Below are 143,103 nucleotides of genomic sequence, written 5' to 3' on the forward strand. Positions count from 1 at the left end.
TCCTTCCAATCATCATCAATAAAGTAAGCCGTAAGACACATGTAATTGAGGTTTTGGCAAAAAGTCCATGTGTTAGTGGTGAGACAAACACTATGAGAATACTTACTAAAATAATTCTTTGACTTTTGTTTCTCATCATAAATTTTTTTTCAAACAATCCCTAGTTAGAGTAGTACGACTAGGTACTTGAAACCTAGGTTGTGCAATACTCATCATTCAACGAAACGTCTCACGCTCCACTATCCTAAAGGGCAACTCATCAGTAATTATCATTTTAGCTACAGCATCCCTAATCAAATCTTGATCAAATTTCCAAGTCAAAAGTGAAGTGGAGGCAGAAGTAGTTGCAACACCACTTGAGGGCTTAATCGAGTGCTGTTGAAAGACTAAGGTTCTTTGTTTCTTGTCCACCACATTGAAAGGGTATTTTTTACACCTAGCTAAGTGGTTACGTAGAGAAGTAGTACCACTTTTGGTTGGACAAGCAAGAATAGACCCATAATAATTACATGTAGCTGTCTGATTATCCTTATCCTCACAAGGGTTTTTAGTAAAATGGTCCCACATTTATGAAGCATTTTTCCTAGTAGTACAACTCACCTGTTTGGGAGCTGTAGTTGGTTGTGGAGGCATAAAAGTCACATGAGTAGGATTAAGACTCTGACCTTCTGTCATTGGGATCGACATATTAGTGCCATTACTAATCGGCCCAACCCTACAAGTAGTACTAGTATTTTCACCAGTGGAGGACATCTGCAATACATACAAAGGTGTCAAAAATATCCATAATTTGTGCTTTTTTACTCATTCATCCATAAATAAAACATACTCTTTACTTGGAACATAACAGAACAAAACACCCCTATAATGGTAGATTACGATAGTATTAAAGAGAAATCAACATCATTTAATTACTCAAAAACCAAAGATCAACAACTGTTGTCAAACACTCAAACTGCTATAATGTGTAACTTTGAACTAGCAATAGTTTACACTTTAAAGTTTACACTGTCAAATTGCTGTCAAATGTCAATAAGGTTAGGTTTATCTTCTTCTTCAGTTTGTTACATAAGTAATAGTAGAGAATTGGATAATTATTGGTACATTTAAAACAATTTAATATTCATCTCTGGTTGTTAACAAGATAACACAAGCAAATTTATTGGCAATTTGGCATCTCTACCGTTGGGCTAAAAAAATATGACTAGCCGTTTTGCTAAAAATCAATTCTCTTCTTGACATCTATATTTGACACAACTTATTATAATTAAAAGTAAAACCAAAATCCTCTATAGAGTCTAGATTTAATTAACCAAACCCAATATATATATAAAACAAAAACTGACTCAGATCTTTACAATTTACATCATAAATAAGAACTTAAAACAATATAAGAAATTAAGAATAATGATGAATAAAAGTATAAAACCAAACCTTGAATTAGAGACTGAAGAATGAAAAAGCCAATAAGTGAAGAAGATGTTTGACGTGATCCCAAAAAAAGTGAGAGGAAGGTCTCCAAAATGAAGAAGCCAAGCAAGAAGACTTTGACGTGATGGCAAAAGTGACTAAGTGATAGGAAGATTTGAAGTCTAAAGAAGAAATCAAGTGCAATTGGAGATTTGCAGTGGAGAATTTGGGAGAGATGTGCGGGACCTGCGGGGGCTAAAATTTTAGGGCAAATATATTTGGGGCTTTTGTTTTGCCTCTTGCTATTCGAAAGTAAAAAGAAAAATTAGTTAAAAAATCGGGTTTTTTTATTTTTTAATAAAACCGGGTACCCTGTTCTCTTAAAATAAATACTTGATACCTAAACCAAAAATTCGGGTATCGCATAATAAATACTGAACTTTTTGGGTACCCAAAAATTCGGGATCGGCTCGGTTCGGTTAACGTGTTCGATTCGGTTAATGGTTTCCGCACGCCCTAGAGAGAACATGATTTCTTGAGCTCCTGGCTGTCATTCTGTAGGACCATAGAGCTTATGGCAATTCGTCAGCCCATCTTCTTTTAAGGTCGTCAACTTTTTCTTTATGGTGTGCTTGATTACCTTGTTTATAGCCTCTACTTGGCCGTTAGCTTGGGGCCGAATCGGCAGCGAAACTCTTCTTAATGCCAAGCTGCTCACAGAAGGGCTTGAAGTCTTTGCTGTTGAACTGTTTTCCATTGTCGATTATTATTATGTGGGAAATCCCGAACCGACAAATTATATTCTTATAGACAAAGTCTTTCAGCTTGTTCGACGTTATTGTCACTAGGTGTTCGACCTCTGCCCACTAGGTTAAATAGTCCATGGCAACTACTGTGAACTTTATGCCCCATTTTCCTTGAGGCAAGGGACCGATAAGGTCGATGTCGTAGATCATTAATGGCCAAGGGCTTGTTAGAGTGGTCAATTCTTACGATGGAGCTCGCAGGATATCTGTAAATCTTTGGCATCTATCACACGTGCGAACATAGTCCGCTGCATCTTCATAAACTGTTGGCCAGTAATATCCCTGGCGAATCACCTTTTATGCTAAAGATCTGTCTCCCGTGTGGTTTCCACAAATTCCCTTGTGGATTTCTCTCAGAACATAGTTTGCGTCCTCATGGTCAATATATCGCAACAGTGGCACATTGAATCCACGCTTGTATAATTTATCGTTGACGAGCGTATACCAAACTGCTTTTGTGCGAAGTGTTCTGGCTTCAATTCTCTCATCTGGTAACGTTCCATCCCTCAAGTAGGTGATGATCGCATCCATCCAACTGTATCTTCGGCTCGTAGCTAGGACTGATTCTTGTGGAGTGGTGATGCTTGGCTTCGGTAGGAACTTGACTAGTATGGACTCAATCTTCTCTTGGCCCATCGCTGAGGCTAAGCAAGCTAGAGCATCTGCTTGCAAGTTCTTCTCCCTTGGCATGTGGAGGACTGTAAAGGACCTAAACTGCTTGAGCTCGGTTTCCACCAGTTGAAGGTAGGACACCATCCTATCTTCCTTTGCTTGATATTCCCCTCCTATCTTCCTTTGCTTAATATTCCCCTGTAATTTAGTGGACTACAAGCTGTGAGTCACTGTACACCTTTACGGATTCTGCCCCCATTTCCTTAGCAAGGCGTATTCCCATAAGTAATGTCTCGTATTCAGCCTCATTGTTGGAGGCGACAAACCCAAATCTTACTGCGGCTCTAATTGAGTTTCCCTCCAGACTTTTGAGCAAGAGCCCTAATCCTGCCCCTTTCTCGTTTCAGGAACCGTCCACGTACAAGGTCCATTGCCACAAGTGGTCGAACTTCGACTTTTGTTGTTTGACATCCCTGGTGGTATCCGCCCTCGACGGGCTTGCTTCACCTTCTAGCTGGTAGGGGAACTCAGATATAAAGTTTGCCAAAGCTTGGCTTGTGATCGCTGTCCTTGGGATATATTTGATATCGTACTAACTCATTTCCATTGTCCATTGGATCAATCTACCCGATGCCTCGGACTTCTGCATTATCTTTTTCAGAGGGAAGTTTGTCAGCACATGGATAGAGTGTGCCTGGAAATAACGTCACAACTTTCTGGCAGTGACGACAAGGGCAAAGGCAAGCTTTTCCATTTTAGGGTATCTCGTCTTCGTGTCGAGCAGTCTCTTGCTCACATAGTATACCAGCCACTACACTCCTCCCTCTTCGCATACCAACGCCGCGTTGATGGCAGACTTTGATACTGATAAGTACAACAGCAATGACTCACCCTGGATAGGTTTTGATACCTTGGTTGGCTTTGTTAAGCCTTACCTTAAGCAAATGAGTTCGCAAGTCAGTTGCTTGTGAAGCTCCTCCGGTGTGCGCGTTGATGCGCGAGGTTGAGTCATGATGGTTGGGCTGATAGGTGTTATCATGCTCATCAATGCGTTGCTCGAGACGTCAGTCAAAACTAGAACGTTGGTCATTGCTAGACTAACGCACGTAACTTTCTTCGCGAGCCTGTGAAGATCAACCTTGTCTTGGGCGTGGGTTAATACTGGCATGCTGACACTAGGGGTATCGCTGAGCTTCTCAATGGTGCTCGTTGCTTTCGTTTTCTCTCTGTGGTTGCCTCCCTGCCCGCCTCCCGGGGTTTGTTTGCCCACGGGACTCGCGCTCGTGAGTGGAGTGCTGTCTGCGAGGTTAGGGGTATTGATTACCCCTCGATGCCTACAGAACTGACTGTCTACCTACAAAATTCATACCTGTTGAGGTTGGATTGGTGAAGTGCAGCTGGTCGAGGTTCCGAGCAACTGGTTGCTTGTTCAACCATCATTCTGATAATCTCCATCAGCGGGCCGTTTTCAGGGTTTGGCGTCTCTGCCTCCTGATTATTTGCGGTGTGTTGGGTTAACAGCACAGGTGGTCGACATCCAGCGATCTCTTGTTGCACCTCATAATGGGCGGCTTCCACGTTTTTGAGATTTTCGATGGTGGTTTTTTATTTGGTGTACACCATTTTGGGCTTGGAATAGGTAGGTTGCTATGGATGTTTGTTGGAATCCTTAAGATGTTGGCGAGGGCCCTACTTCTAGTGCCAAAATGTTGATACATAAATCTGCACCAATTAGCGAGATCTGATCGACCTTGCCCGGATCGAAACTGATGTGTGCATAATTAAGAATAATCAGCAATGTATGTAAAAATGCAATAAAGTAAAGACAATGAGAGTTTTAAAGTGGTTCGACGAGGTTAACTCTAAAACCTATGTCCACTGTTTTTGTATTTGCTGTGAGAGCTTACAATATAATTCCTATGTCAAATTTGTAGCTCCTTCCTCATCGTTTGAGGGGGTTTATATACAAGGTTTGTACAGAGAAAATAGCGAAATTAAGGGGATTACAATTGATATGAATCGCAATTCCGATATTCTCGCGATTAGGCTCAGTGATTGTTGTTGATCTAGTCATTCCCACAATATCTAGGATCTGAAGTAATCTAGGGATTGATTGAATGATTGCTCGGATTGCTCGCGACTAGCTTATGCAGCGTCGAGCTATAGCTCGACGAGCTTATGCTGGATCAATCAATCATCGTTGTCGAGCTAGTTCTGGGTCGGGCTATATCCTCGCGAAGGCTCGAGCTTGATGGATAAATCACACACAACAATCATTTATGAAGAAACACAATCTCCAAGGCTTACAAATCAAACTCAAAAATTAACAAAGACATAAATATGGGTTTAGGTTGTGGTTAGGCTTAAGGTTAGGATTTAGGTTAGTTTGGTAATTTTATTAAGGTTTAGGGGGTTTTGACAGGTGAAATAGACAATTCTCTCTTATTTTTCTAACCAATCCTACGTGATCGAGTGGTTAGACAGAGACTCTTGAGTATATTACTTAAAATGTCTTGAGTTCAAGTCACCTCGGTTGCTAATAGGGATGACCATCGGAGGGTATATCCAGTCGTTAAATTCAAAGCTCGAAGGATTAGTCAAGGTGTGCGCAAACTGGCCTTGACACCCTGGTCACCACAAAAAAAAAAAAAAAAAGAAAAAAAAAAAGTATTTGACAGTTATGAAAGGAATTTGATTAAAGTGGGCAATAATTGTCAAGTGAGTTACTCTTGCACTATTTTCATTATAATTGTAACAATTTTTACTAAATAATTTATTACTATATAATGACGTTACTCGTTAATAATTATGGTTTTATTTTATTTTGTTATTGATTGTTAGGGAGTTTGAATAATTTTAGGGATTTTCATTTCAGAGTATCTTCCAAAAGGTTAGGGTTTGACGGTTTGTTTTTTTTTTACTTTTCTTCTTCTTCTTCTTCTTCTTCTTCTTCTTATCATTATTATTATTATACCTTATCATTTGTAATTATCTTCGTAGTCTTTCACTAATGGTGTTATCTAAGGTAGTTTGGAAATCTAAGACCATTTCTTTAATTAAGGAAACCTTAGGGGGAATATTATTGTAATAGATCCACAATAGTAGGACCGTCTCAAGAATATTTGTGAACTTAGGCAAGAGTTACTTTGGGGGTTTTCTAATAATATAAGCATATATTAAAAAAATTATTTCAAATTTATTTTTCTTGTCTTTTGAGATGCAAAATCACTAATTAAATTTTTGGCTGCCACGGGCCTTTTGGTTGCCTTCTACCTATCGACACCACCTTTTTGCCACCATACCATAGTCGACCCTTCTTCTTTGCCAACACCAACCGACCAAACCACCACCATAGCCGAAACCCAAACACGCCAAAAATCAATCAATCAACTCTAGAAATCCCAAACAAACAACTCTAATCAACCAAAAAGATCACCATAAAAACACAAAACCCAAAATCATCAACAAGTGAAGCCCAATTTTCATGAAAAAAAAATCGAAACCCTAAGGAGAGGTGGATGGCGATCGACGGGCTAACGGGGTTAGGTTGGTGGGGGGTTTTGGAAGGTAGATGCTAGAGAAGTGATGGGTGGTGAAATGGGTGATTTCCAATGTCAGGATTGACTGGAAAAAGCTTTAGAAGTTACAGCCCAAATGGTATCGATGGCCAACGATTGGCAAAGTAAACGGGTGAGGTATAATAGGGTTTTGGTGAGAGGGCTGACGGGAGGAAGATGGTGGTGTCTGGAAGGCCAACGACGTCGGGTACATGCCGAAAAGACTAAAAATGGTTGTTGCACGCGGTGGAGCTAGGTTGTGAGAATTGGTAAAAATTGGCCAAATCAGCTCCAAATGACCGGCGACGACACCATAGCAGTGTAGAGGGGTGGAGATGATTTCTGTCGATTTTTGGGATTGAATTGATGGTGCAAAATTTGAGACATACAAATGACCATTTTAGCCTTTCATTGTTAAAAAAAACTAAATGTGCTAATTTAGGGGTGTGAATCTGGAATATATGAAACTAGAGGTACAAACTTTCCATTTCGCCAAATCTTGGATAGAAACATGTCGTTTACTTGAAATTATGTAACAGTGGTATTTTGTAAATATATGTAAAAAGCTTGCCTTTTTGGCCTTTATTGGAGCCCCTTGAACCAGGCTGGATAAGAAATTATACACTAATGATATTTTTGTAAATATATTCAAAAAAAAAAAATTATAACAAATTTGGGCCTCTCTTTGGCCTTATTTTTTGAGGCCTTAGGCAGGTGCTCACCTACATAGTGCTTAAGCTTAGGGGTGTTCAAAAAAATGTAAAAACCGAATTGAACCGATAACCGAAAAAACGGTTCGATTACGGTTTAGAAAATTCAAAAAATCGAATTTTCGGTTCGATTACCAGTTTGAGAAAAATTAAAAACGGTTAACCGAAAACCGGTTTTCTGAATCGGTTTTTCAAATATATATATTAAATAAATAAATAATAACCTAAACTTAAATAAATCTCTAATTCCTTAATCTAAAATCCCAACCCAAAAATTCTTGATATCCCTTCTCAGTTCCCAAATTCCTGATATCGTCATCTTTCTTCCAGCTCTAGTAACTTCGTCCTTCTCTTCCGGCAGGCAACAACTTCGTGCCTTTGTCATCTTCTTCCAGCTCTAGCAGGCAGCAGCTTGCCAGCTTCGTCATTTTCTTTTAGCTCCAGTAGGCAGCAGACCAGCTTCGTCGTCTTTTTCCAGCTCCAGCAGCTTCGCCATTTTCTTCTGACAGGTGGAAGGTTCTTCTTCCTCTTCCAGCTCTAGCAACTTCATCCTTCTCTTCCGGCAGGCGTGAGATAGCAGCTTCATTGTCTTCTTCCAGCTCCAGCAGCTTCGCCATTTTCTTCCGTCAAGTAGAAGCTTCTTTATCTTGTTCCAACTCCAGCAACTTCGTCCTCCTCTTTCGGCAGGCGTGAGGCGGCAGCTACGTTGTCTTCTTCCAGCTCCAACAGGCAGCAGCGCAGCTTCATGATTTTCTTCTAATAGCTTTCACTTTTTAGCTTTGTTGTCTTCTTCCAGCGATCAGGTATCAGATCTAGGCTTTTTCTTACATGTTGCTCTATAATTGTATTATTGTTTATTGATTGTCAAAAAGTTTTCTAGATGATTGAAGACTTGTTGCTTCTTGTGATTTTCCTACTTAAAGATATATCTTCTCTATTAGTAAACGTCAAGCTCTCTCTGCCCATTACGTTTTGAGAGAGACTTTCCTACACGTTAAGATTATAATAATTTTCTGGTTCACATGATTTGATGAAAGTGAAACTAGATTGAGAATGACTGAATGAGGGGTGTGATTGTCATTTTCTTAAACTTCATTAAAGATATTTTTCTCAATTCAACATTAATTAATTAAAATAGACAGAGTAACAGTATTCACTAACCAGAAATCATAATAAAAGAATGTAGAGAAGTAGTAGTAAGTAGTAATAGTAGGCAGTTAAGAGGAGAGAAAGACACCGAGAAAAAGATGAGTGCGGGTGGAAGTGAAGAGGAAACTTTAGAGTATACGCCAACATGGGTGGTGGCTGGTGTGTGCACTGTCATCATCGCCATTTCTTTGGGTGTTGTAAGACTTCTTCACTTTCTTGGAAATTATCTCAAAAGAAAACACCAGAAACCTCTTTATGAAGCTCTTCAGAAAGTTAAAAAAGGTCTTTTACTTTTCATATCCCCTTTTGCTTCTTCACCTGAATGCATTTAAGTAAATTCAATCCACAACTTATGTTTCCTTTTTTCGGAAGAATGTCAAAGAAGACGTTTTATGTTACTGTTTTGTATGGATTTATTATGTTTGCGGGTGTAGTGTGTGTTAGTTAGAATAAATTTTTTTCTTCATCAATCTTATTCATTCCTCACAAAAAAGAAAAAAAAAATCTATTTGATGTGTATATCTAAGGATGTGTTGATATTAGTTTTGGTTATTTTGAAATGGCTATAGTGTACAAAACGAAATCATTTTTGTCTTTAACAGGTAGAATTGTAAACAAGGCTGTAAGCTTCATTGTCTTCTCTTTTTTCACATATTTCTTCGTGTTGATGTTGCAGATGTCCAAATCCAATCCCATGGCTGTTGACCATTCTAATACTGATGAGAGTCCTGAGACACCAACTAGTAGGAATTCAACTCCAAACTCATTGGTAGCCCCATAGGCTTCTACGGATCCTGATCCACGACCACGACCACCACGAGTCCCCAAACATGTAAGTTCTAATACTCGAAAGAATGCTTCTGACATGTGGGATCACTTTACTGTAAATCCTTGTGAGAATATGGATAATAGGACAGCAACGTGTGATTATTGTGGGAATGTGCTTGCATGTCCAAGTAAAAGTGGTACTAGTTGTCTACGAAATCACTTAAGTCGAGGTAAAAAGTACCCTTTAAATGTGATGGATAAAAAACAAAGGATCTTAGTTTTTCAACAGACACAATCACATGACCAATCAAGTGGTATTGCTGCCACTTCCACACAATCTTCACTTACAACTTAGAAATTTAATCCAGATAGGCTTAGACGGTCTCTAGTTAGAATGATCATTGTTGATGAGTTGCCCTTTAGGCATGTAGAGCGTGAAGGGTTTTGCGATATGATGAGGGATGCACAACCTCTATTTCAAGTTCCCTCTCGTATTACTGTGGCTAGAGATTTTTTTAATATTTATGTCGAGGAGAGAAATAAGTTGAAGGCTTTTTTTAGTAAGTTTAGTAAGAGAGTAAGTCTTACCACGGATACATGAACATCTTGCCAAAACCTTAACTATATGTGTCATTGATGATGATTGGAAATTACACAAAAAGGTCTTAAACTTTTGTCCAATTGCTAGTCACAAAGGTTTATTGATTGACAAGACAATTGAGAGATGTTTGCTTGATTGGGGTATTTCTAAGGTTTTCATCGTTACCGTTGACCATGCAAGTTCTAATGATGTTGGAATAAAATATCTCCAGAATCGGTTAGAAAGTTGGAAGGGTAGTGTTTTGAATGGTTGGTTCTTGATGTAGAAACAAGGTGGAACTCTACGTACTTAATGTTGGATGTGGCTTTAAAATTTCAGAAAGCATTTGAGTTGTTGGAAATCCAAGACATTAAGTATAAAGATGAACTTATTAGAGGGGAAAAGTCAAGGGGTTTGCCTATGCCTTGTGATTGGAAGTATGCCCGTTACTTGTTACCTTTTTTGAAAGTTTTTTATGATGCTACTCTATGTGTGTCGGGTTCACTTTTTGTTACCAGCAATGCATACATGCGCGAGATCTTTGCCATTGGAATGCAGATTTCAACATGGTGTAGAAGTAATGATGCTGGCTTAAGTACTATGGCTAGGAGAATGAAGGGAAAACATGATAAATATTGGTCAAATATTGATAACATCAACTTAATGTTATTCATTGCAGTGGTGTTGGATCCTAGATTCAAGTTATATAAGATATGTGAATTGGGTTATTAGTAAATCCTATGATGATGCTAATGCTGCACTTTTGAAGACAAAAGTGCATACAACTTTGTACTCTTTATTTGACCAATACAAGCTCATTTATAATTCTCCAAGTGGACAATCTAGTCAACAGTCTCAACAAGCAAGTCAGGTTAATGTGGAAGATGTAAATGTTGATCCTGAAGAATTAATGTATTGTATGTACGATGAGGCAATGGCTGGACAGGAAGTTACAGTGACCAAATCTGAGATGGATAAATATTTAGAGGATGAAAATGAGCAGCGTCACAAGGACAAGATGTTTGATATCTTGAGTTGGTGGAAATTTAATTCAAATAGATATCCAATTCTCTCTTCGATAGCACGAGAGGTGTTGGCTATGCCGGTTTCTACTGTTGCATCTGAGTCAGCGTTTATCACTGGGGGTCGTGTATTAGATCCATTTCGTAGCTCCCTCACTCCTAAGACGGTGGAGACTCTTATTTGTACACAAGATTGGATTCGGGGCTACACGTGAACCATTCATGATTGAGGAGAGCTTGGAAGAGATAGCAGAGCTTGAGTCAGGTAAAGTTTTTGTTTTTGTTTCAATTATTAGTTATTATGTTGTCTTTATTGGATTTATTGACTGAATTTTGAATTTAACCATTATTTATATAACCTATTTTTTGTAGAATTTGTATCTTCGGCAATGGGAAATACTACTTGTATTCATCTTGATGATCGAAGGTTTTGCTCAATGAAAAAAAATATGATTTAATTTTTATAAACTTCTAACATTTAATTTTTATTTGGGCAGAAATTGAGAGATTTACTCGTATTGACTTAATGTTGGTTTCCGCTTTCCACTTGTGGGGTTGTATTTGCCCAATTTCTTTTGTTGTTTTCCATTGGGACTTATTTATTTATTTTGTTGTTTTATTATGGAACTTTATTTTTATTTCATTTCAGATTTTTATTTGTATCAATTTCTAATTTATTGTTAGTAGTGGTCAATGAATATGTATGAATGTTTAATTTTTATTTGGATATGTATTGTTTATATTTACAATTTAATTTATGACAATTAAAAAAAAAAGTTTTATCAAAAAAAAAAAGAAGGGAAAACCGGTTTTCCCTAAAACCAGTTCGGTTTTGGTTCGAGAATTTTCCCGAACCGAAAATCTGGTTCGGTTCAGCCGGTTAACCGCTTTTGAACACCCCTAGGCTTAAGCCGACCTAGCGCAATACTATTATTTAGAAGACAAAACGCTCAATATAAATTTTTCCATGGGATGATGAGTGGTGTGCTTCTATTAATTTTAAAAGAAATAAACAAAATTTCTTAACTATTGTTGTCTGAATAGTGCCATATGTAGGGTTAGAAATATTCAGAGACAGGGCAGGGACCTTTATCTCAATGTCCCCATTAAGATGGCGACTCCTCTAACCTCGTCCATGACCCCAGCCTTTGATTTTTTGGAACGGGGCCGAGGGCGAGTATCCTTGGAAGGAGATGCAATACCCGCTCTCGGCTCAACTTCGCATCGAAAAATATTGAGATTTTTTTAATTTACATTTGAATGAAATATTAATTATATGTATACTTAATATAGTTTATAATATCACCGGGGACGGGGATAGGATTGGGTTGGGCAGGTTTTCACCTTGGAAAAAAATACAGCCACTGACGGTAGTGCACCGAATGACGTGACAAAATCCTGACCGTTGATTAATTTTAACTTAATATTAATCAACGGTTAGGATTTTGTTACGTCATTTGGTGCATTACCGTCGGTGGCTATAGCATTATTCTTTCACCTTTCCCCATCCCTTCCCCCCTCTCGGATGCTTGAGGTATAATTTTTCCTCGCCCCTAACCACGGACTTGTTTGAGGATTTTTTCGTTTGACAAGATTGGACTTTTCTGTGTATCCAAGCCCGTTAGGTTTATCTACCATCCGTGGGCATGCGGATGGTAAAAATAAGTGTTTTTTTTTTTTTTTTTTTTTTTCCCTTCTGGTTAAATGTAAAGCCGATGGATCTTGAGATTTACCCCTTTCAAAAAGCTAATTAACTAGGAAAGAAGTAGGTTCAAATAACATTACTGATATAAATATAATGAAATTTCAATATAAATTCAGAGTACAAGGTAAGTTTCCGTTCCCAATATATATTTTGGAATTGGAAAAATAGAAAGGATATTATATGATGGTCTGGATTTGTTGTTGAATATAAGGAGAAAGTAACTAAAAAAAGCTTAAGAAAGATAATGATGGTTAGGCATAAATAAGCCAAAATGACCATGAATAAAAAACAACGATCATAGAAATGAAAGAATATCTTATTATAAAATAAAGTCTGATGAATGAGTATTGAAAAATCTAAACAAACGAACGTCACATGAGCAATCATATGATACCACATGCCCATGAGATTTACACCGACTATTGAGTCAAAATCATATGGGTTCATAGTTTTGGTGCAACACAAGTCATGTGTTGGCGACCAAACCAATTTCTTGCTTATTTTTATTAATAATGTAATCTAAGTTCCTAGCTATTTGCTTGTCTTCAGCTTGTTTACAGGCACAGAACACGCAATCCCAGAGCACATGAGCAACATATATATCATCTCTTCATTTATGGTGTTAAGGTGTTCAAAAAAAGTGATTAACGTAAAACATATAATGCATTAATTTTCCTTCATATGTAATTAATTTTAAGACTTAAACTTTTGTTTCTTCTCATAATTAATTATCCCATTTATATTTTTACATATCTTGAGATTTCTTTACAATTAAAAATAAAAATGATATTCATAATTTCATACTTGATCCTTACAATTAAGTGACGGTGATACTTCTTATTAGCAATATATATATATTTTTTAAACAAATTAAGAAAAACTTTCAGTGTTATACTAATACATTGTGGGATTAACTCCAAAGAGTTGGCTTGGTAGTTACTGAGAGATTTGCTCTCTTTAATTATTGAGTTTTTGGGTTTGAATTTTAGAGTCATCTACCACATTATAAAAACGATTTGACTTTGTAAATTATTACTTTGTAAAATTTCTATTTTTTCGGCTAATATGAATACAGTTTTTATATGTAAACCCTTGCAGAGGTTAGATCTTAATAAAAATAAAAAGTTGTTATTTTATTCATAAAACGAGTTGGGAATATAAGATTACAATTTAAAATCATTGTGTTCTATAAATTCTAAATTTAATTCTTAAAATTAATTTTGTGTTTCTTTTATTATTTTGAGTAATATTTTTGAAATATTATTGGTAGGTAGAGTTGGGTGATTATTACGAGGTAGAATTTAAAAATTAACAAAAAAACTTCTTAGGTTTGCTAATTTAACTTAACAACCTAATATATAAAATTTTTGTAAAATAACAAAAACACTCCCCACCACACACAATTGCCAAATTCTGGCCACCACCATCGGAATCTAGCCGAAATCTGACGTTACAACATACGACCAGTTGGATCTGACCGGTCGTGTGCCGAGATGGCCTTTTCCAGCCAAATCCACCTTAGATCTGGCCGAAAAAGACAGATCTACGGTCAGATTTGGTCGTGTTTGTTCGTCAACGATAGCTATGTCTTGACCATCATTGAAGACCAACTACAACCAGATTTTTGGTCGTAGATCTGGTCGGTAGTGATAGATCGACGTACTACCGATCAGATCCAACCGGTAGTGCACCATTATACCAGATTTTCGCCACCTTCCGGCAGTGGTGGCCAGAATTTGGCAAATGTGGATGGATAAGGGTGTTTTTGTCAATTTTTAATTTATTTTTTTTTTTTGTGGTGTTTAGTTAAATTAATAAATTTAAGGGGTTTAAAAATAATTGAATAAAATATAATAGTACTTTCAGAATAGGAAAACAAACGTGTATTTTGAAAATAGTATTAATAGGTTAGAAAAAAAAAATTAAACAAATTTAAGATTCATTTTGGCCTTTTGTGTAGGAATCTGATACTATAATAAATTTTAGATTATATTTACATATATTTTTGGATATCCACACCTATGTGGGAATAATATGACAATTAATTCGATATCTAAAATTTCATATAAATTGCAATCTAATATTGGATTTCCAAATCTGAAAATATAATATTATTGTTCTTTTTTATTTGAGTTTATTTATGTTATGTCATTAAGGTTTAATTTATAATTATAGCCAAAAAGGATGATAATAAAATGGGGATGGATACCCAAAAATAATAATATGAGCCATTTAAAAAAAAAATAAAAAATAAAAAAACTGCCTAACCCACTATATTTGTTAACATTAGTATCCATGCTGACCTAATTTTACCATAAATACGTATTAATTTTGTGGGAAATAAAAACATACAAGTTTTCATGCACAAATGCGAACTCATCCCCTATATATACAACTAAGTGCAACTCACAAAAACACATACACAAAAAAGTACTTTCATTGATATACAGAGAAAAAGAAAATGGTTGGCTTCGAGAAGGTAGCTAATGGTACCAAAGGTTCCTTGCCATCGGCTGAAAACACAAATACTACCAATCGCTCACCAGATTCCATCCTCAATCTTGTACAGTAAGTTCATGATCAACATTGTATCCGTCCTCACAATTTGCAAAACCTTTTTCCTCTCCTAATTCTTTTCTTTTTTTTATTTTTCCTTTGGGATGTTTTTTTTTTAAGTACTGGTACAAAGGTTTTTGTCTTCGAATTTCCATCGTAACAGCTGAAGGTTTAGTTTATACGTGTAAGTTTAAAAAAAAAAAAAAAAAGGAGAACTCTGTCTAGGGTTTGAGTTCTTGATGACTTTCCTCCTTTTGTCCTTTCATATTTTTAAAAACAGTAATCTTGATGAGAAGTTTGATTAATAACCATGTAGCTTCAGTTATTGTTTCTCCGGATATAACAATAGATATGATAAACTGATTTTAAGCGATAAAAATGAAGATAATTATGGATAATTAATGATTTCTAAACAGGGGTGATCCTACGGTGTTTGAGCCCTACTGGAGGAACCAAGGAGATAAGTGTTCATTGGTGATCTCTGGCAGCGATTTTATGAGCTATTATAGCGATTGCGAGAACATATGCTGGTTTCTGCAACCGCAACTGGCTGATGCGATCAGAAACATTCATCGTGATGTAGGCAATGCAGTATTAGACGGTCGGCATATCGTGATCGGGACTGGCTCAACACAGCTGTTTCAGGCTGCGGTCTACGCTCTCTCTTCTCCTGCTGGCCCGGAACCCATCAGTGTGGTGTCCGCCGCTCCTTATTACTCGGTTAGCCTAACTGAACCACACTGACAAGTTACAACCGTTGATTTCACTTTAGTCAACTATTTTTATAACCGTCGATTTGTTTTTATTCAACTCTAGGCATTGACCTCTTTTCTAGAAGTTTTTTGATGAATTTAATGTAGATCTTGATTTTACGAGCAGGGCTTAATTTTTTTCTGACAAAGCTGTCTCTTGCTGTCTTGTCGAAGTTTTGTTTGGCTCTATCTGTGGGCAAACTCTCATTGTTTAATCCACTGCATTCATTATTTTCACGCATTTTTGCGTATCCTTGTGACATGCTAACATGTTAATTGATGCCCTTAAACTCATGTAGATCATGAGACATGAAAGTGAAACATATTTATTGAATGTACACATCTAGAAACAACAGAGATATCCATGGGGCATATATTATGGATCCTGAGGCAAACATGGTAACATGCGCATGTCTAATTGGAGAACCATGTTTGGTCAAACCTAATTATATTAACATTAATTATTGTTGGTCAAAAGATAATTATGAATTGGAGTTGATTATGCCACATTAAGTGGCAAAAAAAAGTCATATGCTTTATGATGGAATGCATGCGCATTCGATAACCAGCTTTTCCTTTTTATGATCTAAATTTGATGTGCTTTTGTTTTTGTTTTTCTGTTCGTGGGTTGTAGCGATACCCGGAGGAGATTGAGTTCCTTAGCTCAGGGCTGTATAAATGGGGCGGTGATGCAAACACATTCGACAAGGATGGACCTTACATTGAGGTGGTCAATTCACCAAACAATCCTGACGGTACTAGTAGGGACGCCGTGGTGAACCGAGTCGAAGGAAGGCTTATTCATGACTGTGCTTACTATTGGCCTCACTACACACCCATTACTGGTGCTGCTGATCATAATGTTATGCTTTTTACATTATCCAAATGCACTGGTCATGCTGGTTCTCGCATTGGGTGAGCAACTTCATCTTGGTGTGCAATAGTTTTTGGAGTAGTCCATTGTTGATATTAATATTATAACTCACGCCTTTTTTTTTTTTTTTTTTGAAGCTGGGCGATTGTAAAGGATATAGAAGTTGCGAAAAAAATGATTAAATTCGTCGAGTTTAACTCTTTAGGTGTATGTAAAGAATCCCAGCTTCGAGCTGCAAAGATTCTTGAAACAATTAGCAATGAGTACTCGAATTTGGGGTGTACAAAAACAGAGAACTTCTTTGAGTATGGCCAACGCCTCATGGCTGAAAGATGGAGAAAGCTGCGAGAAGTGATTAAACGCAGTAAAGTTTTCAGCCTTCCTGAGTACCCAAAAGAGTGCTGCAATTTCTCTGGAGAGTTCATGGAATCACATCCTGGTAATATACATGTACACTTCCATTTTTTCTTTAGCTCTTAACTTGCTAGCATATTGGGTATCTTAAAATTAAAATATTTGAAAATATGTTTGATAAAATATTTAAAAATTTGTTTGTAGATTAAAAATTTTAGAAAACTAGGATAAGATTGTATTTGAAAATTGTTTTCGAAAACATTTCGATTCATTTCTAATTAATAATTTTTTTTTTTTTTTAATTTGCATTTCTTATTTAAAAGAAAAAGGAAAAAAAATGTATTTAAATTTTATATTAAAAGGGTCCTCAATAACTTGGTACTTGATAATTCTTCTTGCAACAGCCTTTGCATGGTTGCAGAGCAAAGGAAATATGGATGCTGAGAAACTCTTAAGAAGTCATAAGATGATGGGGAAAGGCGGTAAATATTTTGGAGTTGATTCAAAGTACGCTAGGGTTAGCGTGGTGGGTCGGGAGGAGGATTTTAACCTTTTGTTGGAAAGGCTATCGGCTATCAAAGGAGTAGAAACAGAATAATGTGTCTCATCTTAATTAAGTCTTCTTCATCGTGATCATGATCAGGATTAACTATTTAGATTTTGTTTTATAATATCCCTAAAGCAACTGAATATTCTGTCCATTTGTTTTGTCTATATATTCAGTTTGCTAACAACTTTTAATTCTATATAATTAAATATAGAGTGGAATATATTCATATCTGAATTTCAAATATTTTTTGTGATTGTTATTGAATATAGTTATAATAATAACAAAAAAAATCTTAATCACATATTTTAATAATAATATGACATACATGAATTGAACTGAAGTAAGATTTTGATTCAAAAACACCTTTCGATGTCTAATAGCACGTGATCCATGCATCTTAATTAAGCATAAAACATGTGATTTTCAAATGTTCACATAATCGCTTAATTGAAATAATTTTCTGTTCTAGTTCTAGAAGCTAAATTTTCCAATGTTACCATCTCTCCTAATACTTTAAACTCTAGGATTTAGACTAGTTTGCCCTAAAACCCAGTGTGTTTGTGGGTTGAACGACTCACACCTACCCAAGGTTTATCGTAATGACAAATTGATACCTAAAAGGTTTGAAAATGATAAACTAGTACCTTCCGTCATGTGTTGTTAATAATTTCCGTTTGCTAATGGTGAAAAGACTAGAATGCCCTTGAAAGTTTAATATTTTTGTTTTTTTTATAAATTTAAAAATTTATAAAAACCCCATAGGTTTACTAATTTAACTAAACAGCCTAATATATAAAAATTTTATAAAATGACAAAAAAACCCTACCACCCGTAGTGCCAAATTCCGACCACCACCACCGGAATCTGCCCGAAAAATTATGTTACGACACATACCGGTCGGATCTGTGTCGTAATGCGTCGATATGACCTTTTTCGGCCAGATCCACCACGGATTTGGTCGGTAAAGACCAGATCTACGGCCAGATCTGATCGTAGACGGCCGCCAAACTCCATCTTTGGCCGATGTGGCCGTCGTTGTTTGTCAACGATGACAAGATTTGGCCGTCATTGACCGTCAACGACGGTCATTTCTTTGGCCGTCGTTAACGACTAGATCTGGCCTTTTCCGGCCAGATTCACTGTGGATCTGGCCGAAAAAGGCCAGATCAGTGAATCCAGGTGATGTAAACCGTTGTAACAGATTTCGGCTATCACTAACAACACATGACAGAAGGTACCAGTTTTTCGTTTTTAAACCTTTTAGGTATCAATTTGTCATTACGACAAACATTGGGTAGGTGTAAGTCGTTCCCCGGTGTATGTCCAATTAACTCCCTAAACAAGGGAAATTTGTTGGTTCCTTGGTGTGTGTTTGGATTACTGTACTGTAACTTAAGAAATAATCATTTAAATTTTAAGCTATCACAATAAAAGAGAAATGATCATTTAAGTTTTAAGTTATAATAATAAAAGTGTTTGGTAAACAATTTTTAAAACTGATCAAGTTTAAATTGATTGCAAATTAATCAGATTTATAAAAACATACTAAAAGCTCAAAATCCGATTATTTTCAAAATTGATTTTCTATGTTTAAATCACATATATACCCATATGTTATGTAATAAACTAAATTACAAAATAATATTTATATTAAAATTTAGCTAATTAAATAAATTAATTTGAATAATTGGACATGCTATAGCTGCCGAAACAGTCGCCAAACTACACTGCCGGAGCAGTCTCTGTCGACACCACTAACTTTTTCTAGTAGAGCGTTTGACAACACCGCTGGTCTCGCTGAGATCGACGTGAGTCAATCTATACGACCCCAACAGCATCGCCAGAACGAGAGGTGGCTTTAAGCAGCAAGAGGTTATCGAATGTTTGTCGGCTCCTGCAGCTAATCTCCGCAGAGGAATTCAGCGAAGTAACCGACATCAGATAGATTTTAAAAATCAAAACAAACACTTTCAAAGCTGATTATTTTAAGGTTGAGCAAAAATATAGAATACATTTGCTAGCCTACGGAAGTGATCTTTTAATTCAGCCCTATCCTCAATTTAAAAAGGGTTGAAAACATAGTTTTACTTTATCTCTCTATTTAAGGCTTCTAAACCCTATGATATTCCATAAAAGTTAAAATCATAACCGTGTAACTCTTATGTTAAAGTAAAGATTAATATTTAGAATGAAAATTTAATGTTTTTAGCATGGAAAGTAACAATTTATAGCAAAATTAATGTTTGATTAATCAAAATTGTTGTGGAGCAAATCCCTAAGCATGATTCACGTCACAAGTCATTCATTTTAGGTTAACTTTATTTACAAGTTTGTCATTATAATGGTATACAAGCTGATTTTTTTTTACCCTAACTGGGAGAGTTTTTTCGTTCATACTTTGTAAGCGATATTTGTGCATAGAAAAAACATAGAAAACAATACAAGAAAAGTGGATATAGGATTTACACCTGGTATTCGAACCACTTTTATTTTATTTTATTTTTTTTGTGTGTGCTATTGTTTGGTTTTTTATTCACCTATTGATCTAGCATCGAAATCACAAGTTTCATACAAACTTCTAAGTAGACTCCACCACAGATCCTACATACATCTTGTTGGTGCAAATCGTAACATCAATATTTTGGCACTAGAATGAGGACTTAGGCCACTCTCAAGCCCCTCACCCCTTGCAGGACTGTGTTGGTGCCAAAATCCTACATCACTTAGGAGAGGAGGGCCTTAGTTGCTTACATAATACAAGAACACCCTCACCACCCAGAGGCATCTTTTCGAGACAAAACCGTGCAGGTCTCAAGGTTCAAAGTGAACAATACTTCTAAGAACTCACCTACCATGTGTTTGGATTCGACATACATTAATAGTTGGCGTTAGAAGGAGGGCCTAGGCCACTCCCAAGCACTTCACCCCTTGTGGGGTTGCGTTGGTGCCAAAATCCTACATCAATTAGGAGGCGAGGGTCTTAGTTGCTTATATAGCACAAGGACACCCTCACCACCCAGATGTGCCTTTTCAAGACAACAATGCAGGTCCTAGGGCCCAAAGCGGACAATACCTCTAGAAATCCATCTGTCATGTGTTTGGATCTGACATACATCAATAAAATAAATAAAATTTTTTAGAAAATTTAAGGCTTGGTGGAATTACAATTTCAAGTAATTGAACAAGAGGAAGTGAGCAAGTGTTAAAAGCTTCTGTCTTTAAGTGGGGAAGGCAGCATGGGAGGAAGCCAACAAATGTTAAAAACTTAGTCTTCAAGCGGACAAAACATGATGAATTATTTGGGAGTTAACAACTTTTTCCCATGCAAATAATGGTTTAATGACATTTTTTCACCCATTGACTTTTAAAATACCACTTTATTACCTAAATTTATATTTCGATGTTAAACAGAGAGCAAACTCGATTCAAGCTGTTGGGGTTTTTGAAGAGGGAAGGTCAATGAGTCTTTTGGTATTGAATGTTGGATTTTGGTGGTTGGGATTGTCTTGGGAGGGACGGCTGCGTAAACCCTAATCGTTTGGTTGTTAATGATTGGCGAGTTCGTCGAAAGTAGGGTTTGAGAGGTTTTAGTAAGTGATGATCAATGAAAAGAATGACAATTGTGTGAGGTCGCAACAATACTAGAATTGAAAATGAAATATAAATTTGGTTAATAAAGTGTTACTTTAAAAGTCTATAAGAAAAGTGTCATTAAGATATTATTTGGGTAGAAGAAAGTCGTTTACTCATTATTTGGCTGCAAACTGAATGATAAAAAAAGAGGGGTGAATGAATGCGGAAAGTGAGAGAGATAGAGTTACTTTATTTTGTTTATGTTTTAATTGGAGTTAATGATCAATCAAGTGGGGTCTAGAGCAATGTTTTAAAACCCGGCCCAGCCTGACCGGTTGAATCGGTTAAACCGGGACCTGGCCAGGCAGTCGGGCCGGGTGAGCCATATAACCAGCAAAATCACTTTGCCCAGTTTGACCTGCGGTTGGACCGGGGTACTGTAGCACCCACCGGTCCAACCGGTAACTTTACAACAAACCGGGTCAAGCAAAATCAAATACATTTATACAAAATTTAAAAAATAAAAATATTAAATTTAATAAATTATATTAAGTCTAGAGATCACCTCCGCTTGTTTTAAAGACGTGTAACTTAGTTTGGGCACAGGCTGGAGTCATAAGACCCATGGACCTTGAAATTCTCAAAATCTAGTAGCGAACCTTGGCTGAGGCTGTGATACTAGTGGATTAAGGTAAAGTAATACTATACTTACAAAGATCTTCGTATAAAGTGATATGACAAAAAATGAATGGAAGAGTAAATTTTATAAATTTGACTTTTTGTTTCCCTCTTCTATTTATTTTTTGTCACTTTATTTTGTATAAAAATCTTTGTAAAATTTCTTTGTAAGTATACGATTATTCATTAAGATTTGATTGTTTTAACACATATCATAATTGGGTCCTAACACTTGGCTTAGCGAACTACCACATAATTTGCGTTATAAATTTCAATATATAACTTTGTTTCAGGACTTCAGGGTACATTACATTATATTTTTTTACTGTGATTTTTGAGAGAAGACCAAAGTATAGGTCACAGAAATTGCCGATGGGTCTGTCATTTTGTAAATAATGTGACATTCAGTTTTGGAATTCTCATTGTGAGTTAGATATTGATTCCCAGGGCAGATCATTCTTGTCATGGGGTCTCCCTAAAATTGACCAATCCGGACTAGTGTTTGGTGGAATAGTAAATCCGGTCTACTGACTGATATAGGGATGACCTTTTGGTAAGAAATACTGGAAAGCCAGAGGCCAACAAACCAACAGCCACAAACAACTTGTAATGAAATTCCCATCCCTTCCTCTTCTTCTTCCAACGTTTGGTTGACAGCACGAAAGAACCTGTCAAGTTCTAAAATCATTTTCATGTTGACCAATTTAATTGCTTGCCCCAAGCTATAACCTAACTGGGATCATTTGGGCTGTTCATGATTAGAAATTAGCTTATTACATGTTCCGCTATGCTTTATACAAATAACCCACCTAAGAATATCAGGATCGCTTTACCTTCCAACTTGTAAGATTCTAAATTTCTCAATAAATAGATGAATAATAAATTACAATCTAAATCTTAAGAATAATTCATGTAACACTTTTACTTACCTCAAATAGTCATACTGATATTTTGGGCTTTTCGTAAGTTTCATTCAGCCTAAGTGCGTCTCGAAAACTTAAGAGATCACAAGATATTTATCTTATTTTCACTTTTCTTTCTCAAGAGATGTGGGTTGTCACAATTCACTTCCATCGGTTCTAGCATCCTTCTTGAACTACCCTAGACCATCCAAGTGTGTTTTAACTAGTTTAATGTTATAATTTCCTAAAATTTTACTTGGATGTGTTGAAGCAGCAAAACCTCTAAACCATTATAATATATTAGAGTAATGTTAGGTCTACCATCTTCTCTCACAATTCTCGACGTGACAGGTCACAATTGGTCAATTTGCAAATGGGTCTCGTCTACCTATTTGTGAATTAATCAATTACGAACTATCATGTTGAAAGTTATAAGATTTGGTTGTGAAGCAAGATTACTTTACTATATATTTACGAAGAAGAAAGATATGTTGTGAGTTTAGTGTAGACAAAGCTGTAGTTATCCAGGTCAAGAGGCAATGTAATAGTCTCTTGTGGATAAAGTCTAATAATCTGAAATTTTTTTTATTTTTTGTGAATGTAAAGTAGTGGGTGCATGGATGGAGAAAACCCAACAGAAACAACCACCACTCGTTTGAATCGACCAAAGCAAGCAGCCAAATCCACTCTCACACACACCTCCCTTTCCATCCAAAAATCAAAAGAATTGAAAATGAAGTTAAACTTTCTTTCATTTCTTCTCTACCACCTACTTCTCTCTGTCCTTCACCTCCACCACATTCCATGGCCAACAATTCATCTGAATAATTCCTTTAGATACTGTTTATTCCCTCCTTATTTCCTCTACCTCGTCTCTCTCTTTCCAAGATATGATTCCCTCTTTTTGCTTATCTTCTTCAAGAAACACTTCTACTGTTTCACCAGAAGCACTTTTTCTTCACAACAAATCTCATTTTTATCTCCCTAAACATCCTTCTTCTTTCTCTAACCATGATACTCACTTCTTCAAGAGAGAAACTCTTCTTCTCAAGCCCAATTTATCACTTCCAAAATCATCTCTTTCACTTCTGTTCCTCAAGAACTCAAGACTCACACACTCTTTTGCAAGTATTTCCTCCTTTGCTGGAGGTGAAGAAGAACAAAAAGAAGAGATTCAAGTTCAAAACCATCATCATGAAAATGCAAAAACTGAAGATGATGATGATTTGCCAGGAATGGCACAAGCCTTTAACATATCTTCAAGCACAGCCTCTGCTATTTCTATATGCATAGCTTTTGCAGCGCTAACTCTTCCTTTGTTTATGAAGTCTTTGGGTCCGGGGCTGGACTTGAAAACCAAATTTTTATCATATGCTACACTTTTGTTTGGTTTTTACATGGCTTGGAATATTGGAGCCAATGATGTAGCTAATGCAATGGGGACTTCAGTGGGATCAGGTGCCTTGACTCTGAGACAAGCCGTTATAACAGCCGCTGTTCTGGAGTTTTCAGGGGCGTTGTTGATGGGAACCCACGTGACCAGTACAATGCAGAAGGGGATTCTTGTTGCTAATGTGTTTCATGGGAAGGACACTCTGCTTTTCGCCGGCTTGCTCTCTTCTTTGGCTGCTGCTGGTACTTGGTTGCAGGTGCATTTTTTGAGCTTTATTTATTTAGTAGAGTGTGCAGTGCAGAAATTTGAAATTTGAAATTTCTGATAATTGTGAATCCAAGTTTGAGCTTGTTAACAAATATGAAATCCCACCTGTGTGCAGTGGATAACTATCAAAACATGAAAAAGGATATTCATTATTATCTTTTATTAGTGGAATCAGTAATTGTATATTACAGGCGGCTTATTTTGATGCACCATATTTTGCACAAAAGCGGCTTATTANATGTTGTGAGTTTAGTGTAGACAAAGCTGTAGTTATCCAGGTCAAGAGGCAATGTAATAGTCTCTTGTGGATAAAGTCTAATAATCTGAAATTTTTTTTATTTTTTGTGAATGTAAAGTAGTGGGTGCATGGATGGAGAAAACCCAATAGAAACAACCACCACTCGTTTGAATCGACCAAAGCAAGCAGCCAAATCCACTCTCTCACACACCTCCTTTTCCATCCAAAAATCAAAAGAATTGAAAATGAAGTTAAACTTTCTTTCATTTCTTCTCTACCACCTACTTCTCTCTGTCCTTCACCTCCACCACATTCCATGGCCAACAATTCATCTGAATAATTCCTTTAGATACTGTTTATTCCCTCCTTATTTCCTCTACCTCGTCTCTCTCTTTCCAAGATATGATTCCCTCTTTTTGCTTATCTTCTTCAAGAAACACTTCTACTGTTTCACCAGAAGCACTTTTTCTTCACAACAAATCTCATTTTTATCTCCCTAAACATCCTTCTTCTTTCTCTAACCATGATACTCACTTCTTCAAGAGAGAAACTCTTCTTCTCAAGCCCAATTTATCACTTCCAAAATCATCTCTTTCACTTCTGTTCCTCAAGAACTCAAGACTCACACACTCTTTTGCAAGTATTTCCTCCTTTGCTGGAGGTGAAGAAGAACAAAAAGAAGAGATTCAAGTTCAAAACCATCATCATGAAAATGCAAAAACTGAAGATGATGATGATTTGCCAGGAATGGCACAAGCCTTTAACATATCTTCAAGCACAGCCTCTGCTATTTCTATATGCATAGCTTTTGCAGCGCTAACTCTTCCTTTGTTTATGAAGTCTTTGGGTCCGGGGCTGGACTTGAAAACCAAATTTTTATCATATGCTACACTTTTGTTTGGTTTTTACATGGCTTGGAATATTGGAGCCAATGATGTAGCTAATGCAATGGGGACTTCAGTGGGATCAGGTGCCTTGACTCTGAGACAAGCCGTTATAACAGCCGCTGTTCTGGAGTTTTCAGGGGCGTTGTTGATGGGAACCCACGTGACCAGTACAATGCAGAAGGGGATTCTTGTTGCTAATGTGTTTCAGGGGAAGGACACTCTGCTTTTCGCCGGCTTGCTCTCTTCTTTGGCTGCTGCTGGTACTTGGTTGCAGGTGCATTTTTTGAGCTTTATTTATTTAGTAGAGTGTGCAGTGCAGAAATTTGAGATTTCTGATAATTGTGAATCCAAGTTTGAGCTTGTTAACAAATATGAAATCCCACCTGTGTGCAGTGGATAACTATCAAAACATGAAAAAGGATATTCATTATTATCTTTTATTAGTGGAATCAGTAATTGTATATTACAAGCGGCTTATTTTGATGCACCATATTTTGCACAAAAGCGGCTTATTATCATATTTTGCTCCTCGTTGTGCAAAATTACTAGAGTATTAGTTTATTGTTAAGATGTTAAAGTGCTAGTACTTATGCTATGTTTATAATTATTGTTTCCCAGATTCCTTTCGGGCATAATCACAAACATTGAATTCGATTGAGCATGCTATCATGAGGCTAGAATTTTTATTTGTTTATTCTTAACTTATAGAATTATGCAACCTGTATGGGACAAAAGGGGAGCTAATAACAAGAAGCCTTCGACTTTTTGAATGAAACACAAAGCTAGTAAGAATATTGAGATCGTATTTGGACATTATTATTTTGTTTGGGGCCGAAAAGAATCTATTAACTAGACGGGAGATTGCAAAAATTTGCATGGGATAGCTGTCCCTTTAAATTACTCAGTATACAAGACAAGTTTTATTGTCTTATGCCGATTAACTTTATAACTACTAATTCTAATCGAACAAAAGGGGAGTTGATGGCAAGAATTCTTTCGGGATGTGGCATATGGGAATACATTGAGATGCAGTTTTGCTATACATGCCATTCTTTATATGGAACCGTACAACTTGTCTGATACCTTGAGTTTTCAGTTACTGAACTCATACAGGGTTCAAATAAAAAAAAATAAAAAAATTGCATTTTGTGTGGGAGTGTGGAATCTCTTGAAAAGGCATCATTCTGCCCAGATTAAAGATATGAGTTTCTTTCACCCCAGATGAGCTTATGCTTTTCAAATTTGGATTGTCAGAGATTGTAAATAGTGCAGTCAAATACTACAATGCATGAGCAAAGACTGAAAACTGCTGTCCATGAATGTATCAATCGTATAAATGAGGGAGACCCCGTCTATTATAGAATGATGGGTCCCTCTTTGAACTATGAATTTTAGATTTCTAATGGTTCCATAGAGGAAACAACTTTGTTACCATTAGTTATGATTTTCTCATATGTTTATCCAAAACAGGACATCTGCCTTCTAGCAATCTAGATCATTTCCCCATATTGCTTAAGATTGGGAAACAGATAAAATGTATGCCTTTTTAAAGAAACATGGTTCGTGTTTATATGTACCATATGACTGTCCAACATGATCTTTCTTGTAGCTAAAACAATCAAGAAAAGGTTCGATATGGAGAATCTATTTAAGTGCGCTTGCTTTTTAATTGCAACAAAAGGAAAGTTGAATATGATCTCTTTTAATGGATCTAGCACTGAGTGTTGTTCTTCCTCCATTATATTTATATGATCTTCTTGACTTCTCTTTTTATCTTGTAATAATGTTTTGTATTATCAGGTTGCATCATATTATGGTTGGCCTGTCTCCACTACACACTGTATAGTGGGATCAATGGTTGGATTTGGTCTTGTTTATGGGGGAGCTGGTGCCGTCTTCTGGAGTTCACTGGCAAGGGTGATTTCATCATGGGTGATTTCACCAGTAGTGGGAGCATTGGTGTCATTTCTTGTCTACAAATGCATCCGTAGGGTATGTGCTTGTTCTTTGAGACTTATACAACAAAAACTTCTACCTTCTTATATCCCATATGGTTTGCCTTGGCTTTCAAAAGCTGTAAACTTCTGCTTATGAGGGTGTTTTCTCAAATATAGTATATTAACCTAGACACCGTTTATCAACATTTTTTGTTTGAGGCTGTGCATTATTAGTAAAAGATTCACCATAAAAGCACCATAAGCCAAACAGAAATAAGCTACTTAATAATCATAAATTTTGATGTACAAAAACGTTCAAATTGTCCTGCATTGGGGTTACAGGCATGTGGATCACTCCAACATTCTTACAACCTTTTCTGTTTTCAGTTTGTGTACAGTGCTCCAAATCCTGGGCAAGCTGCAGCTGCTGCTGCACCGATTGCTGTTTTTCTGGGTGTAACAGGAATCTCTTTTGCTGCATTTCCTCTCAGCAAAATCTTTCCTTTGGCTTTGGTCCAAGCTATAGCATGTGGTGCTGTTGGTGCCTTTTTAGTTCACAAAGTGATCCAAAAACAACTTGGTCATCTCCTTGTCAAGTCCTCTTCTTCACAGCCAGAGCCCAAAGATACAACAATCCAGAATAAAAATCTTGGTTTTCTCTCTGATATTGCAGGACCAAAAGGTACCCAACTAGAAATAGTTTATGGAGTTTTTGGATATATGCAGGTTCTGTCAGCTTGCTTCATGTCATTTGCCCATGGAGGAAATGATGTGTCCAATGCAATAGGTCCTTTGGCAGCTGCATTGTCTATTCTTCAAGGTGGTAACAGTGGAACTGCCATTGTTATTCCACTAGATGTTCTTGCATGGGGAGGTTTTGGAATTGTTGCAGGGATAATGATATGGGGTTATAGAGTGATAGCAACAATTGGAAAGAAGATAACAGAACTAACACCCACTCGAGGATTTGCAGCTGAGTTTGCCGCAGCGTCTGTGGTTCTGTTTGCTTCAAAGCTTGGACTGCCCATCTCAGCAACTCATACTTTGGTGGGTGCAGTCATGGGAGTGGGATTCGCAAGGGGATTAAACAGTGTAAGAGCAGAAACTGTGAAAGAAATTGTGCTTTCTTGGGCTGTTACAATTCCAGTTGGTGCCACCTTTGCTGTTATCTACACATGGATCTTGACCAAGCTTATGTCATATATTTTATGATGAAAAATTCAAAAGATCAAATGAACAGTTTGATGTATGTGATTAATAACTCATCTTTTTTCTCTTTTTCCATTAAATTGTTTGATGATTATGGATTCTTGAGCTGATGTGGTTTCCTACGGTGGAAGTCACTACACATTTTGGAATCTGAGATTATACCAAAACTGGCTCCTGCTAAGGGATAGAGAAAACAAGATTGTGTTTTCCTGTTGAGCTTGGGTGCGAGAATTTTGTCCTTGAGATTCAAGTTCTTTTGTTCAATAAGAAACTGTACAAACTGCTTCTCGTTGAAATTGAGTAATTTGATTAATTGGAATGTTCGCTAAAGTCAAGCTAAAGATATGAGCTTACAGTGGAGACTTAAAAGGACAGACTGGTGTATTCTGGTGCCCAGAGCTATGGAGCTTCATGGCAGACTGATGTTTTAGATATTCGTTTGGTTACAGATCATGGGAAACAGAAGAATTCTAAAATTTATAAATCACAGTATATAAGACTATACATAATCAAGATACAAACAGATAAAAAAGTGACGGAGATCTCTAACAACATATCAATATTATTGAATAATTTGGCAATGGAAGGCAGTTAACGCAACCTCCATAAGGATACAAAAAGGTCCTCAAATCTATGGAAGTACACTTGATTTATTTCACTGAATTAATTCTTGCAGATATCTAAAGCAACCAACATCAATATATCATGAATCAACTCCTTTTCAGGACTGTACCGGAATACATAGAGGTGAGAGCCGCAATAAACAAAGTCATGGAGAAACTTCTTGTACAGAGGTTAAGCTTGGCTCCCAACCGGATCCATGACCAATCCTTCCTTTTGGAAGGGGGGGTACAAAAGGCTTCTTTGCTCTTCCACTTCTTCTCTTTGAAGGTCCAGACCACCTTTCCTTGGAGACATAAAATTCTTTCGCGGATCGAACAGGTTCATCCATATTCTCTCTCCTTGTATCCCAAGTGATCCTTGCATCTGACATGTCTATGCCTCCGGCAGGTCCTTTGACTCTAACCCTTCCGTGGTGTTTACGCTTCATTTTCTTTGCTGTAGAAGTTGGAATCATGTAATATTTCTGACCAGGCAATAGGTTCTCTTCTGGCCACAAAAAGGATTCATGAGGTTTCTTGAAAACTTCAGGTCGAGCAACACACATTCCAGGATATTTTTCCATCAACTGAGAGACGGAAACTTCATTTTGGTACAGCTCTTCTCGCCCACCAGCATGAACTATCCTCACAGAAATATCCTTTGATTGTGAGGTAGTGTCCAGAGAAATGGGAGCTGCCCTAAATTCTTTATTTCTTCTGGAACTGCTGTCCTTTTGCCTGCCTAGCCCCAATAATTGAGCACAAAGCTGAAACATTGCCGGCACTCAGTAGCTGTTTGATCCAAAATTTTCATTATAGTCTTCTGGCAGGGAAAGCGGAAGCATCATACTAGCTTGTAAGTATTTCAACATTATTGGTCCATTGTATGGGTTGCTTATCCTTTTGTTCTCATGGCCGGCTTTCCTTTATTTAATATTTTTCCACAAATAATAGTGATGAAACCAAGGCCTAGCAAAGGAAATATAAGAGAAAGAAAATCTCCACTTCTTCTCTTCCATGGCTTAACCGAAGATAGCATCAGATAAGAATAAGAAAAATCAGTAAGTTTCAAATTTAACTCATCAACTTGGTCCTATGCCAGCTCTGCACACACATCCTTGTCGTAATATCATAATCCCATAGGCCTGACAAGACCTGACGTTCCAGTTTTTTTAACCTCCCACTAATCCAGTTGTTGTGAAGAACAAGACAACCTGTCTTTGCACAGGCTCCTTTCACATTTTTCTTCAGCCACAAGTCTAAGTATGCGCCGTTTGGGAAAAGGTTTCTGTCCAAGAAATGAATTGTCAAGTTCGTTTCAGGTTCCACACATCTATTATCACCCACACGATTGGACCCACCTTCCCCACATAAAGTGTCATAGAAGCTTGGCTGCTCAGATAGACCAGAAGTTACTGCATGCTTCACCACTTTTTCCATAGCAGCAATTGTTGAACTATCAGAACGAGCAAAGTAGAAGCCAGAGTTCAAGCGCCTAGGCAAGTTTATGGGTCCTGAAAATAGAACAGCCGCAGAGAGGGACTGTGAGTTTATTTATCTATCTTCCAGTCCAAAAGGTTGACAGTTTAGTACTATATCATCAACATAGTCATATTAATGGAGGAGAAACAATGCATACTGCCAATGATAATTTTACAACCACTAACACAACTTTTTTAATCCATACATAGAGAAAGAACAAAAATTAGCAAGAAGAAAATTGCATTATAATCCAACAAGATACAAGCGATACTTTCAAGCCATGCCAATAATGATTAGTTATTTAAATTGTGCCAAGAGTGGGAAGTAACCTGCTGTGTTGTACTCATCAGACTGTGCTGCAAGAACAGAGGGACCGAAAGAGTAAAGCAATGGCATTGGATTTCTAAACCAATACACGTCCACATCACTCAAAAGTACATTATACCCCAGCTTCAGTATCTGCAAAACCATTCTGGACTTCACTTTGGTAACCCTCTGAAAGCATTTTGTTCCAAAGTGGCAATCATTAAAGCTTATATTACTTGGAGCTGATGGATCATTGAAAACAGGCAGGCCCTAGCACAAAATAGAATCAGACAAAGTGTAGATAAGCATTTCCAACAAGGTCAGAGGAAAATAGCAATGAAACAAACACTAAAAGACTTTCAATGAAAATTTCAAATGTTATTGTATATCACAAAGCACAAAGAAGGGGCACTTAAAGTGCTATGGTCAACACTTCGACCAAAAACTTAGATTTTATTGCTCAGTCAAATATATAGAAACATAAGGAAAATAATCCAAATTAAAACAGCTTCAAGATGTTTACTAGGGGTCAACTACTGGCCCCCCAAATCCAAAACGGATCTGCATGTATTTCCTATAATTTTTTGTGAAAATGCTTCTTTAATGCTGTTGATTACTAAAACCTTGATTTAGTAGAAGTATGCCAACTTCCTATTTTGTTTATGGTTGTCCATGCATGTGTTCACACAAAATGTGTTTTCTGCTACTGATAATGACCATAAAAGTCATTTAGAAAAGGAAAACAAAGAGTGAAGGTGTAGAAACGGATACCTGAAAGATAGAAAACTGATAGGTTTCATGGTCTAGCGCACAAACCATAAAATTTGTGACCCTGAGGAGGCGTAGTCTGCATACCCAACTCATTAGCATGTCCCTGTAGCTATATCCAGCAACTGCAAGCACAATTGTCTTATTCTTGTCTGCAACTACTGAAAGAAGTGACTCTAATGAAAATGGATAATCTAATGGAGCAGAGGTCTTTAACTGATCTGTGAGGGAGCAATCTAATCTTCTATTTGATGATTCAGTACCATCAACACACGCCATCGTTTTCTTTAACCTCGAAGAATGGAAGATTCTTTGCTTCCAGGAGCACGGCCTCTCATGTATAACTGGATAAACAGTATTTTTAGTTGTATTGACGATAAGATATTTCCCATAGCAATTCATAAGTTTTGCCAAATGAGAAGAATTAATTTCATGAAAGAAAGATGATCCATATAATGCTCCAAGATGGGAATTCCCAACATATTCCCAGATTCTCTTTTCTGCATCTGTAACGTGAGATACTCTGCCTAACTGATTAGACAAATGCATAGAATCATTAAGAGAAAAACTTGAGATGGTCAAACTAGCATCAAACACAAATCTGAATTCACATAACAAGGCCTCACTAATGACCCAGGGGTTGTGAGTCCCCTTCCCATACAAGAAAGGAGGAAAGACTCCATTATTTAAAGGTAGTTCTCCACTGTTCCATGCCATTAGCATTTTCCCTTCACAAAGATTCCCCTGCTGGCTCTGATCAAGTATCTCCTGAAACTGATGAAATAAAGAATGATGTCAATTGATTTCTCACCAACAGGTCATCAGCTTTCAATCTGGAGTATATTCCTTCATACCTCCTGGGCTCTAACCCTTTTTCCATCCTTTCTTAGCCAATGTTTTCCATCATCACTCAAGCAGAATGGGAAATGGGAAACATTGTGGGACGAAGCAACAAGGAGCCAATCCCGGTTAACTTTGTAAGCATAATTCAATGTGGAAATGAAGTCAGGCAAGAGAATAGTTTCAGGATCTATCAAAACATATATGTCAGAGGTAAATGCCCATGTCCTCGCCATCATCGAGTGAAAGAATGGAGTGCCAAGGAACCTAGAGTAGCAGAAGGTTAATGAATAAATTGACTTTCCTTGTGAATGAAACAAGAATTAGCTACCATCTATAACACTGAGCATCAACAAGTTTACAGTCAAATTGTCACATATCTGCTTCTAAATGTCTGATGCCAAAAGGAACAAATAAACAAACACAAAAACAATCAAGAGGAAAAAAAAAAAAAAAAAAAACAGAAAAGGATTAAGTGATGCCAACTCTTCGACCCTCAATTCATAGTGTTTTCAATGATTAAAAAACTCAATATCAAGGGTCATATTTGCTAAAATGGATAACTTTTCAACTGGGGACCAGTGATAACCAAATCATCTTTAAGTTCTTTAACCAATATATTCAACTAGACGCAGTGAAATCACATAAGAAGGAAAAAGAGAGAGAGAGAGAATGGTTAGCAAAAGCTTGTGTGCTTACGTGAAATCGATATTGGGTTCCACCATTAGTCGAGAACCGAAGTCCCTAGCAAAAGCAAATGCAGAAGGGTGTTGGGTGAAGAGAAGAACCGTTATTTGCGGTGACAAACCAAGCCAAGACCGAATAGCTAGACTCTGCCTGGATCCAACAGAACCGGTAAAGGGGGCAGGTGCACTGAATATTGCAATTTTAGGAGCGCTGTGATTAAATAGGTGATGGCTGATTCGATCATCATTGAAGCTGGGTAACTTACGAGTAGCATAAAAGGAGAGAGCAATGAAGATGAACCCAGATAGCCATATTGACAATACTCCAACTTGCAACACCTGTAAATAAATAAATTTAAAAACAAAAGTGCATTAATGAAATATTGACAAGAGAGAGAGAGAAACGCAGAAAGGAACTGCACCTTCATTGTTAACTTCATAAGAATGAAATGAAAATGGGTTTGTTTTAATTTTAGTTAAAGTAGAATTGGGTTTAGCGTGAAAAAGAAAGAGTGGAACTTTAACTGAAAAAAAATAGAAGAGTAGGAAACACACAAGCCGCCACTACACTTCAGCATTGGCAGTTTGGCACCACCAAGACCGGGAAGACCATTCAAGACATGTGAAGATTGGCGTCATCGATACATCACTTCCATTATCAAGAGTAAACGACATTTTCCCACCCAAGGTTTGGAGAATTTACGTTCCCACCCCTAGTTTCATAAATTGCAGATTCCCACTGTTAAATTAACATAGAACTATTTAATCTAACAGTTAAAAGAGTAAAATGGTCATTTCAAAGATAAAAATTTCAAAATAACCCTTCACTTCTCTAATTCACCCCACTGGCAATTTCAAGTCATTCTGGCATGATTCCCATCACTCCTAACACCACCATTACAGTCCCCTCAACCCCCACATCAAAACCCCTAACCTCTCCGCCTAATTGAATCCCCTAATCGTAGGTCGTCTCTTTTAGTGTCAATCGAAGTTTCATCCAAATTCCGGCAAGTCCTGACACCGAAAACCATCCCCAAGACCACCAATAGCATCGCCGACTTCGCCCCACCAAAACCCTCAACATCACCAACTGCAATTGCCCGCCAATCGCCGTCGCCTCTCCCTTAGGTTTTTGCATTTTTTTCGCCTCTTTACAGCCAAATTCTAGCACCTCGCCGATGTGCAATCAGGTGAAAAAGTTAGGAGTTTTGGTGAGAATGATAAGGGCATGTTGATGGTTGTGTCGGAGAGGTCCAATGGTGCTGGAATCAAGCTAGATTCTTGGTTTGATCAGGATCCTTTAGGGGTTATTTGAGATAAATTTGAGATATAAGGGTTATTCGAAGAAAAAAATAATGGCGTTAATTTAAGGATGGGAATTGCAATTTATGAAACCAGGGGTGGAAAGGAAATTCGTCAAACCTTGGGTGGGAAGTGGCGTTTACTTATGATAAAAATAATGTAAGTATGAGATCCCGATAACAATTTTTGTTAATTAAAACACTTGAGGTAAAACTTACTGTATTCAAACTTAAGAAGATATGTGATGACATAAGAAGCGCCATGAAATTACAGACAATTCTGAAAAAACAAAGAGACATGAGAATATTACTTCTCAATGTTGGAAATTTCGTTATATATAACAAACAAAAAAAAAAAAAAGGTTGCATATTTGACATAGCAAGCCTGGATTATACTGTGAAAATTTTAAGACAAATTTTTGCTATAATGAAACAATTATTATATAATTTATTATTATTATCGGAGAAAATCACGTACCAGCACCTGTTATTTCTGAATCTGTCACTTCAATGGTAATTTTTTTCATTTTTAATCAACAATAATATTATACTTACAAAGAAATCTTACAAAGATTTTTATATATTTTCATACAAAGTGAGATAACAAAATATGAATGAAAAAGTACAAAATGAGGTGACAACAATAATACTCATTAAATTTATTTTTCCATTTATTTTTTATCACATACAAAGTGAGGTGACAACAATAATACTCATTAAATTTATTTTTTTATTTATTTTTTGTCATATCACTTTGTATGTAGTGTAAGTGTAATATTACTCTTTAATCAAACCCACTAACTTTTATAAGTCGTTTCACTTTCATTGACCATATTAATTTATATTTTTTTTGAGTAAACGACATATTCCCGTCCAAGATTTGACAAAATCTCAAATTAGTACGCCAAATTACATTTATTCCAAATTTTTACCCTTAAAGTGATAGAAAATGTTTGATGTAACGGTAAAGGGATAAATTGGTCATTTTACATGGGCGGCGCACGTTAACAAACTACCGCCTCTAAAAATCCTTTGGTGCACGTTAGCAGACGACATTCCCGACATTTTTTGCCCTTTTTCCGGCGATCTTCTACCCAAAATCACCCTTGTCACCACCATTTGAACCTCATCCTCCCCTCTACAAAACCATACCTTTCATAACCCCTCATCACTCATCGATCACCAACCACGGCAACCGCAACATGCGACTGATTTTTGCCGATTTCTGGCTGTTTTGAACTACGAAAACCCCAACCACTACCACCATTTGACTCCTTGCATCCTCCCCTACAAAACCCCTAACCTTCCCAACCACGGCAGCTCACCGTTTGCCGTCCACCAATTCACGAAAAACCGGTCAATGAACACGAACTCTCGGCCAACGAACGATGACTAAACAGTTACTAAGGTTTTATAGATTTAGAGACGGTGGTTGTAGTAGTGGTGTCCAATTGGATTTTCGCCACCGGAATCCGACGAAGAATAGCAAAACCTTAAGCCTAACGGTGCTGACGATTGGAGGAACCAATGAGTCGGGAACCAGAGGGGTTTTGGACGATGAACTATAGGGAAGGTGATGGAGGTGACTTGGGGATTTGACATCGTCGAAAATAGCCCAGATCGGGCTATTTTTGACAAGGGTGTGCAGTGACCGAAGGTGTTTTTGGCATAATTTGAAAATAAATGATAAGTTTATGATTTTACTAATTTAGAGGTTAAAACATAATTTATTAATTTAAGGTTAAGGACATTATGATAATTACACCCTCTAACCCTAAAAATTGCTAACACTGTTATTTTAAGGGTAAGAATCTAAAATAAATATAACATAGGTATCAAACTTGGGATTTCGTCAAAATAAATATAACATAGGTACCAAACTTGGGATTTCGTCAAACCTTAGGTGGGACTGTATTTACTCTTTTTTTTTTTTAAATGAAATCTTAAAAAAAATGTTGCTAAGGGGGCTGGAGGTAGAGGTGGTCTCTAGTGGACTACCCACGCAGCCCCCATCATGTTGGCAGATGAATCCCAAGTGGTTTGCTCCATTTTTTAATTATAAACCAATAGTACTCATCGTATCCTTCAGAGAATTTGACCACTAAACATATTTTGCTCTCGCCACAAAAGAAAATAAAAGGATTAAACTAATCTGATGTTAGTGGATTGCCGTAAAAGTAGCTATCCAAATGAAAACCAATGGTTTTAAACCTGACTTGACCTTGACCTGGTCTAGGAGCCAGTCCCCAGGTCGGGTAATCCGATCAGTTGAACTGGTCAATCAAATTGATGACGTCAACATAACCAGTCAGTTTGAAACTTAACAGACATACCCATGTTCCTATAGGTTTGAAATCTAACAAATACACCCCTGCAAACTAGTCAAGAAACCCTAACCATCGCAACTGCAATCCACCTCAGATCAACCCAAAACCAGAAAAACCACCACCAGGCCACCAGGAAACCCTAATCCACCACAAATTAAAAAACACCACAATGTGCCACAACAAAATTTTATTAATTCTTGTCTCAAATGCCAACAAAATCAAACTCACTAATCACTCAAAGGCCGAGTGAAGTGCGACTAACAGCAAACAGGCAGATGACAAAGTCACAGAGCGGCCTAAGTAGGTCAACCAAAGGATGCACGGAGCAAAGAATGAAGATTGGAGAATTAGAATTGGAATAGAGATTTTGGTTTTAGGGATTTTAGAGACCTAGTTTAGCCACCAGTCTGGTTGAACCGATGGTTCAATACTATTCTACTGGTTCAAACTTGGGTCAATCCAGATCAATGCCTGAAACCGGGTTCCAAGTGTCCCTGGATCGAAGATGGGGCCAATTCTCGATCAGTCCAGTCCAGGTTTTAAAATCCTGACGAAAACAAGATGTTTGAAACGATTAGGAAGTCAATGTCATTACTTTCAATATGAGAACTGAGAAGGGCTTTGAACCAGCAAGCAGAATCTGACCAGCCAGCAGCAAATCTACGGACTTGGAGAACCATTAGAGTGTCTGCTATTGTGATTCACAAGGTTGCACTAAAATGCTGAACTAACTTTATATCTACCATTCATCTTATAATACATGAAGTGATGAAACAAAAGGAACTACACATTTGCTACTGAAATACAGGATACACCTCGAAAAACGTGGCAAGCCTAAGCCAAAAAACTGAGATACAAATCTCTATTAAAACTGGGCAAGGCATTGTACAAGGATATATGCATCATCTAAAGACATATAGAATTACCTCAGATAAAATTCCCGTACCAAATTGAACAGGACTTAAACTTCCTTTAGCATGCATTAATTTCATATCAGGGTCATCGAGTATGCAATAGATTCATAAGCAAAATCTCCAGTTTCAGGTACATCAAATCTTCGGAAAAACCAGACCAGAATTCTTTGTGCTTGAGAGTTCAGATCAACACTAAGAAAATATAACCTCTAATCATCTCTGCCTCCGCACAGGAGATCTGGATCTTGACCTTCCCCTGCCAAAACAGTAGAGTTAATAAATCAAGAAAAATTTTGAGTTTGTAACCAAGAAAAAAAAAAAAAAAAAATACAAGTCAAATATTTGGCATCCTGCTACTTTCACCTGAGTTGTATATTGTTATAATGATGGTTGTGTATGTCTTATAAACATTAACACAATCTTAATCTTAAGACAATGTGGCAACATACCTGGTCGTCTCAAGAGAAGAATAGGGAGAATGCCTGCGCTGAGAGTGCTTGCTATGTGGTGACCGCATAACTTGTCTAGAAATGAAAACATCCATCATACTGATACGGTAAGTTCAATATTATATAATTCATGAGAGATATGCTTAGCCTTCTATAGAGTCAAAACTTAATATCCAGCTTGTCATTTCTTTTTTGGCATTAATGACAAAGGATCCCACTCATCAAAGACTACCAACTACAGTGTTATTTTAGGGGAAAAAAACTGAAAACATTATTATAATAGTCATCCCAAAACATCCTAATGACGACTTTATAATGTTTTTTACTGAATAATATGTAAAAAACTTGGACTTTTTAATCTTTTATCTGAAACAGAAGGTCTTTATGGTTGTATTTATAAGAACTCTTAAAAGTTCCATGTGTGGTCCATAAATTCACTATCTTGTCCTACATAACATATCCTTTCCTCTTCATTTCTTTGAACCAAATGACCAATCCATTTTCTTGGTTTATGAAATTAAACTAATAAAGATATGATATAAATCTAGATAATATCTCAAATTTCTCATCTTAAGCAATGTATAGTCCTACATGACAATACTATATTGCTTAACATATCAACTTATCATATACATGTTAGTGTTTATAGAAACACCCATTACTTTAGAGAAATATTTGGACAACATAATAAATTCCAAACAAGTTTGGTTTAGATTATGTTAAATTATTGGTTCTAAATGTTTCTACCACATAAAATACTAATAAATATTCACACAACTTTTATAAGAAAGTATGTGCCAAAATGTTGATTTTCAGATGCTTTTGATTCGTAAAACAAAAAATAGTTATGTTCAATCATAAGCAGGACAAGATAAAAGACAACAAAATAACATTTCAGACACACACATGTAGGTATATTTATATCAATCAAAATCAAATTTACTCTAAATGAATTGAAAAATCAAACAAACAAATACAACCTTAAACTGAATACCAATACACAAGGTTTTTGAGTGTTGTGCATTCAAGTGATAACATGTTAGACATTCTCTCTGCGCTGGCTATTTGCTTTAGGTTGAGTCAGCAAACTGGCGTAAATAGAATATGCATTTATTCTCAGCGAAAAAATCAAGTTANGGTTTGGAATGGGGTGAAGGGTAGTTTCGTAATAGCCTGTCACAGAACCAAACCGTTACTAACAACGTTCATTTAAGGGTGGGGATTTGGAACAAATGGAACCAAGGTATCCCCTTGGATTTCACTAAACCTCGGATGAGAATATGTCGTTTACTCTTTTATTTATAATTAAGAATCTCTATTTTTTAAGAAAGAAATATATAGATGTGATTATTCATAAAACATACATAGTACATAAATTGAAAAATGCTGCAACTACAATCCAATCTTACAATATTTTCTTACAACTCTAACATGTCAGTAGATTGATACTATCACATCAACTCCCATCACACCTAAGACATTACTAGAAACAAACGAAAAGAATGGTTGTTCCTTCGTAAGAAAATGAATAGTTGTTATTTAAAGAACAATCATTCATTTTATAAAGAATGATCATTTCTTCGAGGAAATTTAGCTGTCCGACCATCCCAAGTTTCCATTTAACAAAATGGTCATGAAAATCTTTTTGATTTTTTTGGGTTAAAAAATATGACGTGGCATACTTAAGTGTAATTAAAGCAGCAAAAAGGATTTGGGTGAAAAGATTTAAATATTTGTGGGTTAGAGTATAATAAAGAGAAGTTGATTTAAAATTTGAAAGACAGAACACATTTCTCTCAGGTTCTTTCCCTCCCTCGTTTTTTCTTCCAATTTTCTGCAATTTCTCAATTTCTTTGCTCTTTGCATTTTTTTCATTCCTTGCCATTCTCGATTAAGTTATAATAGCTGAGTCCTTGAAGAAACAGAAAAAAACTCATATACTCCCCAAATTGTAGGCACGACTGGGTCTACCAAAAATGGAGAAGAAGAAGTTGTGGTGGAGTAACTTCTGATGACTAAAGTTGCTCCACTAGGAGAGGAGACGGCGTCAAGGAAGACATTCTATTGGCGAAACAAGGGAGGGCAATAGTTGAAATTGAAACTGAAAAGGAGGATGCTGACGCAAATTCCAAGCGTCGGACATGATCGCTTAAGCGATCTGGTATATGACAGAAGATCGCTTAAGAGATCTGGTATAAGCGATTTTAGATCGCTTAAGCGATTGTGCATCTGGGTAGAAGTTGATTCTGCCTCGGACACGATCGCTTAAGCGATTATAAATCGCTTAAAGCGACCAACGTTAAAAGCAAAGGATCGCTTAAGCGATCATGCTTCTAGGCACTTATTTATTTTCTTGTTCATGATCGCTTAAGTGATCGTAGATCGCTTAAGCGACCAATAATAAAAGCGAAGAATCGCTTAAGCGATCCTGCGTCTGGGCACTTATTTATTGTCTTGTTCATGATCGCTTAAGCGACCAATAGTAAAAGCGAAGAATCGCTTAAGCGATACACTTAATCACTTAAGCGATTGTGCATCTAGGCAGAAGTTTATTCTGCCTCGGGTAATCGCTTAAGCGACCAAGGTTAAAAGCAAAGGATCGCTTAAGCGATAGAATAAATCGCTTAAGCGATCGTGCGTCTGGGCACTTATTGATTCTATCTCATAACACGAACTCTTGGCCAACGAAACAATGATAAAACATTTACTGAGACATAGGAGTTTATAGATTTGGAGACAATGGTTGTAGTGGTGGTGTCCAATGGATTTTTGCCATCGGAATGGCAAAGAAGAGTGGAAGCCTAAGCCTAACGGTTGCGGTTGATTGGAGGGGCCAATGAGTCAGGAACCAGAGGGTTTTTGGCGCATGAACTAAAGGGAAAGTGATGGAGGTGACCAGGGGGTTTGACGTCGTCAAAACAGCCCAGATCAAGCTATTTTTGACAAGGGTGTGTAGTGACCAAAGGTGTTTTTGGCATAATTTGAAAATAAAATGATAAGTTAAAATTTTATAATTTTACTAATTAGGGGGTAAAACAAATTTATTAATTAGGGTTAAGGGCATTTGATAATTGTGCCCTCCAAACCTTAAAAATTGCTAACATTGTTATTTTAAGGGTGAGAACATGGAATAATATAACATGGAGTAAACTTGGGATTCCATCAAACCTTGGGTGGGACTGTCATTTACTCTATTTTTTTTAAAATAAAAACTACAAAAAAATGTTAAGGGGTTGGGTAATGGGGCCGGAGGTAGAGGTGGTCTCTAGTGGACTACCCACGCAGCCCTATCATTTGGCAATGAATTCCAAGTGGTTTTCTCCATTTTTTTAATTATATTCAACCATAGTACTCATAGAGGTGTTCAAAAGAATCGATTGGAACCAGAACCAATGGATACCCAAGTATTGGTTTCTGTTCCTACCCAGAAATCGACCGTCAACTGGTAGGTTTCGGTTCCAAATTTTTGGAAACGTTACTGTGACAATCCGATTCTTATAGTTAGGAACCGAAACCGTGAACCAAGACTATATAAAATAAAATTAAAAAGTATGGGGATTATAAAAACTTTTGTAGAAAAAAGTAATGTGAATACATATACTTATATTTCATAATATTTAAAATAAGTTAGTCTGACTTTGAGAAAATACCTTTACAAAGCAATAGAGTTTGTAATTTTGAATTTATAATTTGTAATTTTATTTTTGTAAACAAGTACCAAGGGGGTATTTGTAAGTTTTTAAGTTTTTTTTGCCTTTTAAAAACTTTTGGGGGGTAAATAATTTTATAGGGTACCAGAACAGAACCTAAACCGAAACCGTGTTATAGGTTCTGGTTATGGGTACCTAAGAACCGAAACTGTCGATTCTGGTTCTAGTTCCGATTCCAATTTCAGAACCGTTGGTCGATTCTAGTCTTCAAAAAATACAATACCCCAGAAACCGAACACCCCTAGTACTCATCGTATCCTCAGAGAATTTGACGACTAAACATATTTTGCTTTCGCCAACCAAAAGAAAATTAAAGGATGAAACTAATCTGAATGTTAGTGGATTGCCGTAAAAACAGCTATCCAAATGAAAACCAGATGGTTTTAAACCGACTTGACCTTGACCTGGTCAAGGAGCAATCCCCAGGTCGGGATCGATCAGTTGAACTGGTCAATCAAATTGATGACGTCAACAAAACCAATCAGTTTGAAACTTAACAACATACCCATGATCCTATAGGTTTGAAATCCAACAAATACACCCCTGCAAACTAGTCCAAGAAACCCTAACCATCGCAACTGCAATCCACCCAAATCAAACCAAAACCAGAAAAACCACCACCAGGCCACCAGGAAACTAATCCACCACAAATAAAAACACCACAAGTGCACAACAAATTTTTTTTAATTCTTGTCTCAAATGCCAACAAAATCAAACACTAATCACTCAAAGGCCGAGTGAAGTGCGACTAACAGCAAACAGGCAGATGACAAAGTCACAGAGCGGCCTAAGTAGGTCAACCAAGGATGCGGAGCAAAGAATGAAGATTGGAGAATTAGAAAGGAATAGAGATTTTGGTTTTAGGGATTTTAGAGACCTAGTTTAGCCACCAATTGGTTGAACCGATGGTTCAATACATTCTACTGGTTCAAACTTGGTCAATCCAGATCAATGCTGAAACCGGGTTCAAAGTGTCCCTGATCGAAGATGGGGCCAATTCCGATCGTCCAGTCCAGGTTTAAAATCCTGAGAAAACAAGATGTTTGAAATGATTAGGAAGTCAATGTCATTACTTTCATATGAGAACTGAGAAGGGCTTTAACCAGCAAGCAGAATTGACCAGCAGCAGCAATCTACGGACTTGGAGAACCATTAGAGTGTTGCTGTTGGGATTCACAAGGTTGCACTAAAATGCTGAAACTAACTTATATCTACCATTCACTTATAATACATGAAGTAGTGAAACAAAAGGAACTACACATTTGCTAGATACAGGATACACCTCGAAAAACTGGCAAGCCTAAGCCAAAAAACTGAGATAAAATCTTTTAAAAACTGGGCAAGGCATTGTACAAGGATATATGGATCATCTAAAGACTATAGAATTACCTCAGATAAATTCCCGTACCAAATTGGAACAGGACTTAAACTTCTTTAGCATGCATTAATTTCATATCAGGTCATCGAGTATGCAATAGATTCATAAGCAAAATCTCCAGTTTCAGGTACATCAAATCTTCGGAAAACCAGACCAGAATTCTTTGTGCTGGAGAGTTCAGATCAACACTAAGAAATATAAACCTAATCATCTGCCTCCGCACAGGAGATCTGGATCTTGACCTTCCCCTGCCAAAACAGTAGAGTTAATAAATCAAGAAAAATTTTGAGTTTGTAACCAAGAAGAAAAAAAAAAAAAAAATACAAGTCAAATATTTGGCATCTGCTACTTTCACCTGAGTTGTATATTGTTATAATGATGGTTGTGTATGTCTTATAAACATTAACACAATCTAATCTTAAGACAATGTGGCAACATACCTGGTCGTCTCAAGAGAAGAATAGGGAGAATGCCTGCGCTGAGAGTGCTTGCTATGTGGTGACCGCATAAACTTGTCTAAAATGAAAACATCCATCATACTGATACGGTAAGTTCAATATTATATATTCATGAGAGATATGCTTAGCCTTCTATAGAGTCAAAACTTAATATCCGCTTGTCATTTTTTTTGGCATTAATGACAAGGATCCCACTCATCAAAGACTACCAACTACAGTGTTATTTTAGGGGAAAAAAACTGAAAACATTATTATAATAGTCATCCAAAACATCAATGACTGACTTTATAATGTTTTTACTGATAATATGAAAAAATTGGACTTTTTAACTTTTTTCTGAAACAGAAGGTCTTTATGGTTGTATTTATAGAACTCTTAAAAGTTCCAGTGTGTCCATAAATTCACTATCTTGTCCTACATAACATATCCTTTCTCTTATTTCTTTGAACAAAGACCAATCCATTTTCTTGGTTTATGAAATTAAACTAATAAAATGCTATAAATCTAGTAGAATATCTCAAATTTCTCATCTAACAATGTATAGTCCTACATGACAATAATATATGCTAACATATCAAACTTATCATATACATGTTAGTGTTTATAGAAACACCATTACTTTAGAGAAATATTGTGGAAACATAAAAATTCCAAACAAGTTTGGTTTAGATTATGTTAAATTATTGGTTCTAAATGTTTCTACCACATATAAATACTAATAAATATTCACACAACTTTTATAAGAAAGTATGTGCCAAAATGTTGATTTTCAGATGCTTTTGATCGTAAAACAAAAAATAGTTATGTTCAATCATAAGCGAGGACAAGATAAAAGACAACAAAATAAATAACATTCAGACACACAATGTAGGTATATTATACAATCAAAATCAAATTTACTCTAAATGAATTGAAAAAATCAAACAAACAAAATACAACCTTAAACTGAATACCAATACACAAGGTTTTTGAGTTGTGTGCATTCAAGTGATACATGTTGACATTCTCCTCTGCGCTGGCTATTGCTTGAGTTTGAGTCAGCAAACGGGTAAATAGAATATCCATTTATTCTCTAAGCTCGAAAAAAAAAATCAGTTAAAAAAAAATAAATAAAAGAAAAAAAACAAATATTGCTGCTGTATGTTTGCTAACAAAAGGCATAAATGAGAGAGAATAGTGACGCCACCTATATGTTACCTTAAAATGTGCAGTTCACTAGTCAATATCTAAATAAGCTTAATAATGGAATATGATTACCTCAGATGTGCAGACAACTAGTAATACCTAAATAAGCTTAACAAATAATAAGTTGCCTCAGAGTGTGCAGTCAATTAGACAATACCTAAATAAGCTTAAGGACGGTACGACAAAAAATTATAATTGCAATAAACAAGGATTCCTACCTCAAGAATCAAAATTCAGTTCACAAACTAATTTCATTAATTCATGAACAAATTTCTAATTCAAGATGGCAACCCATTTTGTTAAGCATTAATAAGCAGTCTTGACACACCAGAAGCACTTAAATCAAAGTTCCAACAAGAGATCAAAACAACAAAAGATATAGAGAATGGTGAGGATGGGAAAAAAAATTAAATAAAAAATGTATCAAGCACTATCTAATTCCATATTGTCAGCAATTATTATTGATTAAATCAGTTCACTGCTGCACCACTATGAAACAACAAAAGAAAACCCTGACAGAACTAAATCTTATCCATCACTGTCAAATTAACATATAACTAAAAAATATCCCATGTTGGGCCATTGCATCACTCATGGATTTAGACCACTGTCACTCAGTGATTCCAATGGTTCACTGTATCTAAAAGCTTTTTTTTTTTTTTTTTTTAACACCATAAATACCTCAACCTGTTTGGTGAACTAGAATTCAATGTTGAGCACTCATTGTACACTATAAACTTTGCAAAACAAGAAACTGTGCTTCTTGTAGGGTATTTGTCCCTAAGGATTTAAACACAAGCTTAGGGAAAAAACCACAGGCCTACCTACTGACTAATTCCTTGGGTTACTTTGTCTCACAACATTGAGAAGCCAATTGTTTGATACAAGTTCATATGAATGACACTTAATTTATGATTTCATTTCAAGTATTTTGGTGACCATAGCATTGTCTTTTATATAAAACACCAACTTTCATGTTACATGTATTTTTGAATCATAATGGGTCAGTTCACTTTTCAAGTGTTGACCACTTAGAATTTTAAGTTTAAAGATACATAAAACAAGGAATAGAGTTTCAACCTTTGAAGATACATAGGAATAGTACAGGAAGCATGAGCAGAAGTGACAAAATCCAATAAATGTTACTTCTCTAGACTGTCAGGCGATGGAGACAAATTCGTTTCTTGAACGTGGCTTCTGCAGGTAATAACAGGACATGAGATTTTTATACAGAGTATGAGCCAAAAAAAAAAAAAAAAAAAAAACAAAAAAAAAAAAAGATAAACATCTCAATGGCAACCTTTAGAGTCATCTGGTGTCTCGCTTGACTCTGGCCGACCGACTGCGTTGTCCTTGCTGTTTTACCCTTACTGCTAACTGAAGAGGAGAGCCTTCCCTTATGCTTGCTTGAGTCACTAGTAAATTTATGTCTTGATGATCCTCCTCCTTGTGTTATGTTCTTTATCAATAACTTTGGAACTAGATCTATGGTGTTTCTCTGTGTGTTCTCTATTCTCCTTGACATCAACATGAGTGGATATTTTCTTGACTTGGATTCCTTAGATTTTCCTCAGGCCTAACATCATAATCTTTCCTTTATATCTTGAACCATTCCGATCATCTGTCTTTTCTTTCTTAAAGTCTTTCATCCTCCCTCCTAGATTTTCAGTCCCTTCTCACCTGCCCCACCACCATCTCTATTTCCTTACCACTATCCTTCTAAAATCTTTTTACTTTCATGTCGATCATTTTAACTGATCTCAATCTGTTTTCAGTATTTGAGAATTATCATTCGTTGATCTTTCCACAACCAGGTAGTTCAGATTTTGTTTCATTCCAATCTTTTCTCCTGATGTAATTCAAACCCAAACCATTATTTCCATCCAGCAATTTTCCACTATCAACATGTTTTCATTATCCCTATCTCTTGCACCATTGTGTTATTTCTGGATGTAGATGTCGTTACTTTTTCTTGGATCAGACTCCAAAATTTGTCTGACCTCGATTATGCTCCTCAAGTACCACAGGTAAACCTTCAGCTGTATTACGAACCTCTTCTGAAAGCTTTGTGCTGACTGCGAACAGCATATTCTAGAGTTTGGCATACTGGAATTCTGAATTTCATCATCTCCAGCATCATCATCAGAGGCATAATTTGCAAGACCTAAAACATCTCCAGGGGAGCTGGAACTAGTTTTTCACTGGTTCTTCAGTCAAATTCCCTGGCTTGACGGAACTAGTACCTTTGCAGATGCCTTAGTCGTTGGAACAGCTGGAGGACGTGGTGAGACCTTATGATTCGGTAAAATATTGTTGTGCTCAACTGCAATTATAAAAAAATTACATCACGAAAGAAATTTTTCGAAAGACAGAAAGCAGTAGCTTACTTCAATGCTCACACTGATGAATTCATAAACAAGGTCTCAAATATCGTAATGCACTCACCTTCATTGTAAATCATCTTCCATTAGAACTTTAGTCGCAATTTCATCAAGTAGTCATTCATCAGTAACCTGTTCAAAACATTACAATTAACTATGAAAGCAAAACAGTAAATAGAAAAACATAAGTCTTCAGGCAACTAACCTTTAAAAGAACTTCAGTTAGGATGCGTTTAATTTTCTGGTTAATCGCTGCAGTTCTAGCTGCTTCCACGTAATCCTGCATGGAGCAAATGTATAGGTCAAATTCCAAAGACAAGTTACCATTTCACACATAATAATAACCCGTTGAAAGAGAAAACTAAACTCATCATCAGGATAAACAGATATAGAAATAAAACCTCATCATCATCCTCTTCTTCAGTTGATTTAGAAGAATCAAGGCTTTTGCTCTCTGCCTGATCACCTTTCCCAGATGATCTAGGAGCAGATTCATCGTCAATGGATTCTGATCCCTTTTGGATCTCTAGAGATGACTTTGTGATGGCAGCTTTATTCTAATTATTCCTCTTTAAGCCAGTTAGGCACAGGAGCCTGGAAAAAATTCCATAAGAGATAAGTGTGCATGGGTAGCTCATACTCGGTTGTGCACCAGAATTATAACATATTAAAGTCAACCAGTGTATAGGAGTAATAACCTTTTAGGGAGTTCAGAAACACTAGAAACCCATATGCATCACCGGGAAAGCTGTTGAGGGATGAAGTGCAGCTCCTGCACCAAGGCCAAAAGCACTGGCAGACGCAATGCTGGCTGGAATCCCGGTCCCGGAAACCTTCCAAATTGAGGTGCAACAGGTCCAGGAACTGAAGTAGGCAATGGAAGGATCATGCTGAAAAATAAAGCATGAAGTGTACTCTCAACAAACAACATATGTCAAAGGAGTAGCACAAAGTCAGAAATCATACCTGTGGCCTGACTGAGAGCGGTGGAATGGAGGATACTACACCAGATGCAACAGGGGGATCCATGAATTAACAGAAGCCACTGCTGCAGCAGGGTCAACACCTCTTAGCGTTCCTAGAGTCATGATGAGCAGCAGCACTAACTAGACTGCATATGAATATACGATCATGGTTAAACCTAGGCGCAAAATCTAATGGTTGATCACTAAGATCCGCCATTGGATCAACTGCTTGATTCCCAAATGCAAAGGGCTGCCCTTCCTGAGCCGAGGAAATGGGCATATAGAAATGATCTATAAATGTGCTCCTTTTGATCTTCACACTCTCTTTACTGCCATCGTGCAAGAAGTCAAAAAGCAGGCAGAAAATATAAAATAAAGTTACAAAACATCATGAGCAATAGAAATTTAATTCCACATTAATTTGCTAGAGGTGGTGTGCAGAGTACAAAACTTCAGCAGAATTAAGGTTCATAATATAGAAGGTCCAGAAATTCAATATCACATAAGGAAAGAAAACTTTCTTCATGTAATATACCCAATTTTCATTAATTAAGCTACTAGTCTCTATCTTATTTACAGCAGAAAAAATAAGAGATAACTTTCAAAACCTGGTTGTTATGTATTATAATCACTGATATAGCCATATAATCCAGGCGTCTGAATGGGTGTTCTTATAATAACAAAATAAAAATATAAAATGAGATCCCATTTTGTAATCTTTTCACATGATTCGTTTATTTAAAACAAAAAATCCACATGGGGGCTTGAACCGCAGAACAATAAGCCAACATAAATGTTATAGTTTCTAATCACATAGTTGTAAATTATATAGTCTACCCCCTATGTTTCAAAAAATTTAATCAATAGCAGGAACTAGTTTTGATTCAGAGGTAAACAAACCAAATATTTAAAAGAAATAGAAAAAGAAGTAAAAGAAGAAAAATAAAACATTTAAGAGGTAGATGTTTTCACGAAGAAAATGACCTGTAATAATTCTTCAGTCACAACATCAATAGTTTCCATCATTCAGAGTTTAACCTCATCTTAAAAATTTTTTGAAGGGTAAGACATCATTCTATCAGTATATCCTTTCAATTTCAAGGTTCCCAGTGCCCAGACCCAATTTTTTTTTATTTTTAATCTTACACCATAATTTCTATCTAATAAAGTTCCATAGCCAGAAAGCGGTGCATAGAAAAAAAACCCTAAGTGACATACAGTTCTTCCTGGTCACAAATTCATCATGAACCATTAAATTACTTATCTAGGGATTTGGACTCTAAATGCAAAATCATCCAAACAGAAGACTATAAACGGATGAAGAATGCTCATATTGCCAACAAAAAGGGAAAAGGAACACCTCAATAGCATGAATGCTTAATCAACTACTTCCAAATAAACAAATAAATGAAAAACAGAAAAATCTTCAGATGGGAGTATATATTCTCCAGCCCCTGTTCAAAACAATACAAAAAGAAAAAGAATTCAAAAGACACAAGAATACACAAAAAAACAGTGAGGTTGAAATGCTGGAATCTGATACTTTTTCACAAAAATAGCTCTAAGAAAGGTAGCATTGATGAGTAGTATCAACACAAGAAAGATAGTGTTAACTAGAAAAAGATGAGGTCGACAGAACTAGTCTTGAGCACAAGCTTCACATGCAAGTTCAATAGCTCAGAGTTTATTACCTGTAACAGAAGAATAACTAGAAGGTACCTCCTGCTGATGAACAGATGGACTGGAATGTAAATTTTCTTGATGAGGAAATCCGGCATTGCTTCTCCAGCTGAAGATCCATCTCTCCAGCGTAAGGTAATTGCACATCAGGAATATATGAAGACGGAGCAGAACTTATAGATGAAGTCTCCTGTTGATAAGCCACTGGTGGCTGCTGTGAAGATGGCAGTGGCACTGGAAACTGTTGATAACCAGATGCAGGAAGTGAATGGTGTTGGGTATTACATAATGAAATCAGAAGCTGTGGGATATGATCATGGAAATGATTTTGTTCTCTGGTCTGGAAGCTGGCGTTAAACGGGAGTGCAGATGTGATTCTCCATTGCAGCCCTGCATTGGCCATTCTTTGGCCCTGGCAGCCCAACTCTGTGCACGCTGTGGGCTGCCATTACAAGAATCATTTAAAGGTATTACAAAGATCAATAAAATCAAACCCAGTTAAATATACTCGAGAAATAATAAATAAACCCTGAGATCAGGATCACTTTTAGCAACATTTGTGAAGATACAAATATGTCAAAAAATTAAAAGAGCAGAATAGACAATTTTTTTTTTTTTTTTTTTTTTAACATCTTAACGTCCTATTTTTGAAGCAAGACCCCTTCATGCCATCGTCAGCACTCACTAGAAGAAAGCATGAAAGAATATGTTTGTCTTTGGCAGCATGCACATGAATCATCATTTTGATATACTTCTTGGCTCAATCTATTAACTAGAAACATAGATGCACCAGAGGGTTAAGCTTAGGGTAAAACCGAGAGTCAAGGGTTTAATTGCATTGTGTGACCTACTGGGAGTATTATTCAACACAAGTTTCCTGGTGACCATGGTTGTAGGGTCTAGAAGTAGCCCTAATCAACTCGAGACAAAGATGCTACTAAAGTTCATGAAGAGTGATGGACTTGCTTTTAAATCTAAGTTTTGCCTTAAATATCACAATGAGATTTTTATCCCACAAATTTAGAAAGTGCATGATAGGTTGGGGCAAATAAATGACAGGGATACTATGTTATCATCAGCCAATGACAAATCAATCACAAATTAAATGACGCAGCGACAACAAAAAAATGTTAGCAATAAACTAGTCCACAGTAATAACAGTGAAGCGATTTCAAATACCAAAACGGAAAACAACTGCTTACAGTGTAATCCAACTTTGCTGGTGATGACCCCAGTTCGGATTGCTCCAATCCTACAATATTGATTTTATTGATAAAGTTAAAGAGTACGCATCGCCAGATATATAAAAAACGAACAAAAAATAAACGGGTTAACTACCTGATTGGGCTGAGGATAAGTTGAGAAATCTGAAGGGCGCGGGAGGTCGAGGAGGAGAGGGTAATTGTTGATGTTGGGGGGGTGGTGGTGCGCAGGATAAGGAATAGAAGGAGGAGGAGGGTGGAGGATAAGAAGAAGCGGGAGGTGGAGCCCACTGAGACGGAGGAGGAGCGGGAGGAGATGGAGAGTGAGATGAAGGATGTGGTAGTGGAATTGGTTGGAGTACCATTGGTTGCCATGTGTAGGGACTGGCGGTCTTGGTGCTTGCTGTGTCTGCTGTTGGTGAGGAAGTGATGGTGGTGAAGATGATGATCCGCCGTGGGTGGTGGCTGTGGAGGCGGCGGCGGTGGCCTCATGTACGGTGGGGCTGTTGGTACGCGTCCATTTTTGTTAATATTAGACTTCTCCTTGTTGAATGAGGAATAAAGAAAGGGGAGAAGCGATATTTTGTGACGAGCAGGTGCAGGGAGTCCCGTGAGACCCGCTGTCGGGATATTTACTCTTCGTAAAGAGGTGAGAATTAACTGGAAGCTTTTTGTAGCGAGGACTAAATGCGTTTAGATTTTTATTATTTAGAGTAACCGACATGTTTCACCCGAGTTTGCGAATACTAAGCAGATACCCCATTCCTTTTATTTCAGGTTTTCACCCCTAAACAACTCTGTTTTTATTTTAATAATAAAAAGGCTAAATAGTTTACCTATTTTGATACTAAAAGAACAAAATAATCCTAAAAAACCCCAAAATCTCAAATTTCTTCCACCTCCACCTCGCCTTTTCATCTTACCTTTCTCATCTTTGTCGGCGTGCCCTGCCCAGCATTTCTCCTTTCCGGTAAATGAAGCCTAGATCAGCGTGATAATCCATCTCCCTCTTAATTCCTCCATTTTTTTCTTTCTTCATAGACGATTTTGCCTTTCCGTGAGTGCAGTGCCCAACCGACTAATTCCGGCGTCACCGGACAACCCATCACCAAGCAATCACTTCCCCTTAACCAACACACCAAAACCCTCTCTACCTCTCATCCAAGAAAACCCCTTAATCGCACCACCAAAAATCTAGGGTTTGCATTATTTTTCCATTTTCCCATCGATTGGCAACAAAATCCCTCCCGTCAACGCCATTCACCTCACTGGCCTCCCCTCTCGAAAACCCCTCATCCTGACAATCGTTTGGTACCGACGCACCCATCACTTCCATCTCTTTGCGCGACAACTGGGTTTGGGTGATTTAGGCCTTTGTTTTGAGTTGATTTTGTTGCGTTTTGTTGTGTTTTGGAGTGAATTAATTTGTGATTGGTTGTCGGTTTTTTTTTTTTTTTTTGGTGTTTTCCCCGCTACTGTGATTTTCCTTGCCACTACCGTCACCACAATGTGTTTTGGAGTGAATTTGATTTGTTGATGATGTAGGGTGGGCTGACAGCGGTGCTGGTTTGAATGATGGTGGTTTGGCCAGTTGTGTGGCGGCGGTTTGATGGGCTGGTTTAGAATGGACTATGGTTGGAGAGAGAGAGAGAATGGTTAGCAAAAGCTTGTGTGCTTACGTGAAATCGATATTGGGTTCCACCATTAGTCGAGAACCGAAGTCCCTAGCAAAAGCAAATGCAGAAGGGTGTTGGGTGAAGAGAAGAACCGTTATTTGCGGTGACAAACCAAGCCAAGACCGAATAGCTAGACTCTGCCTGGATCCAACAGAACCGGTAAAGGGGGCAGGTGCACTGAATATTGCAATTTTAGGAGCGCTGTGATTAAATAGGTGATGGCTGATTCGATCATCATTGAAGCTGGGTAACTTACGAGTAGCATAAAAGGAGAGAGCAATGAAGATGAACCCAGATAGCCATATTGACAATACTCCAACTTGCAACACCTGTAAATAAATAAATTTAAAAACAAAAGTGCATCAATGAAATATTGACAAGAGAGAAAAAGAGAAACGCAGAAAGGAACTGCACCTTCATTGATAACTTCACAAGAATGAAATGAAAATGGGTTTGTTTTAATTTTAGTTAAAGTAGAATTGGGTTTAGCGTGAAAAAGAAAGAGTGGAACTTTAACTGAAAAAAAATAGAAGAGTAGGAAACACACAAGCCGCCACTACACTTCAGCATTGGCAGTTTGGCACCACCAAGACCGGGAAGACCATTCAAGACATGTGAAGTTTGGCGTCATCGATACATCACTTCCATTATCAAGAGTAAACGATATTTTCCCACCAAGGTTTGGCGAATTTCAGTTCCCACCCCTGGTTTCATAAATTGCAGTTCCAGTCTTAAATTAACAGATAACTATTTAATTTAACAGTTAAAAGGGTAAAATAGTTATTTCAAAATAACCCTTCACTTCTCTAATTCACCCCACCGGCAATTTCAGGCCATTCCAGCCTGATTCCGACCCCTTCTGACACCACCATTATAATCCCCTCAACCCCGACATCAAAACCCCCTAACCTCCCCGTCTAATTGAACCCCCTAATCGCCAGTCGTCTCTTTTAGTGTCAATCGACGTTTCATCCAAATTCTGGCAAGTCCCGACACCAAAAACCACCCCCAAGACCACCAATAGCATTGCCGGCTTCCCCCCACTAAAACCCCCAACATCTTCGACTGCAATTGCCCGCCGATCGCCGTCGCCTCTCCCTTGGGTTTTTGCATTTTTTTTTCTCCCCTTTACAGTCAAATTCTGGCACCTCGCCGATGTGCAATCAGGTGAAAAAGTTATGAGTTTTGGTGAGAAGGATAAGGGGATGTTGATGGTGGTGTCAAAGAGGTCCAATGGTGCCAAAATCAGGCCAGATTCTTGGCTTGGCCGAGATCCTCTGGGGGTTATTTGAGAGAAATTTGAGATATATGGGTTATTCAAGATAAAAATAACGACATTAATTTAAGAATGAGAATCTGTAATTTATGAAACCAGGGGTGAAAAGTTTAGATTCATCAAACTTTGGGTGGGAAAATGTCGTTTACTCATGATAAAAATAATGTAACTATGAGATCCCAAAGATTCGTCAAACCTTGGGTGAGAAAATGCCGTTTACTCATGATAAAAATAATGTAAGTATGAGATCCCAATAACAAATTTTGTTAATTAAAACACTTGAGGTAAAACTTATTGTATTCAAACTTAAGAAGATATGTGATGACATAAGAAGCGCCATGAAATTACAGATAATTCTGAAAAAACAAAGAGACATGAGAATATTACTTCTCAACGTTGGAAATTTCGTTATATATAACAGACAAAAAAAAAAGGTTGCATATTTGATATAGCAGGCCTGGATTATACTGTGAAAATTTTAAGACAAATTTTTGCTATAGTGAAACAATTATTATATAATTTATTATTATTATAAGAGAAAATCACGTACCATGCACCTGTTATTTCTGAATCTGTCACTTCAATGGTAATTTTTCCATTTTTAATCAAACCCACTAACTTTTATAAGTCTTTTCACTTTCATTGACCATATTAATTTATATTTTCTTGAGTAAACGACATATTCCCACCCAAGGTTTGACGACTTCTCAAATTAGTATCCCAAGTTACATTTATTCCAGATTTTTACCCTTAAAATGACAGAAAATGTTTGATGTAACGGTAAAGGGATAAATTGGTCATTTTACATGGGCGGTGCACGTTAGCAGATTGTCGCCTCTAACAATCCTCTGATGCACGTTAGCAGACGGTGTTCCCGATGTTTTTTGCCTTTTTTCCGACGATCTTCTATCCAAAATCACCCTTGTGACCACCATTTGAACCTCATCCTCCCCTCTACAAAACCATACCCTTCATAACCCCTCATTACTCACCGATCGTCAACCACGGCAGCCGCAACATGGGACTGGTTTTTGCCAGTTTCTGGCCGTTTGAACGACGACAACCCCAACCACCACCACTATTTGACTCCTCGCATCCTCTCTTACAAAACCCCTAACCTTCCCAGCCACGGCAGCTCACCGTTTGCCGTCCACCAATTCACTAAAAACCGACCGATGAACACGAACTCTTGGCCAACGAACAATGACTAAACATTTACTGAGGACATAGGAGTTTTATAGATTTGGAGACAATGGTTGTAGTGGTGGTGTCCAATTGGATTTTTGCCATCGGAATCTGGCAAAGAAGAGTGGAAGCCTAAGCCTAACGGTGCCGGTGATTGGAGGGGCCAATGAGTCAGGAACCAGAGGGGTTTTGGGCGATGAACTACAGGGAAAGTGATGGAGGTGACCAGGGGGTTTGACGTCGTCATAAACAGCCCAGATCAAGCTATTTTTGACAAGGGTGTGTAGTGACCAAAGGTGTTTTTGGCATAATTTGAAAATAAAATGATAAGTTAAAATTTTATAATTTTACTAATTTAGGGGTTAAAACATAATTTATTAATTTAGGGTTAAGGGCATTATGATAATTGTGCCCTCCAAACCTTAAAAATTGCTAACATTGTTATTTTAAGGTTGAGAACATGGAATAAATATAACATGGAGTACCAACTTGGGATTCCATCAAACCTTGGGTGGGACTGTCATTTACTCTATTTTTTTTAAAATAAAACTAACAAAAAAATGTTTAAGGGGTTTGGCTAATGGGGCCGGAGGTAGAGGTGGTCTCTAGTGGACTACCCACGCAGCCCCTATCATGTTGGCAAATGAATCCCAAGTGGTTTTCTCCATTTTTTTTAATTATATTCAACCAATAGTACTCATTAGAGGTGTTCAAAAGAATCGATTGGAACCAGAACCAATGGATACCCAAGTATTGGTTTCTGTTCCTACCCAGAATCGACCGTCAACTGGTAGGTTTCGGTTCCAAATTTTTGGAACCGTTACTGTACAATTCCGATTCTTATAGTTAGGAACCGAAACCGTGAACCAAGACTAATATAAAATAAAATTAAAAAGTATGGGGATTAATAAAAACTTTTGTAGAAAAAGTAATGTGAATACATTTATACTTATATTTCATAATATTTAAAATAAGTTAGTTTGACTTTTGAGAATATACCTTTACAAAGCAATAGAGTTTGTAATTTTGAATTTATAATTTGTAATTTTATTTTTGCTAAACAAGTACCAAGGGGGTATTTGTAAGTTTTTTAAAGTTTTTTTGCCTTTTTAAAAACTTTTGGGGGGTAATATAATTTTATAGGGTACCCAGAACCAGAACCTAAACCGAAACCGCTGTTATAGGTTCTGGTTCTGGGTACCTAAGAACCGAAACTGTCGATTCTGGTTCTAGTTCCGATTCCAAATTTCAAGGAACCGTTGGTTCCGATTCTAGTTCCTTCAAAAAATACAAGATACCCAGAACCGAACACCCCTAGTACTCATCGTATCCTTCAGAGAATTTGACGACTAAACATATTTTGCTTTCGCCACAAAAGAAAATAAAAGGATTAAACTAATCTGATGTTAGTGGATTGCCGTAAAAGTAGCTATCCAAATGAAAACCGATGGTTTTAAACCCGACTTGACCTTGACCTGGTCAAGGAGCCAATCCCCAGGTCGGGCAATCCGATCAGTTGAACTGGTCAATCAAATTGATGACGTCAACAAATCCAATCAGTTTGAAACTTAACAAACATACCCATGATCCTATAGGTTTGAAATCCAACAAATACACCCCTGCAAACTAGCCAAGAAACCCTAACCATCGCAACTGCAATCCACCTCAAATCAACCCAAAACCAGAAAAACCACCACCAGGCCACCATGAAACCCTAATCCACCACAAATGACAAAACACCACCATGTGCCACAAATTTTTTTATTAATTCTTGTCTCAAATGCCAACAAAATCAAACTCACTAATCACTCAAAGGCCGAGTGAAGTGCGACCAACAGCAAACAGGCAGATGACAAAGTCGCAGAGCGGCCTAAGTAGGTCAACCTAAGGATGCGAAGCAAAGAATGAAGATTGGAGAATTAAATTGGAATAGAGATTTTGGTTTTAGGGATTTTAGAGACCTAGTTTAGCCACCAATCTGGTTGAACCGATGGTTCGGTACTATTCTACTGGTTCAAACTTGGGTCAATCCAGATCAATGCCTGAAACCGGGTTCAAAGTGTCCCTAGATCGAAGATGGGGCCAATTCCCGATCAGTCCAGTCCAGGTTTTAAAATCCTGATGAAAACAAGATGTTTGAAATGATTAGGAAGTCAATGTCATTACTTTCAATATGAGAACTGAGAAGGGCTTTGAACCAGCAAGCAGAATTTGACCAGCCAGCAGCAAATCTACGGACTTGGAGAACCATTAGAGTGTCTGCTATTGTGATTCACAAGGTTGCACTAAAATGCTGAACTAACTTTATATCTACCATTCATCTTATAATACATGAAGTGATGAAACAAAAGGAACTACACATTTGCTACTGAAATACAGGATACACCTCGAAAAACGTGGCAAGCCTAAGCCAAAAAACTGAGATACAAATCTCTATTAAAACTGGGCAAGGCATTGTACAAGGATATATGCATCATCTAAAGACATATAGAATTACCTCAGATAAAATTCCCGTACCAAATTGAACAGGACTTAAACTTCCTTTAGCATGCATTAATTTCATATCAGGGTCATCGAGTATGCAATAGATTCATAAGCAAAATCTCCAGTTTCAGGTACATCAAATCTTCGGAAAAACCAGACCAGAATTCTTTGTGCTTGAGAGTTCAGATCAACACTAAGAAAATATAACCTCTAATCATCTCTGCCTCCGCACAGGAGATCTGGATCTTGACCTTCCCCTGCCAAAACAGTAGAGTTAATAAATCAAGAAAAATTTTGAGTTTGTAACCAAGAAAAAAAAAAAAAAAAAATACAAGTCAAATATTTGGCATCCTGCTACTTTCACCTGAGTTGTATATTGTTATAATGATGGTTGTGTATGTCTTATAAACATTAACACAATCTTAATCTTAAGACAATGTGGCAACATACCTGGTCGTCTCAAGAGAAGAATAGGGAGAATGCCTGCGCTGAGAGTGCTTGCTATGTGGTGACCGCATAACTTGTCTAGAAATGAAAACATCCATCATACTGATACGGTAAGTTCAATATTATATAATTCATGAGAGATATGCTTAGCCTTCTATAGAGTCAAAACTTAATATCCAGCTTGTCATTTCTTTTTTGGCATTAATGACAAAGGATCCCACTCATCAAAGACTACCAACTACAGTGTTATTTTAGGGGAAAAAAACTGAAAACATTATTATAATAGTCATCCCAAAACATCCTAATGATGACTTTATAATGTTTTTTACTGAATAATATGTAAAAAATTTAGACTTTTTAATCTTTTATCTGAAACAGAAGGTCTTTATGGTTGTATTTATAAGAACTCTTAAAAGTTCCACGTGTGATCCATAAATTTACTATCTTGTCCTACATAACATATCCTTTTCTCTTCATTTCTTTGAACCAAACGACCAATCCATTTTCTTGGTTTATGAAATTAAACTAATAAAATGCTATAAATCTAGATAATATCTCAAATTTCTCATCTCAATCAATGTATAGTCCTACATGACAATACTATATTGCTTAACATATCAACTTATCATATACATGTTAGTGTTTATAGAAACACACATTACTTTAGAGAAATATGTGGACAACATAATAAATTCCAAACAAGTTTGGTTTAGATTATGTTAAATTATTGGTTCTAAATGTTTCTACCACATAAAATACTAATAAATATTCACACAACTTTTATAAGAAAGTATGTGCCAAAATGTTGATTTTCAGATGCTTTTGATTCGTAAAACAAAAAATAGTTATGTTCAATCATAAGCAGGACAAGATAAAAGACAACAAAATAACATTTCAGACACACACATGTAGGTATATTTATATCAATCAAAATCAAATTTACTCTAAATGAATTGAAAAATCAAACAAACAAATACAACCTTAAACTGAATACCAATACACAAGGTTTTTGAGTGTTGTGCATTCAAGTGATAACATGTTAGACATTCTCTCTGCGCTGGCTATTTGCTTTAGGTTGAGTCAGCAAACTGGCGTAAATAGAATATGCATTTATTCTCAGCGAAAAAATCAAGTTATAGATTGGTAACCAATACGTCAGACAATGCATGTGCTACACATATCAGGAAAAAGCACTCAACTGCAGATCAAGTTCTCACAATAACAGCCTATTACTACATTTATCAACTTAAATACCAGTTTAAAGAAAAAGAAAAATGTTAACTAGGATTGTATGAGAATAATAAAACTTAGCAAATGTTCACTCAATAGTAGGGATGCAAATCCCCACCAGGATAGGAAACCAATTGGAATGAATCATTTAGTCATATATAGCTCATTAATATACTTTTAAAGAATAAAAAATAAGTAAAAAGAAAAAAAACAAATATTGCTGCTGTATTGTTTGCTAAAATAAGGCATAAATGAGAGAATAGTGACGCCACCATATGTATATGTTACCTTAGAATGTGCAGTTCACTAGTCAATATCTAAATAAGCTTAATAATGGAATATGATTACCTCAGAATGTGCAGACAACTAGTAAATACCTAAATAAGCTTAACAATATAATAAGATTGCCTCAGAATGTGCAGTCAATTAGACAATACCTAAATAAGCTTAATGACGGAGTACGACAAAAAAAATTATAATTGCAATAAACAAGGATTCCTACCTCAAGAATCAAAATTCAGTTCACAAACCTAATTTCATTAATTCATTGAACAAATTTTCCAATTCAAGATGGCAACCTCATTTTGCTTATATGCATTAATAAGCAGTCTTGAACTACACCAGAAGCCACTTAAATCAAAGTTCCAACCAAGAGATCAAAACAACAAAAAGATATAGAGAATGGTGAGGATGGGAAAAAAAAATTAAATAAAAAATGTATCAAGCATCTATCTAATTCACATATTGTCAGCAATTATTATTGATTAAATCAAGTTCACTGCTGCACACACTGAAACAACAAAAGAACCCCTGACAGGACTAAATCGTTATCCATCACTGTCAAATTAACATATTAACTAAAAAATATCCTCTGTTGGGCCATTGCATCACTCATGGATTTAGACCACTGTCACTCAGTGATTCCAATGGTTTCACTGTATCTAAAAGCTTTTTTTTTTTTTTTTTTTTTGGAACCCATAAATACCTCAACCTGTTTGGTGAACTAGAATTCCAATGTTGAGCACTCATTGTACACTATAAACTTTGCAAAACAAGAAACTTGTGCTTCTTGTAAGGTATTTGTCCCTAAGGATTTAAACACAAGCTTAAGGGAACAAACCACAGGCCTACCTACTGACTAATTCCTTGGGTTACTTTGTCTCACAACATTGAGGAAGCCAATTTGTTTGATACAAGTTCATATGAATGACACTTAATTTATGATTTCATTTCAAGTTATTTTGGTGACCAAAGCATTGTCTTTTATATAAAACACCAACTTTTCATGTTACATGTTTTTTTGAATCATAATGGGTCAGTTCACTTTTCAAGTGTTGACCACTTAGAATTTTAAAGTTTAAAGATACATAAAACAAGAAATAGAGTTTCAACCTTTGAAGATACATAGGAATAGTACAGGAAGCATGAGCAGAAGTGACAAAATCTAATAAATGCTTACCTTCTCCTAGACCTGTCAGGCGATGGAGACAAATTACGTTTTCTTGAACGTGGCTTCCTGCAGTATATAACAGGACATGAGATTTTATACAGAGTATGAGGCCAAAAAAACAAAAAAAAAAAAAAAAAAAAAAAGATAAACATCTCAATGGCAAACCTTTTAGAGTCATCTGACGTGTCATCGCTTGACTCATTGGCCTGACCGACTGAGTTGTCCTTGCTGTTTCTACCCTTACTGCTAACTGAAGAGGAGCGCCTTCCCTTATGCTTGCTTGAGTCACTAGTAAATTTATGTCTTGATGAATCCTCCTCCTTTGACTGTTTATGTTCTTTATCAATAACTTATTTGGAACTAGATCTATGGTGTTTCTCTGTGTGTCTTCTATCCTCCTTGACATCAACATGAGTGGATCTTTTTCTTGACTTGGATTCCTTAGATTTTTCCTCAGGCCTAACATCATAATCTTTCCTTTTATCTCTTGAACCATTCCGATCATCTGTCTTTTCCTTTCTTAAATGTCTTTCATCCTCCCTCCTACGATTTTCAGCTCCCTTCTCACCTGCCCCACCACCAATCTCTATTTCCTTACCACTATCTTTTCTAGAACTCTTTTTACTTTCATGTCGATCATTTTTAACTGATCTCAATCTGTTTTCAGTATTTTGAGAATTATCATTCGTTGATCTTTCCACACCAGGTAGTTCAGATTTTGTTTTCATTCCAATCTTTTCTCCTGACGTAATATTCAACCCAAAACCATTATTTCCATCCAGCAATTTTCCACTATCAACACTGTTTTCATTATCCCTATCTCTTGCACCATTGTTGTTATTTCTGGATGTAGATGCGTTACTTTTTCTTGGATCAGACTCCAAATTTTTCTGACCTCGATTATGCTCCTCAAGTACCACAGGTAAACCATTTTCAGCTGCATTACGAACCTCTTCTGAAAGCTTATTTGTGCTTGACTGCTGAACAGCATAATTTCTAGAGTTTGGCATACTGGAATTCTGAATTTCATCATCTCCAGCATCATCATCAGAGGCATAATTTGCAAGACCTAAAACATCTCCAGGGGAGCTGGAACTAGTTTTTTCACTGGTTTCTTCAGTCTCAAATTCCCTGGCTTTGACTGGAACTAGTACCATTGCAGATGCCTTAGTCGTTGGAACAGCTGGAGGACGTGGTGAGACCTTATGATTCGGTAAAATATTGTTGTGCTCAACTGCAATTATAAAAAAATTACATCACAAGAAAGAATTTTTGAAAGACAGAAAGCAGTAGCTTACTTCAATGCTCGCACTGTGAATTCATAAACAAGGTCTCAAATATCGTAATGCACTCACCTTCAATTGTAAGATCATCTTCCATTAGAACTTTAGTCGCAATTTCATCAAAGAGCTCATCAGTAACCTATTTCATCAAAGAGTTCATCAGTAACCTGTTCAAAACATTACAATTACAACTATGAAAGCAAAACAGTAAATTAGAAAAACATAAGTCTTCAGGCAACTTAACCTTTAAAAGAACTTCAGTTAGGATGCGTTTAATTTCCTGGTTAATCGCTGCAGTTCTAGCTGCTTCCACGTAATCCTGCATGGAGCAAATGTATAGGTCAAATTCCAAAGACAAGTTACATTAATTTCACAATAATAATAACCCGTTGAAAGAGAACTAACTCATCATCAGGATAAACAGATATAGAAATAAAACCTCATCATCAGGATAAACAGATATAGAAATCAAACCTCATCATCATCCTCTTCTTCAGTTGATTTAGAAGAATCAAGGCTTTTGCTCTCTGCCTGATCACCTTTCCCAGATGATCTAGGAGCAGATTCATCGTCAATGGATTCTGATTCCCCTTTTGGATTCTCTAGAGATGACTTTGTGATGGCAGCTTTATTCTTAATTATTTCCTCTTTAAGCCAGTTAGGCACAGGAGCCTGGAAAAAATTCCATAAGAGATAAGTGTGCATGGGTAGCTCATACGTCGGTGTGCACCCAAGAATTATTAACATATTAAAGTCAACCAGTGTATAGGAGTAATAACCTTTTTAGGACGTTCAGAAACACTAGAAACCCCATATGCATCACCTGGGAAAGCTGTTGAGGGATGAAGTGCAGCTCCTGCACCAAGGCCAAAAGCACTGGCAGACGCAATTGCTGGCTGGAATCCCGGTCCCGGAAACCTTCCAAATTGAGGTGCAACAGGTCCAGGAACTGAAGGTATGGCAATGGAAGGATCATGCTGAAAAATAAAGCATGTAAGTGTAATCTCAACAAACAACATATGTCAAAGGAGTACGCACAAAGTCAGAATCATTACCTGTGGCCCTGACTGAAGAGCAGGTGGAATTGGAGGATAACCTACACCAGATGCAACAGGGGGATTCCATGAATTAACAGAAGCCACTGCTGCAGCAGGGTCAACACCTCTTAGCGTTCCTACTGAGTCATGATGAGCAGCAGCATAACTAGACTGCATATGAATATCACGATCATGGTTAAACCTAGGTGCAAAATCTAATGGTTGATCACTAAGATCCGCCATTGGATCAACTGCTTGATTCCCAAATGCAAAGGGCTGCCCTTCCTGAGCCGAGGAAATGGGCATAGAAAATGATCTATAAATGTGCTCCTTTTGATCTTCACACTCTTCTTTACCTGCCATCATGCAAGAAGTCAAAAAGCAGGCAGAAAATATAAAATAAAGTTACAAAACATCATGAGCAATAGAAATTTAATTCCACAATTAATTTGCTAGAGGTGTGGTGCAGAGTACAAAACTTCAGCAGAATTAAGGTTCATAATATAGAAGGTCCAGAAATTCAATATACACATAAGGATAAGAAACTTTCATTCCTATGTAATATACCCTAATTTTCATTAATATAAGCTACTAGTCTCTATCTCTTATTTACAGCAGAAAAATAAGAGATAACTTTCAAATCCTGGTCTGTTATGTATTATAATTCACTTGATATGCCATATAATCCAGGCATCTGAATGGGTGTTCTTATAATAACAAAATAAAAATATAAAATGAGATCCCATTTTGTAATCTTTTTCACATGATTACGTTTTATTTAAAACATAAATCCACATGGGGGCTTGAACCTGCAGAACAATAAGCCAACATTAAATGTTATAGTTTCTAAATCACATAGTTGTAAATTATATAGTCTACCCCTATGTTTCAAAAAGAATTTAATCAATAGCAGGAACTAGTTTTGATTCAGAGGTAAACAAACCAAATATTTAAAAGAAATAGAAAAAGAATGTAAAAGAAGAAAAATAATAACATTTAATGAGGTAGATGTTTTCACGAAGAAAATGACCTGTAATAATTCTTCAGTCACAACATCAATAGTTTCCATCATTCAGAGTTTAACCTTCATCTTAAAAATTTTTTGAAGGGGTAAGACATCAATCTCTATCAGTATATCCTTTCAATTTCAAGGTTCCCAGTGCCCAGAACCCAATTTTTTTTCTTTTTTATCTTACACCATAATTTCTATCTAATAAAGTTCCATATTATTTAGATAACCATATATACCTCTTTCAAAGAACCAAGAGCATAACTCAATGAGCCAGTAAGCGTGCATAGAAAAAAAACCCTAAGTGACATACAGTTCCTTCCTTGGTCACAAATATCATCATGAACCATTAAATTATTATCATAGGGATTTGGACTCTAAATGCAATAAATCATCCAAACAGAAGACTATAAACTGATGAAGAATGCTCATATTGCCAACAAAAAGGGAAAAGGAACACCTCAATAGCATGAATGCTTAATCAACTACTTTCCAAATAAACAAATAAATGAAAAACAGAAAAATCTTCAGATGGGAGTATTAATTCTCCAGCCCCTGTCCAAACACAATACAAAAAGAAAAAGAATTCAAAAGACAAAAGAATACACAAAAAACAGTGAGGTTGAAATGCTGGAATCTTGATACTTTTTCACAAAAATAGCTCTAAGAAAGGTAGCATTGATGAGTAGTATCAACACAAGAAAGATAGTGTCAACTAGAAAAAGATGAGGTCGACAGAACTAGTCTTGAGCACAAGCTTCACATGCAAGTTCAATATGCTCAGAGTATTATTACCTGTAACAGAAGAATAACTAGAAGGTACCTCCTGCTGATGAACAGATGGACTGGAATGTAAATTTTCTTGATGAGGAAATCCGGCATTTGCTTCTCCAGCTGAAGATCCATCTCTACCAGCGTAAGGTAATTGCACATCAGGAATATATGAAGACGGAGCAGAACTTATAGATGAAGTCTCCTGTTGATAAGCCACTGGTGGCTGCTGTGAAGATGCAGCTGGCACTGGAAACTGTTGATAACCAGATGCAGGAAGTGAATGGTGTTGGGTATCTACATAATGAAAATCAGAAGCTTGTGGATACTGATCATGGAAATGATTTTGTTCTTCTGGTCTGGAAGCTGGCGTAAACTGGGAGTGCAGATGCTGATTCTCCATTGCAGCCCTTGCATTGGCCCATTCTTTGGCCCTGGCAGCCCAATCTTGTGCACCGCTGTGGGCTGCCATTACAAGAATCATTTAAAGGTAATTACAAAGATCAATAAAATCAAACCCAAGTTAAATATACTCGAGAAAAAAATAAATAAATAAATAAACCATGAGATCAGGATCACCTTTTAGCAACATTCTGTGAAGATACAAATATGTCAAAAAATAAAAAGAGCAGAATGGACAATTTTTTTTTTTTTTTTTTTTTTTTTTACATCTTAACATTCCTATATTTTGAAGCAAGACCCCTTCATGCCATCGTCAGCACTCACTAAGAAAGCATGAAAGTAATATGTTTGTTTTGGCAGCATGCACATGAATCATCATTTTGATAATACTTCTTGGCTCAATCTATTAACTAAGAAACATAGATGCACCCAGAGGGTTAGGCTTAGTGGTAAAAGCCTGAGGTCAAGGGTTTAAATTGCATTGTGTGACCTACTTGGAGTATTATATTCAACAAAGTTTCCTGGTGACCATGGTTGTAGGGTCTAGAAGTAGCCCCTAATTCATAACTCGAGACAAAGATGCTACTAAAGTTCATGAAAGAGTGATGAACTTGCTTTTAAAGTTCTAAAGTTTTGCCTTAAATATCACAATGAGATTTATTATCCCACAAATTTCAGAAAGTGCATGATAGAGTTGGGGCAAAAATGACAGGGATACTATGTTATCATCAGTCCAATGACAAATCAATCACAAATTAAATGACGCAGCGACAACAAAAAATGTTTAGCAATAAACTAGTCCACAGTAATAACAGTGAAGCGAACTTTCAAATACCAAAACGGAAAACAACTGCTTACCAGTGTAATCCCAACTTTGCTGGTGATGACCCCAGTTCGGATTGCTCCAATCCTACAAATATTGATTTTATTGATAAAGTTAAAGAGTACGCATCGCCAGATATATAAAAAACGAACAAAAAATAAACGAGGTTAACTACCTGATTGGGCTGAGGATAAGATTGAGAAATCTGAAGAGGCGCGGGAGGTCGAGGAGGAAGAGGGTAATTGTTGATGTTGGGGTGGTGGTGGTGCGCAGGATAAGGAATAGAAGGAGGAGGAGGTGGAGGATAAGAAGAAGCGGGAGGTGGAGCCCACTGAGACGGAGGAGGAGGCGGAGGAGATGGAGAGTGAGATGAAGGATGTTGGTAGTGGAATTGGTTGGAGTACCATTGGTTGCCATGTGTAGGGACTGGCGGTCTTGGTGCTTGCTGTGTCTGCTGTTGGTGAAGGAAGTGATGGTGGTGAAGATGATGATCCGCCGTGGGTGGTGGCTGTGGAGGCGGCGGCGGAGGCCTCATGTACCGGTGGGGCTGTTGGTACGCGTCCATTTTTGTTAATATTAGACTTCTCCTTGTTGAATGAGGAATAAAGAAAGGGGAGAAGCGATATTTTGTGACGAGCAGGTGCAGGGAGTCCCCGTGAGACCCGCTGTCGGGATATTTACTCTTCGTAAAGAGGTGAGAATTAACCTGGAAGCTTTTGTAGCGAGACTAAATGCGTTTAGATTTTTATTTATTTAGAGCAACCGACATGTTTCCACCCGAGGTTTGGCGAAATCCTAAGCAGATACCCCATTTCCTTTTATTTCAGATTTTCACCCCTAAACTAATTCATTTTTTTTTTATTTTAACAATGAAAGATTAAAATAGTCTTTATCCTATTTTGATACTGAAAAAAGAAAATAATCCTAAAAAACCCCAAATCTCAAATTTCTCTCCACCTCCACCTTTGCCTTTTCATCTTTCACTTTCTCTCATCTTTGTCGGTGTCGTCGCCACCCATTTTTCGATCCTTTCCTATAATGAAGCCCAGATCTAGTAGTGACTATCCATCTCTCTCTTACATTCCTCCATTTTTTTTCTTCTTCATCACATGATTTTGCCTTTCCCGTGAGTGTAGTGTCCAACCACTTGATTCCGGCGTCACCGGACACCCCCATCACCACCAATCACTTCCCCTTAACCAACACACTAAAACCCCTCTCACCTCCGTCCCAGAGAACCTCTTAATCGCCAACCACCACAAATTTAGGGTTTGCATGATTTTTCCACTTTCCCGTTAATTCCGGTAATAGAAATCTCTCTCGTCAACGCCATTCACCTCACTGGCCTCCCCTCTCGAAAACCCCTTCCATCTTTGACAGTCGTTTGGTCATCGGTCGCCATCCATCACTTCCCCATCTCTTTGCGCGACAACTGGGTTTGGGTTGATTTGGAGCCTTTGTTTTGAGTTTGATTTGCTGCATTTTTGTTGTGTTTTGGAGTGAATTTAATTTGTTGATTGATTGTGGGTTTTTTCTGGTTGTTTTCCCCGCTGCTGTTGATTTTCCTTGCCACTACCATCACCTACCGCTTGTGTTTTGGAGTGAATTTGATTTGTTGATTGATTGTAGGGTGGGCTGACTGCGGTGGTGGTTGGGAATGAGGGTGGTTTGGCCAGTTGTGGTGGCGGTTTGGGATGGGTTGGCTTAGAATGGACTATGGTTTGGAATGGGGTGAAGGGCAGTTTCATAATAGCCTGTCACAGAACCAAACCGTCACTAACAACGTTTCATTTAAGTGTGGGGATTTGGAACAAATGGAACCAAGGGTATTCGCTTGGGATTTCGCCAAACCTCGAATGGGAATACGTCGTTTACTCTTTTATTTATAATTAAGAATCTATATTTTTTAAGAAAGAAATATATAGATGTGATTATTCATAAAACATACATAGTACATAAATTGAAAAATGCTGCAATTACAACCAAATCTTACAACATTTTCTTGCAACTCTAACATGTCAATAGATTGGCACTATTACATAAACTCTCACCACACCTAAGACATTGCTAGAAATAAACTATAAGAACGGTTGTTCCTTCGTAAGAAAATGAATAGTTGTTATTTAAGGAACAATTATTCATTTAATAAAGAATGACCATTCCTTCCGTGAGGAACGACTATCCTTCAGTATGATGAAATTGATGTGACACTAACAATTCATTTGTCCATTATCACGTCGGAGTTGTAAAAGAAATTGGTAAAACTAGATCGTGGGCTAAATAATATAATTATCTCATATTCATCTTTTATTAATACACCGTTAACAGATAGCTGTCACTGTAAACAAGTGCATTTGCCACTCAATTTTCTCTGGAAAGAAGCCCGTGAAGGGCTAAATAATGTCAATAGATAGAGTGCACCCACTTAATAAAAAATTGTCATTGTAAAGCTATCAGACTTGTTTGACGTGACGTCCGACTTCCTAGTTTCACATTTGCTTGTCTAGAGTTACACTGGTAATTACAACAAATGAATTTTGGTTACATCTGCTGCACTCCATTTATGGCGTCCTCGTATATTCATGGAGGATCGGAGGCATTGCAGCTTAATTGTATAATTCATCTTCAGTTCTGTTGTTGGGTATAAAACACAAGGGTCAGCCGTAGAAAAAATAGCTTCAACCTTTATCTCCTCATAAATAAGTTGAAATAAGGAGACCAACGTCCGATGTATTATCACACAATCATGCTACTGCATCAGCTTGTCTTCTGGTCAGTCTTGCATACAGGCCTTCTTTCCGGAGAAGCTCCCCGTGAGTGCCCATCTGTGATGGAATAAAAATTACGTTCATGGAGTATTTTTGTGGGTGAAGCATTCCCTTGTTTAATGAGGATAGAATTGTTAACAATCATGCAAATGATGGTAATGCTTTCAGAATCAATGATAGACATGATAGCAGCAGTCCAAACTAAATAAACTACAGTACCAACCTCAACAATGCGGCCACCATCCATTACCACTATCCTGTCGGCTGCTTGTATTGTGGAAAGCCTGTAGAGGATGAATAATTTAACTACAGACTCGAAAAAAATCACATAAAGGAAGGTATGGGATACTGGATTGTACTTACCTGTGTGCAATTACTAGTACAGTTCTCTTTGTCATCTTGTCGCTTCTCATAGAACGAAGAACACCCTAGATAGAGTGGCAAATATATACATTACATACAGAAAATATAGATCGTTTAGGTCTTATGAATTCTCTTTTTTATTAGCAAGGAACTGAACTATTGCCAAAAGTAGCTACCTTGATGTTGTGTTCACTCTCTGCATCCAATGCACTGGTGGCTTCATCAAGGATCAAAATAGTAGGGTCCCTAAGAATGGCACGAGCAATAGCAATTCGCTGCTTCTGTCCCCCACTAAGCAAATCATCATCAACAAGTGTTTCATAACCATTGGGCAGCGATGAGATGAAGTCATGGGCATATGCTTGCTTGGCAGCCCACTCAATATCCTCCTGCTTTATTTCTCGAGTACATCCATATTTAATATTTGAACTGATATCCATGCGGAAAAGTTTTGGTTCCTGTTCAAAACAATTTTTTGAGGAAAGATCTATCTCACTTACTGAATTTTATTAATTTTTGGGTGAAATGAATTAACAAAGAACCTGTCCAACATATCCAATTCTTTCCCTCAGCCACTTGATGTCAAGCTCTTTAAGAGGGAAGCCATCTATCAAAATCTGCAATTACAGGAACTGATGAAAACTCAACTGACTATTAATTAGAACAATAACAATAATAAGAGAACAGAATATCTGCTATCAATTTTTTTGGTTCAAACTCTTCAAAGGGAAGCCACCAAAAAACATTTAAAATTAGAAATACTATTGCTAATGACAGGTTCGATTAATGATCACCTGCATAACAAACAATGAACGTACAGCAGAAAATTGCTGATTAAAATGGTAATCACAAGATCATGAGTGTTTAAAAGATAAATGATATAAGCATCATCAACAAACAAAGATTGTATGATTAAAATCATAAGAAAAACAATTTGACACCAATCACATACATCGCCTTTTACTTTGTTGCTGTATTGAATCAAATAATATTATACATATATAACCAATCAAGAAGGAGTGAATGCTGATTTATTTATTCCTGATGGCAATATCTTTCATTTAATTGTCATAAAATTGTCTTCTGTTCCTAGTATGAACTGCAAGATGTTGGAACCACAAAATTGGACAAAGAAACCTACCTGACCACTAGTTGGTTCATAAAGATGGAGCAAAAGATTCACCAGGGTGCTTTTTCCGCTACCACTAAGACCGACCTAAGAAAAATTACAATTTGGCATATAAGTTACTATGATGGTTGTGGACGTGAAAGACCAAGGTGAGTGAATGAAACACTTACAATTGCAACCACTTCACTTGGATTCACTGAAATGCTAACATTTTGCAGTACAGGTACCTGTTCAATTGCATGCCAGTTAGCTATTGCAGTAGTAACAACAATGGAAGAATAGTTACAACTTAAATAATCATGCACTTTCCTATCTGCTCAACCTTCTAGGTTAAGTTATAACTTAAAATGGTATCACAGCCATGTTGACTAAATGATCTTGTGTTTGAATCCTTTCATTGTATAAATTAAATTATTAGTTTATTGTATGTGTCTTGGGTTAATACTTGTGTTGGTATTTGCTGATGGTTGTGTCAATCTATCAGCAAGGTACTTGAAAAGGCAAGTTGGAGCTCAACTACTATTGAGTTATTTACCTATTAGTTTAAGTATTTAGTGTTAACTTAAAAGAATTCTACAGTCAAATTAGTTTTCGATCCTGTCATGCTGAAGAAGAGATTATAAGATAATTGAGTAATCAATTGATCTCAATTTCAATATGCATGAGAGAAACCATATAACAACTCAAACAATTGGGCTGGGTAGTGGGCCTTTTGTGGGTTAACGCACACGTTCCCTACAACTTCATTATAGGGTGGATTTGGAACAAATGACCCAAGGTATCCCCTTGGATTTCACTAAACCTCGGATGAGAATAGTCGTTTACCTCTTTTATTTATAATTAAGATCTCTATTTTTTAAGAAAGAAATAATAGAGGTGATATTCATAAAACATAACATAGTACATAAATTGAAAAATGCTGCAACTACACCAATCTTCCAATTTTTCTTACAACTCTAACATGTCAGTAGATTGATACATACATCAACTCCCATCACACCTAAGACATTACTAGAAACAACAAAAGAAGTTGTTCCTTCGTAAGAAATGAATGTTGTTATTTAAGAACAATCTTCATTTTATAAAGAATGACATTCTTCTCGAGGAATTTAGCTGTCCGACCATCCAAGTTTCCATTTACAAAATGGTCATGAAAACTTTTTGATTTTTTTGGGTTAAAAATATGACGTGGCATACTTAAGTGTAATTAAAGCACAAAAAGGATTGGGTGAAAAGATTTAATATTTGTGGGTTAGAGTATATAAAGAGAAGTTGATTTAAAATTTGAAAGACAGAACACATTCTCTCAGGTTCTTCCCCCTCGTTTTTTCTTCCAATTTTCTGCAATTTCTCAATTTCTTTGCTCTTTGCATTTTTTTCATTCCTGCCATTCTCGATTAAGTTATAATAGCGAGTCCTTGAAGAAACAGAAAAAAACTCATATAACCTCCCAAATTGTAGGCACGACTGGGTTACAAAAATGGAGAAGAAGAAGTGTGTGGTGGAGTAACTTCTGATGACTAAGTTGCTCCACTAGGAGAGGAGACGGCGTCAGGAACATTCTATTGGCGAAACAAGGGAGGGCATAGTGAAATGAAACTGAAAAGGAGGATGCTGACGCAAATTCCAAGCGTCGGACAGGATCGCTTAAGCGATCTGGTATGACAGAAGAGCGCTTAAGAGATCTGGTATAAGCGATTTTAGATCGCTTAAGCGATTGTGCATCGGGTATAAGTTGATTCTGCCCAGACACGATCGCTTAACGATTATAAATCGCTAAAGCGACCAACGTTAAAAGCCAAGGATCGTTAAGCGATCATGCTGTCTAGCACTTATTATTTTCTTGTTCCTGACGCTTAGTGATCGTAGATCGCTTAAGCGACCAATAATAAAGCGAAGAATCGCTTAAGCGATCCTGCGTCTGGGCACTATTTATTGTCTTGTTCATGATCGCTTAAGCGACCATAGTAAAAGCGAAGAATCGCTTAAGCGATACACTTAATCACTTAGCGATTGTGCATCTAGGCAGAAGTTTATTCTGCCTCGGGTAATCGCTTAAGCGACCAGGTTAAAAGCAAAGGATCGCTTAAGCGATAGAATAAAATCGCTTAAGCGACGTGCGTCGGGCACTTATTGATTCTATCTGTTCATGATCGCTTAAGCACCAAGTGTAAAAGCATAGAATCACTTAAGCGATAACATAAATACCACCAGATCTCTTAAGTGTACAAGTCTAAATACACAGGATCGCTTAAGCGAGAAATGAAATTCTCTTAACGATCCAGTGTATTTGGATTATTTTTATGTATTTCCTAGATTGGTTTAAGCGTTAACACACTATCTTAAACATATAAGGTGTACGATTCTTCAGTGGACAATGACAAATACAACCAGATCCTTAAGTGACTAAGGTCTAAATACACAGGATCGCTTAAGCGAGAATGAAATCTCTTAAGCGATCCAATGTATTTGATATTTTTTATTGTGATTTCACTAGATTGGTTTAGTGATTAACCTATCTAGACATATAGGGTAGATTCATTCATGGACCATGACCATTATTATATTTTATTAAATTGTTTCTTTTACGGACTATATTAAAACATTTATGTTTATATAATTATTACATCTATATTAAACATATCAGGTGTACAGATTCGTTCAGTGGACCAAGACCGACGTTATTATATTTAATTAATTAGTTCTTTATGGCTATATTAAACATATTGGGTAGAATGTTTACGTTTATATTAACAATATCGTATCGATTTGTTCAGTAGCACATGACCATTATATTATTTTAATTAATTTCTTTACCCAAGCTAACACTAATATATGGTGTAGAAATGGTATGTTTACGTTATATTAAACCATATCAGGTTACGTCAGCATCAGTGGAGTGATGGCAATGGGCCGGGCCGGGACCGGGTACCCCTTGGCCAGGCCAAGCCCCGACCTCATGACCAGGCCCAAGCCCGGCCCGAGCCGCTACGGGTGATATAGCAAAGCCCAACCCGCCCGCCAGGTTTTTTTTATACCATAGGCCCGGCCCAAGCCCGCCTTTTTTAATAATGTTTTATTTTTAAATATTAAATAATTTCAATTTTTTATATTTTTAATTTAGAAATAGTTTTTAAATATTAATTGAAGCTAGTCCGCAATAATTTAAGCAATAATTGAGCAATAAAACTTCATAATTTTTATTACTACTCCTTTTCAGCTGTGGCATAATATGTTTGGTGAAATCCACTTTTATAAGTTGAACCAACCATCTAACTCATTTAAGGCAATTTTAACATGTAAACCTTCAATATGGAATAAAATTGAGGTTAGGGTTTGGGAAAATAGATATATATATTATATATATATTATATATATATCTATATATAATATATATATATATATATATATATATAGATATATTGAATTAAAATATATATAAGGGTAAATTATAAAATTAATACTAAAATTTTACGGCCGGGCCGGGCCTAAAGATGTACCATGCCCGGCCCGTACCCAGGTCGGTCCTTAAAATCAGCCCCGGCCCAAGCCCAAGCCCTCCAACCTCGTGTAACCCAGCCTCGTTTCGGGCCAGGCAGGTACCGAAAATGTGCGGGCCCATGCCATCTCTATAGTGACCATGACCGTTATATAATTTTAATTAATTAGTTCTTTACGGCTTGTTAAACATAGGTGTAGAATGTTACATCTATATTAAACATATCAGGTGTACGATTTGTTCAATAGACTATGACCGTTATTATATTTAATTAAATTAGTTTCTTTTACGGCTATATTAAACAATATAGTGTAGAATGTTTACATCTATATTAAACATATCAAGGTAGATTTGTTCAATAAGACTATGACCGTTATTATATTTAATTAAATTTAGTTCTTTTACGGAGCTATATTAAACACATATGGTGTAGAATGTTTACATCATATTAAACATACCAGAGTGTACGATTTGTTCAATAGACTATGACCTTATTAATTTTAATTAAATTAGTTCTTTTTACGCTATGTTAAACATATATGGTGTAGAAGTTTACATCTATATTAAACATATCAAGTGTAGATTTGTTCAATAGATTATGCGTTATTATATTTTATTAAATTAGTTCTTTTACGGCTATATTAACACATATGTGTGTAGAATGTTTACGTCTATATTAAACATATCAGGTGTACGATCATTCAGTGGCCATGACCGTTTAATTTTAATTAAATTAGTTCTTTTATTGGCTATATTAAACATATATGGTGTAGAATGTTACGTCTATATTAAAGCATACAAGTGTACGATTTCATTTGTGGATCATAACCGATATTATATTTAATTAAATTAGTTCTTTACGGCTATATTAAACAAATATGGTGTAGAATGTTTATACTATATTAAATATATCAGGTGTACGATTCATTCAGTTGACCATACCAATATTATTTTAATTAAATTAGTTTTTTTATGGCTATTTAAACATATATGATGTAGGAATGTTTACGTCATATTAACATATCAGATGTCAATTCGTTCGTTAGACCATGACCGTTTATTATATCTATTAAATAGTTTCTTTTACGGCATATTAAACAGATATGTTATAGAATGTTTATGTCTATATTAAACATATCAAGTGTAGATCATCCAGTGGACCATGACTGTCATGACTAGATCGCTTAAGCGATCCATCAGATCCAACAACATTTTCAGCCATCTCCACCTACAATCGTCCATCATATTCATACCCAAAACACATACCCAGAATAAATTTTCAACAATTTCACTCCTTTCAACTTGCATTACATCAAACACAACCAACAACCTAAACAATAAATCAAAATCTAACCCAAACCCCATCTATATTAAATCTTGTAAATCTAAATATAAAATGTAAAGAGGATATACACATACTTACAGAATGTCAGGAGAAGGAAGGAGTGGGATCTTGGTGGAGAATGTTAATGGTGGAGGAAGAAGAAAGTGTTAATGGCGGAAAAACAAGAGATATAGAGGAATGATGAAAAGAAGATGTAGACGAAGAACAAGATGCAACGAAGAAAGAAGTGTAAACAAAGATAAGAAGAAACCGCAACCAGATGGAGTTACGTTAATGGCGGGAGAGAAGAAGGTGTTTGGTTTGTTTGCAAGAATTTCAGATTTTTAAAAATATAGTATAATTTTTAAAAGATTACATAATACTTCATTAAGCCTAATTAAGCACTAATCAATTTAATTAATAAAACTTGATAGTCTTTTTATTTGTTGTAATAAACTGCCCCTCGTTTCTTCCTGGGAACAACTATCCTTCCGTATGATAAATGATGTGACAACTAATACTCCATTGTCATGTCCGGGTGTAAAAGAATTGGTAAAAATAGATCGTGGGCTAAATAATAATTACTCATATTCATCTTTTATAATACACCGTTAACAGAAGCTGTCACTGTAACAAGTGCATTTGCCACTCAATTTTTCTGGAAAGAAGCCCGGAAGGGCTAAATAATGTCAATAGATAGAGTGCACCCACTTAATAAAAATTGTCATTGTAAAACTACTCAGACTTGTTTGACGTGACGTCCGACTTCCTAGTTTCACATTTGCTTGTCTAGAGGTTACGTGGTGAAGATGATGATCCGCCGTGGGTGGTGGCTGTGGAGGCGGCGGCGGTGGCCTCATGTACCGGTGGGGCTGTTGGTACGCGTCCATTTTTGTTAATATTAGACTTCTCCTTGTTGAATGAGGAATAAAGAAAGGGGAGAAGCGATATTTTGTGACGAGCAGGTGCAGGGAGTCCCCGTGAGACCCGCTGTCGGGATATTTACTCTTCGTAAAGAGGTGAGAATTAACCTGGAAGCTTTTGTAGCGAGACTAAATGCGTTTAGATTTTTATTTATTTAGAGCAACCGACATGTTTCCACCCGAGGTTTGGCGAAATCCTAAGCAGATACCCCATTTCCTTTTATTTCAGATTTTCACCCCTAAACTAACTCTGTTTTCTTTATTTTAATAATAAAAGGCTAAAATAGTCTTTACTCTATTTTGATACTAAAAGAACAAAATAATCCTAAAAACCCCAAAATCTCAAATTTCTTTCCACCTCCACCTTCGCCTTTTCATCTTCCGCTTTCTCTCATCTTTGTCGGCGTCCCTGCCAGCCATTTTCTGATCCTTTCCGGTAATGAAGCCTAGATCTAGCGGTGATTATCCATCTCCCTCTTACATTCCTCCATTTTTTTCTTCTTCATCGCACGATTTTGCCTTTCCCGTGAGTGCAGTGCCCAACCGCCTAATTCCGGCGTCACCGGACAACCCCATCACCAGCAATCACTTCCCCTTAACCAACACACCAAAACCCCTCTCACCTCCATCCAAGAAAACCCCTTAATCGCCGACCACCACAAATCTAGGGTTTGCATTATTTTTCCATTTTCCCATCGATTCTGGCAACAAAAATCCCTCCCGTCAACGCCATTCACCTCACTGGCCTCCCCTCTCGAAAACCCCTTCCATCCCTGACAATCGTTTGGTTACCGATCGCCACCCATCACTTCCCCATCTCTTTGCGCGACAACTGGGTTTGGGTTGATTTAGAGCCTTTGTTTTGAGTTTGATTTGTTGCGTTTTTGTTGTGTTTTGGAGTGAATTTAATTTGTTGATTGGTTGTCGGTTTTTTTTTTTTTTTGGTTGTTTTCCCCGCTACTGCTGATTTTCCTTGCCACTACCGTCACCCACCACTTGTGTTTTGGAGTGAATTTGATTTGTTGATTGATTGTAGGGTGGGCTGACAGCGGTGCTGGTTTGGAATGATGGTGGTTTGGCCAGTTGTGGCGGCGGTTTGGGATGGGCTGGCTTAGAATGGACTATGGTTTGGAATGGGGTGAAGGGTAGTTTCGTAATAGCCTGTCACAGAACCAAACCGTTACTNGTCTATATTAAACATATCAAGTGTACGATTCATCCAGTGGACCATGACTGTCATGTACTAGATCGCTTAAGCGATCCATCAGATCCAAAACACATTTTCAGCCATCTCCACCTACAATCGGTCCATCATATTCATACCCAAAACACATACCCAGAATAAATTTTCAACAAATTTCACTCCTTTCAACTTGCATTACATCAAACACAACCCAACAACCTAAACAACTAAATCAAAATCATAACCCAAACCCCATCAATTATTAAATCTTTGTAAATCTAAATATAAAATGTAAAGAGGATATACACATACTTACACGAAATGTCAGGAGGAGGAGGAGTGGGATCTTTGGTGGAGAAGATGTTAATGGTGGAGGAAGAAGAAAGTGTTAATGGCGGAAAAACAAGAAGATATAGAGGAATGAGGAAAAAGAAGATGTAGACGAAGAACAAGATGCAGACGAAGAAGAAGATGTAAACAAAGATAAGAAGAAACAGCAACCAAGATGGAGATACGTTAATGGCGGGAGGAAGAAGAAGGTGTTTGGGTTTGTTTGCAAGAATTTCAGATTTTTAAAAATATAGTATAATTTTTAAAAGATTACATAATACTTCATTAAGCCTAATTAAGCACTAATCAAATTTAATTAATAAAACTTGATAGTCTTTTAATTTGTTGTAATAAACTGCCCCTCGTTTCTTCCGTGAGGAACAACTATCCTTCCGTATGATAAAACTGATGTGACACTAATAACTCCATTGTCATGTCCGGGATGTAAAAGAAGTTGGTAAAAATAGATCGTGGGGTAAATAATAATTACCTCATATTCATCTTTTATTAATACACCGTTAACAGACAGCTGTCACTGTAAACAAGTGCATTTGCCACTCAATTTTATCTGGAAAGAAGCCCGCGAAGGGCTAAATAATGTCAATAGATAGAGTGCGCCCACTTAATCAAAAATTGTCATTGTAAAACTATCAGACTTGTTTGACGTGACGTCCGACTTCCTAGTTTCACATTTGCTTGTCTAGAGTTACACTGGTAATTACAACAAATGAATTTTGGTTACATCTGCTGCACTCCATTTATGGCGTCCTCGTATATTCATGGAGGATCGGAGGCATTGCAGCTTCATTGTATAATTCATCTTCGGTTCTGTTGTTGGGTATAAAACACAAGGGTCAGCTGTAGAAAAAATAGCTTCAACCTTTATCTCCTCATAAATAAGTTGAAATAAGGAGACCAACGTCTGATGTATTATCACACAATCATGCTACTGCATCAGCTTGTCTTCTGGTCAGTCTTGCATACAGGCCTTCTTTCCGGAGAAGCTCCCCGTGAGTGCCCATCTGTGATGGAATAAAAATTACGTTCATGGAGTATTTTTGCGAGTGAAGCATTCCCTTGTTTAATGAGGATAGAATTGTTAACAATCATGCAAATGATGGTAATGCTTTCAGAATCAATGATAGACATGATAGCAGCAGTCCAAACTAAATAAACTACAGTACCAACCTCAACAATGCGGCCACCATCCATTACCACTATCCTGTCGGCTGCTTGTATTGTGGAAAGCCTGTAGAGGATGAATAATTTAACTACAGACTCGAAAAAAATCACATAAAGGAAGGTATGGGATACTGGATTGTACTTACCTGTGTGCAATTACTAGTACAGTTCTCTTTGTCATCTTGTCGCTTCTCATAGAACGAAGAACACCCTAGATAGAGTGGCAAATATATACATTACATACAGAAAATATAGATCGTTTAGGTCTTATGAATTCTCTTTTTTATTAGCAAGGAACTGAACTATTGCCAAAAGTAGCTACCTTGATGTTGTGTTCACTCTCTGCATCCAATGCACTGGTGGCTTCATCAAGGATCAAAATAGTAGGGTCCCTAAGAATGGCACGAGCAATAGCAATTCGCTGCTTCTGTCCCCCACTAAGCAAATCATCATCAACAAGTGTTTCATAACCATTGGGCAGCGATGAGATGAAGTCATGGGCATATGCTTGCTTGGCAGCCCACTCAATATCCTCCTGCTTTATTTCTCGAGTACATCCATATTTAATATTTGAACTGATATCCATGCGGAAAAGTTTTGGTTCCTGTTCAAAACAATTTTTTGAGGAAAGATCTATCTCACTTACTGAATTTTATTAATTTTTGGGTGAAATGAATTAACAAAGAACCTGTCCAACATATCCAATTCTTTCCCTCAGCCACTTGATGTCAAGCTCTTTAAGAGGGAAGCCATCTATCAAAATCTGCAATTACAGGAACTGATGAAAACTCAACTGACTATTAATTAGAACAATAACAATAATAAGAGAACAGAATATCTGCTATCAATTTTTTTGGTTCAAACTCTTCAAAGGGAAGCCACCAAAAAACATTTAAAATTAGAAATACTATTGCTAATGACAGGTTCGATTAATGATCACCTGCATAACAAACAATGAACGTACAGCAGAAAATTGCTGATTAAAATGGTAATCACAAGATCATGAGTGTTTAAAAGATAAATGATATAAGCATCATCAACAAACAAAGATTGTATGATTAAAATCATAAGAAAAACAATTTGACACCAATCACATACATCGCCTTTTACTTTGTTGCTGTATTGAATCAAATAATATTATACATATATAACCAATCAAGAAGGAGTGAATGCTGATTTATTTATTCCTGATGGCAATATCTTTCATTTAATTGTCATAAAATTGTCTTCTGTTCCTAGTATGAACTGCAAGATGTTGGAACCACAAAATTGGACAAAGAAACCTACCTGACCACTAGTTGGTTCATAAAGATGGAGCAAAAGATTCACCAGGGTGCTTTTTCCGCTACCACTAAGACCGACCTAAGAAAAATTACAATTTGGCATATAAGTTACTATGATGGTTGTGGACGTGAAAGACCAAGGTGAGTGAATGAAACACTTACAATTGCAACCACTTCACTTGGATTCACTGAAATGCTAACATTTTGCAGTACAGGTACCTGTTCAATTGCATGCCAGTTAGCTATTGCAGTAGTAACAACAATGGAAGAATAGTTACAACTTAAATAATCATGCACTTTCCTATCTGCTCAACCTTCTAGGTTAAGTTATAACTTAAAATGGTATCACAGCCATGTTGACTAAATGATCTTGTGTTTGAATCCTTTCATTGTATAAATTAAATTATTAGTTTATTGTATGTGTCTTGGGTTAATACTTGTGTTGGTATTTGCTGATGGTTGTGTCAATCTATCAGCAAGGTACTTGAAAAGGCAAGTTGAAGCTCAACTACTATTGGGTTATTTACCTATTAGTTTATGTATTTAGTGATAACTTAAAAGAATTCTACAGTCAAATTAGTTTTCGATACTGTCATGCTGAAGAAGAGATTATAAGATAATTGAGTAATCAATTGATCTCAATTTCAATATGCATGAGAGAAACCATATAACAACTCAAACAATTGGGCTGGGTAGTGGGCCTTTTGTGGGTTTGGGTAAAACTCTCATTGGAAAACCGGCTTGCCAGGGAGGGTGTCCAAGCCCTTTATAACCCACATGTCCACCATTTTCCCTTCCAATGTGGGATCCTAACATTCCCCCATGCTTCGAGACCCACCGTCCACATTGGCCCACTTTGGGTGGCCTACTCTCCCAGGTCGCCCCTTCCAAGGTAGCCCTTTCCCAAGTCGCCCCTTCCAAAACATCGTTGGTCTCTGTACCGCTTCACTCTAAGTGGCCAACTCTCGGAGGTCGTCCCTTCCTAGGTAACCCTTTCCTAGATCGCCCCTTCCAGAACATGGGCTCGGGCAAGGTTTGGCTCTGATCATTTGATGGATACCCATCTAAAAACTAAAACAATTGAGCTTGACAGTAGGCCTTTTGTGGGCTTGGGTAGAACTCTCCTTCGAAAACCGGCTTGCTAAGGTAGGGTGCCCAAGCCCTTTATAACTCACATGCCCACCCTTTTCCCTTCCAATGTGGGATCCCAACATTTTTTTGGAAGAAAATAGATATGTGTATTGATATTCAACAAATTGATAACAGTGGCAGCAAAACAGCAAAATACACCTAAAACATCAACCAAAAGGACAAAATCAAAATATGAAAGGAAAAACAATGCTGGACTTCGGAGCTAGCTCCTCCCTAATTGCTGACTTCAAGGGTTAGCTCCTCCCAAACTTCCCTACATTCTTCTCTTGGTGTGTTAGGATCCCACATTGAAAGGAAAAAATGTGGGTATGTGGGTTTATAAGGGATTGGGCACCCTCCTTTGGCAAGCTGGTTTTCCAAGGAGAGTTTTACCCAAGCTCATGAAAGACCCATGGCTCAGCCCAATTGTTTGAGTTGTTGGAGCGGGTTCCTATCAAATGGTATCAGAACATGATCCTACACCTATGTGGCAGGCTGACCTTGGGTTTGGGCTGCTATCTCGAGAAAGGGCATGGAGGCCCGAGGGAAAGGAGATCCGCGTAGTCACCCAAGGGCTAAAGAGGCCGACAGGAGTAAAGAGGCCGACAGGAGTAAAGAGGCTAACGTGGACGTTGGTTGCAGAAGCGTGGTAGTGTGTTAGGATTCCACATTGGAAGGGAAAAAAATGGGCATATGGGTTTATAAGGGCTTCGGCACCCTACCTTGACAAGCTGGTTTTCTAAGGAGAGTTTTACTCAAGCCCATGAAAGACCCATGACCCAGCCCAATTGTTGAGTTATTGGAGTGGGTTCCTATCATTAAGCAAGGAATTTAAGGAGAAAAAGGGCACAATGGAAACTGTTTTATCAGCAATGAGGGAATAATTAGCTGTTTTAATAACTAGCAAAGGCAATCCATTTAGCTACTATTCATTCTGTTCTCCTAAAATTACCATCTCAAAAAATACACCCTAAGGCTTTATAGAATACTTACTGCCCCATGAGTACTAGTTAGTTCAACTTGTTAAATCTGTTACAGGTTTCACAAGGTCTTGGATTTGATCCCGCATAAACTAGAGTTTGGGGCGATTCAGTCATTTTTGTAAGTTTCAAAAAGGAATATTTTAAATTTAGAAAAAGAATATCCAGTGCCCTATGGTACAATGAAAGGCTCTTGCACACTGCAGAATCTCACAAACAGGAAAAATCAAAAGCCAGATGAGTTAATATAATGGAGAGACAGGAAAAAGTACCATTGGCCGGGAAGAGTAGTAAAAGGATACATTAATGAAATCTATCTGTCCCATCAGCCTTTGCAATTTTTTTCCTGCAAAGCAATAATATTGAAAACCAAAATTTATATTTTATCTAAAATAACATAAAGAAAAAGAAAAAGAAAATGATTTCTGCATAAAGGAATATATCAAATAAAATATCAAGTCACATAAAACACATTGAAGGTCTGTTTTCAACTTGTTAAAAAGAAAATAAATCTAATTATGTAGCAATCAAATCATGAACAACCTATTAATAAGTCTTACAACAAGAATAACCTTCCTCAGATCAACATTTTTGGAGCAAACTCCCAACATATGGATTGGCAAATAAACTTAAGTAGGCATGAAAAGGACAGATTCTGATTATGTAGCAATCAAATTACGTCAGACATTCCATTGAAGTTTATAAATTGCTTGCCTTTTGATATGAATTGGTCACTAGGCATGAGGTCCATCAATTGGAAGACTTTTTCACTTGCCCCAACAGATTGCATCAAAGATGATAAATTATCTCCCACCCACCAAGTTGAATAGATCAGCCATTCACTGTATAAGATAAACTTTGTAAGTTGCTCCGCAGTTATACTACCCTTTAAAATAGACATTCCTCCTATCAGCACAGCAATAACCTACATAGTATATTAGCCAATTAAAGTATCAGTCAACCCCAGAATTTACGTTGAACCAAAATGTATGAAGAAACACAAAAGATTAGAACTCAAATAGGAAGTTATAGTACATGCATGATTTTATATAAACTAAAGCATGAAACTTTGGAAAAAGATGCATTAATTCAAAGGTAAAAATGTTCAATCTTTTAATCATATTATCAATTATTAATACACCAGAATGAATGCAGTAAATATATTTCATAGGGGTGTGCAAAATAATCCGATATTCGNATGAAAGACCCATGACCCAGCCCAATTGTTGAGTTATTGGAGTGGGTTCCTATCATTAAGCAAGGAATTTAAGGGGAAAAAGGGCACAATGGAAACTGTTTTATCAGCAATGAGGGAATAATTAGCTGTTTTAATAACTAGCAAAGGCAATCCATTTAGCTACTATTCATTCTGTTCTCCTAAAATTACCATCTCAAAAAATACACCCTAAGGCTTTATAGAATATTTACTGCCCCATGAGTACTAGTTAGTTCAACTTGTTAAATCTGTTCCAGGTTTCACAAGGTCTTGGATTTGATCCCGCATAAACTAGAGTTTGGGGCGATTCAGTCATTTTTGTAAGTTTCAAAAAGGAATATTTTAAATTTAGAAAAAGAATATCCAGTGCCCTATGGTACAATGAAAGGCTCTTGCACACTGCAGAATCTCACAAACAGGAAAAATCAAAAGCCAGATGAGTTAATATAATGGAGAGACAGGAAAAAGTACCATTGGCCGGGAAGAGTAGTAAAAGGATACATTAATGAAATCTATCTGTCCCATCAGCCTTTGCAATTTTTTTCCTGCAAAGCAATAATATTGAAAACCAAAATTTATATTTTATCTAAAATAACATAAAGAAAAAGAAAAAGAAAATGATTTCTGCATAAAGGAATATATCAAATAAAATATCAAGTCACATAAAACACATTGAAGGTCTGTTTTCAACTTGTTAAAAAGAAAATAAATCTAATTATGTAGCAATCAAATCATGAACAACCTATTAATAAGTCTTACAACAAGAATAACCTTCCTCAGATCAACATTTTTGGAGCAAACTCCCAACATATGGATTGGCAAATAAACTTAAGTAGGCATGAAAAGGACAGATTCTGATTATGTAGCAATCAAATTACGTCAGACATTCCATTGAAGTTTATAAATTGCTTGCCTTTTGATATGAATTGGTCACTAGGCATGAGGTCCATCAATTGGAAGACTTTTTCACTTGCCCCAACAGATTGCATCAAAGATGATAAATTATCTCCCACCCACCAAGTTGAATAGATCAGCCATTCACTGTATAAGATAAACTTTGTAAGTTGCTCCGCAGTTATACTACCCTTTAAAATAGACATTCCTCCAATCAGCACAGCAATAACCTACATAGTATATTAGCCAATTAAAGTATCAGTCAACCCCAGAATTTACGTTGAACCAAAATGTATGAAGAAACACAAAAGATTAGAACTCAAATAGGAAGTTATAGTACATGCATGATTTTATATAAACTAAAGCATGAAACTTTGGAAAAAGATGCATTAATTCAAAGGTAAAAATGTTCAATCTTTTAATCATATTATCAATTATTAATACACCAGAATGAATGCAGTAAATATATTTCATAGGGGTGTGCAAAATAATCCGATATTCGGTATCAGGTCTGGATCCGATCCGAAAAACCGGAGATCCGAAAATTCGGATCGGATTCGGATCAGATATATTAGAAGATCCAGATTTCCGGATCGGATATCGGATCGGCTGTGCAAAAAACGGGATATCTGTATCCGATCCGGTTTTTAAAAACCAAATAAAAATAATCCCAAATCATTTTTTGCTTAACCCTAGATCCCAAATCCCTAACTTTTTTCCTTAAGACTCAACGAAAAAAAACCAAACAAAATCGGCACCTCTTCTTCATGATTTTGAGAGATATGTTTTCATTTCATCTCATTCTTAGATCTACTGAAAGCCTTGGTATCCTATAACTTAGTTGGCTGAAGCTCAAGAGTTTGTCTGTTTGAGAATACGATTGCTGTGATGATTTAGTGGTGATTGTTGTTCCAACATTTGTTAAGATTGACTTATTATTCCTTCTCCTTAATTTGTTAGGTCTCTTTGATATTTAGAGCAGTAGTTTTTGTGTTTGGTTGATAGGATATTGGTCTAGTGAATGGCAGGATAGGTTCAATGTTTTAAATAAGCAGTAAGCAACATATTCTTTGTGAAGAATCGGCACTGAAGGAAAGCAAACAAAAGGTATTGGTCTCCTCTGCTGGTTTACTGGCATTTTTCAGGCTGTTTGGTGGCTGCAGTTTTCAGTTTCTTGCTGCTGTTTTGTAGTCTGTACTGTTCATTGCTCTGTCAAGGTGTTTTGGTGCTGTTTTGCTCTGGCAGATTTTTTTGTGTTCCTTTTGACTGTTGTTTTGTTATTTCATCAAATCTTTATGTCTTTTAACTCCAATTTAGTTTAATTTTAGATAAATATAAAAGATTTAATTTCAAATAAAGTTCTTGTTGTAATGTTGTTTTGAAATTCGGATTAAAACCGGATATCCGGTTTATCCGATCCGAAAATTCGGTTCGGATCAAAACCGGATCAGATTCAGATTGGTTTCTTGGCTGATCCGAATATTTGGATCGGATCAAAATAAAGGCCAACCAGATCGGATATCCGGTTTTGCACACCCCTAGTATTTCAGACCCTCAGAAATGGAGTTAGGAAGTATGCACCTAAGCTCCTATAAGATATGACATCCTCATATGTGATTATATTAAGTTAAAGATGGATGCATGTCTTTTTGAAAATTTGCTAGAATTCATTAACAAGTCATAACAAGAGTGTATGTTAGAACTCTATCAAGCTTGAGGTTAAGTACACAGGATTCAGGGCCTGGTCAAGTATACATAACGCAATGTATTACCAGCATAAAAAATGTTATTTAGAGCCAAATATCACTTCTTCAAAATATGTCAAATATTTGAAAAGCACTTTCATGCAGCAGTTGGTAATTGTTGAGCATGAGGGAAATATCTTTAAATAGTGAACACTTTAAAATCTTGAAACCAATGACAGAGATAAACCTGAGTTGAGTGATAAAGCATATTGAAGCTCAGGTTCCAGAACCCATATGCAGCACTCTGTCGCAAACTTATGCCAGCCAATTTATCTAGCCACTGCTTGTACCTATCAACCGTAGATGTAAACGTCTTTATGTCAGAACCACTTATAACAAACATATGCACCTGTTCACATACATTTACCTTTTGTTAAGGATTGTGCATGCAAAAGTAAAGTGCAAATACAAGATGATTTAAAAGACAAGTTTCTACAAGAACAGATTACCTTCCAAGCTCCAGCTTCTCTGTTCCATAGACACGAACAGTTCTCATCAAAGAAAATGTCTCTTGTGCCACCTACACAAAAAATTAGTACCATCTTTAATTATAGCAAGCATTTGACAACAGAATCTCTTACAAAAGCTATAGATCATGTTTCTTGTTCTACTTCATTGGCAGAAGCAGTGAATTCTTGTGTTAACTTTGCTGCCTTCTTCTGGTACCTATACAGGACATAGTTGAAGTGATAAGAAACAGTACTACAGAGTAGAAAGAAGTAGTTCATATTACAATTCACCGGAATGCTTAAACATAAAAAAGAAATGTGCATTGTAAGTAATCTCAGAAAGTGCAAGAAAGTATTTTCTGTGAGGTCATAAGGCATGGGGTTCCTCTCAATAACTTTAACTCACTTTCAGGCCTTTCTAGTTCTTGAAAACTCAATTGCTTGACCATATCTCATCCAAATGAACAAGTCACTGACCTTAAAGCACACACACATCTCCACATTATCTTTGTTGACTTGCCATGTATCCCCTTACAATTAAATACATTTTACTTCATGTACTTTCAGGAAGGCAGCCAGAAATTTTAAGAGGAAAAACTGATAAACTGTAAAACCTTACATGCCATAGATCAGCATCACTCCTGCTAAAGTCGAGCATATTACCAATGTGCATAAGCCAAGTGGCCGTGACAAAACAAGCAAGTAGATCAATGCCCCTCCTCCCTGAAAAGGAACAACATTAGCACAAACTATATTATCATATTTTAAGCAAACTCAGAAGTGTGAACAATTGATGAGGGAAAAGACCTGAAGAACATTGCGTAATATTAGATTGAGATCATTTCCAATAACTCGTGAAACCTGCTGACAGTCTGACCCAAGCCTACTTGTCAAGTCACCAACTGTCTCAGAGTCAAAAAAGGATATATCCTACAACAGACGTGACAATAAAAGTAAGTAGTCTACATAAGCACATATGGAAACAGTTATATCTTGCTTAGATGCAAATGGCAAGAAATTTTTATCAAAATTCAAATGTGTATTGTTTCAGAACCTGAGAAACAAGAGCAGAATATAATGTTTCTCTCATTCGCTTCACCTGTAAAATGTTACAGGAACTCAATCAGTATTGAAGTCATACTCTATTGACCACAAAAAGTCGTAACAATGGTTCCTTCAAAAAATGGAAAACTGGATAAATGGGAAAAAATCATTCTAACAAAAACTGGTCCCCCATTGTATTGCACTGCAAGGAACCAGAAAGGCATTCCCAACTTGATCACCTCTTGGATGATTGAAAACCCCAACAACTTTAATATAAACTCATAATTCAAGAAAGGTTATGTCTATCCTAAGACACAATCCTCCAAAGCAAGTAAGACAATTTTATATCATCAAACAGGACTCTACCATCCATGAATTTTTCAACCAAAAAAATAATACAAGTGAAAAACAAATCATTTGATAAGACTTACTAGGATCATATTTGCAATGCCAAAACAGCACCCTCGGAGACCGCTGAAGTTCAGATAAACAGAGCACAGAATCAGCAGTTCAATAAACTAATGCATAGGAAAGTCCATATGAAGTAGAAGTTCAAAATATTGCTCAACCTATATTTTATTATTTTATATTTTAACCTCCGCAACTCGTGATTGACAGAACAATTGTAAGAAAACTAAGTTACTTTTCGACATATGCGCATTATAAAAATAAATAAATAAATAAAATAGAGAACGGGGTATTTCCACATTGTGTGAACAACCCATCTCCGATGCAGAAATAGGGCCGTGCCATAGTTTGCAATGTAAAGGAGGAGAGAATTGACCATACAAGATTTTAACCTGCATATTCCAGAAGTGACACATAACAGAATCAACAAACGAACGTTGCGGTGGAACACTGCGATGTCACCACTCTGTGCGGTGAAGATTGATGCCGTCAAAAAATGTGGTATGCAAATCTCCGAAAGCTGCAACATTTATACAAATTAATTAGTGAAGGCAATGAAAAAGTCACTCCAAAATAGCCTCTTCTCTCCCAATAAAACGCACGCACCGCCGCTACAATTAAAGCAGAAAAGGCAGCATAAATAACCCAACGGTCCTTCGAGACTAACTCCCACATCTTACTAAGCGCACGCCACACAGTCACCGGTTTCGCCATCAGTTTAAGCTCGATGTCATCACTGAAGCTCCACCAACTTCCTCCGGGAAGAACTGATTGAATGATATGAATCCATTTTCGAATCCTTTCATTAAATTCAACATTTCCTTCTCTATCAAATGGTTTTACACTGCTCTTCTCTACAGAGAATCCGTTAATTGAAGAGGATTTTACAGGAGAGACGAGATAGTGTCGTTTAGAGTAAGGAGAAAATCGGAGTTTGTTATCTAACGAGCATCGGAGATTGTTGCGGCGATGCTGAATGAAAAATGTTTGTTTGTGGTGAAATGAAGAGAACACGCCAGGTGGTACGTGACAGAGCGATAGAGCCATGGAAACAGATGGTAACCGATAAAGCAAAGCTCTGCAGAGAAAATGAGCAGAGTTTTTAGAGAAGCTCCAAGAGAGAGGGACCCATAGAGTGGCAACCTGTGGCGAGTGGGGGCGCGTGGGGCACGCGCATGCGTGTTAGAAAAACATTTCCATTTCCGCTGTTTCTGGTGGTGATTGTGAAGAGAACAAGGCTCGTTGTGTTTGATTTCCCACCGCTAGATCACAAATTCGGCTTACGAAACGACGTCGTGCTAGATGTGAGATATTGCATTGGCTGTGACGTGTTTGATAAAATCAAGTTACTGCTTCCGTGAGGACTGCCACAGACTTCAGTCTCTAAACACGACACTCGTCTAAATAGTGCCACGTTCACAATTATTCAGACGAGTTTACCCTCACTCTTTTCAAAACTTATAGGATTAATAATTTAATATCAACTTACAGTGAGGACACTTTAGTCCTTATACACCAAATCAGCATCTAAATATCTTCACTAGTGATCCTTGTCAGTTGAAATTCATATCTCACTCCACCGATTTCTCTCCCTCTTGACTGTTCCTATGGCGGTGGTTCTCGGAAATTTAGCGCTGTTATTGGACGTGACCTCGGCACGGACAATAATAACGGACCGGAAGTCTCGTCCGGTGGCAGCCGACGTCGTTTTGAACCTACCAAAGAGGGACCTTCACGTTTACTACTCTGCTTTAACGAACAAGATCTTTGACTCGGAGGGCGAGAGTCGGAATCACCGGGTAGTGACACGTGGAAAGTCGAATTCGAAGGTGAATGGTGTGGATTTCGATGCAGGGTCGAGTGACGAAGAAAACGGAAATGGTGACGAGGAGGAGTATGATTGGGAGAAGGAGATGAGAAAGAGAGTGGAGGAGATTGAAGAGATGAGGGAGTTAGAAAAGAAAGCTGAGGAAATACAGAGTAAAGTGGAGGATGATATTGAAGCTGAAGCTAAAGAAGAGACTGAGGAAGAGAAGAAGATGAGAGTCAGAAAAGAACTCGAAAAGGTTAGTTCGTTATTTTTACGTTATAAATTTACAACTTTAATCATCATCACTTATTGATTTTTTTTGGTTTGTGAGATCAGGTGGCTAAGGAGCAGGCAGAGAGGAGAGCCACAGCACAATTGATGTTCGAGTTGGGACAAAAGGCTTATGGTAAGGGCATGTATGGACGAGCCATTGAGTTTCTTGAAGGTGCTCTCACTATTATTCCTAGACCCACATTGTTTGGCGGTGAGGTTGGTTGATACCCGATAAGTATCTTAAATTATTGGCAAGTTATTGTGTTCATCGGAAAATTTAGATAACAGAATTAACAGGGAAACTTTTGATTTGGGTAATTTCAGATTCAAATATGGCTTGCAATGGCTTACGAGGCAAATAACCGCCACGCAGATTGCATTGCTCTTTACCAGCAATTGGAGAAGAAGCACCCCAGTGTCAGCATTCGCCGCCAAGCTGCAGATCTTAGATACATCTTACAAGCGCCTAAACTCAAGATATCTCAGGAGGAGATGGTTACTATTCCACTTATTGGTTCTAGTTATGACAGGTAATTAACTTGGTACCATAATCTTTTCGAATGTTGTTTTGCAATTGGTTAGATTATCAATATAAAACACATATGATTAGCATTAGCGATATGGATTACCTGTTTCCGAAGCCCGTTTGTTTTCTTACAGAAGTGTATGTTGTACTCTAGTTTCCTTATAAACTTTTCAACTGCTAAATTTTCTGCCCCTAGTTGATTGACTTCAGTACCTTGAACCAGAAGGGGAGCCAAACATTAAAAACGACCAATTGATTATTTGTTGTTCTCTGCCCACTGAAGCTTATGGATACTTTAGTTAGGTCAGAGTGGTGCTGCCCTAATTAATACCTTGCTTACCTTGAATGTCTTTCTATAGGCTACCTTCACATATATGCATAGTCTAGTTGACTTTGTCTAGACTAAATTCTTTTTATGTGATGCTATTGTGCCCATTACTTGCTTTCTGTCTTTGTGGTGGTTATCTGTGTTTATAACTTGATTGCTTAGAGAAAGCTACTTATAGAAACTCTTTTTGGTAACTATCAGTTTCTGAAGAATGAATATACTCATTTCCTCCATACAGTTGGGGTTTTCACTTCATCCTCAACTATATTGTCAATTATCCATGAAGTGTTCTAAACTTAACGTTATAATTATTCTACTTAGGAACTTGGCCACATTCACTTCCCTCATACTTGAGGGTATTGCTTTATACCCTTTAACATAATGTATAGTCTTTACGCACCTATGGGCTCTAGGCTTTTGATGTAAATGACCCCAACTAACGGATTGAATTTAGTGATATTGCACTACCATAGCCACAAGAAATGATAGGATATGTTTATAGCTGAAAGCCCCCCTAATATTGTTATTTCCATTTATTTTTGGTGCCATTTTGGAATAGTCTCATGTTTATCTACCCATAATGCACGCAACTCTTGTAAATAGTTCTATTACAGTGTAAGCTGACATCTATAGTTATCTAGGTCAGACTCGGATATTGAAAACAGAGTGTTTGATATACTTGTAATGTTAAGTTCTGAAACAATAACCTATTATTATTGTCTTGACTATTGTAGTTTTGAATCCAGTATTTCATAGTTCGATGCTGTGCACTTTCATTTCTTTGTGCCTAGTCTTAATTTAATTGTTTGTATTCCATATGTTAAAGCCTCTAGAAATACATGGATACACCACAACATTCTCCACACTTCAAATCTTGCATGAGCGGCTTTTTTTCAATCAAATATCTTAATGGTTTCTGGATTTTTTATGTGCTTATTGCAGTTATGCAGCAACATGGACTGACAAAAACAAGGACAGGGATGAAAGAAGTGGTTCAACAACCAACCAGCTTCCATCATCCAGAGACTTTCTAGGAGACTTTTTGGTGTGGCGACCTCCTGCAGGATTGGAGAAAACCCGTGCATTTTGGATAGCTTTGACATTGTGGTTTGGCTTGGTGGGAGCTGCGCTGCTTATTCAAAGATGAATCATATTGTAATTGTTGAGTAATGTCTTCATTTGATTATTTAAAGTTGCTGTTGTGTTCATGTAATATTCTTTCAGTGTTATTGTGAATTCTCTGTATTTGTATCTTGAAGCAATGTATATGTATGTATGAAGCATGGATGTGTATTTCATATTTAGTTCTACCACGTCAGCATGAAAATATAGAACATTGATGGCTTACTTCTTGATTATAATTTGTTTTCCTGTTGTCCTGATAATTCCAATTGATGCAATTGAATTTGATACCATCTAATTGTAAGGAGAATCAGAACTTCGGAATTCATTAGTCATTGGACTTATTAATCACAAAGGCGTTGCCTGCCGTGGTCCTCATTCCTCAATGTTTTTTATTATTATTATTATTTTAACCGGGTGTAGGTCAATTTGTACGTATTTTAACTAATACTTGGGGTTTATTAAATATCTTATAAGTTCAAAAAATTATGTAAGTTACAATGTAGTAGATGGTTACAAAGTTTGAATCCAAAAATTCAATAGAGACTAGAGAGTAAACATTCTTGATTGCTTCTCTATTCCAGAAGTGACACATAACAGAATCAACAAACGAACGTTGCGGGAACACTGCGATGTCACCACTCTGTGCGGTGAAGATTGATGCCGTCAAAAAATGTGGTATGCAAATCTCGAAAGCTGCAACATTTATACAAATTAATTAGTGAAGGCAATGAAAAAGTCACTGCAAAATAGCCTCTTCTCTCCCAATAAAACGCAAGCACCGCCGCTACATAAAGCAGAAAAGGCAGCATAAATAACCCAACGGTCCTTCGAGAATAACTCCCACATTTACTAAGCGCACGCCACACAGTCACCGGTTTCGCCATAGTTTAGCTCGATGTCATCACTGAAGCTCCACCAACTTCCTCCGGGAAGAATGATTGAATGATATGAATCCATTTTCGAATCCTTTCATTAAATTCAACATTTCCTTCTCTATCAAATGGTTTTACACTGCTCTTCTCTACAGAGAATCCGTTAATTGAAGAGGATTTTACAGGAGAGACGAGATAGGGTCGTTTAGAGTAAGGAGAAAATCGGAGTTTGTTATCTAACGAGCACACGGAGATTGTTGCGGCGATGGTGAATGAAAAAGTTTGTTTGTGGTGAAATGAAGAGAACACGCCAGGTGGTACGTGACAGAGCGATAGAGCCATGGAAACAGATGGTAACCGATAAGCAAAGCTCTGCAGAGAAAATGAGCAGAGGTTTAGAGAAGCTCCAAGAGAGAGGGACCCATAGAGTGGCAACCTGTGGCGAGTGGGGGCGCGTGGGGCACGCGCATGCTGTTAGAAAAACATTTCCATTTCGCTGTTTCTGGTGGTGATTGTGAAGAGAACAAGGCTCGTTGTGTTTGATTTCCCACGCTAGATAAAAATTCGGCTTACGAAACGACGTCGTGCTAGATGTGAGATATTGCATTGGCGTGACGTGTTTGATAAAATCAAGTTACTGCTTCCGTGAGGACTGCCACAGACTTCAGTCTCTAAACACGACACTCGTCTAAATAGTGCCACGTTCACAATATTCAGACGAGTTTACCCTCATCTTTTCAAAACTTATAGGATTAAAATTTAATATCAACTTACAGTGAGGACACTTAGTCCTTATACACCAAATCAGCATCAAATATCTTCACTAGTGATTTGTAGTTGAAATATATCTCACTCCACCGATTTCTCTCCCTCTTGACTGTTCCTATGGCGGTGGTTCTCGGAAATATAGCGCTGTATTGGACGTGACCTCGGCACGGACAATAAAACGGACCGGAAGTCTCGTCGGTGGCAGCCGACGTCGTTTTGAAACTACCAAAGAGGGACCTTCACGTTTACTACTCTGCTTTAACGAACAAGATCTTTGACTCGGAGGGCGAGAGTCGGAATACAGGGTAGTGACACGTGGGAAGTCGAATTCGAAGGTGAATGGTGTGGATTTCGATGCAGGGTCGAGTGGCGAAGAAAACGGAAATGGTGACGAGGGAGAGTATGATTGGAGAAGGAGATGAGAAAGAGAGTGAAGGAGATTGAAGAGATGAGGGAGTTAGAAAAGAAAGCTGAGGAAATACAGAGTAAAGTGGAGGATGATATTGAAGCTGAAGCTAAAGAAGAGACTGAGGAGAGAAGAAGATGAGAGTCAGAAAAGAACTCGAAAAGGTTAGTTCGTTATTTTTACGTTATAAATTTACAACTTTAATCATCACACTATTGATTTTTTTGGTTTGTATTTCAGACCCTCAGAAATGGAGTTAGGAAGTATGCACCTAAGCTCCTATAAGATATGACATCCTCATATGTGATTATATTAAGTTAAAGATGGATGCATGTCTTTTTGAAAATTTGCTAGAATTCATTAAAAAGTCATAACAAGAGTGTATGTTAGAACTCTATCAAGCTTGAGGTTAAGTACACAGGATTCAGGGCCTGGTCAAGTATACATAACGCAACGTATTACCAGCATAAAAAATGTTATTTAGAGCCAAATATCACTTCTTCAAAATATGTCAAATATTTGAAAAGCACTTTCATGCAGCAGTTGGTAATTGTTGAGCATGAGGGAAATATCTTTAAATAGTGAACACTTTAAAATCTTGAAACCAATGACAGAGATAAACCTGAGTTGAGTGATAAAGCATATTGAAGCTCAGGTTCCAGAACCCATATGCAGCACTCTGTCGCAAACTTATGCCAGCCAATTTATCTAGCCACTGCTTGTACCTATCAACCGTAGATGTAAACGTCTTTATGTCAGAACCACTTATAACAAACATATGCACCTGTTCACATACATTTACCTTTTGTTAAGGATTGTGCATGCAAAAGTAAAGTGCAAATACAAGATGATTTAAAAGACAAGTTTCTACAAGAACAGATTACCTTCCAAGCTCCAGCTTCTCTGTTCCATAGACACGAACAGTTCTCATCAAAGAAAATGTCTCTTGTGCCACCTACACAAAAAATTAGTACCATCTTTAATTATAGCAAGCATTTGACAACAGAATCTCTTACAAAAGCTATAGATCATGTTTCTTGTTCTACTTCATTGGCAGAAGCAGTGAATTCTTGTGTTAACTTTGCTGCCTTCTTCTGGTACCTATACAGGACATAGTTGAAGTGATAAGAAACAGTACTACAGAGTAGAAAGAAGTAGTTCATATTACAATTCACCGGAATGCTTAAACATAAAAAAGAAATGTGCATTGTAAGTAATCTCAGAAAGTGCAAGAAAGTATTTTCTGTGAGGTCATAAGGCATGGGGTTCCTCTCAATAACTTTAACTCACTTTCAGGCCTTTCTAGTTCTTGAAAACTCAATTGCTTGACCATATCTCATCCAAATGAACAAGTCACTGACCTTAAAGCACACACACATCTCCACATTATCTTTGTTGACTTGCCATGTATCCCCTTACAATTAAATACATTTTACTTCATGTACTTTCAGGAAGGCAGCCAGAAATTTTAAGAGGAAAAACTGATAAACTGTAAAACCTTACATGCCATAGATCAGCATCACTCCTGCTAAAGTCGAGCATATTACCAATGTGCATAAGCCAAGTGGCCGTGACAAAACAAGCAAGTAGATCAATGCCCCTCCTCCCTGAAAAGGAACAACATTAGCACAAACTATATTATCATATTTTAAGCAAACTCAGAAGTGTGAACAATTGATGAGGGAAAAGACCTGAAGAACATTGCGTAATATTAGATTGAGATCATTTCCAATAACTCGTGAAACCTGCTGACAGTCTGACCCAAGCCTACTTGTCAAGTCACCAACTGTCTCAGAGTCAAAAAAGGATATATCCTACAACAGACGTGACAATAAAAGTAAGTAGTCTACATAAGCACATATGGAAACAGTTATATCTTGCTTAGATGCAAATGGCAAGAAATTTTTATCAAAATTCAAATGTGTATTGTTTCAGAACCTGAGAAACAAGAGCAGAATATAATGTTTCTCTCATTCGCTTCACCTGTAAAATGTTACAGGAACTCAATCAGTATTGAAGTCATACTCTATTGACCACAAAAAGTCGTAACAATGGTTCCTTCAAAAAATGGAAAACTGGATAAATGGGAAAAAATCATTCTAACAAAAACTGGTCCCCCATTGTATTGCACTGCAAGGAACCAGAAAGGCATTCCCAACTTGATCACCTCTTGGATGATTGAAAACCCCAACAACTTTAATATAAACTCATAATTCAAGAAAGGTTATGTCTATCCTAAGACACAATCCTCCAAAGCAAGTAAGACAATTTTATATCATCAAACAGGACTCTACCATCCATGAATTTTTCAACCAAAAAAATAATACAAGTGAAAAACAAATCATTTGATAAGACTTACTAGGATCATATTTGCAATGCCAAAACAGCACCCTCGGAGACCGCTGAAGTTCAGATAAACAGAGCACAGAATCAGCAGTTCAATAAACTAATGCATAGGAAAGTCCATATGAAGTAGAAGTTCAAAATATTGCTCAACCTATATTTTATTATTTTATATTTTAACCTCCGCAACTCGTGATTGACAGAACAATTGTAAGAAAACTAAGTTACTTTTCGACATATGCGCATTATAAAAATAAATAAATAAATAAAATAGAGAACGGGGTATTTCCACATTGTGTGAACAACCCATCTCCGATGCAGAAATAGGGCCGTGCCATAGTTTGCAATGTAAAGGAGGAGAGAATTGACCATACAAGATTTTAACCTGCATATTCCAGAAGTGACACATAACAGAATCAACAAACGAACGTTGCGGTGGAACACTGCGATGTCACCACTCTGTGCGGTGAAGATTGATGCCGTCAAAAAATGTGGTATGCAAATCTCCGAAAGCTGCAACATTTATACAAATTAATTAGTGAAGGCAATGAAAAAGTCACTCCAAAATAGCCTCTTCTCTCCCAATAAAACGCACGCACCGCCGCTACAATTAAAGCAGAAAAGGCAGCATAAATAACCCAACGGTCCTTCGAGACTAACTCCCACATCTTACTAAGCGCACGCCACACAGTCACCGGTTTCGCCATCAGTTTAAGCTCGATGTCATCACTGAAGCTCCACCAACTTCCTCCGGGAAGAACTGATTGAATGATATGAATCCATTTTCGAATCCTTTCATTAAATTCAACATTTCCTTCTCTATCAAATGGTTTTACACTGCTCTTCTCTACAGAGAATCCGTTAATTGAAGAGGATTTTACAGGAGAGACGAGATAGTGTCGTTTAGAGTAAGGAGAAAATCGGAGTTTGTTATCTAACGAGCATCGGAGATTGTTGCGGCGATGCTGAATGAAAAATGTTTGTTTGTGGTGAAATGAAGAGAACACGCCAGGTGGTACGTGACAGAGCGATAGAGCCATGGAAACAGATGGTAACCGATAAAGCAAAGCTCTGCAGAGAAAATGAGCAGAGTTTTTAGAGAAGCTCCAAGAGAGAGGGACCCATAGAGTGGCAACCTGTGGCGAGTGGGGGCGCGTGGGGCACGCGCATGCGTGTTAGAAAAACATTTCCATTTCCGCTGTTTCTGGTGGTGATTGTGAAGAGAACAAGGCTCGTTGTGTTTGATTTCCCACCGCTAGATCACAAATTCGGCTTACGAAACGACGTCGTGCTAGATGTGAGATATTGCATTGGCTGTGACGTGTTTGATAAAATCAAGTTACTGCTTCCGTGAGGACTGCCACAGACTTCAGTCTCTAAACACGACACTCGTCTAAATAGTGCCACGTTCACAATTATTCAGACGAGTTTACCCTCACTCTTTTCAAAACTTATAGGATTAATAATTTAATATCAACTTACAGTGAGGACACTTTAGTCCTTATACACCAAATCAGCATCTAAATATCTTCACTAGTGATCCTTGTCAGTTGAAATTCATATCTCACTCCACCGATTTCTCTCCCTCTTGACTGTTCCTATGGCGGTGGTTCTCGGAAATTTAGCGCTGTTATTGGACGTGACCTCGGCACGGACAATAATAACGGACCGGAAGTCTCGTCCGGTGGCAGCCGACGTCGTTTTGAACCTACCAAAGAGGGACCTTCACGTTTACTACTCTGCTTTAACGAACAAGATCTTTGACTCGGAGGGCGAGAGTCGGAATCACCGGGTAGTGACACGTGGAAAGTCGAATTCGAAGGTGAATGGTGTGGATTTCGATGCAGGGTCGAGTGACGAAGAAAACGGAAATGGTGACGAGGAGGAGTATGATTGGGAGAAGGAGATGAGAAAGAGAGTGGAGGAGATTGAAGAGATGAGGGAGTTAGAAAAGAAAGCTGAGGAAATACAGAGTAAAGTGGAGGATGATATTGAAGCTGAAGCTAAAGAAGAGACTGAGGAAGAGAAGAAGATGAGAGTCAGAAAAGAACTCGAAAAGGTTAGTTCGTTATTTTTACGTTATAAATTTACAACTTTAATCATCATCACTTATTGATTTTTTTTGGTTTGTGAGATCAGGTGGCTAAGGAGCAGGCAGAGAGGAGAGCCACAGCACAATTGATGTTCGAGTTGGGACAAAAGGCTTATGGTAAGGGCATGTATGGACGAGCCATTGAGTTTCTTGAAGGTGCTCTCACTATTATTCCTAGACCCACATTGTTTGGCGGTGAGGTTGGTTGATACCCGATAAGTATCTTAAATTATTGGCAAGTTATTGTGTTCATCGGAAAATTTAGATAACAGAATTAACAGGGAAACTTTTGATTTGGGTAATTTCAGATTCAAATATGGCTTGCAATGGCTTACGAGGCAAATAACCGCCACGCAGATTGCATTGCTCTTTACCAGCAATTGGAGAAGAAGCACCCCAGTGTCAGCATTCGCCGCCAAGCTGCAGATCTTAGATACATCTTACAAGCGCCTAAACTCAAGATATCTCAGGAGGAGATGGTTACTATTCCACTTATTGGTTCTAGTTATGACAGGTAATTAACTTGGTACCATAATCTTTTCGAATGTTGTTTTGCAATTGGTTAGATTATCAATATAAAACACATATGATTAGCATTAGCGATATGGATTACCTGTTTCCGAAGCCCGTTTGTTTTCTTACAGAAGTGTATGTTGTACTCTAGTTTCCTTATAAACTTTTCAACTGCTAAATTTTCTGCCCCTAGTTGATTGACTTCAGTACCTTGAACCAGAAGGGGAGCCAAACATTAAAAACGACCAATTGATTATTTGTTGTTCTCTGCCCACTGAAGCTTATGGATACTTTAGTTAGGTCAGAGTGGTGCTGCCCTAATTAATACCTTGCTTACCTTGAATGTCTTTCTATAGGCTACCTTCACATATATGCATAGTCTAGTTGACTTTGTCTAGACTAAATTCTTTTTATGTGATGCTATTGTGCCCATTACTTGCTTTCTGTCTTTGTGGTGGTTATCTGTGTTTATAACTTGATTGCTTAGAGAAAGCTACTTATAGAAACTCTTTTTGGTAACTATCAGTTTCTGAAGAATGAATATACTCATTTCCTCCATACAGTTGGGGTTTTCACTTCATCCTCAACTATATTGTCAATTATCCATGAAGTGTTCTAAACTTAACGTTATAATTATTCTACTTAGGAACTTGGCCACATTCACTTCCCTCATACTTGAGGGTATTGCTTTATACCCTTTAACATAATGTATAGTCTTTACGCACCTATGGGCTCTAGGCTTTTGATGTAAATGACCCCAACTAACGGATTGAATTTAGTGATATTGCACTACCATAGCCACAAGAAATGATAGGATATGTTTATAGCTGAAAGCCCCCCTAATATTGTTATTTCCATTTATTTTTGGTGCCATTTTGGAATAGTCTCATGTTTATCTACCCATAATGCACGCAACTCTTGTAAATAGTTCTATTACAGTGTAAGCTGACATCTATAGTTATCTAGGTCAGACTCGGATATTGAAAACAGAGTGTTTGATATACTTGTAATGTTAAGTTCTGAAACAATAACCTATTATTATTGTCTTGACTATTGTAGTTTTGAATCCAGTATTTCATAGTTCGATGCTGTGCACTTTCATTTCTTTGTGCCTAGTCTTAATTTAATTGTTTGTATTCCATATGTTAAAGCCTCTAGAAATACATGGATACACCACAACATTCTCCACACTTCAAATCTTGCATGAGCGGCTTTTTTTCAATCAAATATCTTAATGGTTTCTGGATTTTTTATGTGCTTATTGCAGTTATGCAGCAACATGGACTGACAAAAACAAGGACAGGGATGAAAGAAGTGGTTCAACAACCAACCAGCTTCCATCATCCAGAGACTTTCTAGGAGACTTTTTGGTGTGGCGACCTCCTGCAGGATTGGAGAAAACCCGTGCATTTTGGATAGCTTTGACATTGTGGTTTGGCTTGGTGGGAGCTGCGCTGCTTATTCAAAGATGAATCATATTGTAATTGTTGAGTAATGTCTTCATTTGATTATTTAAAGTTGCTGTTGTGTTCATGTAATATTCTTTCAGTGTTATTGTGAATTCTCTGTATTTGTATCTTGAAGCAATGTATATGTATGTATGAAGCATGGATGTGTATTTCATATTTAGTTCTACCACGTCAGCATGAAAATATAGAACATTGATGGCTTACTTCTTGATTATAATTTGTTTTCCTGTTGTCCTGATAATTCCAATTGATGCAATTGAATTTGATACCATCTAATTGTAAGGAGAATCAGAACTTCGGAATTCATTAGTCATTGGACTTATTAATCACAAAGGCGTTGCCTGCCGTGGTCCTCATTCCTCAATGTTTTTTATTATTATTATTATTTTAACCGGGTGTAGGTCAATTTGTACGTATTTTAACTAATACTTGGGGTTTATTAAATATCTTATAAGTTCAAAAAATTATGTAAGTTACAATGTAGTAGATGGTTACAAAGTTTGAATCCAAAAATTCAATAGAGACTAGAGAGTAAACATTCTTGATTGCTTCTCAAAGTTAATTACTGTGTTTTAGACATCAGGTTTTCCAAAATTTGATCACCCTTGGAATACATCAAGTTTTCTAAAATTTGATCATCTTTGGAATGTATACGAGAGAACATTTTTTTGGGTATTATCACGTCTAAAATTGATCAGATTTTCTTGTAAGTTGCAATAAAGTGTTTCAAATTCTCAAATTATAAATGTGGTCATTGTTGAATATAATTATTGATAAATTACCCACATTCTGGGGTCAAAAAAAGAATGGTCAAAGTTTTGGGATCTCTCAAAACAAGGCGTCTTATCTTTTTTTTTTTCTTATTTTACCTTCATTTTCATCACCAAATATAAAAATTTATCATCTCGATAAGTCATAAATCTCTTCAAATTATCACTTATATTTTACTCTTATTGAACGATATGTCTCAAATATGTCAATACTAATTATTCTTTTGCAATTTTGTAATAAAAATCTTCTTTTGAAATTGAAGTTTTTGTTTTAAGAAAGAAGTAAAGTTATATATATATATATATGAATTTTTTTCTTCCTAAATAAATTCTTTCTTTTGTGAAGATAAAAACACAAAAAGTAATGAATGGCGTTATATAACACAAAGCAATAACTTTCAATAACCCCAATCGTAAAACATTGAATTAAAAATACCCTGAATTATCAAGTTCAGCCAATGTTTAAAATTATTTTACATAATAATATGTGATTAGTGATGAAATTGGTTGTTTAATGTGGTGATAAGTATTTTGATACTGTATTTTATATACAGTATTTTGTTATGGGTTTTATCACTTGGTGATACTGTTTTCTTAAATTTATTGGAAAGGTACTTTGAAATACATTGACAGTTCTAAACACTAACTACTACTAGTTGATGTTTTTATTGAACGACTGTTAAAGAAAATATAATTTCAAGTATGACCATTATTATAATTTTAAAAAAAATTATAATTAGAAAAAAAAAATTAAACTGAAGTAGTTAAATAATTTTAAAATATAATAAAGCTAGCAATTTTTGTGAATCTAACCTAATTTTTTAGGTTTTTCAATGTATTTTATGACCCGTTTGATATAGAATTTAAAAAACAGTTTTTTTTTTTTTTTAATGAGAAATACAACAAATCTTATGAAAATATGTTTGGTAAAAATGAATAGAATTGTTTTCAAAAACAATTTTTAGATACAATCCTAAAAGTTAGTATAAAATAAAAAAAATACTAAAAGTTGTTTTCTACTGCTTTTAATCTCAATTTTTATTTTTTTGAAATTTTATGTCAAACACATTTTCAACTTTAAAAATATTAAGATACAACTAAAAAATACAAATAAAATTTATATAATGTTTCAAAAATTAATGAAAAAATGATCTCTAGCTGATAATATCTTTTTTTTAATGTATGAAGAATGTTTTAATCAAAACTTAAACATTAATTAGTAATATGTTATAGAAAGATTATTTTGGATTAAATATTCTCTCTAAAAAATAGGAGAAGAAATTTTTGTTAGAAAAAAAACTCCGTGAATTAGAGTATTTCTTCTAGACTGCAATTAAAGAGTGAATATGTCTACGGCCCACACACACGTTACAGGCCCAAGTTGAGATCAAGTTGAAAGCCCACTAATACCCACAAACCCGCCAGTCTCCAAAACCCTAGCCGCACCACCACATATAATTGCTCATTCAGTCATCCTCCTTCTTCTTCCGCTCTCTGCTTTCGAAACAACACTCACGTTCTCCGATTTCCCAGAAAATGACGACCCGATTCAAGAAGAACCGCAAGAAGAGGGGCCACGTGAGCGCTGGCCACGGTCGAATTGGGAAACACAGAAAACACCCCGGAGGTCGCGGGAACGCTGGAGGCATGCACCACCACAGGATCCTCTTCGACAAGTACCACCCAGGGTATTTTGGTAAAGTCGGTATGAGGTACTTCCACAAGCTCCGCAACAAGTTCTATTGCCCCATTGTCAACATCGACAAGCTCTGGTCCATGGTTCCACAAGATGTTAAGGACAAGACTAGCAAAGACAATGTTCCATTGATTGACGTTACTCAGTTCGGATACTTTAAGGTTTTGGGAAAAGGTGTTTTGCCGGAGAATAAGCCTGTCGTCGTCAAGGCCAAGCTGGTATCAAAGACTGCTGAGAAGAAGATTAAGGAGGCTGGTGGTGCGGTGGTGCTCACTGCTTAGGGTCACTTTGGTAATTTTTTTTTGGTTTAGGACATTGGTATTGTTTTTTGATTATGTTGAGACTTGTTTACCTTAAAGATTTTGATATATCTCGTTTAGTGACTGGAAACAATGGTTTATTATATCTTCATCTTAGGTTAATTTCTAATTTTTTATACCCTTTTGATTCAAGAATTAATTAGGTTGTGTGATTTTGGAATGTGAACAGCTGGATGCACTATGTAATATCTTGAGCTTTGCTTTTTCCTCTTAAGGATTGCATCTTTCTGCGTGAACACTTAAGGCTCCGCCTGACTCGCTTTATTCGAGTAGGGTATGGAGGAAGAACTTCTTAGAGTAGAGCTTATGAAAATATAGCTATTATGAAAATGTGTTAGATTCTTGGTTAGGAAAATGGGTTTTCATATAGAATATAATGAGGATGTTTTTGAAATTTCAATCCTTTGAATAAGTCCAATCTCCCATAAGCCGCAAAATAGTTTATTTGAAATCCTATTAAGCACTTTTGAAATTCAACAAAACAAGTGCTTAAGCCTTTAAATAGGCTCGTTATACATTTTTTTTTTTTTTTTTTTGTGTGTGTGTGTGTGTGTGCTACAATTCATGAAGAGTTTTAATGGTCTTTTGCTAATATATTATGTATAAGCTCAAAGGTTACCAATGCATAGTAGACACATCCTGTAATCTTGGTTTGATTTCCTTTCAAAATTTTGTATATCATATATTAGTTTAAAATTTCTGTTGGTGCTACAGTTTTCCCAATGCTAATTGCAGTTTAGGTATTTTAGAAGGATGTATCTCATTGACACCTTTATATGTTTAAATTACTTTCGTTTGGAGTTCACAATTTGTCTCATAATACTACTCAGATGTCAGTGAGAACTTTGAGATATGTTACTCTTTGGAGGGTATATGATTTTATGTGGTTAACTGGTTACTGAGAACATATAGTCAAATAAATAATGCAGAGTTTTCTTTCAGTTTTCTGTTTGTTTCTTTCAGAAAAAGTTTTTGTATTCCAGTTTCCTACTGTACTTAGCCTCCATCCGTTTAATTTTCTTTGTTCACTCGTGTAGCTGAAATATAATTCTAATTATGAATTCTATGCTGGATAATTAATTGAGTTATTTTGAATTATAGGCCATAAGAGTGCATAAATTTTATTTTATTTTTTTGAGAAATGTTGGTGGAAATTGGGTGCATTTAAATGCACCTTCATTGTGCATGTCAAAGTTGAGTTCTATCAGCTCAGTTTCTCAATTGAATGTTCAGGCTAAAGTCTTTTATGGAATTTGACGTTGCAGTTTGAGCATGTACTTGGTATCATGGAAGTAGATTCATCTCTTAAGAGTCCAGGTGATTTTTGTTTTTGTCATTGATGTTGTTAGATTTCGTGTTGTGTGCCATGAGAGCTATTTGGCAAGGGCAGGGCTATTTATTGATGATTATGCTGTGAAGTCTGGCCAAAGTATATGATGTGTTTCATTTGAATAGAGTGTGCTCTTTGGAAGATTTACCACCTTCACCTTCTCTTATTTCATCTCCGGCCATGAAAGAATGTCTACCTTCAAGGCTTAAACATCAAACAAAAATAAAGAGCATCTTAATTATTTTATGTTGTTTCTACTAAGCCTTGTATTTTTTTATTTTTATTTTTTAAAGGGAAAATCATGATGAATCTATCAAAATTATCCTCAATACATAAAATTTTACTGGGAACTTTATTTAAAATCCCTGTGATTCCAGGTATTTATAAACCAAGCACAAGAAATTCTAGTCCTAAATTATTAGGAAAGATTATCCAATAACTATGCCCACTATCAAGAGCTGTGCTTAAGTCCTTAAAATTAGCATCAACAACGTATGCGAAAGTATGACTCCGGTTGTTATTTTGGTAAAGTTTGTATAAGGTACAACCTCTAGCTCTGCAGCAAGTTCTATTGTCCAATCGGCCATGATCCCAGGCCTTATTTTCTAGGCCTGGGCCGCGTTAGTTTTACATCCCTATTGGTAGTTAATGTTTGTACATTGTCAAGCTCTAAAAAAATTGGAATTCTTAAGTATGTTTTTCTCGTTAGTTAATCAGAGTATCAGACCCTATAACCATTGTAGTTTGGATACTAATATCTAAGAGTTTATGTGCCAAGGACGTTTTCTCTAGATCTTAACAACTCAACTCAATTCTGAGATTTTTTGTGTGGGTATAATATTGTACTATTGTATGTTTTGTATAATTTAGAGTGTCAATTGTGCAGTAGACTAGCTAATGATGCTTTTTCAATTCTAACTATACATTAAAAGTTTCATTGAAGTGTATGAATGGGTATACTAATACTTAATTATCATTTGGTTTGATCTTGAAATTTTGGTATTTGAATTTGAGCGTAAAATTTCTACAAGTCGTGATATTTAGAGGTGCATCAGTTGGCCCAAAAATTATTACATTAATACAAATTCTGATTTGTCCTTATGATGGTTCAATGACAACATCATCTCTGTTTCATTTATTTATTAGAATTTTTATCGCTTTTTCTTTTATTACAAGTTCATGACTGGGTCTTAGCCTCATTTGATACCAACTGCTGTGTATTCCAATTCTACCTAGGTTGTAAACATACATTCATCGGATTGCTTTTCCAGTTGGGGCAATAGTACACTTATGATAAAATCTTTCAAATTTTTTCTTACAATGACAGCTCGCAATGTGTTTCCAACAATGAATTTATTTGCCCAATTCTAAGTTACCACGTCACGTAAGGGTGAAAAAAAAAAAAAAAAAATCAAACCAAATTGAAAAACCAAACTGAAATCGGTCTGAAAATTCGTTTTTTTTTTTTTTTTTTTTTTTTAAATCATTCGGTTTGGTTTCAATTCAACAATATATTATAACGGGGCAGTTTATTAAAAGGCCATCTGAAGTTTACATTTAATTAAAGGCTATCAAGTTTTAAAGTGTTAACTAAATAGTCACATTATTGATTAAGGGTAATTAGTGCTTAATTAGGATTAATGAAGTATTATGTAATCTTTTCAAAATTATACTATATTCTCACAAAACCGAAATTGTTGCAAACAACCCAAACACCTTCTTCTTCCTCCCGCCATTAACGCATCTCTACCTCTGCATCTTCTTTCTTCTTCTAGCTTCGTCTACATCTTCTTCTCCTCTGCATCTTCTTCTTCCTCATTCCTCTATATCTTCTTCTTCCTCCGCCATTAAAACTTTCTGCTTCCTCCACCATTAACATCTTCTCCGCCAAAGATCCCCCTCTTCTCCTCCTGACATTTTGTCTAAGTATGTGTATCTCCTTTTACATTATATTTAGATTTACAAAGATATTTAATGGATGGGGTTTGGGTTATGATTTTGATTTAGTTGTTTAGGTTTTGGGTTGTGTTTGATGTAATGCAAGTTGAAAGGATTGAAATTGTTGAAAATTTGTTCTGGGTATGTGTTCTGGGTATGATGGAATCGATTGTAGGTGGAGATGACTGAAAATGTGTTCTGAGTATGATGGATCGCTTAAGCGATTGGTAGGTCTGGTAATGCAGTAGAAGATCGCTTAATCGATCAGGTTGTAGCAGATAGATCGCTTAAGCATCTGGTAAAAGTCTGGTGTATAGGAGCAGATCGCTTAAGCGATCAATAAATGGCATAACATCACTTAAGCGATACAGCGACCATATAAGCGACTGTGCAAATTCTTTTAAAATATTTGAACCCTTAGTACAGCATTTAGAATTTTTTTTTCTTGCATTACAGGTAGTTGGCTATTATTACACATGGGACAAGTTGTTTTGAGTGTTGAATATTTTAGTGAGTGGGTGGAGGAAGAACGTAGCTAGAAGTGGATTGGGAAGACCAAAGAAGTTATACCAATTGTTGTGAGCACAGAGGTTAGTTTTGATGAGTTGATTGATGAAATAATTAGAAGAGGTAATTTGAGTTGCTCGCGTAGTGATATAGTTGTGAAGTAATTTAAGCAGAGTTCCTGAACATTATAAGGTACTTTCTGCTATATTAAAGTCGGATGAAAGTGTGAAGTTATATGATTGATGTGGCCGATAATGGTTCGAGGTCGATTTTAAGGGTTTCTCTTGTAGAAAAACGTTCGAAGTTGGTTCAAAGGAAGGGGATAACGAGGAAGTAGGCGGAGATTTGCCTGGTTTTAATTTGAACTGTGAGGCTATGATTTGTCAGTTGAAAAATCAATAGTAGATGGTGAGTTGGGTGGTGAGGAGGACACCTGTAGAAGATGTGGTGATGAGGGGCAGAATGAAAATGTTGAGGAGGAGGACCCCGTAGATGTTCCCACAGATGTAGAGATTCCTTTAAATATAGATTATGCAGAAGGCGTAGATTGTGAGGAAGAGAACACCATGGTCGTTTATGCAGGTTCAGAGAGGGCATTGGAGGTAGTAGTGAATCAGCTCATGTTTTTACGGATGGATCGGAATTGCACGTAGGGTATTTATTTGTCAACAAAGAGAAAGTGTTGAGGAAGCTAAAACTTGTTGCCGTGAGAGGCAATTTTGAGTTCATCACCAAAAAGTCAAATTCATGGCTGTGACGGTTGCATGTCGTGATCGAAAGTGCAAGTGGCGGATTTATTGTAGAAGGTTGACGGAGTCGGAAAAATTTATTCTTAGCACATATACCTGTGAGCACACTTGTGGTTGGGACATATTTCAGGTGAGCATCGACAAGCGTCCGCTGATGTTATTAGACAATTTGTCAAAAGTCGGTTCGTTGAAGGGAAAGGTCCATCTCCTAAAGACATTTAGAGACTTGTGCGCACAGAGTTGGATGTGCTGTTAGTTACCGGAAATGCTGGAAAGGGAGACAACATGCATAAGATTTTATGAGGGGCACGCCGGAGCACGGGTACGCAGTATTAGAAAACGTACCATTATATGCTTGAGTTGACAAACCAGGTAGTAAGGCGGCTTTGAAGTGGGACGGAATATGATGTTTAATATTTTTTTTGTTGCTTACGGTTTTGCTATAAGGGGTTTTGTAAACATGAGAAAGGTGTTGGCTGTTGATGGTTGCTTTCTGATGGAAAGTATAGAGGTACATTGTGGTGGCCACTGCACAGGACAGCGAGAATCACACAATCCTGGTGTGTGGTTGACTCTGAGAATGACGAGTTGTGGATAGTTTTTTCAGTAGTTACATACGATAGTGCCTGACACTGACGAGTTGTGCATAATATCTGATAGGCACAACTCTATAAAGAAGGGGATTGCCACTATTTACCGTCAAACACATCACAGGTTCTGTATGAGGCACCTTGGTGAGAACATAAAACAAAAGTTTAAGTGTGCTGACCTCCTTCAGACATACTACATGGCAGCAAAGCTTATCGGGTTGATGCGTTCGAGGAGACTTCCAGCAAATCCGAATCAAGGATGATAGAGTTGCTAAGTATCTTGAGCATGATGTTAGTTTCGAGCAAGTGAGTAGAGCTTACTTTCCTGGAAGAAGGTTTGATGTCATGACCACGACCATAGTCGAGTCCATAAATTCGAAGTTGTTAATAGAAAGAGAGTTTCAATAGTGGCATTTTTGATGCAATCCAAAGGACACTGTCGCGGTGGTTCCATGAGCGTGTCTACAGAGTCAGATAATTTACTACAACCCTTGTTCCGTCAGCTAAAAAATTATTGTGAGAACGTATGGAACTGTCAAATGCACTGTTTGCCTATCCTCTTAATGCTTAAAAGTTCACTGTAGCGGCTTGGTTCGGATGCTCTAGTTAACCTTGTTAGAAAAACTTGCAGCTGTAAAGTGTTTGATATTCAATGTTTACCTTGTCCTCATGCACTAGCCGCCACTGAAACATTAACGGAAGCCGGATTTTGGTTCAAGAATTTACATGAACTTTGCTCCCCCTCTATATGACAGATCACTACATGCTAGCTTATTCAGCAACAATATATCTGGTGTCTCAGAAGAGCAGTGGGTAGTGCCACTAGAATGGCTAACATTATCATCCACCCGCCATTCAAGAAGACAGCAAAGGAGAGAAAAAGAGTAAGTGTAATCCATCAGCCTTTGAGGTTCCTCGGAAGATGAATAAGTGCTCAATTTGCAAGCAACCTGGCCACAAGAGAGGCAGTTTCCAAAAGCAATCACATGCAGATCTAGAAAATTAGGTTCGAAGAAGGATGAAATTCAGAGAGTTGCCAAGGCCAACTGTTGATGAGTTATTGTTTTCAATTATGATGTTATAAATTTTATTGTTACCTTTAATAAATCATCTTTATATTTCTTTTACATGACCTAAAATTTGTTGGCAATTTTAGTTTGGAATTAGGTTGTCAAATTGAGGAGAAAGTATGGAATTAATACGTGTTGGTAATTTTAGTTTGTCAAAATTCAGGAGAAAGCAAGGAAAAGTATATATTGCCCATGATCGCTTAGAGACTAAGTATATCGCTTAGGCGACTAAGTATATCGCTTAGGCGACAAAGGGTTTTTCAAACAGGATCGCTTAATCGACCAAGACAAAAAGACAAGAATCGCTTAAGTGTATCTCGGATCACTTAATCGACCAGACAAAAAGACAGAAATCGCTTAAGCGATATCACGGATCGCTTAAGCGATCTTGCACCTGGGCAGATAATTCTGCCCAGGTGCATGATTGCTTAATCGACCAAGACAAAAAGACAAGAATTGCTTAAGCGATATTCGGATCGCTTAAGCGATCATGCACTTGGGTAGATTTGATTTTGCCAATCACATAATTGCTAAGCGACCACGATCGCTTAATCGATCAAGTGAAAAAGAAAAGAATCGCTTAAGTGATATCTACGATCGCTTAAGCGCCCCTGTGTAAACGAAGTTCCTTTCGCTTAATCGACCAACGAAAGATTAAAAATTAATAAATGCACCCCACCTACCCAACTTCCCAAATTTCGGCCACCACCGCCGGAATCCTACCGAAAAAGGGCGTTACGACGCATAGCGGTCGGATCAGGATGATAGGGCATCGATATGGCCTTTCCGACTAGATCGACCACGGATGTAGTCGAAAAAGGCTAGATCACGGCAGATGGCTGTCGACGGAGGATAGAAAAGGCGACATCTGGCGTTTTTTTTGGTCAACGAGCCAAGATTTGGCCGTCGTTGACCGTCAACGTCAACCATTTCTTTTGAAAGTCGATGACGGCCCGATGTGGCCTTTTCCGGCTAGATCCAAGTGGATCTGGTCCGAAAATGTCACATTGTGAATACTGGCCATTGTCGGTCATTTGTAGCCATCGGTGGTGCTGGAATCTGGGAAGTTTGGTGGGTGGGGGTGTTTTTGTTACTTTTTAAACTTTTTAGACGGTATTAATGAAATTAATTCAGTTAATGGGTCTAAATTTATTAAAAAAATACTAATATTTCTCAATAATTAAAAAAGAAATATTATGGGAATAGGATTTATAATATATAGGAATATTCAACCAAACGCACCTTATGTTTTGAACAAAGAAGAATCGTAAACCCTATATGTTTAGCATAGACGTAAACATTCAACATTTGATAGTTTCATACTGACGTAAAAGAATTATAGTTTAATATAAATATAATATCGGTCATAGCCACTAAACGAATCGTAAACCCTATATGTTTGCATAGACGTAAACATTCAACACTTTTATGTGTCATACTGACGTAAAATAACTATATGCTTAATATAAATATAAAAACGGTCATAGTCCACAAGAAGAATCGTAAACCCTATATGTTAGTATAGACGTAAACATTCAACACTTTATATGTTTCATACTGACGTAGAAGAACTATATGTTTAATAAAATATAATAACGGTCATAGTCTACTGACGAATCATAAACCCTATATGTTTAGCATAGACGTAAACATTCAACACTTTATATGTTTCATATCGACGTAAAAGAACTATATGTTTAATATAAATATAATAACGGTCATAGTCCACAAAGAAGAATCGTAAACCTTATATGTTAGCATAGACGTAAACATTCAACACTTTATTTGTTTCATACTGACGTAAAAGAACTATATGTTAATATAAATATATAATGGTCATAGTCCACTGAACGAATCGTAAATCCTATATGTTTAGCATAGACGTAAACATTCAACACTTTATATGTTTAGCATAGACGTAAACATTCAACACTTATATGTTTCATACTGACGTAAAAGAACTATATGTTTAAATAAATATAATAACGGTCATAGTCCACAAAGAAGAATCGTAGACCCTATATGTTTAGCATAGACGTAAACATTCAACACTTTATATGTTTTATACTGACATAAAAAAACTATATGTTAATATAAATATAATAACGGTCATAGTCCACTGAACGAATTGTAAACCCTTTATGTTTAGCATAGACGTAAACCTTCAATACTTTATATGTTATACTGACGTAAAAGAACTATATGTTTAATATAAAATATAATGGTCATAATCCACTGAACGATCATAAACCCTATATGTTTAGCATAAACGTAAACATTATACACTTTATATGTTTCATGCTGACGTAAAGAACTATATGTTTAATATAAATATAATAACGGTCATAGTCAACTGAACGAATCGTAAACCTTATATGTTTAGCATAGGTTAATCGCTAAACCGATGCTCTGAAATACAACAAATAATATCCGAATACATAGGAACACTTAAGCGATTCTTTGCTTTTACTCCTGGTCGCTTAAGCGATCTAGCTCGAGGCAGATGCCCATATCGAAAATTGCTTAAGCTATCCACTTGTATCGCTTAAGCAATTTTCGTAAAACACTCTTGATCGCTTAAGCGATCTTGGCCAAGGCAGAATAAATCTGCCCAGATCTATGATCGCTTAAGCGATCTTGTCCTGGGCAGAATGAATATCTGCCTAGATCTATGATCGCTTAAGTGATCTTATGTATCGTTTAAGCGATTCATTGCTTTTACTCCTGGTCGCTTAAGGTATCCATTGTATCGCTTAAGCGATTTCATAAAACACTCTTGATCGCTTAAGCGATCTTGGCCAAGGCAGAATGAATCTGCCCAGATCTATGATCGCTTAAGCAATGCTTCCTAAACGAGTCTTTGTCACTTAAGCGATTTAGGATCGCTTAAGCGATCTTTGTCAAGGCAGAATGAACATCTGCCCAGATGGGTAATCGCTTAAGCGATCTGATGTATCGCTTAAGCGATGCTTCGTAATAGACTCTTGGTCGCTTAAGCGATCTTATCTGGAAAAGTCTTGGTCATTGGGAAACATTGTACATCACTCATGTCCCTCCCAAATCCGAAAAGAATTTGTATCAATCAAATTCATCACAAATCAAAATATAAGAGACAATGTAATCGAAACAGAAAATAAAAAATAGGCATGGGATGCGGCAAATATCGAATATATGGACAAGCTAACCATTAGCCAACTTGGGTGAATCAAAATCACACCAGTACATCACACGTTGTAGTGATACACAAATGAAAACAAAACGCTAAAAAACCATTATCCGGCTTAGGTGAAGCAAATGATCACACCATACATAGTAAATTCAACCTGCTAATGAGATATCTTATATGGACAAAAAAAATTATCTCCCAAATGTCAGATCCAATTCTTTACAAAAATTTCCTATACACTGCCGCAAGAAGAGCCACAGCACAAGAATTTCCTATACACTGCTTTAATTTACTTTTTGATGCCAAAGAGTTTAATGTCACTAACACCTTTGCACAATCCCTTTATTGCAGATGCCTCCTCCTGCCAACCAGCTTTTGAGAAGTTTTTGAATTCTGTTTGCCAGCAACCTCTCTGAGATCATTGTTTTGTACCATGCCTTCCAGCAGCCTTTATTGCAGATGCCTCCTCTCCTCTTGCCAACCAGCCTTTGTTTGAGAAGTTTCCTCTCATTGTTTGCCAGGAACCTACAGACACGTCAACTTTTGTAAAAAAAAAAAAAAAAAAACACGTAAATAAGTTACAGTGTGGGTAGGTGAGAAGTTCACTTAGTCCATGTCTTTCGGTAAAGCTCCATATAAGCATAACACCTGCCAGCATCAGCACCACAACCCAAGTATCAACATCAAATCACAAAACTACAAAATTCAAAGTCCAACTTTCATACTTTTTTATTGGGTTCTACTCACTCAAAACGGATCCATTTGCCCATGGAAGCAGTCAACACCCAGCCCTCCGACAGTCTCTCATTGTTTTGTCATTCAACCCATCCATCGGGGTGTTGGTCATGGTCGAACTCAATAAATTTCAAGGCAATAGCCCCACATTCAGCACTACAATAGGAAGAAGACATTAGCATTAGAATAAACTTATAGAACAATTGTATTATATAAGTTAGTTTTATACAAAAGTTACCTTGACTCATTTAGTTGGCGGTAGAGCGCTTAATTGGCCACTTTTCGGTTAGTACTTGATCACTCAAGTGCCCAAACATCCTGACGTCACGAACAGCTGTGGGAACAACGTGGACAGTGGCTCCAACTCGACCTCCAACTGCTTGTCTCGACAAATAGTGGGGTTGCAGTCAAGGATCTTCAGCAACCTTCCTCGAGATACGCAATGACTGCATCCAATGCATCTCTTTGACGAGGATGATGCAGTATACTCTTTTAACAAAGGCCCAACTGTGGCCATATTTTGGCTAATCCCCTCGATAAACTGCATAATTTTGTCATCAAAATGATAATCATCAGGGATGCAGTCCAATTGTACTGGGGCCAATCTTTTTCGCTTCGGTCCTTTTACTGCAACACTAGCAACGACATTTTTAATTAAAGTGCGATATGCCGAAACAAGCCTTTGGCCAAAACCACATCAGTGATGGCATAGTCGGGATACAACAGATCACCATCAGTAGTCTATCATAGCCTCATCAGTGCCAATATCTCATCGATGTGCTGCATCAAATAAAACAACAAAATAAGTATAGAAAACATAGGCAAAATTAAGCGAAAATAACTCACCGAGTCCTCAAGCCACGTGCCATCATCAACAACTTCTTAAACCATTCCCGGGATAATCCCCTGCCTTACACTTTATATGGCCATTACTTCCTGATCCATTGTAATATGCATAGAAGAGTTTTTTATTTTCCTCTATTGGCCTATACCAATCGAATTTGAGTGCAATTTCCCTTGCCCATTTCCTCCTTTTTACATCCCCGCTCCTTTGCCTCCCACCTCGCCCTCCTCCATTATCATTGCCCCCCTCACCAACTCCTCTATTTCTGGTTCTTCCTCCATTTGTTTCTTAATTTTCTCTTTTCTTTACCTGTGTCACTACCATGTAAGGCGATTTCACAAACTTGCTCTTCGCTCTTTTTTTCAAGCTAGTTTGCACTTCAACCGCCTTTAATTCTCCACCAACTTCCTCCTCCATTGTACCAACTTTCTCTCCCAGTTATCCACTTTCTCCTCCACCCTTTCATGCATCTTCCATCTTGTCAAACCTTGCAAAACGACTGTTGTAAAACTCTCAAACAAGCATTTATGAGGTCAAACCTCATTCTCCTGACACCGAGTCTCAGCAAAGTGGTACTTGTTGTACGGTTTACTGAGGTATACGAACTCTTCCTCCCTCTTATCCTCTTCCTCCTCCTCCTCAGACCTTCGGCCGATTGGAGCTTCATCCTCCTCGGCATCAACCACGTTGTGAAGAGTGGCCCTGCAACTGCCATCACATGTGTGACCCTTTAGGTCCCATCAGGCGGTCTATCCATCATCGCTTGCATCCTCCAGTGCGTTGAAAGATTTGACATAGTCCTCTTCCGCTAGCCCTAGTAGTGGTGAGAAAGGGACAGACGACTCCCTGCAATAAGAACAAAATCAATCAGATTGAAACGACATTTTAAAGCAACTGCATATTCAAAAGCTTAGTCCTTTAATCTTACCCCAGCTGCTTGAATCTCAATGTCTATTTGCTCGTAATCTGAATGGGTGTACCTCGGACATGCCACCGCAACATCCTAGGAAATTGCTGTTGCACATCCAAACTATTGTCCCCTCCCCCCCCCCCCCCCCCCCCCCCCCCCCCCCCCCCCCCCTTCCTTAGCGAAGTAGGGATGACCTCGTACATCCAAGCCTACATTGTTAGAAAAAAACAGTCCATATCAAATTCAAACACATATGTATAAAAAATATAACAAAAGCTATTAATATTTACCTGCATTGCCCATGGGAGCCAAACAATTGTACGTGCTTGGTTTATCCTTCCCCTCCCATTGGGATTGCTTTAACACCATGTCTACTTTTTTCAGGCTGTTGATGGTTCGCTCATATGATTTCAGTCCCCATGGATAAGAATTAAAGAACTTCAAGTTGCTTGCAAACAACAACCAATCTTTCTCAACAGCTTTGTTGGGTCACCAACCAATAAGATCGAATGTAAAAACAAAACCAAGCACAGTTTTATCTTTTTTGTATCAGTAATTCAACTGTTTCTAGCCTATTCTCTAATACCTGTGTTGCAATAGACTTATCCCCGCAAAACCTTATTATAAAACTGTATGGCTCCCCGACTATTCTTTACTGCCTCTGCCTTCTTATCGGCACTTCCCCACATCCTAAGCCCGTCACCAGGGCATATTCCATCATGCCAAAACATAGTGGCTTTCCGCCCACCACAAACCAATTCTTTTTTTTTTTATTGCATCTACTGAGTGCAGCAACAGTAATGCACTACTGCCCTAAAATGCCTTTTCCAATGATTTTGAATCCTAAAAACCGACGAACAAATGCAACTGAAATCTCTTTTACCATGCGTAATTCCATCTAAAATGTCCTGTATTCTATCAAAAAGTTGCTAACTTGACCTGACCGTCATCCTTGCAGGGAAGTAGGGCACCTTAGCGTTATAAGGTCCAACTCGTAGTCTGTATAGTTTACGGTCCGCACAATCTGCAAATTGATATAAACAAAATGTCTGCAACAAAAAAAAACCAAAACAACTAATAAACAAATATCAACAACAAAAAATTACCACTATGATTGGTAAGCAATTTCAGATCGCTTAAGAGATCTTGACTCTACCTCATGAAGATCGCTTAAGCGATTTCAAATCTCTAAGCGACCAAGAGTAAACTGAAAAAATCTCTTAAGCGACACAAACGATCGCTAAGCGATCTTACATCTATGATTGTGCCTAAAAAGATCGTTTAAGCGACCAAGAGTCAACTTAATCAATTGTTTAAGCAATATAAAGGATCGCTTAAGCGATCTTAGATCTGGAGATGGAGTAAAATAGGTAATTGCTTAAGCGATACAAATGATTGCTTAAGTGACAGTTCATAACGTACCTTTGCTTCGGCAACCGCTCGTTCTTGCCGGCCTCCTCCTCGTCGCCTGAATCCTCGGAAGACTCCTCCTAGCCTGAATTCTCGTCGGAATCCTCCTCCTGACCTGAATTATCCCCTGACTCCTCGTCTTCAGAATTGTTTGTCGATTCTTCCCTCTGTTCTTGTGCCGCCGGCGTCTCTTCTGCCTGTTGACCACCTTCACTGATCGGATGATCCACCGAAGCAGTATTGAACTGCTTGCACCACCAAAATCTAGGATTCGAAGTGGCGTTGGGTTTCCTCATCATTGTGAGTGTCAGCCATGGTTTTGGATTGAATTTGGTGTGAAAATTTGTAGTTTGGATCAGAAATGGGGGTTATATCGCGAAAATTGCGCAGATTCCATTTAGGGTTCAAGAAAACGATTTTAGGGTTCAAGAAATCGATCGAAAATCATGACTTATCATCAAAAATCGCGTTTAATTTTGTTTAGGGTTTAAGAAATTGAGTTTACGATTGAATATGGTGTGGAAATTTGCGGGTTCGATCAAAAATCGCACTGTCTCCCTTGGTTCAAGAAATCACTTTTTGCCCTAATGAATTTCGATTAAGCAAGGGTGTGGTTAATGGGGCTTGTTTTGAGAAATTTCAAATTTTAAAAACTTTATTATTTCTGATTCGGCCCACATATGTTTTAATCTTTTCATTTTAACCCATTTTACATGTTTAGTTATCTTTTCATTTTAACCCATTTTACGTGTTTAGTTAGTGGGGCTTGGTCGCTTAAGCGATTTAAGATCGCTTAAGCAATCTCTTCCGAGGCAGAATAAAATCTGCCCAGATAGATTATCACTTAAGATCCTCTAGTATCACTTAAGCGATTCTTCGCTTTTACTCTTGGTTGCTAAGCGATCTCTTCCGAAGCAGAATAAAATCTGCCAGATAGATGATCGCTTAAGCAATCCTCTGGTATCGCTTAAGTGATTCTTCGCTTTTACTCGAGGCAGAATAAAATTGCCCAGATCTATGATCGCTTAAGCGATTCCTCGCTTTTACTCTTGGTCGCTTAAGCGATTTCAGATCGCTTAAGCGATCTCTTCCGAGGCAGAATAAGATCTGCCCAGATATAAGCGATTTCGTTTTACTCTTGGTCACTTAAGCGATCTCTCTGAGGCAGAATAAAATCTACCCAGATCTATGATCGCTTAAGCGATCCTCTGGTATCTCTTAAGCGATTCTTCGCTTTCACTTGGTCGCTTAAGCGATCATTGAGAAAAATCTTGGTCGCTTAAGAGATATATGTGGTCGCTCATATATTGCTTAAGCGATCATGACAAAAAGAGAAGAATCATACATTTCTCCTGAATTATGTAATAATCTGTCTTTAGAGCTAATTTCAAAATAACTCATTTTCCCCAAATTCAAAAAGAAAAGCAGCAAAATGAAGTCATTTATATCAATCTAATCCATCACAGATCAAAATATAAGAGACATCAATGTAATTGAAAGTTTAAACTTAAATCATTCATAATAGTGCCAAAACAGAATAAATCCTAAGCCACTTTGACAAGTTTTGAAATTCGGTATAATCACTGCTGAGATCATTCTTTGGTACCATGCCTTGCCAGCTGCCTGATTGAGATGCTGCCACTTTGAGAAGTTTTCAAATTCGGTATAATCATTGTCTGAGATCATTTCATGGTACCATGGCTTGCCAGCAGCCTTGATTGCAGATGCCTCTCCTAGCCACCAGCCTTGATTGCAGATGCCTTGAGCAGCATATCTGATAGCCCAAGCCAGTTTGAGGAGTTCCCTCTCATTGTTTGCCAACAACCTGCAAAATTAGCCGGCACACCTGTAGCACGTCAGCTTTTCTAAATAAAACACAAAAAACAAAAAGTTTTTCAGGGCCAATTTGTTAAATGGAAAGTTGGGATGTTCGGGGAGTAAAATTTTCTCTCTTCACGAACCCAAGTTATGGAGTGCAAAATTGAAAAGTTCACTGAGTCCGTCTATTTCGGTAAAGCTGTGTAAAGCATGACACCTGCAGCATTAGCACCACAACCCAAGTATCAATCAACATCACATAAACTACAAAATAAAAGTACAAGTTCCAAACCTTTGATTAGGTTGTGGTAACTCAAAACGGATCCATTTCCCCATGGAAGCACTCACAACCTTGCACCCCCGAAAGATGGTCATTGTTTCGTCATTCAATCCGTCCATCGAGCTGTTGGTAATGTCAAACTGAATAAATTTCAGGACATATGCCCCACCATCAGCACTCCAATAGGAAGAGACTTAGCATTAGAATCAGCTTATAGAACAATTGTATTATGTAAGTTAGTTTTATACAAAATTTACCTGACTATTTGTTGGGATATACAAAATTTACCTTGATCATTGTTGGGATGGGAATGCGCTTGAGTGGCCATTTTCCCGTCAATGCCTCATCACCGAGGTGCTCAAACATCCCGCTCTCGCATAACAGTGCGGAAACAACACGAACAGTGGCTCTAACTCAGCCTCCAACTGCTTGTCTCGACAAATTGTTGGGTTGCAGTCAAGGATCTTCAACAACCTCTCCTCTAGACCACGACGACTGCTATCCAGTGCATTTCCTTGACCAGGATGATGCAGTAGACACTTTTAACCTTTGCCTAACTGTGGCCATATTTGGGCCTGTCCCTCATTACATACTGCATCATCTTGTCATCAAACTTAAATCATTAGAGACCAGTCCAAGTCTTCTGTGCTCGATCGTTTTCGCTTGGCTCCTTTTGCTACAGATACCAATGGCCTTTTTCATAAAATTGCGATATGTCGATACCAGTGTTTGGCCAAAGGCCACATCAGTGATGGCACAATCAGGATACAGTAGATCACCATTGCTGGTTTGTCGCAACCTCATCAGTTCTAATACCTCATCGATGTGCTGCACAAATAAAAACAACATGATAATAAATACCTCATGGAAAACATAAGCAAAAATAAGGAAAATTAAGCGAAAATAACTCACCGAGTCGTGAAGCCAGCTGCCCATCGTTAAATCTTTTCAAACCAATCCGAGAATAATCCCCGGTCTTACACTTTACAAGGGCTTCACTTCCGGATTCATTGTAATAGGCATAGAAGGTTTTTTCTTTTCCTCCTCTATTGGCCTATACAAATCGACAATGACTCCATTTTTGCTTGCCCGCTTCCTCCCGCTTCCTCCATTTGTACATCCCCGCTTCCTTCGCCTCCCGCCTCAACCTCCTCCATTATAACTGCCCCACTTCCTCCAGAAACCTCTTTAACCCCCTCAATTTTGGCTTATTCCTCAATTTGTTTCTTTGTTTTCCTCTTAATTCCACGTGTTGTATGGTGTAAGGCGATTTCATAAACGCTCTTTCGGCTCTCTCTTTTCAGCCAAGGTTGCACTTCAACCGCCTTCAATACTCCACAACTTCCTCCTCCACCCTAACAACTTTCTCTGCCACCTTATCCACTTTCTCCTCCACCCTTTTCAACTGCTCTTCCATCTTATAAACAAACTGTTTATGAGGTCAACCACCTCACTCTCCTGACCCCGATGCCTCGACAAAGCGGTAGCTTGTTGTACCAGTTTGCTGAGGCATACGAACCTCTTCCTCCCTCCCCTCCTCCTACCTCCCACCGATTGCGGTTTCATCTTCCTCAGCACAACCAAATTCTCAAGCAGTGGCCCTGCAATTGCCCTCACATGTGTGACCCCTTGTAGGTCCTGCGTCAGGCGGTCTATCCCTTCATCCCTTTGATCCTCTAGTGCTCAGAAAGATGTGACATAGTGCTGTTGCGCTTCACCCCCAATAGCGGTGAGGAAGGGACGGACAATTCCCTGCAATAAGAAACAAAATCAATCAGATTAAGCGATATTTTAAAGCAAGTGCATATTCAAAAGCTTAATCCTTTAATCTTACCCGAGCTGATTGAATTTCAATCTCTATTTGCTCATAATCCGATGGGTACACTTCTGGTCATGCCACCGCAACTCCTAGGAAATGTCTGTTGCACAACCGAAGCCCTAATCCTCCCCCCTGCCTTAGCCAGGACAGGGATGGCCTCATACATCCAAGCCTACATTGTAAAAAACAGTCCATATCATAATTCAAACACATTATAAAAAAAAAATATAACAAAAGCTATTAATATTTACCTGCATTGCCCATGGGAAAAACAAATTGTACGTTGCCGATCTATTCTTCTCGGCCCATTGGGGGTGTTTAACGCCAGGTTTTTGCTTGTAGGGACTCCATGGTTCGCTTAAATGATACCCGTCCTCACGGTAAGCATTAAAGAAGCTCAAGTTGCTTACAAACTTCACCCAATCAATATCAACGGCTTTTGTTGAGTCACTAGCCATGGGATCGAATGTAAGAACAATACAAGCATAGTTTAAACGTTTCTGAATCGTTAAACTCACCATCTTTTAACCTGTCCTCTAATTCCTGTGCCTTAATAGACTTGTTCCCAGCCAAAACCTTGTTAGCCAACCTTTTGGCTCCCGTACTGTCCGTATTCTTTTTTCCTCAACCTCACCTGGTAATTCCCCACATCTTAAACCAGTCACCAACGCATATTCCATATCCCGAAACGTAGTGGCTTTCCATCCAACATGAACCACATTCGTGCATTTTGTGCTTTTTATTGAGTGCAGCAACATATAATGCACTCCCGACCCCAGAATGTCTTTTTCCATTTTGTGTCCATATCCTAAAAATGACTGAAACAAGTCTCTTTGAATCTCCTTTCACCATTCCTCACTGTCCTTAAAATCCTCGTTGTTCTCGTTAAACAATCCCAACTTAACCTCACTGTCACCCTCACGGGAAGTACGGTACCGTATCACTTACAACCTCCAATCCGTACTCTCTATAGTTTACGTTCCGAAAAATCTGCACAATCAATATAAACAAAATTCAGCAAAAAAATTACACCATATCAAATATAAACAAAATACGCTTCGGAAGAATTGCTTAAGCGATGGGCAGATGATTCTGCCTATACAAGCAATTTTAGATCGCTTAAGAGTAAAAGCGACGAATCGTTTAAGCGATATAGAATATCGCTTAAGCGATTCGTCGCTTTTACTCTTGGTCACTTAACGTTTAAGATCGCTTAAGCGATCTCTTCCGAGGCAGAATCAACATCTGCCCAATTAAGATCGCTAAGCGATTTCTATATCGCTTAAGCGATTCGACACTTTTACTCTTAAGATGAAAATCGTTTAAGCGATACAAATGGTCACTTAAGCGATTACAGATCTGGGCAGATTTGGTTCTGCCTCGGAAGAGATTGCTTAAGCGATCTTAAATCGCTTAGCGACCAAGAGTAAAAGCAATCGCTTAAGCGATTATAGATCGCTTAAGAGATCTTGTACGAGGTAGAATCAACATCTGCCAGATCTAAGATTGCTTAAGCGATGTTTTATATCGCTTAAGCGATTCATTGCTTTTACTCTTAAGCAATCCTAAATAGCTTAAGCGACCAAGAGTAAAAGCCATCAATCGCTTAAGCGATACAAAGGATCGCTAAGCGTTCTTAGGTCTTGGCAAGTACAAATACCTTTTCTTCGGCAGCCTCTTCCTCTTTGGCGGCCTTCTCCTCCGCAGCCTTCTCCTCCTCGTCTGAACTCTCGCCAGACTCCTCTTCCTGGCCTGAATTCTACTGGGCCTCCTCTTCCTCTTCAGAACCGTTTTGCTCCTGTTCTCTCTTGTTGTGCCGCCGTTGTCTCCGCTGCTGGAACACTTTCACTGATCGGAGGATCCACGGAGCAACCATTGAACTGCTTGCATGGCCGGACTCTATGATTCGAAGAGGCGTTGGGTTTTCCTCCTCATTGTGATTATCAGCCATGGTTTTAAGAAAGGAAGAAGCTTTAGGATTGAATTTGGGTGTGAAAATTTGTAGGAATGTGGACTGTTATCGTCGAAAATTGCATAGAATGCGTTTAGGGATTGAAGATATCGATTTTTGCCTTAATTGGTTTCGATTAAGCGATTTGAATGGGTGGGGCTCTTTTTCAAATTTTAAATTTTAAAACTTTCATATTAATAATGATTTTGTCCTTATATGTTTAATCTTTTCATTTTAACCTATTTTACATGTTTAATGGATCCTAACTATGCCACGTCAGCTGATGAAAAACAGTTTCAAGACCATTTTCTTAAATCGAAGCTTGGGATGGCTGGTCAGCTAAATTTTCTCTTATTATAACCGGTTAATCGAAACCAATATTTTTAAATTCCCAAATGGCCAAATAGACTAAAACACCATACCTAACTTTACCCTAAGCCATTTTCAATTTTTCATTTTGCATGCTGCTGCTGCGCTACGCCACTGCCGACGAATGCCAAGATCTTTGCTTTCACACTCATGTTTATCTTTTCTTCTTCGAAACACTCTCTACTCTTATCAATATCCTTCGATTATTAGGGTCTCATTGTCCTCCAAAACACGTTCTTTCTAAACCCACCTCCTTCAAGACTAATGAACACAGTCTCTCACAAAGTATACTAAATCTCGAGTCTTCTACATATAAATTTGTTGACAAACAAGTAACATTTTGTCCCATTTTCTCTCTTTGGTTCCAGTTTGTCTTCTTCCTTTTGTTTACTTTAACTTTCTTCAACTTGAGTGTATAGACACCGTTTGTTTGTTTTCCGGTTAAGCTTTTCCGTCACACGTGGGTGTTCATTTTCTCCAAGAAATATTTTCTTGGAAAGTTAATCTTGGCCCTTTCCTTTCTCTCTCTCTCTCTTCTCTTTTTTTTTTTTTTTTTTGGTTTTTAATTTTTACTATAAAATAATAAAACAACACATTCATCTTTGACTGGGTGGTTGGTTGCCAGTTCATACTTGTAAATTTAGCAGCTTTTTAATCTTCAATGCAAATGGGTCTGCAATATCAGCTTTTTAGTCTACTTATCTCTATCTCTGAAAGTGATTTGACTGCCTGCATTATTGATCTCTCTGGCCTATTTGTGTCCATGAGCTTAAAAAAACTTTGAATTTCAATAGCAAATAAATTTGTTTTTAAAAACCGGCTCAAAGTCGGTGAACCGGTTATTCGTTCCGTTTAAAATCAATTCAAACATTAATTCGATTGGTTTCAGTTTAGATTTTTTTTTTTTGAACCAGTTTTCAGTTCGGTTTGAATATTAAGAAACTTTGGTTGGGGCATGACGAGATAGTCTTTTTTTGTATTTTCTTAATGACATTGGTTAGCATAGAATTGAAGTGTTGATTATGGTAAAAATAAAATCATAAGCATCTGTACTGTATGTTACAAATTCTAAATAATTGTTTTATTTTTTAGAATTAAAAAAAAAAAAAAAGGAATATTTCAATGCAAATTAAGACATTCAACCATTTTTGCAATATTGGCTTGGAATAAACGAGAACCTACTTAAAAGGCCTTAATTAGTACCTGAAAAATGGCCAAATGGCGTCAGTGTGACTAAAACAACAGGGAAGAAAAACAAAATCTACTTTGAAGCACGACCGTTGGGGGAACAAATTCATTGGCCTAAATCATTCTCTTGGGAACGAGTCTGTCGTCCTCCCCATTTCTTTATCTTATTTTCAGCGATAGTAGCCTGCATTTAACACCGGATCATATCAGTTTCAACGCTCAATGAACGAGAAAGGTGATAATGGCTTAGCTTATTAATATTTACCTCTTCGCTCCAGTTAACTTTATAAATCAAACCGAAAAGGATACAAGTCTGTATGGCGGTCCCTGACATCATCCCTATCCAGATCCCCTGAATGAATTATCATATACCAAAATCATTAGATCAATTAGATTTTTATTTTGTTCATTAATTGAAATGGGGGTTTCGTTACCCTGACACCCATGTCCAACTTGTATCCCAATATCAGACCTAAAGGAATCCCGATGATATAGTAACATCCAATGTTAACGTACGCTACAGTGGCTTGCCATCCAGCTCCCACGGCAACCCCTTCCAGGATCATCAAGTAATTTTAAACTGTTACTTACGAAATTATTATGTCCACCTGAGGAACAGTAGAGAAGAAATTAGTATTCACCAGAGAGAACAGGTTGAACATTGTTAATAATAATGCAGAGAGCCAACAATGGTGTTAGCTCCTTGACAAGCTCTTGGACATCTGTGTCGCTTGAGAACAAGGCTGGGAAGTCGTTGCGTGTGATGATCAAAACCATAGAGAAGAGAAGGCCGAAAATAAAGGCAGACGATACAGCTATTAGTAACGAAAACTTCGCCGTTCTCGGGTGAGCTGCGCCTAGCTCATTTGACACTCTCACACTGCACATCTTCAACATATCAGATTGGAACAATATTTGATTTTTTAATTATGAAAACAGAGCTTGATGTAACTGAGTTGTGAAATATCAAACCTTACAGCCGCATTCATTCCCATCACCATCATAACCGTCCACCCCAATATGTTCATGCTGCAAAATTTAATATTTGAAGTTATAAGCCATAGTTGGAACGAGTTCAACGGTAAAATTAATCCCTGTGGGCCTGTTCCTACCCAGCTTTGTCAGAAAAATAAGTCCTCACCATACAGACAGGGCATCTACCGAAGTTTTTGCATTCTTCAGATATCCAGCAAAGAGAATTAATGCCATATAATACCACACCTCCAAACTGCAAAAGAAAATAGATCAACATTCTGCATATGCCATTAATTTAAACACAAACCAGCCGAGAAAATTATACATCATATGGCAATTACCAGAGCATTACAGCCGATGCAAGAGATAATCTAACAAATGCCCAAAGATTTTCGAAGGCTTTCCATGAAAGTCCGGACCATGCTTCTCCACAAGTCCCACTAAGTATGTAAGAGAACTGAGACAAAACTATGAACCACCACGTTCCATTTAATACCACGGCTGCACCCACCAGGCCCCATCCTAATTTCAGTATCAGTAACCAGCTAAAGAAAGTGTGAAGCACCAAGGCCATCCCTGCTATCACAGCCATCACCATGATCTTGCTTTGAGCCTGTAGAAACTTGGCTATAGGGAAATTACTTGCGTATGCAAATAGTTGAGGTATCATCCACAACGCAAATACCCCTGCTGCCTTTGATATCTCAGCAGTCTCTCCTATAAGCTCTAAAAGTGGCTCGGCGAATATGTACAAAAACATTAATAATAAAGCTGTAGTGTTTAGAATGATCCATGATCTTTGCATATAAACCCCTAGCATATCCAGCTGCTTTGCTCCAAAGGCTTGCCCGCATAGTGTTTCCAGTGCGCTCCCCATGCCAAGCTGACCATTTACTCAATTTCAGATTTTCATGCATCAAATAATTTGGAAAAAAAAAGTATCTTGAGTGATTAATGTAATGATGGTACCATGATACCGAAGCAGAATCCGGCGATGACGGAGTTTTCAATGGAAACGGCGGCGAGGGCAAGAGAACTAACGTGGCCGGCGAAGACTTGAGTAACGGCGCCAAGCGAATATCGGCAAATGGAGGTGAACATGGCAGGAGCAGCAAGATACCAAAACTTCTTGGACTCTCTCCGGTACTCTCTATAAAAATCACTAAAGCTATTGATGGGAGGGATGTCAGGGACACCTGCGGTGAAGGTAAATGAAGAGGGAGATGATTGATCATGGGTTTCATTGTGGTGTGTTGGAGAGATGAGTGGCTGTTTACTATCTTCCTCCATGAGAAAGCTAGCTAGAGGATGATGCAGAAAAGCTTGGTGATAGCTTTATGTAATGTCACACTTGGATCCACATAGCAATATATGGACAGGTGCTCCTAAAAAGAATAACACAAAAAATTTAATCAAAAGTAACTAGTATTTCTCATTAATGATTAATCAAATCTTAACTACAAGTCAATGTTTATCAGGTAACATAAATTAATGTTATGCAAAGATGATAGCATAACATGTTTCTTAAGAGAAAACAGTTACTAGAATCGCTGGGTAGAATGCGTAAACTCTTATTATTCTGATTTCTGAGTGTACAAAAGAACTCAAATTCAGATTTTTCATACTCCGTAATAGTTCAAACTGTGATAGAACAATATAAAATTATAGCTATAATGGTTTCTGGGGAACCTTACTTACTGTTCTATTCACGAGTGCAATTTCTTTCGTTTATTACCTTTCAATTTATTCTTGAATTCCTTTTGTATCCACATGTTCAATTAATTCAATAGCTTTATTCATTATTTTGCAAGAAGAAACTTGATTTTTTTTTTAATTGTGTTGTTGTAAATTACAAGAATATTAGGGTGTCGATAAGGATTTGAAATTCTTGTAATAGTAACGTTTAGTTTTCATCTCATACAATTATTCTCTGTTCCATTCGAGGTGTGTAATTTTTTTTTTTTTTTTTGTTGATATACCCTGTAATTTGCACTTGAATTCCTTCTGTACCCGCTTGTTAAGTAAATTCATTAGCTTTTTTCCATTGTTTTGTGAAAATAAACTCTATTCCTTAATTGTGTTGCTGTAAATTCCGCAAGAATATTAAGTGTTTATAAGGATTAAATCTTTAATAGAATTTTATCTTGATATTATTTTTTCTACATGTGTTGTAATTTTCAATTCTTCAGCATAAGATTTCAACAAATTTGGAAATTTAATAGATATGACTAGATCAATAGAACGAATTTTTTTAATTGATCTATCCAGCAATTCCTCAACGGAGGATATTCTTTCATTTTTTTTCATATGTGATGCAATTAATTATAATACTAAAGAAAAGGTAAAAAGAAAAAAGATTAATTTCCTCCGCAACAATTTCTTACTTTTTTGTCATTTATGTTATGTTTCAAAGGGCAGTGACCATTCTTGTTTAGACTTTATAATAGAGCTCGATGATTTTAAAGAAGCTCAAAATGAGTTCCTATCCCATACAAAACGTCAAAGAGACATGATAGCTGAAAAAAATGATTTGATAATGAATTCTATTTAAATGGCATCAAACCCATCACGACTACCATGTTGCTAATTACAGTCTTACAAAACATAAATTCATAAATAAAATATATTATAGTCATTAAATTAATAATTCTTAGCCCTAATTTATAGATGCTCCATATTTTTAAGGGGAATGTGATGCTCCTACACTAAATATTCCTAAAGAATTTCAACACAACTTTCATCTTTTTATTATGATGGATGCTCTTAAGATAAAGTCGCTTATCTAAGACCAAAAGGCAATTAACGGGTAGCCTTTGCATTCTGTAAAAGAAAACAGATAAATAATTTCACAGTTTAGGTGTTATCTACCATTCAACCTATTCAAAAAGTTAGATAATAATGGTAGTTCTCAGGTACCAAATTAATGACATTTCTGCATGCATGTGAAAAATTATATATTCATTGGGCAACGTTCAAATTGCGTCTACTGTGATTGCGGACGACAAGCTGACGATGACTAACAGTACATTGTTTGTCGGCGATGCAAGTATCCAAAAACACGAAGTTTACCCTGTGAATGCCCTGTCAAGAATCGGGATCCCGACTTGTTGAGATTAAAATATATCGGTCACAATCAACAATAAAATAATGCCTATTGGTAATAGGATAATTAAAGGTTTATCACCACTTAAATAAGAAATTAATATGAGATGTATTTTGTATGATATTGTAGTATTTGTCGATCATTTTCATACCATCATAGCACATACTATATATTATATATAATGTTACATAATTTTGAAAATTGGATCGAGCCTTAGACTGGTTTTCAGTGTTAATCATTATCGAAGGTAACAACAATTCAATATATTTGAAATCCAATAACTCACCCTTTCAAAATCTCGTATAGTTCCTTAGATGGTACCTGTCGATCTGGGCAAGAAACGCAAAGCAAACAAGAATTTGTCAACCTTCTATCGGGCGAAGTGAAAACCTTAATATACACCTTCCATACTCGATTGCTAGTATATAAGCCACAAGTTTCTCATTTTTCTCAACCCAGGATCATTTCTCTCTTTCTCTCATCTTTCAAACTCTCAACCCCGCCTCCACCACTGGTTCACCAACACCAACCAACTATATGCTGTTAGTCTTTGTCATATCATTTCTTGCCTTCTTGGTATGAGCGCATTATATATCTAATATTATTATATTAATGTTACATGAAATTACATCAACAATATAATAACATAGTTATCTTAATTTATATTCATTTGTTTTTTTAAATTTCATAAATTTGATTACTTAAATTGTTTAATACATGTAATTATAAACTATATTATACTTAATAAGACATATGTGTCATTTATATTCATTTGTTTTTTAAATTTTCATAATTTGATTACTTAAAATTGTATAATACATGAATTATAAACTAATTATACTTAATAAAAGACAATGTGTCAAAAAACTAATTTTAAGATGTTATACTATATGAAAACAAAAATTTAATACTTATAATCAGGTATCAATTAGACTTGTATATCAGATGTATTAATAAACATATGTATAACTTTTGAATATAGAATAATCAATGCAACCTCGAGTAATTACTGAAGTTTCAATAATTTCATGTCAAATCAACCGTCCAACAAATGAAGGTGGTACTAGAATTTAATTTTCAAGAGGGCTACAAACTAGATCTGATAAAACGGGTATTGTACCCCATGGTCTATCCGTACCTATTGTAGTTTTAATGGGTACAGGTTATGTATTTAGAACTATGGGAATAGTACCTGTACTCGGCCGCCATTACTTGTACAAGTGAATCGGATGATACTCCGCGGTACAGCACAAAATAACAAAAATAGCAAAAATCAATTAGGAGGAGTTTGGTGTGGAGGTAAGAAAGATTACTAGAGTTATGTCATCTTTATTATTTGATTACTATGTTTAGTTGTAAAGTAATATAGATTCCAGTAATCTGCATTACCAATAGTTGTTACTGTTGTAATTGAAGGTAATCTGATTAGCTCCATTTTTATTTAAGATGACACATGTGAATCTTTTTTTGTTATTATCCTTATTATAAAATTTTGAAAATGATGCTCTGTTTTAAAATAAATTTACATTAATATACCATTTCAATTTACCCTTGTTTATAACTTGGACAAATGCCCTTATTTAAATAAATTATAGCCCACTACTGCCACCTAGCCACCACTGCCGCAACGAGCCAACCACCACGGACCGCGTGGAAAGTTGTCAAAGTCCCTAAAAATGATGAGATTTGCTAGGAGGCTTCAATATGGTCGTTTTCGGCCATATTAGACTAGATCTGGCCGGAAAGGCTAGATTTTCTAGCCAGATCTAGCTGTAACGGCTAAATCCCTGGCCATTAGCACCGTTAACGACCATGGACCTGGTCGTTAGCGACCAGATCTCGCCTAAATCTAGCCGGAAATTGCCAGAATAGATCTGGCCAGATATGGCCGTTTTGGCTATCAATATGGCCAGAACGGCCTATCGGAGCCTTGTGGTCACGCGTGAGCTACTCACGGGACTTTTAGAGACTTCCAACGGTGGGGCAGGGGGTGGAAGTGATTTTGTCATAAATTAAAGTTTTATATAAGTGGGGGTGTTTTAGCTAAATCTGAATATTAGGGTTAAAAAACTATTCAAAAATATAATAAAAATAATATATTAATTTTTAAAAAGAGTGCAATTTAGTAATTTAAATAACATACCCACAATTATTCGCTACCCAAACATATTAATATAACATGCCCACCAACTAACCAACACATTTTCTTAAGATTCCCAGTAATCTTCAAGGTAATATAGATTCCAGTAATCCATCATTCCTGAACCAAACACACCCTTAGGGTTATGTTTCTCCAATCTCATTCATTATATATCCCGCCACCGCCCTCTCTAAAGTGGCTCGGCGAATATGTACAAAACATTAATAATAAAGCTGTAGTGTTTAGAATGATCCATGATCTTTGCATTAAACCCTAGCATATCCAGCTGCTTTGCTCCAAAGGCTTGCCCGCATAGTGTTTCCAGTGCGCTCCCCAGCCAGCTGACCATTTACTCAATTTCAGATTTTCATGCATCAAATAATTTGGAAAAAAAAAAAAAGTCTTCGAGTGATTAATGTAATGATTGTACCATGATACCGAAGCAGAATCCGGCGATGACGGAGTTTTCAATGGAAACGGCGGCGAGGGCAAGAACTAACGTGGCCGGCGAAGACTTGAGTAACGGCGCCAAGCGAATATCGGCAAATGGAGTGAACATGGCAGGAGCAGCAAGATCCAAAACTTCGGACTCTCCCTGTACTCTCTATAAAAATCACTAAGCTATTGATGGGAGGGATGTCAGGGACACCTGCGGTGAAGGTAAATGAAGAGGGAGATGATTGATCATGGGTTTCATTTGTGGTGTGTTGGAGAGATGAGTGGCTGTTTACTATCTTCCTCCGAGAAAGCTAGCTAGAGGATGATGCAGAAAAGCTTGGTGATAGCTTTATGTAATGTCACACTTGGATCCACATAGCAATATATGGACAGGTGCTCCTAAAAAGAATAACACAAAAATTAAGCAAAGTAACTAGTATTTCTCATTAATGATTAATCAAATCTTAACTACAAGTCAATGTTTATCAGGTAACATAAATTAATGTTATGCAAAGATGATAGCATAACATGTTTCTTAAGAGAAAACAGTTACTAGAATCGCTGGGTAGAATGCGTAAACTCTTATTATTCTGATTTCTGAGTGTACAAATACTCAAATCTCGATTTTTAATACTCCGTATATAGTTCAAACTGTATAGGAACAATAATCAATTATAGCTATAATGGTTTCTGGGGAACCTTACTTACTCTGTTCTATTCCACGAGTGCAATTTCTTTTTCGTTTATATACCTTTCAATTTATTCTTGAATTCCTTTTGTATCCACATGTTCAATTAATTCAATAGCTTTATTCATTATTTTGCAAGAAGAAACTTGATTTTTTTTTAATTGTGTTGTTGTAAATTCTACAAGAATATTAGGGTGTCGATAAGGATTTGAAATTCTTGTAATAGTAACGTTTAGTTTTCATCTCGTACAATTATTCTCTGTTCCATTGAGGTGTGTAATTTTTATTTTTTTTTATTTTTGTTGATATACCCTGTAATTGCACTTGAATTCCTTCTGTACCCGCTTGTTAAGTAAATTCATAAGCTTTTTTCCATTGTTTTGTGAAAATAAACTCTATTCCTTAATTGTGTTGCTGTAAATTCCACAAGAATATTAAAGTGTTTATAAGGATTTGAAATTCTTATAATAGCAATGTTTAATCCCCAGTTTAGATAATTAAGTTATTTTTCTACATGTGTTGTAATTCTTCAATTCTTCAGCATAGATTTTTCTTTAACAATTTTGGAAATTTTAAATAGAATATGACCAGATCAATTAGAACGATTCCTTTTTTTAATTTGATCTATCCACGCAATTCCCTCAATATCGGAGGATATTTTCTTTCATTTTTTTTTTTTTTATATGTGCATGCAATTAATTAATAATACTAAAGAAAAGGTAAAAAGGAAAAAAAGATCAATTTCCTCCGCACACAATTTCTTCTATTTTTGTCATTTATGGTTATGTTTCAAAGGGCAGTGACCATTCTTGTTTAGACTTTATAATAGAGCTCGATGATTTTGACACGAAAAAGAAGCTCAAAATGAAGTTCCTATCCCAACAAACGTCAAAGAGACATGATAGCTGAAAAAAATGATTTGATAATGAATTCTATTTTAAATGGCATCAAACCCATACACGACTACCATGTTGCTAATTACATCTTACAAAGCATAATCGACTAAATTTAAAATATCGATATTATATTATAGTCATTAAATTAATAATTCTTAGCCCTAATTTATAGATGCTCCATATTTTTAATGGGGAATGTGATGCTCCTACACTAAATATTCCTAAAGAATTTCAACACAACCTTTCATCTTTATTATTTATGATGGATGCTCTTAAGATAAAGTCGCTTACCTAAGACCAAAAGGCAATTAACGGGTAGCCTTTGCATTCTCGTAAAATGAAAACAGACGGAATAATTTCAGAGTGTTAGGTGTTATCTACCATTCAACTATTCAAAAAGTTAGATAATAAATGGCGAGTTTCAGGTACCAAATTAATGACATTTCTGCATGCATGTGATAAAATTATATATTCATTGGGCAACGTTCAAATTGATTTACTGTAGAGATGGCAATGGGTCCGGTATTTCCGGGTACTTGGCCCGACCTGGCCTGGTCCGGCCAGAAAAGGCNAGCTGAAAAAAATGATTTGATAATGAATTCTATTTTAAATGGCATCAAACCCATACACGACTACCATGTTGCTAATTACATCTTACAAAGCATAATCGACTAAATTTAAAATATCGATATAGTCATTAAATTAATAATTCTTAGCCCTAATTTATAGATGCTCCATATTTTTAATGGGGAATGTGATGCTCCTACACTAAATATTCCTAAAGAATTTCAACACAACCTTTCATCTTTATTATTTATGATGGATGCTCTTAAGATAAAGTCGCTTATCTAAGACCAAAAGGCAATTAACGGGTAGCCTTTGCATTCTAGTAAAATGAAAACAGATGGAATAATTTCACAGTGTTAGGTGTTATCTACCATTCAACCATTCAAAAAGTTAGATAATAAATGGTGAGTTTCAGGTACCAAATTAAGGACATTTCCGCATGCATGTGATAAAATTATATATTCATTGGGCAACGTTCAAATTGATTCACTGTGATATGCGGACGACAAGCTGACGATGACTAACAGTACATTGTTTGTCGGCGAGTGCAAGTATCCCAATTGAACACCAAGTTTTACCCTGTGAATGCCCTGTCAAGAATCGGGATCCGCTGACTTGTTGAGATGTAAAATATATCGGTCACAATCAAACAATAAAATAATGCCTATTGGTAATAGGATAATTAAAGGTTTATCACCACTTAAATAAGAAATTATTATATGAGATGTTATGTTGTATGATATTGTTATTATTTGTCGTATCATTTATTCATACCATCATATGAACATACTATATATTTATATAGTAATGTTACATATAATATTCTAAAAATTGGATCGAGCCTTAGACTCGGTTTTCAGTTTAATCAATTAGTCGAACCGGTAACATCAACAATTCCAATATATTTGAAATCCAATAAACTCACCCTTTCAAAATTCAGTTAGTCCTTAGATGGTACCTGTGATCTGGGCAAGAAACTGCAAAGCAAACAAGATAATTTGTCAATCTTCTATCGGGCGAAGTGAAAACCTTAATATACACCTTCCCATACTCGATTGCTAGTATATAAGCCACAAGTTTCTCATTTTTCTCAACCCAGGATCCATTATCTCTCTTTCTCTCATCTTTCAAACTCTCCCCGCATCCACCACTGGTTCACCAACACCAACCAACTATATACTGTTAGTCTTTGTCATATCATTTCTTGCCTTCTTGGTATGAGCGCATTATATATCTATATATTATTATATTAATGTTACATGAAATATTACATCAAACAATATAATAACATAGTTATCTTTAATTTATATTCATTTGTTTTTTTAAATTTTCATAAATTTGATTACTTAAAATTGTTTANAGTATATGATGTGTTTCATTTGAATAGAGTGTGCTCTTTGGAAGATTTACCACCTTCACCTTCTCTTATTTCATCTCCGGCCATGAAAGAATGTCCACCTTCACCTTCTCTTATTTCATCTATGGCTAGATTTGACCGTCGTGGTTGTAAAACTCCATCTGCGGCGTCGACGGCCAGATCTGGCCGTCGATCTGGCCTTTTCCAGCCAGATCAGCCACGGATTTGGTCGGAAAAGGCCATATCGACGCGTTACGACATAGATCCAAAGGGGTCTATGTCATAACGCAATTTCTGGCCAGATTCCGACAGTGGTGGTCGGAATCTGGCACTGTAGGTGTGGGGGTGTTTTTGTCATTTAACAAACTTTTTATATATGAGGGTGTTTAGTAAATTAGCAAACCTAGGGGGTTTTTTTAGAAATTTATAAAAAACTTAAAAATTCATAAGGGTATTTTAGTCTTTTCACTATGAACAAACAGAAATCACTAATAGCACATGACAGAAGGTATTTGTTTGTCATTTCAAAACTTTTTAGGTACTAACTATCGTTTCGGCAAATCTTGGGTATGCACAAATCGTTTGGCCTTTTTCTTATAATGACAGCTCCCAATGTGTTTCCAGCAATGAATTTATTTGCCTAATTCTAAGTTACCACGTCATGTAAGGGTGAAAAAAAAAAAAAAAATCAAACCAAACTGAAAAACCAGACTGAAACCGGTCTGAAAATTCTTTTTTTTTTAAAAAAAAAAATCATTCGGTTTGGTTTCAATTCAACAATATATTATAACCGGTTAATCGAAATTANACTATATGAAAACAAATAATTTAATACTTATAATCAGGTATCAATTAGACTTGTATATTCAGATGTATTCATATAACATATGTATTCAACTTTTAGATAGAAAAATAAATGCAACCTCAGAGTAATTACTGATGAAGTTTCAATAATTTCATGTCAAATCAACCGTCTAACAAATGAAGGTGGTACTAGAATTTAATTTTCAAGAGGGCTACAAAACTAGATCTGATAAAACGGGTATTGTACCCATGGGTCTATCCGTACCTATGTAGTTTTAATGGGTACAGGTTAATGTATTTAGAACCTATGGGAATAGTACCTGTACTCGGCCCGCCCATTACTTGTACAAGTGAATCGGATGATACTCGCGGGTACCAGCACAAAATAACAAAAAATAGCAAAAATACAATTAGGAGGAGTTTGGTTGGAGGTAATGAAAGATTACTAGAGTTATGTCATCTTATATTATTTGATTACTATGTTTAGTTGTAAAGTAATATAAGATTCCAGTAATCTTGCATTACCAATAGTTGTTACTGTTGGTAATATTGAAGGTAATCTGATTACTTCCATTTTCTTAAGTATTGTAAGATTACCATGGTAATCTTATTTTTGTTATAATTATATCCCTTATTAATAAAAATTTTGAAAAATGATGCCTCTGTTTTAAAATAAATTTACATTAATATACCATTTCAATTTTACCCTTGTTTAATTAACTTTTTGGACAATAATGCCCTTATATTTAAAATAAATTATAGACCACTACTGCCACCTAGCCACCACTGCCGACAACGAGCCAACCACCACGGACCGCCGTTGGAAAGTTGTCAAAGTCCCTAAAAATGATTGAGATTTGCTAGGAGGCTTCAATATGGTCGTTTTCGGCCATATTAGACTAGATCTGGCCGGAAATGGCTAGATTTTCTAGCCAGATCTAGCTGTTAACGGCTAAATCCCTGGCCATTAGCACCGTTAACGACCATGGACCTGGTCGTTAGCGACCAGATCTCGCCTAAATCTAGCCGGAAATTGCCAGAATAGATCTGGCCAGATATGGCCGTTTTTGGCTATCAATATGGCCAGAAACGGCCATATCGGAGCCTTGTGGTCACGGTGAGCTACTCACGGCGACTTTTAGAGACTTCCAACGGTGGCGGCAGGGGGTGGAAGTGATTTTGTCATAAATTAAAGTTTTATATAAGTGGGGGTGTTTTAGCTAAATCTGAAATATTAGGGGTTAAAAAACTATTCAAAAATTAATAATAAAAATAATATTATATTAATATTTAAAAAGAGTGCAATTTAGTAATTTAAATAACATACCCACCAATTTATTTCTCCTCACCAAACATATTAATATAACATGCCCACCAACTAACCAAACACATTTTCTTAAAGATTCCCAGTAATCTTCAAGGTAATATAAGATTCCAGTAATCCATCATTCCTGAACCAAACACACCCTTAGGGTTATGTTTCTCCAATCTCATTCATTATATATCCCGCCACCGCCCTCTCTAAAGTGGCTCGGCGAATATGTACAAAAACATTAATAATAAAGCTGTAGTGTTTAGAATGATCCATGATCTTTGCATATAAACCCCTAGCATATCCAGCNCGGATTCTTGGGAGCAAGAACTTAGGAGCAAATAGATGGTTTTGAGTGGTGTAGATTGACTGTGAGAGATTGCCCCTTAATGAGAGGGCAAGCCTCTGTTTTTATAGTGAACCTAAGGGGTTGGAATCCTAGTAGGACATTGAGTCCTCTTTTGGGAGATAATCCCTATCATAAAAGAGATATGATTTCTTAACCTTATCAGATTAAGTTTAATAGTTTAAATAAGAGTTGGAATCTTAGTAGGACACTAAGTCATATTTTGGGAGATAATCCCTATCATGAAAGAGATATGATTTCTTGACCTTATCAGATTAAGTTTAATAGTTTAAATAAGAGTTGAAATCTTAGTAGGACACTAAGTCCTATTTTGGTAAATAATCCCTATCATGAAAGAGATATTATTTCTTGACCTTATCAGATCAAGTTTAATAGTTTGAGTGTGATTTGAAATCTTAGTAGAAGAGGAAATAGAATGAGATTCTGATTTCCTATTTATACTCTGTTGCAGGCTAATGGGCTGAAACCCAGTTTAACTTAACTTATAGGATAGTCCAACTCATAGAGTGGGTAGGTCAAGAGGTGATTTTAAGCGTGGGTCCAATCGGGATTGGGTTGAGGCCTTGGGCCGTAACATGTTTATTTCGTTAGTGGGCCCCGTCAAGCCCAAGACGATTTTTGGCCCTAACAGTACCTATACTCGGCCCGCCCATTACTTGTACAAGTGAATCGAATGATACTCACGAGTACCAGTACAAAATAACAAAAAATAGCAAAAATGCAATTAGGGGGCGTTTGGTTGGAGGTAATGGAAGATTACTAGAGTTATGTCATCTTATATTACTTGATTACTATGTTTAGTTGTAAAGTAATATAAGATTCCGGTAATCTTGCATTACCAATAGTTGTTACTGTTGGTAATATTGGAGGTAATCTGATTACTTCCATTTTCTTAAGTATTATAAGATTACCATGGTAATCTTATTTTTGTTATAATTATATCCCTTATTAATAAAAATTTTGGACAATAATGCCCCTGTTTTAAAATAAATTGACATTAATATACCATTTCAATTTTACCCTTGTTTAATTAACTTTTTGGACAATAATGCCCTTATATTTAAAATAAATTACAGACCACTACTGCCACCCAGCCACCACTGCCGACAACGGGCCGACCATCACGGAACGCCGTTGGAAAGTCGTCAGAGTCCCTAAAAATGATTGAGATTTGCTAGGAGGCTTTGATATGGTCGTTTTCGGCCATATTAGGCTAGATCTGGCCGGAAATGGCTAGATTTTCTAGTCAGATCTGGCTGTTAACGGCCAAATCCTTGGCCATTAGCAATGTTAACGACCATGGACCTGGTCATTAACGGCCAGATCTCGCCTAGATCTAGCTGAAAATTGCCAGAATAGATTTAGCCATTTCTGGTTAGATATGGCCATTTTTGGCTATCAATATGGCTAGAAACGGCCATATCGGAGCCTCGTGGTCACGGTGAGGTACTCACGGCGACTTTTAGAGACTTCCGGCGGTGGCGGCAAGGGGTGGGAGTGATTTTGTCATAAATTAAAGTTTTATATAAGTGGGGGTGTTTTAGCTAAATCTAAAATATTAGGGGTTAAAAAAATTATTCAAAAATTAATAATAAAAATAATATTATATTAATATTTAAAAAGAGTGCAATTTAGTAATTTAAATAACATACCCACCAATTTATTTCCCCTAACCAAACATATTGATATAACATACCCACCAACTAACCAAACACATTTTCTTAAAGATTCCTAGTAATCTTCAAGGTAATATAAGATTCCAGTAATCCAACATTCCTGAACCAAACGCACCCTTAGGGTTATGTTTCTCCAATCTCATTCATTCTATATCCCGCCACCGCCCTCTCTCTATCACACTCTAACTATAACTGTCACCAACGTCATCCATCGCCGATCATTCCCTAAACTTCGATCCTCCTCTAATCGATCATCCTCCAGCCTGCTTCTTCACGTACTCCATCAAGATTGCATCCTCTGCTACCGTCCATGGTCCCTTCTTCAAGTTATGACTACTTCTTTTTGACCCAATTACTCAGTCGTTGCTTGCACCTCTGCCGCTACTCACCATGTCACCCAACTTTCAAATATAATAACAGTCAATCTTGGTTGGTTTTAGCATGGGAATAAGTTTTTGTTTGGGCTTAAAAAGAGAAGAAATAAAATTTAAAAAAAAAAAAAAAAGATTGTGTTAATGATGTTCATAGTATCAAGTAATGCTTATCTTGTTTGTATGCACTTTTTGTTTATAGTAATAATATTAGACTTATCGACTCCCTCGACCAACTTTTTATCCCAACTGATGTGCCAGATGCCACCTTATCGCCACGTTAGTCACTTGTCATGTCATTCCCTCCCCCCCCCCCCCCCCCCCCCCCCCCCCACCCCCCTTTCTCTCTCACACTCTAACTATAACTGTCACCAACGTCACTCACGCGATCATTCCCTAAACTCGATCCTCCTCTAATCGGTCATCCTCCAACCTGCTTCTTCACGTACTCCATCAAGATTGCATCCTTGCTGTGTCCAGGGTCCCTTCTTCAAGTTATGACTATTCTTTTTGATCCAATTACTCTGTCGTTGCTTGCACCTCTGTCGCTACTCACCATGTCACCCAACTTCAATATAATAACAGTCAATCTTGGTTGGTTTTAGCATGGGAATAAGTTTTTGTTTGGGCTTAAAAAGGAAAGAAAAATTTAAAAAAAAAAAAAAAGATGTGTTAATGATTTTAATAGTATCAAGGAATGCTATCTTGTTTGTATGCACTTTTTGTTTTAGTAATAATATTAGACTTATCGACCCCTCTACCGACTTTTTATCCCAACTGATGTGCCAATGCCACCTTATCGCCACGTTAGTCATTGTCATGTCACATCCTCCCCCCCTCCCCAAAAAAAAAAAAATCAATTATTGAGTTTTAGCAAAAGTCGAGCCTACCAAATTCAAATCTGCCTCCCTTATATCATTTCCCCCAAATTTGCAAACCCTAAAATTTTCTCCAAATCAATTCCAATCAAATATCCTAGCTGCCATAAAAAACGGTTTCAGTCGCACTCCACGCACGTACCACCACCGCACTCCAATTTTGCCGACGTAGCCAAACTGACCTTTCTCGCTATTACCTTAAACTGACCTTTCTCGCTATTACCTTTCTTTAATATTTATATGTTTGCCACTACCATATTTGAACTCCCTTCCAATCGTTTACCAACCTCATCACAACGACAACTACCACAATCCAATTGAAGTCGCAGTCGATGCCCGCACCATCACATTTTGCCGTCGTCTTTTATCAACGCCAACAAAATGAGGTTTCTAGCAAGATAAAGGAACCAATGTCACAACCTGTAAGGTGTGGATGTAACTAGACTTGGTCAAGGACCGGTCCCAAGCAGGCCTGGTCCCAAGCCCGTTTGGGACTGGTCCATTTGGGACCAGTCGCTCATGGGCTTGGGACCGGTCCTAGGCCCATAAGCAATTTTGGGATCGGTCCTATGGGCCTGCAAATTTTTTTCCCCCCTTGTCTTTTTTTATATTTTAGGGACGAAATGAAATTTTGTAGGGGGTTTTAGTAATTTTTAAGGGTCGATTAGTAAGTTTCTAAAAGTTTAATTAATTTAAAAAAATAATAAATCAATAGTTAATTTTAACATAAATGTAATATTCACACATTCACGCTTCACAAATAAATAATTAAATAAATTTCAACCGTTGATATATCTATCCAAAACAGAAGTTAACAAAATCTAAAAGGTACTGCAAAATTAATCAAAGACTTTAATTGAAAAGGTACTGCAAAATTAATCAAAGACTTTAATTGAAGATACACGGCCGTTGCTTTGCTTGTCAACTATTGTTCAACAAAATTAATTTGATACTTTGGAGTATGTAGATGAAGAAAATTAAAAGATATTGATTAAGACTTGTCTATCTTGTATCCATTGTTTTTTTTATTTCTTTTACTGTAAGAAATTTTTGAATTATTGAGTGATTTTTGGGAGAAGAAGAAGATGATTAATAATAAAATGTACTAGTTTAACTCTAGTCAAATAAATATTTAGATTTGTCTTTTAGACTTCGTAAATGAGTGATGTAGTGGAACTTGAATAAGTACTACGTATGCTCTAACGTAACGGTTTGAATTTATAAAATAGTTTAAATCCGTGACCAATAATCTTGAATGTACGAGTGATTTCTTGAATCTAATGATTAAAAACTATAAGAAATTATCGAATCTACGATAAATGAATTTTTCAAACACAAACTACTATAATTTTTTATTAATAGGAACATCTTTTTGTTTATGACATAACAATTAATTCTATTTGTTATATATATATATATTCTCAACATTACTATATATATAAATAAATAAGAACAATATGTACAATATAAGGTATGTGATTTGCCTTAAAAGGTAGTATTATATATAACTTGACTTAAAAGGTAATATGTACAGCAGCCAAGGGTTATTAAACAAATTTTTTTTTTTTTTTAATTTTATAAAATTTCCTTTTAACCCTTACAATTTATGTTTATTTTAAAATTTATAGATGGTTTTATGTAATTATACGAAGGATTAAAAAGAAAAAAATTAAAAGGGTTTAGGCCCAGGGCTGGGATCGGTCCCAAGCCCGGGCCTTGGAGGAGGGCCCAGTGGAGGGATCGGGTCTCCTCCTTAGGCCTGGTCCGATTTTGGGACCAGACCTGCTAGGACCAGTCATAGAAGCGGATTTTTGAACTGAGTTTTTGGATCCGATCCTAAATGTCCAGCTCTAAATGTAACCATTTGGGTAGGCAGTTTATTGTTTTGAACTATGATGTTAGATTTTGTATGGATGCAAACAAGTATTGATAGTGTATAATCCAAGTATAAAATAGTTTTTGGCATTGATGCATCATAGATAAAAGATGTATTCCTGAAGCACCCATTACAGTAAAAGGAAAAAATTGGCTACTGAAAACATATTTAACACCTAAATTCATATGCTCGGCAAATCAGAAGCAAATTTTTGGCGTCCCATCTTCCCAGTCTAAATTTAATTATTTGCAACTATTTTTTTAGTTGCAAATAACTTATTTATTAGTAACTAAGTCTTTAGTTACCAAATAAAGGTAAGATTAACTCTTGTATTCACCCAATTTTCATGTTACCACTTAATTTTCGTGTTCCGCCAGAGGAAATCATAGGCAACTAAAATGATTATTTGGCAACTAAAATATTAGTTCTAAATTAACTTGTTTGGCAACTAAATTGTAGTAGTTAATATAGTTTCCAAAAGACATATGTAACCAATACTAACTACAAAAACAGTCACAAAAAAGTAAATTAAACAAATGCCCAATTCTTTGAAGATAATTACAAAAAGCCCATGGTATATAAACCCAACCCTGATTGCTTCATTTCCCATTCTACTTCACCTGTATCTTTTCAGACTCCGACACAACCATGCCGAACTCATTTAACCTTCAATTCTTCAATCTTCCAATAATCATGCTAAAATCAATCTTCAGTCCCGCATCTTGCTAAAATTATTCTTCAATCCCGTGTTGAGTTTTCCGCTAAAATAATTTTTTCATTATTTTGGAAGTAATTTTTCAATTAATCTTGCTGGGGATCTAGTTTAGGGTTAACGAATGCTGTGTTTTCTTGATGCGTTTGGAAGTAATTTTGGCTTCCTTGAAGTGTTTAGGGTTTCCAAATCTCTGTTACTTCGCCCTTTTCTTGTTTGTTTGTGAAATTATTACCAATTAATGAAGAAACTTGAGTGTCTAACGCTGTCTTATCACCCAATTTCAGTAGCTCATATCTAACTTGTTCATAAGATAAAAAGGTTAAATTGATTGTAGTATAATGCAAGGACAAGAATACCAGACTCATTATTTGTAAATCTACTAAAGTTTTGTGGAGATGTGGCTTGTGTTTGTGCCACAGTGGAGTCAATTAAAAACTGGAAGAGTCAAAGGGGTCCAAGCGATGTCGTTTTGTGATAAGCTAAAAATGGCTTTGTCTACTCATTCGTTCCAGCCCTCATCTTTTGCACAGATTTCTCCTCTTCTCTAACTGTCTCGTTCCAGAATGTTCTAATGGGAGACGAAATCTGTTGCTCATCTACGGCTGGATCTTCTTGGGGTTCCAAGTGGAGGCTGATCCTGGAAGGTGACTCATGTATAAATTGATTCCATTTGTTATGGAGTTGCAGCAAGGGGAAAAGGGAAGAAAGCTAGGGTTTCTTCGGGTTGTATTCTTCTTTGCTCATTTCGTTTCTTTCTTTGTTCAATACTCTGTAAATTGTCCTCTTGACTGTGATAGTAATGACATCCTATTTGCGTCGCTACCCAGCCGAACCACTATAATTTCTTGTGTTGATCTTTATCTCTTTACTTGATATGTTGTTTGTTAATGCTTGATGATTCAGAGATC

The 143,103-nt window shown here is 36.9% G+C and overlaps 12 protein-coding genes across 18 annotated transcripts; 5 read left to right on the top strand and 7 right to left on the bottom strand.

The window, feature by feature from the left end:
• Positions 1–14,780: 14,780 nt before the first annotated feature.
• On the top strand, positions 14,781–17,453 carry LOC116118575 (L-tryptophan--pyruvate aminotransferase 1). Its single transcript, XM_031404563.1, has 5 exons — positions 14,781–14,887; positions 15,292–15,595; positions 16,262–16,542; positions 16,639–16,940; positions 17,260–17,453. The coding sequence occupies exons 1-5, from the start codon at positions 14,781–14,783 to the stop codon at positions 17,451–17,453; spliced, it is 1,188 nt and encodes a 395-aa protein (XP_031260423.1).
• Positions 17,454–23,281: 5,828 nt separating this feature from the next.
• LOC116118548 (inorganic phosphate transporter 2-1, chloroplastic) lies at positions 23,282–28,562 on the top strand. Of its 2 annotated transcripts, none has more exons than XM_031404526.1 (3): positions 23,282–24,207; positions 27,144–27,335; positions 27,668–28,562. In XM_031404526.1, exons 1-3 carry the CDS (start codon positions 23,449–23,451, stop codon positions 28,490–28,492), a joined length of 1,776 nt encoding a protein of 591 aa, XP_031260386.1. In that variant the 5' UTR covers positions 23,282–23,448; the 3' UTR covers positions 28,493–28,562. The 2 variants fall into 2 exon arrangements, with proteins under 2 accessions (XP_031260386.1, XP_031260385.1); XM_031404525.1 differs by lacking the exon at positions 23,282–24,207 and adding an exon at positions 24,667–25,617.
• A 469-nt stretch (positions 28,563–29,031) lies between these two features.
• On the bottom strand, positions 29,032–33,671 carry LOC116118547 (beta-arabinofuranosyltransferase RAY1). Its single transcript, XM_031404523.1, has 6 exons — positions 33,596–33,671; positions 33,187–33,512; positions 32,502–32,754; positions 31,651–32,421; positions 30,903–31,149; positions 29,032–30,605 (listed from the first exon to the last, which is right to left on the bottom strand). The coding sequence occupies exons 1-6, from the start codon at positions 33,611–33,613 to the stop codon at positions 30,166–30,168; spliced, it is 2,055 nt and encodes a 684-aa protein (XP_031260383.1). The 5' UTR covers positions 33,614–33,671; the 3' UTR covers positions 29,032–30,165.
• A 19,127-nt stretch (positions 33,672–52,798) lies between these two features.
• Positions 52,799–53,290, bottom strand: LOC116118576. Its single transcript, XM_031404564.1, has 2 exons — positions 53,214–53,290; positions 52,799–53,128 (listed from the first exon to the last, which is right to left on the bottom strand). The coding sequence occupies exons 1-2, from the start codon at positions 53,217–53,219 to the stop codon at positions 52,799–52,801; spliced, it is 336 nt and encodes a 111-aa protein (XP_031260424.1). The 5' UTR covers positions 53,220–53,290.
• Positions 53,291–57,666: 4,376 nt separating this feature from the next.
• On the bottom strand, positions 57,667–66,897 carry LOC116118546 (trithorax group protein osa). Its single transcript, XM_031404522.1, has 11 exons — positions 66,372–66,897; positions 66,232–66,283; positions 64,996–65,436; positions 63,210–63,547; positions 62,934–63,131; positions 62,629–62,826; positions 62,399–62,473; positions 62,227–62,293; positions 61,037–62,105; positions 60,881–60,937; positions 57,667–58,269 (listed from the first exon to the last, which is right to left on the bottom strand). Exons 1-9 carry the CDS (start codon positions 66,759–66,761, stop codon positions 61,222–61,224), a joined length of 2,643 nt encoding a protein of 880 aa, XP_031260382.1. The 5' UTR covers positions 66,762–66,897; the 3' UTR covers positions 57,667–58,269; positions 60,881–60,937; positions 61,037–61,221.
• A 1,598-nt stretch (positions 66,898–68,495) lies between these two features.
• On the bottom strand, positions 68,496–70,773 carry LOC116118564 (ABC transporter B family member 26, chloroplastic-like). Its single transcript, XM_031404542.1, has 7 exons — positions 70,627–70,773; positions 70,469–70,543; positions 69,870–69,944; positions 69,504–69,785; positions 69,328–69,392; positions 69,188–69,248; positions 68,496–69,021 (listed from the first exon to the last, which is right to left on the bottom strand). The coding sequence occupies exons 4-7, from the start codon at positions 69,765–69,767 to the stop codon at positions 68,941–68,943; spliced, it is 471 nt and encodes a 156-aa protein (XP_031260402.1). The 5' UTR covers positions 69,768–69,785; positions 69,870–69,944; positions 70,469–70,543; positions 70,627–70,773; the 3' UTR covers positions 68,496–68,940.
• Positions 70,774–78,253: 7,480 nt separating this feature from the next.
• LOC116118560 (ABC transporter B family member 26, chloroplastic) lies at positions 78,254–89,404 on the bottom strand. Of its 3 annotated transcripts, none has more exons than XM_031404537.1 (18): positions 88,654–89,402; positions 88,440–88,567; positions 88,071–88,113; positions 87,650–87,694; positions 87,403–87,525; positions 87,215–87,318; positions 86,758–86,812; positions 86,596–86,666; positions 86,334–86,436; positions 83,006–83,216; positions 82,564–82,637; positions 80,343–80,399; positions 80,185–80,259; positions 79,586–79,660; positions 79,220–79,501; positions 79,044–79,108; positions 78,904–78,964; positions 78,254–78,737 (listed from the first exon to the last, which is right to left on the bottom strand). In XM_031404537.1, the coding sequence occupies exons 1-18, from the start codon at positions 89,092–89,094 to the stop codon at positions 78,657–78,659; spliced, it is 2,094 nt and encodes a 697-aa protein (XP_031260397.1). In that variant the 5' UTR covers positions 89,095–89,402; the 3' UTR covers positions 78,254–78,656. The 3 variants fall into 3 exon arrangements, with proteins under 3 accessions (XP_031260397.1, XP_031260398.1, XP_031260396.1); XM_031404538.1 differs by lacking the exons at positions 82,564–82,637; positions 83,006–83,216 and adding exons at positions 83,979–84,052; positions 84,421–84,631; XM_031404536.1 differs by lacking the exon at positions 83,006–83,216 and adding an exon at positions 84,421–84,631 and having other exon boundaries at positions 78,651–78,737; positions 88,654–89,404.
• A 186-nt stretch (positions 89,405–89,590) lies between these two features.
• Positions 89,591–92,297, top strand: LOC116118563. The gene is made up of 4 exons (XM_031404541.1): positions 89,591–90,113; positions 90,194–90,346; positions 90,455–90,660; positions 91,927–92,297. The coding sequence occupies exons 1-4, from the start codon at positions 89,655–89,657 to the stop codon at positions 92,129–92,131; spliced, it is 1,023 nt and encodes a 340-aa protein (XP_031260401.1). The 5' UTR covers positions 89,591–89,654; the 3' UTR covers positions 92,132–92,297.
• Positions 92,298–94,714: 2,417 nt separating this feature from the next.
• Positions 94,715–97,853, bottom strand: LOC116118562 (ABC transporter B family member 26, chloroplastic-like). Of its 2 annotated transcripts, none has more exons than XM_031404539.1 (9): positions 97,098–97,853; positions 96,884–97,011; positions 96,515–96,557; positions 96,094–96,138; positions 95,847–95,969; positions 95,659–95,762; positions 95,202–95,256; positions 95,040–95,110; positions 94,715–94,880 (listed from the first exon to the last, which is right to left on the bottom strand). In XM_031404539.1, exons 1-9 carry the CDS (start codon positions 97,536–97,538, stop codon positions 94,730–94,732), a joined length of 1,161 nt encoding a protein of 386 aa, XP_031260399.1. In that variant the 5' UTR covers positions 97,539–97,853; the 3' UTR covers positions 94,715–94,729. The 2 variants fall into 2 exon arrangements, with proteins under 2 accessions (XP_031260399.1, XP_031260400.1); XM_031404540.1 differs by having other exon boundaries at positions 94,781–94,939.
• Positions 97,854–98,034: 181 nt separating this feature from the next.
• Positions 98,035–100,741, top strand: LOC116118558. The gene is made up of 4 exons (XM_031404534.1): positions 98,035–98,557; positions 98,638–98,790; positions 98,899–99,104; positions 100,371–100,741. Exons 1-4 carry the CDS (start codon positions 98,099–98,101, stop codon positions 100,573–100,575), a joined length of 1,023 nt encoding a protein of 340 aa, XP_031260394.1. The 5' UTR covers positions 98,035–98,098; the 3' UTR covers positions 100,576–100,741.
• A 2,050-nt stretch (positions 100,742–102,791) lies between these two features.
• LOC116118568 (60S ribosomal protein L27a-3) lies at positions 102,792–103,497 on the top strand. The gene has a single exon (XM_031404547.1). The coding sequence runs from the start codon at positions 102,879–102,881 to the stop codon at positions 103,317–103,319; it is 441 nt and encodes a 146-aa protein (XP_031260407.1). The 5' UTR covers positions 102,792–102,878; the 3' UTR covers positions 103,320–103,497.
• A 20,423-nt stretch (positions 103,498–123,920) lies between these two features.
• Positions 123,921–126,389, bottom strand: LOC116118602 (protein DETOXIFICATION 29-like). Of its 3 annotated transcripts, none has more exons than XM_031404591.1 (8): positions 125,977–126,388; positions 125,349–125,890; positions 125,174–125,260; positions 125,005–125,061; positions 124,674–124,912; positions 124,505–124,585; positions 124,298–124,384; positions 123,925–124,216 (listed from the first exon to the last, which is right to left on the bottom strand). In XM_031404591.1, the coding sequence occupies exons 1-7, from the start codon at positions 126,295–126,297 to the stop codon at positions 124,317–124,319; spliced, it is 1,395 nt and encodes a 464-aa protein (XP_031260451.1). In that variant the 5' UTR covers positions 126,298–126,388; the 3' UTR covers positions 123,925–124,216; positions 124,298–124,316. The 3 variants fall into 3 exon arrangements, with proteins under 3 accessions (XP_031260452.1, XP_031260451.1, XP_031260450.1); XM_031404590.1 differs by having other exon boundaries at positions 123,930–124,216; positions 124,467–124,585; positions 125,977–126,386; XM_031404592.1 differs by having other exon boundaries at positions 123,921–124,384; positions 125,977–126,389.
• Positions 126,390–143,103: the final 16,714 nt, after the last annotated feature.

Source organism: Pistacia vera, unplaced genomic scaffold, assembly GCF_008641045.1.
Source record: "Pistacia vera cultivar Batoury unplaced genomic scaffold, PisVer_v2 Contig849, whole genome shotgun sequence".
NCBI classification, from domain to species: domain Eukaryota; kingdom Viridiplantae; phylum Streptophyta; class Magnoliopsida; order Sapindales; family Anacardiaceae; genus Pistacia; species Pistacia vera.

Coding starts and splice junctions, on each gene's coding strand:
- LOC116118575 (XM_031404563.1), top strand. CDS start 14,781: ATGGTTGGCTTCGAGAAGGTAGCTAATGGTACCAAAGGTTCCTTGCCA. Junction 14,888..15,291: donor TCCATCCTCAATCTTGTACA/GTAAGTTCATGA, acceptor ATTTCTAAACAG/GGGTGATCCTACGGTGTTTG. Junction 15,596..16,261: donor CCGCCGCTCCTTATTACTCG/GTTAGCCTAACT, acceptor CGTGGGTTGTAG/CGATACCCGGAGGAGATTGA.
- LOC116118548 (XM_031404526.1), top strand. CDS start 23,449: ATGATTCCCTCTTTTTGCTTATCTTCTTCAAGAAACACTTCTACTGTT. Junction 24,208..27,143: donor CTGCTGGTACTTGGTTGCAG/GTGCATTTTTTG, acceptor TTGTATTATCAG/GTTGCATCATATTATGGTTG. Junction 27,336..27,667: donor TCTACAAATGCATCCGTAGG/GTATGTGCTTGT, acceptor TTCTGTTTTCAG/TTTGTGTACAGTGCTCCAAA.
- LOC116118547 (XM_031404523.1), bottom strand. Junction 32,422..32,501: donor AAAGGGTTAGAGCCCAGGAG/GTATGAAGGAAT, acceptor TTATTTCATCAG/TTTCAGGAGATACTTGATCA. Junction 31,150..31,650: donor ATCAGTTTTCTATCTTTCAG/GTATCCGTTTCT, acceptor ATTTTGTGCTAG/GGCCTGCCTGTTTTCAATGA.
- LOC116118546 (XM_031404522.1), bottom strand. CDS start 66,761: ATGGACGCGTACCAACAGCCCCACCGGTACATGAGGCCTCCGCCGCCG. Junction 62,474..62,628: donor AAGAAGAGGATGATGATGAG/GTTTGATTTCTA, acceptor TGCTCCATGCAG/GATTACGTGGAAGCAGCTAG. Junction 62,294..62,398: donor TAACTGAAGTTCTTTTAAAG/GTTAAGTTGCCT, acceptor TTGATGAAATAG/GTTACTGATGAGCTCTTTGA.
- LOC116118564 (XM_031404542.1), bottom strand. CDS start 69,767: ATGGATATCAGTTCAAATATTAAATATGGATGTACTCGAGAAATAAAG. Junction 69,249..69,327: donor GTACTAGTAATTGCACACAG/GTAAGTACAATC, acceptor CATCCTCTACAG/GCTTTCCACAATACAAGCAG. Junction 69,022..69,187: donor ATGGTGGCCGCATTGTTGAG/GTTGGTACTGTA, acceptor ATTCCATCACAG/ATGGGCACTCACGGGGAGCT.
- LOC116118560 (XM_031404537.1), bottom strand. CDS start 89,094: ATGGCTCTATCGCTCTGTCACGTACCACCTGGCGTGTTCTCTTCATTT. Junction 87,319..87,402: donor TATTACGCAATGTTCTTCAG/GTCTTTTCCCTC, acceptor GTTCCTTTTCAG/GGAGGAGGGGCATTGATCTA. Junction 86,667..86,757: donor TCACTGCTTCTGCCAATGAA/GTAGAACAAGAA, acceptor TTTTTTGTGTAG/GTGGCACAAGAGACATTTTC.
- LOC116118563 (XM_031404541.1), top strand. CDS start 89,655: ATGGCGGTGGTTCTCGGAAATTTAGCGCTGTTATTGGACGTGACCTCG. Junction 90,114..90,193: donor TCAGAAAAGAACTCGAAAAG/GTTAGTTCGTTA, acceptor TTGTGAGATCAG/GTGGCTAAGGAGCAGGCAGA. Junction 90,347..90,454: donor CCACATTGTTTGGCGGTGAG/GTTGGTTGATAC, acceptor GGGTAATTTCAG/ATTCAAATATGGCTTGCAAT.
- LOC116118562 (XM_031404539.1), bottom strand. CDS start 97,538: ATGGCTCTATCGCTCTGTCACGTACCACCTGGCGTGTTCTCTTCATTT. Junction 95,763..95,846: donor TATTACGCAATGTTCTTCAG/GTCTTTTCCCTC, acceptor GTTCCTTTTCAG/GGAGGAGGGGCATTGATCTA. Junction 95,111..95,201: donor TCACTGCTTCTGCCAATGAA/GTAGAACAAGAA, acceptor TTTTTTGTGTAG/GTGGCACAAGAGACATTTTC.
- LOC116118558 (XM_031404534.1), top strand. CDS start 98,099: ATGGCGGTGGTTCTCGGAAATTTAGCGCTGTTATTGGACGTGACCTCG. Junction 98,558..98,637: donor TCAGAAAAGAACTCGAAAAG/GTTAGTTCGTTA, acceptor TTGTGAGATCAG/GTGGCTAAGGAGCAGGCAGA. Junction 98,791..98,898: donor CCACATTGTTTGGCGGTGAG/GTTGGTTGATAC, acceptor GGGTAATTTCAG/ATTCAAATATGGCTTGCAAT.
- LOC116118568 (XM_031404547.1), top strand. CDS start 102,879: ATGACGACCCGATTCAAGAAGAACCGCAAGAAGAGGGGCCACGTGAGC.
- LOC116118602 (XM_031404590.1), bottom strand. CDS start 126,297: ATGGAGGAAGATAGTAAACAGCCACTCATCTCTCCAACACACCACAAT. Junction 125,891..125,976: donor GATTCTGCTTCGGTATCATG/GTACCATCATTA, acceptor GTAAATGGTCAG/CTTGGCATGGGGAGCGCACT. Junction 124,586..124,673: donor TGTTCAACCTGTTCTCTCTG/GTGAATACTAAT, acceptor TGATCCTGGAAG/GGGTTGCCGTGGGAGCTGGA.